Here is a 144179-nt window from a genome sequence, read left to right on the forward strand (position 1 = left end):
CATGTGCCCTTGCCCTGGTGGTCTAGTGGGGTCCCTGTACTACCACAGTGTCCACGCCAGCTCGTGTGGCCCACTTCCCACCGGCAGCGCCAGATCGCGGTTTCCAGCGGGTCCCGCCTGGGGGACCCTCTTACCTCCTCCCAAAGTGCGGTCACGCGATACTGGAGAGCTGCGGTGGGGTGTGTGACTGAAGCAAACCAGAGCCTTCACTGTAAGTACCCGGCGACCAGGGAGCGCGGGAGTATACAGCGCTGCTGGGGGAGGTGATGGAGCTGCAGCAGGAGACTAACTGACATCTGACACTCAGTGTTTCTGCTGCAGCCGTTGAAGTCTTCAAATTTCACTTAAGAAAGCTCTTGTGAGGGCTGCTGGAGCAGCCCCCCCCCCTGTTGTATGACTGCACTGCATGGCACCAACTACAAAACTGAGCTCCTGTGCACAGAGGCGGGGCTATAGAGGAGGCGGCGCTATGCATTCTGGGAACAGTCACAGCTTTTAGCCTGTTGGTGCCTCGGATCAAGATCCCACTCTACACCCAATGTTATTCCCTGTGGAACCCAGTGTACCCACAGCAGAAAATAGGATTTTAATTACGTACCGGTAAATCCTTTTCTCGTAGTCCGTAGAGGATGCTGGATGCCCGCCCAGTGCTTCGTATTCCTGCTTTGTTACTTGGTAATGTATTGTTGGTTGCTGAATCATTTCAAGTTGGTTAGTTTGGCTTTCCTTTTGTTCTGTGTGAGCTGGTGTGAATCTCACCACTATCTGTGTATTTCCTTCTCTCAAAGTATGTCCGTCTCCTTGGACACAGTTTCTAGACTGAGTCTGGTAGGAGGGGCATAGAGGGAGGGGCCAGCCCAAACTCTTAAAGTGCCAGTGGCTCCTAGTGAACCCGCCTATGCCCCATGGTACTAAATGGACCCCAGCATCCTCTACAGACTACGAGAAAAGGATTTAACGGTAGGTAATTAAAATCCTATTTTTTCCATACATAATGAAACTGGGAGTCCATCTCTGAAACTTTGTGTGAATACAAGGAAGAGTCCGGAGATGAAGGACATTACTGCTCAATAGATAAGGAATGTATATCATCTTATTTAATAAGAGCGCTTATAGGAGTGTATTTTTGTTCGAATCAGAGGGTCAGCGAGACGTTATGGAGCCAATGTATCATATAATATTTGCTGCTAATTCCCCCAATACAACTGGACCTCCCAAATGTAAGTAGAAGGGACTGCAGCAGGTATCTCCCATACCTTCATACATGGACATTTCCAGGAAAGGGTCAGGTATGTTTATTTAAAATACAACAACCCTGGGGGCGTGGCCACGGCAGCACAGGAGTAGGAAGCAGATCCCGGGAGCTCCCTGGATTAAACATCCTCCTGTAATATCCTGGCCCCTTTGGTGTGCCTGAATACCCTGCTTTTCTTCCCTACGCTGCAGGGCACCGGCAGGCAATTTCCCCGCTCTCCCCGGGGTCTGTACAGCCGAGGAGACATACTTCCGGATTTGAGGCCTATACCTCCTCCGGATCCCCGGCCTCAATTTTGGAGATTCCTGGCCACGCTGTGCACGGGGCCTCAGAGACGGGCCGATGTCGCTGCTGGACGACGCGGGGCAGTGTGGGGACGACGGCTGGTCACCCTCCTACTTGTGGGCTGCAGATCGGAGCCCTGACCCTTCGGAACGTACCCAGCAAATCCTGGAGGGAAGAAAAGGGCACTGTGTGTGGTGGCCATTTCGTGGATAGCTGCATGTACGGCCCCACTGCTCTGGACTGCTGCTTCCAGTCATAGAGGGAACACTCTCACTTAAAGGCTGCCTGATATGTAACTGGTGAGTGACTTCTACCTCCTGGGATCAAATTACACTCTGACTTCAGTTGCTGTCTTACTTTACATACTAAATAACTGCATCGCTCCTGCTCTCACCTATATTCTGAGACTCTGCCAGTACTTTCTTTTACATTTGCCTACTACTTTGGAGACCAGCTGCGGATGTGTTTCTGCTTATTACAACCCTAAAATTCACTCATTGCTGAAGTCTCCTTCTACGCTTTTGACCTGAGATTATACCGGAGTGTCTGTTACTATCTATTGTCCGTCATGGTTCGGGACGGCCAGCGCACAGCTGCGGCGAAGCTGGAGAAATTTGCCAGACAACCTTACCCACTAAACCAACGGGCCTCGCAGGCTGCTTCGCAGGGGGCCTCTCCGTCCCACTCCTACTCCCCATCTGCAACAGCTGCTGAATCCCCTAACACACCCGCAGCTCCATCCCTTCAACAAGTGCTGGAGGCAATAGCTGGATCAGAACAGCGTCTTTCAGATAAGATGGAGAAAGTGCAGAGTGATCTCACTGCTTCGGCAGGACGTCCAGCGCATACGAGAGAGAGTGGGAGAGGCAGAAACACGTGTCTCGAATCTGGAGGATATGTGCGGTCCTATGAAACAATCTATTTCCACGGTAACCCAGCAAGTAACATCCCTTCAATCCAAATTACTAGACAGAGGGTCGGCTACGTAGAAATAATGTGCGATTTGTGGGCCTGCCGGAGAAGGAGGAGGGCTCCCAGCCTGAGGTCTTCCTGGAGTCATGGCTTAAGGAACTGTACGGCGCTGAATCCTTCACGGCACAGTTTACGGTAGAGCGTGCACACCGGATACCATCTCGTCCTCTACCTCCTGGCGCCCCTCCGCACTCCTTCATATCCAAATTTCTGCATTATAAGGACCGTGACTCGGTCCTCCGGTTGGGACGCACAAAAGGCCCCTTACCAGGAATGGGGTTACCGTATCTGCTTTTCCTGATTTTGCCGCGGAAGTCCAGAAGGATCGAGCCCAGTTTATGCCTATCAAGAGGCTCCTCAGAGACCTGAACCTCTCCTACTCTATGCTATTCCCCTCCCGACTCCGGGTGGTAGCGGACAGGGAAACCAAATTCTTCAATTCCCCTAGAGAGGCGGCCCAATGGCTGGACAGATATGCACCGGGAGCGCGCCAGATGGCACCGGATTGAGGCCCTGTACTATCTAATGATCGGTTGGGACCACCAAAGGCATCTACCCATTGTCCAGGGAGCCCCCCCTTGGCGTTGGTGGCTCAGGACTTTTTTCTTTTCTTTCTCTTGATCGCTTGACTTTGGTTAAGGGTTTTGTTTAGTATTTGGCCCTTGAGAGATAGAAACGGTAGTTTGGTATTTAAGTATGCCGAAGTTAGGGGTGGTATACGGGGAGGGGGGGGGGAGAGTTCAGCGAACAGCTTGTTGCTGTGCCTTACACAAGTTTTTTTCTTTCTACAGTTTGTTATTTTTCTCATGCTTAAATTTGTTTTGGAGTACATTCATTTTGATGTGGGAAGTATGTCTGATGCATTGGATACTGTCGATTGAGAGTCAGGGATTGAGTAGTATAGCACTGTTATTACCCTCACTAACAATTTCCAGGAATATTCACTGGACTGTATCTTCAGGTTACTACATAGAATATTACCAGATCTATGGCTAATTTGAAATTGTCCGACATGGAATGTTCGAGGTTTAAATAATAAGATAAAGCGTTCCTTAGTATTAACTACACTTCGGAAATATGGCCCGGATGTTGCATGTCTCTGCGAGACTCACTTGGAGGGGAATAGGTTACTGTCACTTAGAAGACCCTGGGTGGGCTGGGCCTATCACGCTTCTCACTCCTCTTCCTCCAGGGGTGTGTCAATCCTGATAAAGAAATCGGTCCAATTTGAGCTGGTATCGGTCAAGACTGACAAATACGGTCGATTTGTGTTCCTTGAATGTAGACTAAGTTCCCAACCCTACTACATACTGGCGGTTTATATCCCCCCCCCCCATTCTCGTACGATATACTACAGCAAGCCGCTTCATTCATAGCCTCCTCTCCGGACACCCCGGTAATCTGCTTGGGTGACTTTAACAATGTCATGAATTTAGCTTTAGACAGATGGCGCTCTCCGCAGGCTGCTGGGGTCCGCTCTAGTCCTACTAAATTTGCTGATTTTCTGAATAATTTGCAGTGGGTGGATGTGTGGAGAGCTCGGCACCCTACAACTAGACAGTTTTCATGCTTCTCTGGCACGCATGGTTCGTTCTCCAGGATCGATATGACCCTACTCTCCCCCGTTCTTCTCCCTAGGGTGGTTGACGTGCAGTACGAGGCCCGGGATATATCTGATCACTCCCCTATGGTGTTGACTCTCGCTATGGTGAGCCAGAGGGGTCAATCTTATTGGAAACTGCATCCATCCTGGCTGCTGCAAATAGGTGACTGCTCTGACCAGGTGACTCAGTGGGAGGGATACTTTACTGACAATGTAGGCTCGGCCCCCGGAACAGTGGTTTAGGATTCATTTAAGGCATTCTTAAGGGGAACGTATATTAGACGTATTTCTGCCCTCAAAATGTCCTGCAGGGAGAGAGAGCGAGCCCTTGAGAGTGACGCCAGGGATTTGGAATCTAGATACTTGGTGGATGGCACCCCTGCGCTGAAGGTACGCTGGCTGGCGGCCCAGTCGGCATGGGTGGCTCATCTGTCTGATAAAAACTCGCGCTCGCTTCTATTTCAGGCTACTAATATTTACATGCAGGGCGATAGGCCAGGTGGCCTGTTGGCTCGATTGGTGCACAGTGACCGCCCAGGTTCTACAATTGCTCAGATGACCGGTAGCGATGGCGCCCTTGTGAACACCACGCCGGAAATTGCGCAGCTATTCCGCTCCTACTATGCTGAGGTCTACAGGTCACAACTGGTAGACTCGACATCCCCTACCCACACTCCCACCGGAGGCCTCTGAGATGCTGGAGGCACCCTTAACTCTGGAAGAGGTAACGGCGGCTATTGGCTTGTCTCCCAGCGGCAAGGCACCGGGCTATGACGGCATCCCCTCAGAGGTATACAAGACCCACATTGATTTCTTCGGTCCTAGGCTTCACACCCTGTATTCTGATATTTTTGTTAATGATCAACTTCCCCCCTCTATGGCGGAGGCGATTATTATAGTTATCCCGAAGCCCGGAAAAGACCCTAGATCCCCAGAATCCTATAGACCGATATCATTGATTCCCACTGACGCTAAGATCCTGGCAAAGATTTTAGCAGTTCGACTCAACACCGTAATTACTTCCATTATCCACTCCGATCAGACCGGCTTTATGCCAGGGATGTCCACTTCTATTAACCTACATAGATTATATACCATCTTACAAATCCCATACGACTTCCCCTCTGACTCGGTAGTGGTCTCGCTGGATGCCGCCAAGGCATTTGACAGTACCGAGTAGTCCTATCTATGGGAGGTCATGACAGCTATGGGTTTCGGGCCTAATTTTATAAAATGGATTAAATTGCTTTATCAGCACCCGACTGCCAGAATCTCAGTGAATGGCTATATCTCTCCCTCGTTCCGCCTGTTTCGCGGGACCAGGCAGGGATGTCCTCTGTCCCCAACCTTGTTTGCCCTGGCCATCGAACCCTTGGCCTGTCTAATAAGGTCCTACCCAGGCGTGGTGGGCATTCATACCGGCCCTCGTGAGGATAGGATTGCCCTTTACGCTGACGACATGCTGTTGTTTCTGCAGGATTACACCAGGTCTATGCCTACAGTGTTGCAATTGATTGAGGAGTTCGGTGTATATTCAGGCCTTCATATTAACTGGTCTAAGTCCTCTATTATGCCTGTGATTGCCCCCCCCCCCCTGCTGTTCCTAAAATCTCCCTACCGCTATGCTGGACGGCGAAATTTAAATATCTTGGGATTCAGATAACCAATGACCCCTCTGACTTTACACCTTTGAACCTTGATCCGATCATGCAACAAATTACTTGTAAATCCAAGACTTGGTGTAAGCTTCCATTGACTGTATCTGGCAGGGTCAGACTCGTAAAAATGATACTACTACCTAAGATTCTATATGTGGTTCTCCAATCCCCTGTATATATTAATCCATCCTTCTTTAGAAAATTGAATAGTGTCCTGTCTTCTTTAATATGGGCTAACAAACGTCCTAGAATACAACTGAACACTCTCACCAGGCTGCACAGCGACGGAGGTCTGGCCTTGCCAAACTTTCAGATGTACTACTATGCCGCTCAGCTGTCTCATATTAGTGCATGGGTGCAGGATACTGGCGTCACTTCCCTATACTGGGTATTTGTACAATGCTACTTCCCCGACTTATCCCCCCTGCAGGTGTTGCTGAGTGGGAGCTTGGCCCGGTTCCTCCGTCCTCTTATATACCAAGCCATGAAGGTGTGGCAGGCACTAAAAATTCTTTTGAAATTTGATGGATTGGACCCGGACACCCCCCTCTGGTATTCTAAATGGCTCCCTGAACTATACGCGCTCGAGGGGAGGGAAGTTTGGGCCCCTAAATCAATGATTTCCATAAATCACCTTTATACGGATAATACGCTCAAATCCTTCCAACAACTAAAAGATGAGTTTAATTTGCCTAATTCCTATTTTTTTTAGATATCTCCAACTCAGACATGCCTTGCAGTCCCAATTCCCCCCCTAAAATTATACAATTTCCCATTAAGACCTTTGTAAGTATGCTGGGTCGAGTTAAGATGATTTCCCATGCTTATGGTTATCTACTCGCCAAACTCCATATAGATCCTTTGACACGTCTCCGTGTCAAATGGGAGCAGGATCTGGGCCCCATAGATGAAGAGAACTGGGCCCTTGCTTTGGAAACTCCGTGCACGGTTACCAAATCCATCAGGTATCAACAGATACAATACTTCCTTTTGCATAGAATATATATGACCCCGGCCAGACTAGCCAAATTCGGGACGGGTCGTGTGGGATGACTGCCCTAAGTGTGGGATGACTGCAGGTACTTTTTGGCACCTCATTTGGGATTGTCCGGTGTTGCGGGCTTTCTGGGCGGGGGTCGGATCCATTCTGTGGAACACAGGGGTGGACGAGGCCATGCTTACTCCGCAATTTTGCATCCTGGGAATGGGTGGTTCTGACTTTGTGTCTAGTCCAGAGGGCCTATATGCTCGCAACATATGTGCATTGGCGAAGGTGAGCATTGCGAGGCTATGGATGGCCCCTAAGGGCCCTACACTCCCCGCTCTTAAGGCACGAATAAACAACACTGTTTTTAAGGAACGTTACATTTATAGGAAACATAATGCCTCCGCTAAATTTGAAAGAATTTGGTCTCTATGGCTGGAATCCATATACTCCGTCCCAGACCCTACAACTTAATGGTGATAGGGTTACTAACAGGTCCTGGATTTGCCAAGTTATGATCTTCTAGGGCTATAGGCTTCCCTCTCACCCAATGGGTTGTGAATGAGAGAGTGGCTCTGTGCCCAGCTGGACAGGGTAGGAGTTAGAGTGCTAGTATCCCCCAATGTGTCCTCTTCCCCATAATGTTTTTTGTCTTTGTTTCTTTATTTTTTTATTTCTGGGTTTCTCTGTGTTTGGTTTCTGATTGTTTTCTTCTTTTTTAAAGGGTTTTACTCGGACGGGTTGTCCGTAAGTGTTATATTTGAGGGGGGGGGGGGGGGGAAACAAAATAAAGTATAATGTGATTTCATGAATACTAGAGTGTACGGATTATGCAAAATAATGGTATATATAACTGTACATTCCTATGCGCCTATGAGCAAATTACAGTTTGAAAATAAGTCGAAAGTGAATGCTGTTCCCCGATGAGGACATGTCATTACGTGTTTAATGTGTTCCTGTTATGCAATGTCTGTATGCAAACTACTCTCTTTCGAAATAAAAATACTTTGTTTAAAAAAAAAAATACAACAACCCTAATTCCCCTACAATAAAAAAAACAAAAAAAACCTTTGAACAGACAAATAATAATTAAAAAAAATATACACACACAAATTAAGAAATAAGAGGAAGTCACATGATGTAATTGCAGCTTCCTGCCAGGCCACTGCCCCCACTCCACAGAAACGCACTGATATAAAACGTCTGCCACTATTTATTTACACAGAAAGAGACCCCCTTCCCCTGTAATGTTACCTCAATATTCACATGAGCTGTCACATTGGACATAGCCAAAATGACAGCGTGTGTACACACCAGACGGGATATTTATACACAGCAACACTGATATTATGTGGACACAAAAGTAACAATACAAGTGACACATTAACAGGAAATTGTTTCTGTCACCATAGCGACAATTATCTGATAATAATATAATACACAGACACATAAAAAGACTCAACGGAAATCTTCTTTTTACACTTTATTTCATATCTTTAATACAGATTTTTCTCTATATTTTAAACTTAAAAAATACTTTACTCTGCACAACAGCCTATGGGGGTCATTCAGACCCAACCGCAATAGCGGCCTGCAGCAGTTTGCTGGTGTTGGAAAAATATGCATGCCCAGCGGCCACGCAGACAAACACATTGCGGTCGCATCCCTGAGGGGTGAACGCGGGTGGGCCGGAACCATTTTCCAGGGGCTGTGTGATGTCACATCTGCGTTCATCTCTGATTAACCCCCTATAAGCTTCCAGAGTGCACCTCATATCTCATCTTTTCCAAGTTACTACAAATGATATGAGATCGGTAGCAGCACTACTTTCAGGATTATTACACAGAACACACATAAAGGCTGACACAGCAAATAACAGTAACACATACAAGGGATTAATTAGAAATAAGGAAGCATAATCATCATTAAGTCTAATTATCAACTGGTTCTGTGCGGGACCCATACACCTCTTTACTGTCTCCAGCAGCCCCTGGTACTGCACTGCGGCCCTCCGCCCTGTCTCCCCCCACTACTGCCACCCGCCCTGTCTCCCCCCACTACTGTCACCCGTCCTGTCTATCCCCACTGCTGTCAACCGCCCTGTCTCCCCCCACTACTGTCACCCGCCCTGTCTCCCCCCACTACTGTCACCTGTCCTGTCTATCCCCACTGCTGTCAACCACCCTGTCTCCCCCCACTACTGCCACCCACCCTGGCTCCCCCCACTACTGCCACCCACCCTGGCTCCCCCCACTACTGCCACCCTCCACAAATGCCACCGCCCTGTCTCCCTCCACTAATTCCATTCACCCTGTCTCCCCCCACTACTGCTACCCACCCTGTCTCCACCCACACTACTGCCACCGCCCTGCCTCCCTCCACTAATGCCACTCACCCTGCCTCACCCCCACTACTGCCACCCAGCCCGTCCCCTCCCCACTACTGCCACCCGCCCTCTCTCCTTTCCACTACTTCCACCACCTTGTCTCCCCCTCTGACACCTTAACTCTGCTTGAGGACAAGATTCTCACACAGACACTGCCTCCTGCAGTCCCCACTACTGCCAGCCACCCTGAGTACCCCTCAGCTCTGCTTGGGGATAATATTACCCAGACAGTGCCACCGATACAGCACTAGTGCCACCCACCCTGTCTCCCCCTGACATCTCAGCACTGCTTGGGGTTTCTTGGTATTGCTGGTAACAGTCCATCTGCAGATGAAAGCAAGTAGGACAGTAAGGAGTCAGAAGCTGCTTCTGGTACCTTGGACCCTGGTCATGTAGGGCTGGGAGAGTCAGTAGATTATGTAACAGTCACCATCTTACAGGCAGCCGGTGGAGGGAATAGAGAATGGGTGTTATGTGGCGTCTGGTTGGTAGTAAAGCTGAGTTGTAGCCCTGCCGTTTATTGGTGAGCTTCTATCATAAGGACCTGTTTCACCAGTACTGAGTCACAGCCAACTGGCATCACCAACACCTGGAGCTCAGCTAGACAACCATTTAGGATTGGTACTGGTTTCTCAGTACCCGGAGCAAAAGACAGGTCATCTGCATAGCAGTGGTAGATGAGGACATGACATCTGACTATTTCACCTGGCAGTAGCATGTATATTGCAAAAAGCATAGGAGATAGGATAAGAATCTTGAAGAACAACGCCTGGCAATGATGAGTATACTCCAGAAGATTAAAATGGTTCCTCACCTGAATGATATCTAATGTGTGCAACAAGAGTTGATTTATTTCTCAGAGTATGGAAATGGCTTCTCACCTGTGTGACTTCTGTGATGTGTAACAAGTTGTGATTTCTGTGTAAAACATTTCCCGCACTGAGAGCAAGAAAAATAAGATTTTACTCACCGGTAAATCTATTTCTCGTAGTCCGTAGTGGATGCTGGGGACTCCGTAAGGACCATGGGGAATAGATCGGGCACTCTAGAAAAGAATTAGGGCTACTGGTGTGCACTGGCTCCTCCCACTATGCCCCTCCTCCAGACCTCAGTTAAGGAAACTGTGCCCGGACGAGCTAACATTACAAGGAAAGGATTTTGGAATCCCGGGTAAGACTCATACCAGCCACACCAATCACACCGTATAACTTGTGATACTCAAACCCAGTTAACAGTATGAACAATTACAACCATCAGACAACCTGATGTAACATAACCCTTTATTAAGCAATAACTATATACAAGTATTGCAGAAGAAGTCCGCACTTGGGACGGGCGCCCAGCATCCACTGCGGACTAGGAGAAATAGATTTACCGGTGAGTAAAATCTTATTTTCTCTAACGTCCTAAGTGGATGCTGGGGACTCCGTAAGGACCATGGGGATTATACCAAAGCTCCCAAACGGGTGGGAGAGTGCGGATGAGTCTGCAGCACCGAATGAGCAAACTCAAGGTCCCCTCAGCCAGGGTATAAAACCTGTAGAACTTTGCAAACGTGTTTGCCCCTGACCAAGTAGCTGCTCGGCAAAGCTGTAATGCCGAGACCCCTCGGGCAGCCGCCCAAGAAGAGCCCACCTTCCTTGTGGAATGGGCCTTTACGGATTTTGGCAGCGGCAGTCCAGCCGCAGAATGAGCCTGCTGAATCGTGTTACAGATCCAGCGAGCAATAGTCTGCTTTGAAGCAGGAGCACCCAGCTTGTTGGATGCATACAGGACAAACAGCGACTCCGTTTTCCTGACCTTAGCCGTTCTGGCCACATAAATCTTCAAAGCCCGCACTACATCTAGTAACTCTGAATCCTCCAAGTCCCTTGTAGCCACAGGCACCACAATAGGTTGGTTTATATGAAAAGATGACACCACCTTGGGCAGAAATTGTGGACGCATCCGCAATTCTGCCCTGTCCATATGAAAAACCAGATAGGGGCTTTTATGTGACAAAGCCGCCAATTCCGATACACGCCTGGCTGAAGCCAGAGCTAGAAGCATAACCATCTTCCAGGTGAGATATTTTAACTCCACTGTTCTTCGTGGTTCAAACCAGTGTGATTTTAGGAAACTCAACACCACGTTAAGATCCCAAGGTGCCACTGGAGGCACAAACGGGGGCTGTATATGCAAGCACTCCCTTCACAAAGGTCTGAACTTCAGGAAGAGCTGTCAGTTCTTTTTGAAAGAAAATGGATAGGCGCGAAATCTGGACCTTAATGGATCCCAATTTTAGGCCCAAAGAGACACTCCCGATTGTAGGAAGTGAATGAATCGGCCCAGCTGGAATTCCTCTGTAGGAGCCTTCCGGGCTTCACACCAAGCAACATATTTTCGCCATATACGGTGATAATGCTTAGATGTTACATCCTTCCTAGCCTTAATAAGCGTAGGAATAACCTCATCCGGAATCCCCTTTTCTGCTAGGATCCGGCGTTCAACCGCCATGCCGTCAAACGCAGCCTCGGTAAGTCTTGGAACAAACAGGGCCCCTGTTGTAACAGATCCTGTCTTAAGGGCAGAGGCCATGGGTCCTCTGTGAGCATTTCTTGCAGATCCGGATACCAAACCCTTCTTGGCCAATCTGGAACAATGAGAATTGTTCTCACTCCTCTTTTTCTTATGATTCTCAATACCTTGGGTATGAGAGGAAGAGGGGGAAACACAAAAACCGACTGGAACACCCACGGTGTTACTAGTGCGTCCACAGCAATCGCCTGAGGGTCTCTTGACCTGGCGCAGTACCGCTGTCGTTTTTTGTTCAGTCGGGACGCCATCATGTCCACTTGTGGCAGTTCCCACCGGTCTGTGACCTGTGTGAAGACTTCTGGATGAAGTCCCTATTCTCCCGGGTGGAGGTCGTGTCTGCTGAGGAAGTCTGCCTCCCAGTTGTGCACTCCCGGGATGAACACTGCTGATAGTGCTTTTACGCGATTCTCCACCCAACGAAGAATCCTGGTGGCTTCTGTCATCGCCACCCTGCTCCTTGTGCCGCCTTGACGGTTTACATGAGCCACTGCGGTGATGTTGTCTGATTGAATCAGCATCGATTTGTCTTGAAGCAGGTTTACTGCCTGACGTAGGGCGTTGTAAATGGCCCTTAGTTCCAGGATGTTTATGTGCAGACAAGTCTCCTGACTTGACCACAGGCCTTGGAAATTTCTTCCCTGTGTGACTGCTCCCCACCCTCGGAGGCTTGCATCCGTGGTCACCAGGAACCAGTCCTGAATGCCGAATCTTCGGCCCTCGAGAAGGTGAGCACTCTGCAGCCACCACAGCAGAGACACCCTTGCCCTGGGGGATAGAGTGATCAGCCGATGCATCTGTAGATGTGATCCGGACCACTTGTCCAACAGATCCCATTGAAAGGTCCTTACATGGAACCTTCCAAAGGGAATGGCCTCGTATGATGCCACCATCTTTCCTAGGACTCGTGTGCACTGATGCACCGACACCTGTCTTGGCTTCAATAATTCTCTGACCAGGGTCATGAGTTCCTGTGCCTTCTCCGTTGGGAGATACACCCTCTTCTGGTCTGTGTCCAGAATCATGCCCAGGAAAGGCAGACAAGTCATAGGGATCAACTGCGACTTTGGGAGATTTAGAATCCAGCCGTGTTGCTGCAACACTTCCTGAGAGCGTGCTACACTGATCAGCAACTGTTCCCTGGACCTTGCCTTTATAAGGAGATCATCCAAGTATGGGATAATTGTGATTCCCTGCTTCCGCAGGATCATCATCATTTTTGCCATTACCTTGGTAAATATCCTCGGTGCCGTCGAGAGACCAAACGGCAACGTCTGGAATTGGTAGTGACAATCTTGTACCACAAATCTGAGGTACTCTTGATGAGGTGGATAAATCGGGACATGCAGGTAAGCATCCTTTATGTCCAGCGACACCATAAAATACCCTTCTTCCAGGCTCGCAATGACCGCTCTTAGCGATTCCATCTTGAACTTGAACCGTTTCAGGTAAACGTTCAGGGATTTTAAGTTCACAATGGGCCTGACCGAACCGTCCAGTTTCGGTACCACAAATAACGTGGAATAATACCCTCTCCCCGTTGCAGGGGGGGGAACTCCACCACCACCTGCTGGATGTACAATTTCTGGATCGCCGCTAGTACCAACTCCCTTTCTATGGGGGATGTCGGCAGAGCCTATTTTAGGAGGCGGTGAGGAGGCGTCTCCTCGAATTCCAGCCTGTACCCCCTGAGATACTATCTGCAAAACCCAGGGATCTGCTTGTGAGCGAACCCACTGGTGGCTGAAACTTCAGAGATGCGTCATGCGGTGGACTTAGTTGAAGCCGGGGAGGACTTCTGTTCCTGGGAACTAGCTGTGTTATGCAGCTTCCTTCCTCTACCCTTGCCTCTGGCAAGAAAGGACGCACCTCGGACTTTCTTACCCTTCTGTGAACGAAAGGACTGCATCTGATAATACGGTGCTTTCTTAGGTTGTGATGGAATAAACGGTAAAAAATTTGACTTCCCAGCCGTAGCTGTGGCCACTAGGTCCAACAGACCTTCCCCAAATAATTCCACACCCTTGTAAGGTAAAACCTCCATGTGCCGCTTAGAGTCGGCATCACCTGTCCACTGTCGAGTCCATAGGCCCCTTCTGGCTGAAATCGATATAGCATTTATTCTAGAGCTCAGCATGGCAATATTCCTCTGAGCATCTCTCATATAGAGGACAGTGTCTTTTATATGCCCCAATGTCAGTACTATAGTATCCTTGTCCAGTATATCAATCTCTTCAGATAACATATCAGCCCATGCTGCTACTGCACTACATATCCATGCCAACGCAATGGCCGGTCTAAGAATGGTACCAGAATGTGTGTATATGGACCTAAGGATAGCTTCCTGCTTTCTATCTGCAGGATCTTTTAAGGCTGCCGTATCCTGTGACAATAGGGCCACCTTTTTTGACAAGCATGTCAGCGCTTTGTCTACCCTCGGGGCGGATTCCCAGCGTAACCTGTCCGTTGGCGGGAAGGGGTACGCCATTAGCATCCTTTTAGGGATCAGCAGTTTCTTATCTGGTGATTCCCAAGCTCTCTCACATAACTCATTTAATTCATGAGACGGGGGAAAGGTCACCACTTGTCTCTTTTCCCCAAACATATTAACCCTCTTGTCAGGGACAGGGCTTTCCTAGGAGATGTGTAACACTTCCTTCATAGCTATAATCATATATCTTATAGCTTTGGCCATTTTAGGTTGTAACCTGGCCTCCTCATCATCGACGCTGGAGTCGGACTCCGTGTCGATATCTGTGTCAACAACCTGGGATAGTGGACGCTTTTGAGGCCCCGACGGCCCCTGCGTAGTAGAATCAGGCATGGGTTGAGACCCAGACTGTCTCAAGGCTTCTGCTTTATCCAGCCTTTTATGTAAGGAATTAACATTCTCATTTAAAACCTTCCACATATCAATCCAATCCGGTGTCGGCGACACCACACTTGTTTCCTCTCGCTCCGCCTCCAAATAGCCTTCCTCGTCAAACATGTCGACACACGCGTACCGACACACCATACACACAGGGAAAGCTCTTTTGAAGACAATTCCCCCACCAGGCCTTTTGGGGAAACAGAGAGAGTTTGCCAGTACACACCCCAGCGCTATATAACCCAGCAACAAACACAGTACCTCAGTGTTTACCCTGTAGCTGCTGTAATATCTGTTTTGCGCATAAATTTGTGTGCCCCCCCTCTTTTTTCACCCCCCTACCGTGATTCTGCAGGGGAGAGTCTGGGGAGCTTCCTTCCAGCAGAGCTTTGAAGAGAAAATGGCGCTGGTGAGTACTGAGGAAGAAGCCCCGCCACTTTCTGCCGGCTTTCTGTCCCGCGTTTTTGTGTGTAAAAAATGGCGGGGGCTCATGCAGACATACAGTGCCTACCTGTACGTCTGCAAAACTTTTGCCAAAGGTACCTTATTGCTGCCCAGGGCACCCCCCCTGCGCCCTGCACCCTACAGTGACTGGAGTGTGTGGTGTGCTGTGGGAGCAATGGCGCACAGCTGCAGTGCTGTGCGCTACCTTATCTGAAGACAGGAGTCTTCTGCCGCCGATTTCAACTCCACGCCGTGCTTCTTGCTTCTGGCTCTGCGAGGGGGACGGCGACGCGGCTCCGGGATCGGACCGCCAATGGTCAGTACCTGTGTTCGATCCCTCTGGAGCTAATGGTGTCCAGTACCCTAAGAAGCGCAATCTATCCAGCAGTTGGTAAGGTTTGTTTCTCTCCACTCAGTCCCACGTAGCAGAGAGTCTGTTGCCAGCAGAATGCTCTCTGAAAATAATAAAACCTAACAAAATACTTTTCTTCTCAGCAAGCTCAGGAGAGCCCACTAAGTTGCACCCTTCTCGTTCGGGCACAGATTCTAACTGAGGTCTGGAGGAGGGACATAGAGGGAGTAGCCAGTGCACACCAGTAGTCCTAATTCTTTTCTAGAGTGCCCTATCTCCTGCGGAGCCCGTCTATTCCCCATGGTCCTTACGGAGTCCCCAGCATCCACTTAGGGTGTTAGAGAAATGCCTTCTCACCTGTGTGACTTCTCTCATGGTTTCTAAGATCTGATTTGTGTGCAGAACATTTCCCACACTCAGAACATGGAAATATATTCTCACCTGTGTGACTTCTGTAATGAGTAACAAGTTGTGATTTCCATCTAACACATTTCCCACACTCAGAGCAAGAAAATGGCTTCTCACCTGTGTGACTTCTCTGATGTAGAACAAGATGTGATTTCTGGGAAAAACATTTCCCACACTCAGAGCAAGAAAATGGCCTCTCACCTGTGTGACTTCTCTGATGTAGAACAAGATGTGATTTCTGGGAAAAACATTTCCCACACTCAGAACATGGAAATATATTCTCACCTGTGTGACTTCTGTAATGAGTAACAAGTTGTGATTTCCATCTAACACATTTCCCACACTCAGAGCAAGAAAATGGCTTCTCACCTGTGTGACTTCGCTGATGTACAACAAGATATGATTTCTGGGAAAAACATTTCCCGCACTCAGAGCAAGAAAATGGCTTCTCACCTGTGTGACTTCTCTGATGTAGAACAAGATGTGATTTCTGGGAAAAACATTTCCCACACTCAGAGCAAGAAAACGGCCTCTCATCTGTGTGACTTCGCTGATGTAGAACAAGATGTGATTTCTGGGAAAAACATTTCCCACACTCAGAGCAAGAATATGGCCTCTCACCTGTGTGACTTCTCTGATGTATAACAAGATGCGATTTCCGTGCAAAACATTTCCCACACTCAGAACATGGAAATGGCCTCTCACCTGCCTTACCTGCCTGATGGGTAATAAGCTTTGTGTTCTGTGTAAAACATTTGGCATCTATAGAACAGGGAAACACTGTATCTACTGTCAGAGCTGTAACAGATGCACCAATATCAGAGTGATCAGGAAAACATTTCCCAGGATCAGAGGGACCAGCTGATAGAGCTGGATGTATAATTAGGGTAATGGGATTAGCTCCTGGAGAATCCTGTCTACTGTCATAATCTTTTATGTCACAATCCGGAGATAACATTAGATGTCCTTCTGAGATGTTCCTGCTTGCGTGTCCATCTGCTGGAAATAAAATACATTATGGAAATGTGACATTTTCTGTAACAATATTAATCTTGTAAACAATATGAGAAGACGACTCTCTGGGACACTTAATTGTAAATGTGTGTGTATAATAAAACATAACTTTTAATGAAGGCTTTATAATACTGTGTCTCAGACTATCATTGTGTCCACCCTCCTGAGAACACTCACAATAACAAATGTAATATTATAATAAGACTTAGATATATCTCTCTCTTGTACTGGTAACTAACCATGAAGTATAAATGGAGATGTAGTCACTCGCCAAGTCCTATGTCAGCACCAATGTAAAACAATGGATGGGTAACATATCGTATGAATTGGAGATTCTAGATGAACAATAACATCAGACATATGAGCTGATGGATCAGAGAAATGTCTCCTAACGTTACTCCTGGAAGCATTGGTAAGGTAGCATTCCTTTATGTGTGTGCTCATACGCTGGTAAGCCTGTACATGTGTTACTCACCCTTATATAAGGTATATCGCTACAGCAGAGTAGGTGTGGAATAAGGATATTTTACATGAAATACACCATATAATACACTGCAATCATCATCATCATCACCTGCTAGGTTATAATCCAGTGTTACACCTCCATCATCAGTGTCTTACATCTATACCCTCAATAGTAATAAGGATGATGTGTGTACGGTAAGTATGATATAGAGAATTACATATCAGAATCTATACTGCTGCCGCCATACTTCTGCTTCTCATACGTGTGCTACTGGCAGCAGTGAACATCTGAGTGAGAGTGCAGGGAAGACAACAGAGTCTGATGAGAAAGAGATTGGATCTGCCTTTGTAGGGATGAACCACACCTGTCACCCATGTTAGTATATAAAATAATAAATAAGAGGGGCGTGGTCCATCCAGACGAGCTTTCTGGAGCTCTCCTCACTAAGTGGCTTCTTATCTACCTGATAGCTCTCAGCCACTGCTGGGACCAAGACCCAATCTATTAATTCCCCCACTCCTATTGCCCTAAAGCTGCTCGCTCTGCTCAGTCCGAGCACTGTTCACTGTCGCAGCCTAGTGACGCCGCTGAAGCCACGGACTGAATTTTGGGGATAAGTGCGCCCAGTCTTTCCTGCACGCTCCAAACACCTGACTTGGGGACAATTTTTCCTCAGGTGGGAGCAAATGCTCTCCCACTCACATGGGTGCGCAGCTCCCACTATTGCTGGGGACAGAACGGTCTACCCACAGTCACCGAGCCCGGCAATGATATTGGAAAGTGAGGTGGCTGCCATTTTGAATCCTGGTACCCGCCCATTGCATGCTTTGCCTTCAATAAGGTTTAAAACTGATATAAGCTGCTAAATAAGTGTCCTGATGGCTGGACCGGGGTCACTACACTAAATTGCAGCATTTGCCTGGAGGTGAAATTACCTTCTATTTATATGGTACCACTATAATCTACTTCCTCTCAGTCTACATGCAGAGCCCAGTATCAAGTATAGTCTGAGTACAGCTCATTACACTCCGATTACAACCTCACAGTATATTATTTTGTGGATTTATCCACTGAATATATTTTGCCATTTGTGTCTCTCTGTGCTGAGTGCTTCACGTCTGTGATCACGTTGACCTCTAGTGGAATATCTCGCTCATTACTGTGTTATTTGAGTTGCATTACATCATGTTTACTTGAAATTTTGGCTCAAAACCCCCCCGTCTCCCCAAGAATGTCATTGTGAACAGAGTCATCTTGATGTAACCTGCTGACAGCGTACTACTGCTCCTTTTATTTATAGATCGTTTGTATTTTCCCATCTCTGAGAGGTCAGTCTCTTTGTAGCCGGCTTTCCATACCTCCAAGAAAGGTTAAAAGATACCAAATCGGCCCCACCTGTCCATCTCTTTGGGGGTGTAGTATGGCTGACCGGCGATCTCCAGACCGCCGGTCAGCTTACCGACGCCGGGATCCCAGCAGCATACCGACGCCGGGATCCCAGCAGCATACAGACGCCGGGATCCCGGCGGGGAGGGGCGAGTGCAGCAAGCTCCTTGCGGGCTCGGTGGCGACCTGCGGTCGCCACAGGTTCTATCTCCACTCTATGGGTATCGTGGACACCCACGAGTGGAAATAGTCCCTGTTGGTAGGCATGCCGACCATCGGGAAAGTGAGCCGTCGGGCTCGTGGAGGAGGTCATGTGACCGACCGGCAGTCACATGAATACCACCCATCTTTGGTATCTCGAATTCAGGTGGTCCATCTGAGACCGCTACAACATCGTCTGCTTCTTCTTGTCAGGCGCACAGCCCAGCTGTAATGGCTGAAGACATCTTAAGACATCCTAGATGATCCTATTACTCTACGCACTATACATTCTATGTTATCTACATTTAAGGACTGAAATATATTCAGAACTTCGCTCTAATATTCAAGCTTTGAGGTCCGATATCAGTGAGAGTGGCACTAGTACAGACTAAGATGAAAGATTGTTGTGTTTCACAAAGATCTAATTTCAGCACATGACACCCTTCAGGAAGACCCGGTCTCTATTCGTGATAAAGTCATTGATTTAGAAGACAGGTCTCGGAGAAATAATATCAGAATAATGTGCATTCCGAATTCTGTTACAAATGCTGAGCTTTAGGATTATGTCACGTCCTCTTTTCAGAAGCTTCCACCAAAGGCTTCTGCCGCTGACCTTCTTATTGATAGGAACCATAGACTCCCAAAGTCCAAACAGGCCCCTATCCAGGCACCAAGGGACACTCTGCTCAGGGTCCATTTTTCATATTAAAGAATGCATTCTACAAGTCGCTTTGTCTTCCTCATCCACGGCTAAGTGCCTGGATAATCTGCAACTACATCTGGATATTTCTTCTGTGACGCTGGCCAAAAGGCGTCTATTCCACCCAAGGAAATGTGCAATACAAATGGGGCTTTCCTACTAAGATTATTGTGATGCGAAACGGTGCCTTCACAGTGATACCTTCCCCCGAGGATGGCCCTGCTATTCTGAAAAAGTGGGACATTCCTGTTGACAGTCCTTCATGACACTTTACCTAAACCAATCCCGGAGGAGTTGTCTTCCGTCTCGAAGAAATATGATAAATGAGTAAGACTGTTACAGACACTCAGAGTTTGTTTCCTACTGTAACATGTGCCAACTGGGACTAAGTTACTGGGCATGGATCTATTTTTGGCCCAGATTTATTTGTTCTTGTTATGGGTATAAAGCATACAGTATATTTTTTGCGTTATTTTCTTTGCTATTTAATTGCTATATGGTATATGGTCTGACATTCTTTCCACTGTTACGTTTCATAATACCTTTCTAGAATGTTTGGGTGTTCAGGCAAAGCATGACTGATTCGTCTAAGATCCTGTTGCCCTTAGAGTGTGGAGTTGGGACTGGTCAGACGTCTGGGCTGGTAAAACACACAGTGACATGATGTAAGGAGAAGAGCAGGAGTATAATAGGGGCTGATGTCTCCTGACTCCCCAACGGAGAAAATACATATTCCTCATTAGTTTGTACTAACAGAGGCTGTAGTATAAGAGATTGCTGTAATGACTGAGCAAGGAGAATATGTCACTATGTGACTCTGTTCTGTAATAAGTGTTTATTACTCACCTGTGCTGATATCTGTAGGGATCTCCTCCTCCTTACACTGCTGATCACCCCTCACATACGTCTCTTCTTCTCCCTCTGTATCTTCTGCCTTTATATCAGTCACATACGTGTCTTCTTCTCCCTCTATATCTTCTGCCTTTATATCAGTCATATACGTCTCTTCTTCTCCCTCTATATCTTCTGCCTTTATATCAGTCACATACATCTCTTCTTCTTCCTCTATATCTTCTGCCTTTATATCAGTCACATACATCTCTTCTTCTCCCTCTAGACCTTCTCCCTTTATATCAATCACATATGTGTCTTCTACCTCTATATCTTCTGTTTTAATATTAGACAGACGTTCTACCTAAAAAAAATAAGATTTTACTCACAGGTAAATCTATTTCTCGTAGTCCGTAGTGGATGCTGGGGACTCCGTAAGGACCATGGGGAATACACGGGCTCCGCAGGAGACTGGGCACTTTAAGAAAGATTTAGTACTACATCTGGTGTGCACTGGCTCCTCCCTCTATGCCCCTCCTCCAGACCTCAGTTAAGGAAACTGTGCCCGGAAGAGCTGACATTATAAGGAAAAGATTTGGAACCCAGGGTAAGATTCATTCCAGCCACACCAATCACACCATACAACTTGTGATAAACTTACCCCGTTAACAGTATGAACATAAACTGAGCCTAACTGAACAGATGGCTCATAACCAAAAACCCTGTATTACGCAATAACTATATACACTTATTGCAGAAATACCTCACTTGGGACGGGCGCCCAGCATCCACTACGGACTACGAGAAATAGATTTACCGGTGAGTAAAATCTTATTTTCTCTAACGTCCTAAGTGGATGCTAGGGACTCTGTAAGGACCATGAGGATTATACCAAAGCTCCCAAACGGGCGAGAGAGTGCGGATGACTCTGCAGCACCGAATGAGCAAACTCAAGGTCCTCCTTAGCCAGGGTATCAAACTTGTAAAACTTAGCAAAAGTGTTTGAACCCGACCAAGTAGCTGCTCGGCAAAGTTGTAATGCTGAGACCCCTCGGGCAGCCGCCCAAGAAGAGCCCACCTTCCTTGTGGAATGGACCTTTACTGATTTTGGCAGCGGCAGTCCAGCCGCAGAATGAGCTTGCTGAATCGTGTTACAGATCCAATGAGCAATAGTTTGCTTTGAAGCAGGAGCACCCAGCTTGTTGGGTGTATACAGAATGAACAGCGCATCAGTTTTTCTGACTCCAGCCGTTCTAGAAACATACATCTTCAAAGCCCGGACTACATCGAGTAACTTGGAGTACTCCAGGTCACGAGTAGCCGCAGGTACCACAATAGGTTGGTTTAGGTGAAAAGAAACTGCGGGCAGGTACGCAATTCTGCCCTATCTTCATGGAAAAATCAGGTAGGGGCTTTTACAGGACAAAGCCGCCAATTCTGACACACGCCTAGCCGAAGCCAAGGCCAACCGCAAGACAACTTTCCAAGTGAGATACTTGAGCTCCACTGTCTTAAGAGGCTCAAACCAGTGGGATTTCAGAAAATCCAAAACTACATTGAGATACCCACGGTGCCACTGGTGGCACAAAAGGGGGCTGAATATGCAGCACTCCTTTAACAAATGTCTGAACCTCAGGCAGTAAAGCAAGTTCTTTTTGAAAGAAAATGGATAGGGCCGAAATCTGGACCTTTATGGATCCCAGTTTAAGGCCCATAGTTACACCTGCCTGCAGAAAATGTAGGAATCTCCTAAGCTGGAATTCCTCTGTAGGGGCCTTCCTGGCCTCACACCAAGGAACATATTTTTGCCATATCCGGTGATAATGCTTTGCTGTCACGTCCTTCCTAGCCTTTATTAGCGTAGGGATAACTTCCTCCGGAATTCCCTTTTCTGCTAGGATCCGGCGTTCAACCGCCATGCCGTCAAACGCAGCCGCGGTAAGTCTTGGAACAGACAGGGTCCCTGTTGCAACAGGTCCTGTCTGAGAGGCAGAGGCCACGGGTCCTCTGAGAGCAACTCTTGCAGTTCTGGGTACCAAGTTCTTCTTGGCCAATCCGGAACAATGAGTATTGTTCTTACTCCTCTTTTCCTTACGATCCTCAACACCTTAGGCATGAGAGGTAGAGGAGGAAACACATAGACTAACTGGAACACCCACGGTGTTACCAGAGCGTCCACAGCTATTGCCTGAGGGTCCCTTAACCTGGCGCAATACATTTTTAGCTTTTTGTTGAGACGGGACGCCATCATGTCCACCTGTGGCAGTTCCCATCGATTTACAATCTGCAAGAAGACTTCTGGATGAAGTCACCACTCTTCCAGGTGTAGGTCGTGTCTGCTGAGGAAATCTGCTTCCCAGTTGTCCACTTCCGGAATGAACACTGCTGACAGTGCTTGTACGTGATTCTCCGCCCAACGAAGAATCCTGGTGGCTTCCGCTATCGCCACCCTGCTTCTTGTGCCGCTCTGGCGGTTTACATGAGCGACCACAGTGATGTTGTCTGACTGGATCAGCACTGGTTTGTCTCGGAGCAGAGGCTCCGCTTGAGTCAGGGTATTGTATATTGCCCTTAGTTCCAGGATATTGATGTGCAGACAAGTCTCTTGACTTGACCACAGTCCTTGGAAGTTTTTTCCCTGAGTGACTGCCCCCCACCCTCGGAGGCTTGCATCCGTGGTCACCAGGACCCAGTCCTGTATGCCGAAACTGCGACCCTCTAGTAGGTGAGCACTCTGCAGCCACCACAAAAGAGACACCCTGGTCCTGGAGGACAGGGAGATTAGCCGGTGCATCTGAAGATGCGATCCGGACCACTTGTCCAACAGGTCCCACTGAAATATCCTTGCATGGAACCTGCCGAATGGAATGGCCTCGTAAGACGCCACCATCTTTCCCAGGACTCGCGTGTAATGATGCACCGATACCTGTTTTGGTTTTAGGAGCCCTCTGACCAGAGTCACGAGCTCCTGAGCCTTCTCCTCCGGGAGAAACACTTTCTTCTGGTCTGTGTCCAGAATCATGCCCAGGAAGGGCAGACGTGTCGTAGGAATCAGCTGCGACTTTGGAATATTCAGGATCCAGCCGTGCTGTCTCAACACTTCCTGAGAGTGTGCCACGTTGATCAGCAACTGCTCTCTGGACCTCGCCTTTATGAGGAGATCGTCCAAGTATGGGATAATTGTAACTCCTTGCTTCCGAAGGAGTATCATCATCTCCGCCATCACCTTGGTAAATATTCTCGGTGCCGTGGACAGGCCAAACGGCAACGTCTGGAATTGGTAATGACAATACTGTACCACAAACCTGAGGTATTCCTGATGAGGAGGAAAAATGGGGATATGCAAGTAAGCATCCTTGATGTCCAGCGACACCATGAAATCCCCCTCCTCCAGGCTTGCAATGACCGCTCTGAGCGATTCCATTTTGAATTTTAATTTCTTTAGATAAATGTTCAGGGACTTTAAATTCAAAATGGGCCTGACCGAACCGTCCGGTTTCGGTACAACAAACATGGTGGAGTAGTAACCCCTTCCCTGCTGAAGTAGGGGAACCTTCACTACCACCTGCTGGAGATATAGTTTGTGAATTGCCGCCAGCACTACTTCCCTCTCCATGGGGGAAGCCGGCAAGGCAGATTTTAGGAAACGTAGAGGGGGAGTCTCTTCGAATTCCAGCTTGTATCCCTGAGACACAATTTGTATCGCCCAAGGATCCACCTGTGAACACACCCACTGGTGGCTGAAATTCTTGAGACGCGCCCCCACCGCTCCTGGCTCTGTCTGTGGAGCCCCAGCGTCATACGGCAGATTTAGAGGAGGCCGGGGAGGACTTCTGCTCCTGGGAACTGGCTGCCTGATGCAGCTTTTTTCCTTTTCCCTTACCTCTGGCAAGGAAAGATGCACCTCTGACCTTTTTGGTCTTTGGGGGACGAAAGGACTGCATTTGATAATACAGTGCTTTCTTAGGCTGTGAGGAAACATACGGCAAGAATTTTGACTTCCCATCGGTCGCCGTGGAAATCAGGTCTGAGAGACAGTCCCCAAATAATTCTTCACCCTTATATGGTAAAACCTCCATATGTCTTTTCGAATCAGCATCCCCTGTCCACTGCCTAGTCCATAAGACCCTTCTGGCAGAGATGGACATTGCATTTACTTTAGAGCTGAGAGAACAAATGTCCCTCTGAGCATCCCGCATATACAGAACCGCGTCTTTGATATGCCCCAGGGTCAGTAAGATATTATCTCTGTCCAGGGTGTCTAACTCCTCAGACAGAGAATCTGTCCAGGCTGCTACTGCGCTGCACATCCATGCCGACGCAATGGCAGGCCTCAGGATAGTACCTGAATGTGTATACACAGCTTTCAGGATTGATTCCTGCTTTCTATCTGCAGGATCCTTTAGGGTGGCCGTATCCGGAGACGGTAGGGCCACCTTCTTGGATAAGCGTGTCAACGCCTTGTCTACCCTGGGAGTAGATTCCCAGCGTGACCTATCCGTTGTCGGGAAAGGATGCGCCATAAGTAGCCTCCTGGGAATTATGACCTTCTTTTCAGGGGATTCCCAGGCTTTTTCACATAATTTGTTTAATTTATGTGAAGGGGGGAAAGTTACCTCTTGTTTTTTCTCCCCAAAAATATGAATCCTCTTGTCAGGGACAGGGATTTCCTCAGCAATGTGCAATACATCTTTCATTGCTATAATCATGTAGCGGATGGCTTTAGTCATTTTAGGCTGCAATTTAGCCTCATCGTCGATGACACTGGAGCCAGACTCCGTGTCGACTAACTGAGACAGTGGACGCTTTTGAGACCCTGACGGCCTCTGCACTGTGGGATCAGGCACTGGGTGAGACCCTGACTGTCCCACGGCTTCAGCTTTATCCAACCTCTTATGTAAAGAGGTTACATTGTCATTTAACACCTTCCACATATCCATCCAACTTTGTGTCGGCACCAGCGGTGTCGACACCACATCCATCTGCACCTGCTCCGTCTCCACATACCCTTCCTCATCAAACATGTCGAAACTGACGTACCGACACACCGCGCACACACACAGGGAATGCTCTGACTGAGGACAGAACCCCACAAAGGCTTTTGGGGAGACAGAGAAGGAGTATGCCAGCACACACCACAGCGTTATATAACCCAGGGATTTAAACTATAATATGTTTACCCAGTAGCTGCTGATTTATACCGTTTTGCGCCTAAATTTTTGCCCTTGGAGTACCTGGATACTGCAGGGGAGAGCCCAGAGAGCTTGCTTCCAGCGGAGCTTTGAACTAATAATGGTGCTGGTGTGCTAAGGAAGAAGGCCACGCCCCCTCAGCGGCGGGCTTCTGTCCCGCTTAAACTGTGAGGAAAAATGGCGGGGGTATCCCTATATACAGTCTAGGACTGTATATATGGGTACTTTTTGCCAAAAGGTACATTATTGCTGCCCAGGGCGCCCCCCCCCAGCGCCCTGCACCCTACAGTGACCGGAGTATGTAAGTGTGCTGGGAGCAATGGCGCACAGCTGCGATGCTGTGCGCTACCTTAGTGAAGACAGAAGTCTTCATGCCGCCGATTTCGAAGTCTTCTTGCTTCTCCTGGACTTCAGTGCTTCTGGCTCTGTGAGGTGGACGGCGGCGCGGCTCCAGGAACCGCCTGTGTTCGATCCCTCTGGAGCTAATGGTGTCCAGTAGCCTAGAAGCGCAACCCGGCTGCAAGCATGCAGGTTTGCTTCTCTCCCCTTAGTCCCTCGTAGCAGTGAGTCTGTTGCTAGCAGAGCTCACTGAAAATAAAAAACCTTACAAATACTTTCTTTATCTAGGAGGCTCAGGAGACCCCCTAGAGTGCAACCAGCTCTGGCCGGGCACAGATTCTAACTGAGGTCTGGAGGAGGGGCATAGAGGGAGGATCCAGCGCACACCAGATGTAGTACTAAATCTTTCTTAAAGTGCCCAGTCTCCTGCAGAGCCCGTCTATTCCCCATGGTCCTTACGGAGTCCCCAGCATCCACTTAGGACGTTAGAGAAAAACAAAAAACACTATGCAGGTTGAGTATCCCTTATCCAAAATGCTTGGGACCAGAGGTATTTTGGATATGGGATTTTTCCGTATTTTAGAATAATTGCATACCATAATGAGATATCATGGTGATGGGACCTAAATCTAAGCACAGAATACATTTATGTTACATATACACCTTATACACACAGCCTGAAGGTCATTTAATACAGTATGTTTAATAACTTTGTGCATTAAACAAAGTTTGTGTACATTGAGCCATCAAAAAACAAAGGTTCCACTATCTCACTCACTCAAAAAAGTCCGTATTTCGGAATATTCCGTATTTCGGAATATTTGGATATGGGATACTCAACCTGTAATGATATTTCAATACAGTCAGATTAAATTGAGGTGACACAGTATAATATCAGTGTATAAGACACACAGCTCCTCTACAGATCATATAGTGACAGTCACTTTGGTGTATGGGTGAGACCCTAAATCCCACCTACCTGATCCTCCTGTGAGATCCTGTGATTCTCCTCTGTACAATCCTGGGAATACAGAGGATGGGGACATCTCTCTGGGGTATCTCTGTTACTGGGCCCATCTGTAGGAGACACACAGTGACTGAGTACAGTGTATATATGTGATTATCAGATGATGTGTGTATATAGGGGCCCCCATACCTGTTCTCCCCTGTACAATACATGACAGTCTCCTCTTACCCAGTGATGTGAGGGGCCGGTGATTCTCCATCATCCCGTCCTTGTACAGACCCCTGTGTTCCTCTATATACTCCCCCTCCTGCATGGAGACATAGACAGTGACATCCTGACACCTTATAGGAACCTGACACACACAGTGATACAGTCATCACCCAGACACGTCCCCGGTGTTACTGTATAATGTCCCATTCCCAGCAGCCACCTCTCCAGTCATCACCCAGACACATCCCCCGGTGTTACTGTATAATGTCCCATTCCCATCAGTCACCTCTCCAGCCATCACCCAGACACATCCCGTGGTGTTACTGTATAATGCCCCATTCCCAGCAGTCACCTCTCCAGTCATCACCCAGACACATCCCCTGGTGTTACTGTATAATGCTCCATTCCCAGCAGTCACCTCTCCAGTCATCACCCAGACACATCCCCTGGTGTTACTGTATAATGCCCCATTCCCAGCAGTCACCTCTCCGGGCATCGCCCAGACACGTCCCCTGGTGTTACTGTATAATGCCCCATTCCCAGCAGTCACCTCTCCAGTCATCACCCAGACACATCCCCGGTGTTACTGTATAATGCCCCATTCCCAGCTATCACCTCTCCAGTCATCACCCAGACACATCCCTTGGTGTTACTGTATAATGCCCCATTCCCAGCAGTCACCTCTCCAATCATCACCCAGACACGTCCCCTGGTGTTACTGTATAATATCCAATACCCAGCAGACACATCCCCTGGTGTTACTGTATAATGCCCCATTCCCAGCAGCGACCTCTCCAGTCATCACCCAGACATGTCCCCTGGTGTTACTGTATTAATGCCCCATTCCCAGCAGTCACCTATAAAGCCATCACCCAGACACATCCGCTGGTGTTACTGTATTAATGCCCCATTCCAAGCAGTCACCTCTCCAGTCATCACCCAGACACGTTCCCTGGTGTTACTGTATAATGTCCCATTCCCAGCAGTCACCTCTCCAGTCATCACCCAGACACATCCCCCGGTGTTACTGTATAATGTCCCATTCCCATCAGTCACCTCTCCAGCCATCACCCAGACACATCCCGTGGTGTTACTGTATAATGCCCCATTCCCAGCAGTCACCTCTCCAGTCATCACCCAGACACATCCCCTGGTGTTACTGTATAATGCTCCATTCCCAGCAGTCACCTCTCCAGTCATCACCCAGACACATCCCCTGGTGTTACTGTATAATGTCCCATTCCCAGCAGTCACCTCTCCAGTCATCACCCAGACACATCCCCTGGTGTTACTGTATAATGCCCCATTCCCAGCAGTCACCTCTCCAGTCATCACCCAGACACATCCCCTGGTGTTACTGTATAATGCCCCATTCCCAGCAGTCACCTCTCCGGGCATCGCCCAGACACGTCCCCTGGTGTTACTGTATAATGCCCCATTCCCAGCAGTCACCTCTCCAGTCATCACCCAGACACATCCCCGGTGTTACTGTATAATGCCCCATTCCCAGCTATCACCTCTCCAGTCATCACCCAGACACATCCCTTGGTGTTACTGTATAATGCCCCATTCCCAGCAGTCACCTCTCCAATCATCACCCAGACACGTCCCCTGGTGTTACTGTATAATATCCAATACCCAGCAGACACATCCCCTGGTGTTACTGTATAATGCCCCATTCCCAGCAGCGACCTCTCCAGTCATCACCCAGACATGTCCCCTGGTGTTACTGTATTAATGCCCCATTCCCAGCAGTCACCTATAAAGCCATCACCCAGACACATCCGCTGGTGTTACTGTATTAATGCCCCATTCCAAGCAGTCACCTCTCCAGTCATCACCCAGACACGTTCCCTGGTGTTACTGTATAATGTCCCATTCCCAGCAGTCACCTCTCCAGTCATCACCCAGATACACCCCCTGGTGTTACTGTATAATGCCCCATTCCCAGCAGTCACCTCTCCGGGCATCGCCCAGACACGCCCCCTGGTGTTACTGTATAATGCTCCATTCCCAGCAGTCACCTCTCCAGTCATCACCCAGACACGTCCCCTGGTGTTACTGTATAATGCTCCATTCCCGGCAGTCACCTCTCCAGTCACCACCCAGACACATCCCCCGGTGTTACTGTATAATGTCCCATTCCCAGCAGTCACCTCTCCAGTCATCACCCAGACACATCCCCCGGTGTTACTTTATAATGCCCCATTCCCAGCTATCACCTTTCCAGTCATCACCCAGACACGTCCCCTGGTGTTACTGTATAATGCCCCATTCCCAGCAGTCATCTCTCCAGTCATCACCCAGAACGTCCCACCGTGTTACTGTATAATGCCCCATTCCCAGCAGTCACCTCTCCAGTCATCACCCAGACACATCCACCGGTGTTACTGTATAATGTCCCATTCCCAGCAGTCACCTCTCCAGTCATCACCCAGACACGTCCCCCGGTGTTACTGTATAATGTCCCATTCCGAGCAGTCACCTCTCCAGTCATCACCCAGACACATCCCCCGGTGTTACTTTATAATGCCCCATTCCCAGCTATCACCTTTCCAGTCATCACCCAGACACGTCCCCTGGTGTTACTGTATAATGTCCCATTCCCAGCAGTCACCTCTCCAGTCATCACCCAGACACGTCCCATCGTGTTACTGTATAATGCCCCATTCCCAGCAGTCACCTCTCCAGTCATCACCCAGACACATCCACCGGTGTTACTGTATAATGCCCCATTCCCAGCAGTCACCTCTCCAGTCATCACCCAGACACATCCCCTGGTGTTACTGTATAATGTCCCATTCCCAGCAGTAACCTCTCCAGTCATCACCCAGACACATCCCCTGGTGTTACTGTATAATGTCCCATTCCCAGCAGTCACCTCTCCAGTCATCACCCAGATACACCCCCTGGTGTTACTGTATAATGCCCCATTCCCAGCAGTCACCTCTCCGGGCATCGCCCAGACACGTCCCCTGGTGTTACTGTATAATGCTCCATTCCCAGCAGTCACCTCTCCAGTCATCACCCACACACGTCCCCTGGTGTTACTGTATAATGCTCCATTCCCGGCAGTCACCTCTCCAGTCATCACCCACACACGTCCCCTGGTGTTACTGTATAATGCTCCATTCCCGGCAGTCACCTCTCCAGTCATCACCCAGACACGTCCCCCGGTGTTACTGTATAATGCCCCATTCCCAGCAGTCATCTCTCCAGTCATCACCCAGACACGTCCCACCGTGTTACTGTATAACGCCCCATTCCCAGCAGTCACCTCTCCAGTCATCACCCAGACACATCCACCGGTGTTACTGTATAATGCCCCATTCCCAGCAGTCACCTCTCCAGTCATCACCCAGACACATCCCCCGGTGTTACTGTATAATGCTCCATTCCCAGCAGTCACCTCTCCAGTCATCACCAAGACACATCCCCTGGTGTTACTGTATAATGTCCCATTCCCAGCAGTCACCTCTCCAGTCATCACCCAGACACATCCCCTGGTGTTACTGTATAATGCCCCATTCCCAGCAGTCACCTCTCCAGTCATCACCCAGACACATCCCCTGGTGTTACTGTATAATGCCCCATTCCCAGCAGTCACCTCCCCGGGCATCGCCCAGACACGTCCCCTGGTGTTACTGTATAATGCCCCATTCCCAGCAGTCACCTCTCCAGTCATCACCCAGACACATCCCCCGGTGTTACTGTATAATGCCCCATTCCCAGCTATCACCTCTCCAGTCATCACCCAGACACATCCCTTGGTGTTACTGTATAATGCCCCATACCCAGCAGTCACCTCTCCAATCATCACCCAGACACGTCCCCTGGTGTTACTGTATAATATCCAATACCCAGCAGACACATCCCCTGGTGTTACTGTATAATGCCCCATTCCCAGCAGCGACCTCTCCAGTCATCACCCAGACATGTCCCCTGGTGTTACTGTATTAATGCCCCATTCCCAGCAGTCACCTATAAAGCCATCACCCAGACACATCCGCTGGTGTTACTGTATTAATGCCCCATTCCAAGCAGTCACCTCTCCAGTCATCACCCAGACACGTTCCCTGGTGTTACTGTATAATGTCCCATTCCCAGCAGTCACCTCTCCAGTCATCACCCAGACACATCCACCGGTGTTACTGTATAATGCCCCATTCCCAGCAGTCACCTCTCCAGTCATCACCCAGACACATCCCCTGGTGTTACTGTATAATGTCCCATTCCCAGCAGTAACTTCTCCAGTCATCACCCAGACACATCCCCTGGTGTTACTGTATAATGTCCCATTCCCAGCAGTCACCTCTCCAGTCATCACCCAGATACACCCCCTGGTGTTACTGTATAATGCCCCATTCCCAGCAGTCACCTCTCCGGGCATCGCCCAGACACGTCCCCTGGTGTTACTGTATAATGCTCCATTCCCAGCAGTCACCTCTCCAGTCATCACCCACACACGTCCCCTGGTGTTACTGTATAATGCTCCATTCCCGGCAGTCACCTCTCCAATCATCACCCAGACACGTCCCCTGGTGTTACTGTATAATATCCAATACCCAGCAGTCACCTCTCCTGTCATCACCCAGACACGTCCCCTGGTGTTACTGTATAATGCCCCATTACCAGCAGCGACCTCTCCAGTCATCACCCAGACATGTCCCCTGGTGTTACTGTATTAATGCCCCATTCCCAGCAGTCACCTATAAAGCCATCACCCAGACACATCCGCTGGTGTTACTGTATTAATGCCCCATTCCAAGCAGTCACCTCTCCAGTCATCACCCAGACACGTTCCCTGGTGTTACTGTATAATGTCCCATTCCCAGCAGTAACCTCTCCAGTCATCACCCAGACACATCCCCTGGTGTTACTGTATAATGTCCCATTCCCAGCAGTAACCTCTCCAGTCATCACCCAGACACATCCCCTGGTGTTACTGTATAATGTCCCATTCCCAGCAGTCACCTCTCCAGTCATCACCCAGATACACCCCCTGGTGTTACTGTATAATGCCCCATTCCCAGCAGTCACCTCTCCGGGCATCGCCCAGACACGTCCCCCCCGTGTTACTGTATAATGCCCCATTCCCAGCAGTCACCTTTCCAGTCATCACCCAGACACGTCCCCTGGTGTTACTGTATAATGCCCAATTCCCAGCAGTTATCTCTCCAGTCATCACCCAGACACGTCCCCCCCGTGTTACTGTATAATGCCCCATTCCCAGCAGTCACCTCTCCAGTCATCACTCACACACGTCCCCCAGTGTTACTGTATAATGCCCCATTCAGACACATCCCCGGGTGTTACTGTATAATGCTCCATTCCCGGCAGTCACCTCTCCAGTCATCACCCAGACACATCCACCGGTGTTACTGTATAATGCCCCATTCCCAGCAGTCTCCTCTCCAATCATCACCCAGACACGTCCCATGGTGTTACTGTATAATATCCAATACCCAGCAGTCACCTCTCCTGTCATCACCCAGACACATCCCCTGGTGTTACTGTATAATGCCCCATTCAGACACATCCCCTGGTGTTACTGTATAATGCCCCATTCCCAGCAGCGACCTCTCCAGTCATCACCCAGACATGTCCCCTGGTGTTACTGTATTAATGCCCCATTCCCAGCAGTCACCTATAAAGCCATCACCCAGACACATCCGCTGGTGTTACTGTATTAATGCCCCATTCCAAGCAGTCACCTCTCCAGTCATCACCCAGACACGTTCCCTGGTGTTACTGTATAATGTCCCATTCCCAGCAGTAACCTCTCCAGTCATCACCCAGACACACCCCCTGGTGTTACTGTATAATGCTCCATTCCCAGCAGTCACCTCTCCAGTCATCACCCACACACGTCCCCTGGTGTTACTGTATAATGCTCCATTCCCGGCAGTCACCTCTCCAGTCATCACCCAGACACATCCCCCGGTGTTACTGTATAATGTCCCATTCCCAGCAGTCACCTCTCCAGTCATCACCCAGACACATCCCCGGTGTTACTGTATAATGTCCCATTCCCAGCAGTCACCTCTCCAGTCATCACTCACACACGTCCCCCAGTGTTACTGTATAATGCCCCATTCAGACACATCCCCGGGTGTTACTGTATAATGCCCCATTCCCAGCAGTCACCTCTCCGGGCATCGCCCACACACGTCCCCTGGTGTTACTGTATAATATGCTCCATTCCCAGCAGTCACCTCTCCAGTCATCACCCAGACACATCCCCTGGTGTTACTGTATAATGTCCCATTCCCAGCAGTCACCTCTCCAGTCATCACTCACACACGTCCCCCAGTGTTACTGTATAATGCCCCATTCAGACACATCCCCTGGTGTTACTGTATAATGTCCCATTCCCAGCAGTCACCCCATCCAGTCATCACCCAGACGCATCCACTGGTGTTACTGTATAATGTCCCATTCCCAGCAGTCACCTCTCCAGTCATCACCCAGACACGTCCCCCTTTATTACTGTATAATGTCCCATTCCCAGCAGTCACCTCTCCAGTCATCACCGAGACATGTCCCCCTTTATTACTGTATAATGTCCCATTCCCAGCAGTCAACTTCTCCAGTCATCTCCCAGACACAACACCTGGTGTTACTGTATAATGCCCCATTCCCAGCAGTCACCTTTCCAGTCATCACCCAGACACGTCCCCTGGTGTTACTGTATAATGCCCAATTCCAAGCAGTTATCTCTCCAGTCATCACCCAGACATGTCCCCTGGTGTTACTGTATAATGCCCCATTCCCAGCAGTCACCTTTCCAGTCATCACCCAGACACGTCCCCTGGTGTTACTGTATAATGCCCAATTCCCAGCAGTCACCTCTCCAGTCATCACCCAGACACGTCCCCTGGTGTTACTGTATAATGTCCCATTCCCAGCAGTCACCTCTCCAGTCATCACCCAGACACATCCCCCGGTGTTACTGTATAATGCCCCATTCAGACACATCCCCGGGTGTTACTGTATAATGCCCCATTCCCAGCAGTCACCTCTCCAGTCATCACCCAGACACATCCCCCGGTGTTACTGTATAATGTCCCATTCCCAGCAGTCACCTCTCCAGTCATCACCCAGACACATCCCCCGGTGTTACTGTATAATGTCCCATTCCCAGCAGTCACCTCTCCAGTCATCACTCACACACGTCCCCCAGTGTTACTGTATAATGCCCCATTCAGACACATCCCCGGGTGTTACTGTATAATGCCCCATTCCCAGCAGTCACCTCTCCGGGCATCGCCCACACACGTCCCCTGGTGTTACTGTATAATATGCTCCATTCCCAGCAGTCACCTCTCCAGTCATCACCCAGACACATCCCCTGGTGTTACTGTATAATGTCCCATTCCCAGCAGTCACCTTTCCAGTCATCACCCAGACACGTCCCCTGGTGTTACTGTATAATGCCCAATTCCCAGCAGTTATCTCTCCAGTCATCACCCAGACACGTCCCCCCCGTGTTACTGTATAATGCCCCATTCCCAGCAGTCACCTCTCCAGTCATCACTCACACACGTCCCCCAGTGTTACTGTATAATGCCCCATTCAGACACATCCCCGGGTGTTACTGTATAATGCCCCATTCCCAGCAGTCACCTCTCCAGTCATCACCCAGACACATCCACCGGTGTTACTGTATAATGCCCCATTCCCAGCAGTCACCTCTCCAGTCATCACCCAGACACGTCCCCCGGTGTTACTGTATAATGCCCCATTCCCAGCAGTCACCTCTCCAGTCATCACCCAGACACATCCACCGGTGTTACTGTATAATGCCCCATTCCCAGCAGTCACCTCTCCAGTCGTCACCCAGACACATCTCCTGGTGTTACTGTATAATGTCCCATTCCCAGCAGTCACCTCTCCAGTCATCACCCAGACACATCCCCTGGTGTTCCTGTATAATGTCCCATTCCCAGCAGCCACCTCTCCAGTCATCACCCAGACACGTCCCCCTTTATTACTGTATAATGTCCCATTCCCAGCAGTCACCTCTCCAGTCATCACCGAGACATGTCCCCCTTTATTACTGTATAATGTCCCATTCCCAGCAGTCAACTTCTCCAGTCATCTCCCAGACACAACACCTGGTGTTACTGTATAATGCCCCATTCCCAGCAGTCACCTTTCCAGTCATCACCCAGACACGTCCCCTGGTGTTACTGTATAATGCCCAATTCCAAGCAGTTATCTCTCCAGTCATCACCCAGACATGTCCCCTGGTGTTACTGTATAATGCCCCATTCCCAGCAGTCACCTTTCCAGTCATCACCCAGACACGTCCCCTGGTGTTACTGTATAATGCCCCATTCAGACACATCCCCGGGTGTTACTGTATAATGCCCCATTCCCAGCAGTCACCTCTCCAGTCATCACCCAGACACATCCCCCGGTGTTACTGTATAATGTCCCATTCCCAGCAGTCACCTCTCCAGTCATCACCCAGACACATCCCCCGGTGTTACTGTATAATGTCCCATTCCCAGCAGTCACCTCTCCAGTCATCACTCACACACGTCCCCCAGTGTTACTGTATAATGCCCCATTCAGACACATCCCCGGGTGTTACTGTATAATGCCCCATTCCCAGCAGTCACCTCTCCGGGCATCGCCCACACACGTCCCCTGGTGTTACTGTATAATATGCTCCATTCCCAGCAGTCACCTCTCCAGTCATCACCCAGACACATCCCCTGGTGTTACTGTATAATGTCCCATTCCCAGCAGTCACCTTTCCAGTCATCACCCAGACACGTCCCCTGGTGTTACTGTATAATGCCCCATTCCCAGCAGTCACCTCTCCAGTCATCACTCACACACGTCCCCCAGTGTTACTGTATAATGCCCCATTCAGACACATCCCCTGGTGTTACTGTATAATGCCCCATTCAGACACATCCCCTGGTGTTACTGTATAATGCCCCATTCCCAGCAGTCACCTATAAAGCCATCAACCGGACACATCCCCTGTTGTTACTGTATAATATCCCATTCTCGGCAGTCACCTCTCCAGTCATCACCCAGACGCATCCACTGGTGTTACTGTATAATGTCCCATTCCCAGCAGTCACCTCTCCAGTCATCACCCAGACACGTCCCCCTTTATTACTGTATAATGTCCCATTCCCAGCAGTCACCTCTCCAGTCATCACCGAGACATGTCCCCCTTTATTACTGTATAATGTCCCATTCCCAGCAGTCAACTTCTCCAGTCATCTCCCAGACACAACACCTGGTGTTACTGTATAATGCCCCATTCCCAGCAGTCACCTCTCCAGTCATCACCAAGACACGTCCCCCGGTGTTACTGTATAATGTCCCATTCCCAGCAATCACCTCTCCAGTCATCACACAGACACATCCCCTGGTGTTACTGTATAATGCCCCATTCCCAATTCCCAGCAGTCACCTCTCCAGTCACCACCCAGACACGACCCCTGGTGTTACTGTATAATGTCCCATTCCCAGCAGTCACCTCTCCAGTCATCACCCAGACACGACCCCTGGTATTACTGTATAATGTCCCATTCCCAGTAGTCACCTCTCCAGTCATCACCGAGACATGTCCCCCTTTATTACTGTATAATGTCCCATTCCCAGCAGTCATCTCTCCAGTCATCACCCAGACGCATCCACTGGTGTTACTGTATAATGTCCCATTCCCAGCAGTCACCTCTCCAGTCATCACCCACACACATCCCCTGGTGTTACTGTATAATGCCCCATTCAGACACATCCCCTGGTGTTACTGTATAATGCCCCATTCCCAGCAGCGACCTCTCCAGTCATCACCCAGACACGTCCCCTGGTGTTACTGTATAATGCCCCATTCCCAGCAGTCACCTCTCCAGTCATCACCCAGACACATCCCCTGGTGTTACTGTATAATGCCCCATTCCCAGCAGTCACCTCTCCAGTCATCACCCAGACACATCCCCTGGTGTTACTGTATAATGTCCCATTCCCAGCAGTCACCTCTCCAGTCATCACCCAGACACGTCCCCTGGTGTTACTGTATAATGTCCCATTGCCGGCAGTCCCCTCTCCAGTCATCACCCAGACACATCCCCCGGTGTTACTGTATAATGACCCCATTCCCAGCAGTCACCTCTCCAGTCATCACCCAGACACATCTCCTGGTGTTACTGTATAATGTCCCATTCCCAGCAGTTACCTCTCCAGTCATCACCCAGACACATCTCCTGGTGTTACTGTATAATGTCCCCTTCCCAGCAGTCACCTCTCCAGTCATCACCCACACGCATCCCCTGGTGTTACTGTATAATGTCCCATTCCCAGCAGTCACCTCTCCAGTCATCACCCAGACACATCCCCTGGTGTTACTGTATAATGTCCCATTCCCAGCAGTCACCTCTCCAGTCATCACCCAGACACATCCCCTGGTGTTACTGTATAATGTCCCATTCCCAGCAGTCCAGTCATCACCCAGACACATCCCCTGGTGTTACTGTATAATGTCCATTCCCAGCAGTCACCTCTCCAGTCATCACCCAGACACATCCCCCGGTGTTACTATATAATGCCCCATTCCCAGCAGTCACCTCTCCAGTCATCACCCAGACACATCCCCTGGTGTTACTGTATAATGCCCCATTCCCAGCAGTCACCTCTCCAGTCATCACCCAGACACATCCCCTGGTGTTACTGTATAATGTCCATTCCCAGCAGTCACCTCTCCAGTCATCACCCAGACACGTCCCCTGGTGTTACTGTATAATGTCCCCTTCCCAGCAGTCACCTCTCCAGTCATCACCCACACGCATCCCCTGGTGTTACTGTATAATGTCCCATTCCCAGCAGTCACCTCTCCAGTCATCACCCAGACACGTCCCCCTGTGTTACTGTATAATGTCCCATTCCCAGCAGTCACCTCTCCAGTCATCACCCAGACACATCCCCCGGTGTTACAGTATAATGTCCCATTCCCAGCAGTCACCTCTCCAGTCATCACCCAGACACATCCCCCGGTGTTACTGTATAATGTCCCATTCCCAGCAGTCACCTCTCCAGTTATCACCCACACACGTCCCCTGGTGTTACTGTATAATGCCCCATTCCCAGAAGTCACCTCTCCAGTCATCACCCAGACACATCCCCTGGTGTTACTGTATAATGTCCCATTCCCAGCAGTCACCTCTCCAGTCATCACCCAGACACATCCCCTGGTGTTACTGTATAATGTCCCATTCCCAGCAGTCACCTCTCCAGTCATCACCCAGACACGTTCCCTGGTGTTACTGTATAATGTCCCCTTCCCAGCAGTCACCTCTCCAGTCATCACCCAGACACGTCCCCTGGTGTTACTGTATAATGCCCCATTCCCAGCAGTCACCTCTCCAGTCAGCAGCTGAATGATCTTTTTAGGTAGTTCCAGGATCTTCTGGTCAATGTGTCTCATGTGTCAGTGAGCGAGGTGGAGGCACCGTGATGGGGCTCTGGGTCCTGCGCAGTCCTCCTGACACACGGGGATGGCTGCTCGGTGTCTCACACTCACCGGATGTCTTCTTCACTACTGTGTAACCCTGTGAAATGGGGGAGACATTACTGTAAATACACACAGATCCCCTCACGTCCCTGTATTATTACTACTGTGCCAATAGACACACTCATCCCAACCCACACAGTGCACCTGTCCTGTAACGGGCACACTTACCTCTGCATTATGGTTACCTCCTTTCTACTCAATGTACCTACCAGACATACACACCAGGGACGTGCGGTGAGGTACATTTATCAGGAGGCACTGGCTAGTACCAGAGCCAGATTTACACACAATATATGAGCCCAAGGATAACACATAGGTGCAGAGGTATACACACGTGGGCATTAGACACAGGTGCAGAGGTATACACACGTGGGCATTAGACACAGGTGCAGAGGTATACACACGTGGGCATTAGACACAGGTGCAGAGGTATACACACGTGGGCATTAGACACAGGTGCAGAGGTATACACACGTGGGCATTAGACACAGGTGCAGAGGTATACACACGTGGGCATTAGACACAGGTGCAGAGGTATACACACGTGGGCATTAGACACAGGTGCAGAGGTATACACACGTGGGCATTAGACACAGGTGCAGAGGTATACACACGTGGGCATTAGACACAGGTGCAGAGGTATACACACGTGGGCATTAGACACAGGTGCAGAGGTATACACACGTGGGCATTAGACACAGGTGCAGAGGTATACACAGGTGCAGAGGTATACACACGTGGGCATTAGACACAGGTGCAGAGGTATACACACGTGGGCATTAGACACAGGTGCAGAGGTATACACACGTGGGCATTAGACACAGGTGCAGAGGTATACACACGTGGGCATTAGACACAGGTGCAGAGGTATACACACGTGGGCATTAGACACAGGTGCAGAGGTATACACACGTGGGCATTAGACACAGGTGCAGAGGTATACACACGTGGGCATTAGACACAGGTGCAGAGGTATACACACGTGGGCATTAGACACAGGTGCAGCGGTATATACACGTGGGCATTAGACACAGGTGCAGCGGTATATACATGTGGGCATTATACACAGGTGCAGAGGTATATACACGTGGGCATTATACACAGGTGCAGAGGTATATACACGTGGGCATTAGACACAGGTGCAGAGGTATATACACGTGGGCATTAGACACAGGTGCAGAGGTATATACATGTGGGCATTATACACAGGTGCAGAGGTATATACACGTGGGCATTAGACACAGGTGCAGAGGTATACACACGTGGGCATTAGACACAGGTGCAGAGGTATACACACGTGGGCATTATACACAGGTGCAGAGGTATACACACGTGGGCATTATACACAGGTGCAGTGGTATACACACGTGGGCATTATACACAGGTGCAGAGGTATACACACGTGGGCATTATACACAGGTGCAGAGGTATATACACGTGGGCATTATACACAGGTGCAGAGGTATACACACGTGGGCATTATACACAGGTGCAGAGGTATACACACGTGGGCATTATACACAGGTGCAGAGGTATACACACGTGGGCATTATACACAGGTGCAGAGGTATACACACGTGGGCATTATACACAGGTGCAGAGGTATACACACGTGGGCATTATACACAGGTGCAGAGGTATACACACGTGGGCATTAGACACAGGTGCAGAGGTATACACACGTGGGCATTATACACAGGTGCAGTGGTATACACACGTGGGCATTATACACAGGTGCAGAGGTATACACACGTGGGCATTATACACAGGTGCAGAGGTATATACACGTGGGCATCATACACAGGTGCAGAGGTATATACACGTGGGCATTATACACAGGTGCAGAGGTATACACACGTGGGCATTAGACACAGGTGCAGAGGTATACACACGTGGGCATTATACACAGGTGCAGAGGTATATACACGTGGGCATTATACACAGGTGCAGAGGTATACACACGTGGGCATTATACACAGGTGCAGAGGTATATACACGTGGGCATTATACACAGGTGCAGAGGTATATACACGTGGGCAATATACACAGGTGCAGAGGTATACACACGTGGGCATTATACACAGGTGCAGAGGTATACACACGTGGGCATTATACACAGGTGCAGAGGTATACACACGTGGGCATTATACACAGGTGCAGAGGTATATACACGTGGGCATTATACACAGGTGCAGAGGTATATACACGTGGGCATTATACACAGGTGCAGAGGTATACACACGTGGGCTATATACACAGGTGCAGAGGTATACACACGTGAGCATTATACACAGGTGCAGCGGTATACACACGTGGGCATTATACACAGGTGCAGAGGTATACACACGTGGGCATTAGACACAGGTGCAGAGGTATACACACGTGGGCATTAGACACAGGTGCAGAGGTATATACACGTGGGCTATATACACAGGTGCAGAGGTATACACACGTGGGCATTATACACAGGTGCAGAGGTATACACACGTGGGCATTATACACAGGTGCAGAGGTATACACACGTGGGCATTATACACAGGTGCAGAGGTATATACACGTGGGCATTATACACAGGTGCAGAGGTATATACACGTGGGCATTATACACAGGTGCAGAGGTATACACACGTGGGCATTAGACACAGGTGCAGAGGTATACACACGTGGGCATTAGACACAGGTGCAGAGGTATATACACGTGGGCTATATACACAGGTGCAGAGGTATACACACGTGGGCATTATACACAGGTGCAGAGGTATATACATGTGGGCATTATACACAGGTGCAGAGGTATACACACGTGGGCATTGTACACAGGTGCAGAGGTATACACACGTGGGCATTATACACAGGTGCAGAGGTATATACACGTGGGCATTATACACAGAGGTGCAGAGGTATACACACGTGGGCATTATACACAGGTGCAGAGGTATATACACGTGGGCATTATACACAGGTGCAGAGGTATACACACGTGAGCATTAGACACAGGTGCAGAGGTATACACACGTGGGCATTATACACAGGTGCAGTGGTATATACACGTGGGCATTATACACAGGTGCAGAGGTATACACACGTGGGCATTATACACAGGTGCAGAGGTATATACACGTGGGCATTATACACAGGTGCAGAGGTATACACACGTGGGCATTAGACACAGGTGCAGAGGTATACACACGTGGGCATTATACACAGGTGCAGAGGTATACACACGTGGGCTATATACACAGGTGCAGCGCTATACACACGAGGGCTATATACACAGGTGCAGAGGTATATACACGTGGGCATTATACACAGAGGTGCAGAGGTATACACACGTGGGCATTATACACAGGTGCAGAGGTATATACACGTGGGCATTATACACAGAGGTGCAGAGGTATACACACGTGGGCATTATACACAGGTGCAGAGGTATATACACGTGGGCATTATACACAGGTGCAGAGGTATATACACGTGGGCATTATACACAGGTGCAGAGGTATACACACGTGGGCATTATACACAGGTGCAGTGGTATACACACGTGGGCATTATACACAGGTGCAGAGGTATACACACGTGGGCATTATACACAGGTGCAGCGCTATACACACGTGGGCATTAGACACAGGTACAGAGGTATACACACGTGGGCATTAGACACAGGTGCAGAGGTATACACACGTGGGCATTATACACAGGTGCAGAGGTATATACACGTGGGCATTATACACAGGTGCAGAGGTATACACACGTGGGCATTATACACAGGTGCAGCGGTATATACACAGGTGCAGAGGTATATACACGTGAGCATTATACACAGGTGCAGAGGTATATACACAGGTGCAGAGGTATACACACGTGGGCTATATACACAGGTGCAGAGGTATACACACGTGGGCATTAGACACAGGTGCAGTGGTATATACACGTGGGCTATATACACAGGTGCAGAGGTATACACACGTGGGCATTAGACACAGGTGCAGAGGTATACACACGTGGGCTATATACACAGGTGCAGAGGTATACACACGTGGGCATTAGACACAGGTGCAGTGGTATATACACGTGGGCATTAGACACAGGTGCAGAGGTATACACACGTGGGCATTAGACACAGGTGCAGTGGTATATACACGTGGGCATTATACACAGGTGCAGAGGTATACACACGTGGGCATTAGACACAGGTGCAGTGGTATATACACGTGGGCATTATACACAGGTGCAGAGGTATACACACGTGGGCATTATACACAGGTGCAGAGGTATATACACGTGGGCATTATACACAGGTGCAGAGGTATACACACGTGGGCATTATACACAGGTGCAGAGGTATACACACGTGGGCTATATACACAGGTGCAGTGGTATATACACGTGGGCATTAGACACAGGTGCAGAGGTATACACACGTGGGCATTATACACAGGTGCAGAGGTATACACACGTGGGCATTATACACAGGTGCAGCGGTATATACACGTGGGCATTATACACAGGTGCAGAGGTATACACACGTGGGCATTAGACACAGGTGCAGAGGTATACACACGTGGGCATTATACACAGGTGCAGAGGTATATACACGTGGGCATTAGACACAGGTGCAGTGGTATATACACGTGGGCATTATACACAGGTGCAGAGGTATACACACGTGGGCATTAGACACAGGTGCAGTGGTATATACACGTGGGCATTATACACAGGTGCAGAGGTATACACACGTGGGCATTAGACACAGGTGCAGTGGTATATACACGTGGGCATTATACACAGGTGCAGAGGTATACACACGTGGGCATTAGACACAGGTGCAGAGGTATATACACGTGGGCATTAGACACAGGTGCAGAGGTATATACATGTGGGCATTATACACAGGTGCAGAGGTATATACACGTGGGCATTAGACACAGGTGCAGAGGTATACACACGTGGGCATTAGACACAGGTGCAGAGGTATACACACGTGGGCATTATACACAGGTGCAGAGGTATATACACGTGGGCATTATACACAGGTGCAGTGGTATACACACGTGGGCATTATACACAGGTGCAGAGGTATACACACGTGGGCATTATACACAGGTGCAGAGGTATATACACGTGGGCATTATACACAGGTGCAGAGGTATACACACGTGGGCATTATACACAGGTGCAGAGGTATACACACGTGGGCATTATACACAGGTGCAGAGGTATACACACGTGGGCATTATACACAGGTGCAGAGGTATACACACGTGGGCATTATACACAGGTGCAGAGGTATACACACGTGGGCATTATACACAGGTGCAGAGGTATACACACGTGGGCATTAGACACAGGTGCAGAGGTATACACACGTGGGCATTATACACAGGTGCAGTGGTATACACACGTGGGCATTATACACAGGTGCAGAGGTATACACACGTGGGCATTATACACAGGTGCAGAGGTATATACACGTGGGCATCATACACAGGTGCAGAGGTATATACACGTGGGCATTATACACAGGTGCAGAGGTATACACACGTGGGCATTAGACACAGGTGCAGAGGTATACACACGTGGGCATTATACACAGGTGCAGAGGTATATACACGTGGGCATTATACACAGGTGCAGAGGTATACACACGTGGGCATTATACACAGGTGCAGAGGTATATACACGTGGGCATTATACACAGGTGCAGAGGTATATACACGTGGGCAATATACACAGGTGCAGAGGTATACACACGTGGGCATTATACACAGGTGCAGAGGTATACACACGTGGGCATTATACACAGGTGCAGAGGTATACACACGTGGGCATTATACACAGGTGCAGAGGTATATACACGTGGGCATTATACACAGGTGCAGAGGTATATACACGTGGGCATTATACACAGGTGCAGAGGTATACACACGTGGGCTATATACACAGGTGCAGAGGTATACACACGTGAGCATTATACACAGGTGCAGCGGTATACACACGTGGGCATTATACACAGGTGCAGAGGTATACACACGTGGGCATTAGACACAGGTGCAGAGGTATACACACGTGGGCATTAGACACAGGTGCAGAGGTATATACACGTGGGCTATATACACAGGTGCAGAGGTATACACACGTGGGCATTATACACAGGTGCAGAGGTATACACACGTGGGCATTATACACAGGTGCAGAGGTATACACACGTGGGCATTATACACAGGTGCAGAGGTATATACACGTGGGCATTATACACAGGTGCAGAGGTATATACACGTGGGCATTATACACAGGTGCAGAGGTATACACACGTGGGCATTAGACACAGGTGCAGAGGTATACACACGTGGGCATTAGACACAGGTGCAGAGGTATATACACGTGGGCTATATACACAGGTGCAGAGGTATACACACGTGGGCATTATACACAGGTGCAGAGGTATATACATGTGGGCATTATACACAGGTGCAGAGGTATACACACGTGGGCATTGTACACAGGTGCAGAGGTATACACACGTGGGCATTATACACAGGTGCAGAGGTATATACACGTGGGCATTATACACAGAGGTGCAGAGGTATACACACGTGGGCATTATACACAGGTGCAGAGGTATATACACGTGGGCATTATACACAGGTGCAGAGGTATACACACGTGAGCATTAGACACAGGTGCAGAGGTATACACACGTGGGCATTATACACAGGTGCAGTGGTATATACACGTGGGCATTATACACAGGTGCAGAGGTATACACACGTGGGCATTATACACAGGTGCAGAGGTATATACACGTGGGCATTATACACAGGTGCAGAGGTATACACACGTGGGCATTAGACACAGGTGCAGAGGTATACACACGTGGGCATTATACACAGGTGCAGAGGTATACACACGTGGGCTATATACACAGGTGCAGCGCTATACACACGAGGGCTATATACACAGGTGCAGAGGTATATACACGTGGGCATTATACACAGAGGTGCAGAGGTATACACACGTGGGCATTATACACAGGTGCAGAGGTATATACACGTGGGCATTATACACAGAGGTGCAGAGGTATACACACGTGGGCATTATACACAGGTGCAGAGGTATATACACGTGGGCATTATACACAGGTGCAGAGGTATATACACGTGGGCATTATACACAGGTGCAGAGGTATACACACGTGGGCATTATACACAGGTGCAGTGGTATACACACGTGGGCATTATACACAGGTGCAGAGGTATACACACGTGGGCATTATACACAGGTGCAGCGCTATACACACGTGGGCATTAGACACAGGTACAGAGGTATACACACGTGGGCATTAGACACAGGTGCAGAGGTATACACACGTGGGCATTATACACAGGTGCAGAGGTATATACACGTGGGCATTATACACAGGTGCAGAGGTATACACACGTGGGCATTATACACAGGTGCAGCGGTATATACACAGGTGCAGAGGTATATACACGTGAGCATTATACACAGGTGCAGAGGTATATACACAGGTGCAGAGGTATACACACGTGGGCTATATACACAGGTGCAGAGGTATACACACGTGGGCATTAGACACAGGTGCAGTGGTATATACACGTGGGCTATATACACAGGTGCAGAGGTATACACACGTGGGCATTAGACACAGGTGCAGAGGTATACACACGTGGGCTATATACACAGGTGCAGAGGTATACACACGTGGGCATTAGACACAGGTGCAGTGGTATATACACGTGGGCATTAGACACAGGTGCAGAGGTATACACACGTGGGCATTAGACACAGGTGCAGTGGTATATACACGTGGGCATTATACACAGGTGCAGAGGTATACACACGTGGGCATTAGACACAGGTGCAGTGGTATATACACGTGGGCATTATACACAGGTGCAGAGGTATACACACGTGGGCATTATACACAGGTGCAGAGGTATATACACGTGGGCATTATACACAGGTGCAGAGGTATACACACGTGGGCATTATACACAGGTGCAGAGGTATACACACGTGGGCTATATACACAGGTGCAGTGGTATATACACGTGGGCATTAGACACAGGTGCAGAGGTATACACACGTGGGCATTATACACAGGTGCAGAGGTATACACACGTGGGCATTATACACAGGTGCAGCGGTATATACACGTGGGCATTATACACAGGTGCAGAGGTATACACACGTGGGCATTAGACACAGGTGCAGAGGTATACACACGTGGGCATTATACACAGGTGCAGAGGTATATACACGTGGGCATTAGACACAGGTGCAGTGGTATATACACGTGGGCATTATACACAGGTGCAGAGGTATACACACGTGGGCATTAGACACAGGTGCAGTGGTATATACACGTGGGCAGAGGCACTGCCTCACCTACCACAGAATTTTTACTTCACACTTTTGACTGGAAAAATGATTAGAATAATAGAAAGATTATATTTATATGTTCTTTGTATTTTACATATACTGTATATAGTGAAAACTGGGGCGTATATGTTAGTATGACAGGAAACTGTGACGTGTGCGCATCCTACCCTCACTGATGTGCCTACTGGTCACCTACCCGGCACCCATGTAGCCACCTGACACGCACCCCTCCCCCATGCAGCCACCGGTCACACATCTCACCCTCACTGATGTGCCTACTGGTCACCTACCCCGCACCCATGTAGCCACCTGACACGCACCCCTCCCCCATGCAGCCACCGGTCACACATCTCACCCTCACTGATGTGCCTACTGGTCACCTACCCCGCACCCATGTAGCCACCTGACACGCACCCCTCCCCCATGCAGCCACCGGTCACACATCTCACCCTCACTGATGTGCCTACTGGTCACCTACCCCGCACCCATGTAGCCACCTGACACGCACCCCTCCCCCATGCAGCCACCGGTCACACATCTCACCCTCACTGATGTGCCTACTGGTCACCTACCCCGCACCCAAGTAGCCACCTGACACGCACCCCTCCCCCATGCAGCCACCGGTCACACATCTCACCCTCACTGATGTGCCTACTGGTCACCTACCCCGCACCCATGTAGCCACCTGACACGCACCCCTCCCCCATGCAACCACCGGTCACACATCTCACCCTCACTGATGTGCCTACTGGTCACCTACCCCGCACCCATGTAGCCACCTGACACGCACCCCTCCCCCATGCAGCCACCGGTCACACATCTCACCCTCACTGATGTGCCTACTGGTCACCTACCCCGCACCCAAGTAGCCACCTGACACGCACCCCTCCCCCATGCAGCCACCGGTCACACATCTCACCCTCACTGATGTGCCTACTGGTCACCTACCCCGCACCCATGTAGCCACCTGACACGCACCCCTCCCCCATGCAGCCACCGGTCACACATCCCACCCTCACTGATGTGCCTACTGGTCACCTACCCCGCACCCATGTAGCCACCTGACACGCACCCCTCCCCCATGCAGCCACCGGTCACACATCCCACCCTCACTGATGTGCCTACTGGTCACCTACCCCGCACCCATGTAGCCACCTGACACGCACCCCTCCCCCATGCAGCCACCGGTCACACATCTCACCCTCACTGATGTGCCTACTGGTCACCTACCCCGCACCCATGTAGCCACCTGACACGCACCCCTCCCCCATGCAGCCACCGGTCACACATCTCACCCTCACTGATGTGCCTACTGGTCACCTACCCTGCACCCATGTAGCCACCTGACACGCACCCCTCCCCCATGCAACCACCGGTCACACATCCCACCCTCACTGATGTGCCTACTGGTCACCTACCCCGCACCCATGTAGCCACCTGACACGCACCCCTCCCCCATGCAACCACCGGTCACACATCCCACCCTCACTGATGTGCCTACTGGTCACCTACCCCGCACCCATGTAGCCACCTGACACGCACCCCTCCCCCATGCAGCCACCGGTCACACATCTCACCCTCACTGATGTGCCTACTGGTCACCTACCCCGCACCCATGTAGCTACCTGACACGCAACCCTCCCCCATGCAGCCACCGGTCACACATCTCACCCTCACTGATGTGCCTACTGGTCACCTACCCCGCACCTATGCAGCCACCTGACACGCAACCCTCCCCCATGCAACCACCGGTCACACATCTCACCCTCACTGATGTGCCTACTGGTCACCTACCCCGCACCCATGTAGCCACCTGACACGCACCCCTCCCCCATGCAACCACCGGTCACACATCCCACCCTCACTGATGTGCCTACTGGTCACCTACCCCGCACCCATGTAGCCACCTGACACGCACCCCTCCCCCATGCAACCACCGGTCACACATCCCACCCTCACTGATGTGCCTACTGGTCACCTACCCCGCACCCATGTAGCCACCTGACACGCAACCCTCCCCCATGCAGCCACCGGTCACACATCTCACCCTCACTGATGTGCCTACTGGTCACCTACCCCGCACCTATGCAGCCACCTGACACGCAACCCTCCCCCATGCAACCACCGGTCACACATCTCACCCTCACTGATGTGCCTACTGGTCACCTACCCCGCACCCATGTAGCCACCTGACACGCACCCCTCCCCCATGCAACCACCGGTCACACATCTCACCCTCACTGATGTGCCTACTGGTCACCTACCCCGCACCCATGTAGCCACCTGACACGCACCCCTCCCCCATGCAACCACCGGTCACACATCCCACCCTCACTGATGTGCCTACTGGTCACCTACCCCGCACCCATGTAGCCACCTGACACGCACCCCTCCCCCATGCAGCCACCGGTCACACATCTCACCCTCACTGATGTGCCTACTGGTCACCTACCCCGCACCCATGTAGCTACCTGACACGCAACCCTCCCCCATGCAGCCACCGGTCACACATCTCACCCTCACTGATGTGCCTACTGGTCACCTACCCCGCACCCATGTAGCCACCTGACACGCACCCCTCCCCCATGCAGCCACCGGTCACACATCTCACCCTCACTGATGTACCTACTGGTCACCTACCCTGCACCTATGCAGCCACCTGACACGCACCCCTCCCCATGCAGCCACCGGTCACACATCTCACCCTCACTGATGTGCCTACTGGTCACCTACCCCGCACCCATGTAGCTACCTGACACGCAACCCTCCCCCATGCAGCCACCGGTCACACATCTCACCCTCACTGATGTGCCTACTGGTCACCTACCCCGCACCCATGTAGCCACCTGACACGCACCCCTCCCCCATGCAGCCACCGGTCACACATCCCACCCTCACTGATGTGCCTACTGGTCACCTACCCCGCACCCATGTAGCCACCTGACACGCACCCCTCCCCCATGCAGCCACCGGTCACACATCTCACCCTCACTGATGTGCCTACTGGTCACCTACCCCGCACCTATGCAGCCACCTGACACGCAACCCTCCCCCATGCAGCCACCGGTCACACATCTCACCCTCACTGATGTGCCTACTGGTCACCTACCCTGCACCTATGCAGCCACCTGACACGCACCCCTCCCCCATGCAACCACCGGTCACACATCTCATCCTCACTGATGTGCCTACTGGTCACCTACCCCGCACCCATGTAGCTACCTGACACGCACCCCTCCCCCATGCAGCCACCGGTCACACATCCCACCCTCACTGATGTGCCTACTGGTCACCTACCCCGCACCCATGTAGCCACCTGACACGCACCCCTCCCCCATGCAGCCACCGGTCACACATCCCACCCTCACTGATGTGCCTACTGGTCACCTACCCCGCACCCATGTAGCCACCTGACACGCACCCCTCCCCCATGCAACCACCGGTCACACATCCCACCCTCACTGATGTGCCTACTGGTCACCTACCCCGCACCCATGTAGCCACCTGACACGCACCCCTCCCCCATGCAACCACCGGTCACACATCCCACCCTCACTGATGTGCCTACTGGTCACCTACCCCGCACCCATGTAGCCACCTGACACGCACCCCTCCCCCATGCAGCCACCGGTCACACATCTCACCCTCACTGATGTGCCTACTGGTCACCTACCCCGCACCTATGCAGCCACCTGACACGCAACCCTCCCCCATGCAGCCACCGGTCACACATCTCACCCTCACTGATGTGCCTACTGGTCACCTACCCTGCACCTATGCAGCCACCTGACACGCACCCCTCCCCCATGCAGCCACCGGTCACACATCTCACCCTCACTGATGTGCCTACTGGTCACCTACCCCGCACCTATGTAGCCACCTGACACGCACCCCTCCCCCATGCAGCCACCGGTCACACATCTCATCCTCACTGATGTGCCTACTGGTCACCTACCCCGCACCCATGTAGCTACCTGACACGCACCCCTCCCCCATGCAGCCACCGGTCACACATCCCACCCTCACTGATGTGCCTACTGGTCACCTACCCCGCACCCATGTAGCCACCTGACACGCACCCCTCCCCCATGCAGCCACCGGTCACACATCCCACCCTCACTGATGTGCCTACTGGTCACCTACCCCGCACCCATGTAGCCACCTGACACGCACCCCTCCCCCATGCAACCACCGGTCACACATCCCACCCTCACTGATGTGCCTACTGGTCACCTACCCCGCACCCATGTAGCCACCTGACACGCACCCCTCCCCCATGCAGCCACCGGTCACACATCTCACCCTCACTGATGTGCCTACTGGTCACCTACCCTGCACCTATGCAGCCACCTGACACGCACCCCTCCCCCATGCAACCACCGGTCACACATCCCACCCTCACTGATGTGCCTACTGGTCACCTACCCTGCACCTATGCAGCCACCTGACACGCACCCCTCCCCCATGCAACCACCGGTCACACATCCCACCCTCACTGATGTGCCTACTGGTCACCTACCCCGCACCCATGTAGCCACCTGACACGCACCCCTCCCCCATGCAGCCACCGGTCACACATCTCACCCTCACTGATGTGCCTACTGGTCACCTACCCCGCACCCATGTAGCCACCTGACACGCACCCCTTCCCCATGCAACCACCGGTCACACATCCCACCCTCACTGATGTGCCTACTGGTCACCTACCCCGCACCCATGTAGCCACCTGACACGCACCCCTCCCCCATGCAGCCACCGGTCACACATCTCACCCTCACTGATGTGCCTACTGGTCACCTACCCCGCACCCATGTAGCTACCTGACACGCAACCCTCCCCCATGCAGCCACCGGTCACACATCTCACCCTCACTGATGTGCCTACTGGTCACCTACCCCGCACCCATGTAGCCACCTGACACGCACCCCTCCCCCATGCAGCCACCGGTCACACATCTCACCCTCACTGATGTGCCTACTGGTCACCTACCCCGCACCCAAGTAGCCACCTGACACGCACCCCTCCCCCATGCAGCCACCGGTCACACATCTCACCCTCACTGATGTGCCTACTGGTCACCTACCCCGCACCCATGTAGCCACCTGACACGCACCCCTCCCCCATGCAGCCACCGGTCACACATCTCACCCTCACTGATGTGCCTACTGGTCACCTACCCCGCACCCATGTAGCCACCTGACACGCACCCCTCCCCCATGCAACCACCGGTCACACATCCCACCCTCACTGATGTGCCTACTGGTCACCTACCCCGCACCCATGTAGCCACCTGACACGCACCCCTCCCCCATGCAGCCACCGGTCACACATCTCACCCTCACTGATGTGCTTACTGGTCACCTACCCCGCACCCATGTAGCTACCTGACACGCAACCCTCCCCCATGCAGCCACCGGTCACACATCTCACCCTCACTGATGTGCCTACTGGTCACCTACCCTGCAGCCATGTAGCCACCTGACACGCACCCCTCCCCCATGCAACCACCGGTCACACATCCCACCCTCACTGATGTGCCTACTGGTCACCTACCCCGCACCCATGTAGCCACCTGACACGCACTCCTCCCCCATGCAGCCACCGGTCACACATCACACCCTCACTGATGTGCCTACTGGTCACCTACCCCGCACCCATGTAGCCACCTGACACGCACCCCTCCCCCATGCAGCCACCGGTCACACATCTCACCCTCACTGATGTGCCTACTGGTCACCTACCCCGCACCCATGTAGCCACCTGACACGCAACCCTCCCCCATGCAGCCACCGGTCACACATCTCACCCTCACTGATGTGCCTACTGGTCACCTACCCCGCACCCATGTAGCCACCTGACACGCACCCCTCCCCCATGCAGCCACCGGTCACACATCTCATCCTCACTGATGTGCCTACTGGTCACCTACCCCGCACCCATGTAGCCACCTGACACGCACCCCTCCCCCATGCAGCCACCGGTCACACATCTCACCCTCACTGATGTGCCTACTGGTCACCTACCCTGCACCTATGCAGCCACCTGACACGCACCCCTCCCCCATGCAACCACCGGTCACACATCTCACCCTCACTGATGTGCCTACTGGTCACCTACCCCGCACCCATGTAGCCACCTGACACGCACCCCTCCCCCATGCAGCCACCGGTCACACATCTCATCCTCACTGATGTGCCTACTGGTCACCTACCCCGCACCCATGTAGCCACCTGACACGCACCCCTCCCCCATGCAGCCACCGGTCACACATCTCACCCTCACTGATGTGCCTACTGGTCACCTACCCTGCACCTATGCAGCCACCTGACACGCACCCCTCCCCCATGCAACCACCGGTCACACATCCCACCCTCACTGATGTGCCTACTGGTCACCTACCCCGCACCCATGTAGCCACCTGACACGCACCCCTCCCCCATGCAACCACCGGTCACACATCCCACCCTCACTGATGTGCCTACTGGTCACCTACCCCGCACCCATGTAGCCACCTGACACGCACCCCTCCCCCATGCAGCCACCGGTCACACATCTCACCCTCACTGATGTGCCTACTGGTCACCTACCCCGCACCCATGTAGCCACCTGACACGCACCCCTCCCCCATGCAGCCACCGGTCACACATCTCACCCTCACTGATGTGCCTACTGGTCACCTACCCCGCACCCATGTAGCTACCTGACACGCAACCCTCCCCCATGCAGCCACCGGTCACACATCTCACCCTCACTGATGTGCCTACTGGTCACCTACCCCGCACCCATGTAGCCACCTGACACGCACTCCTCCCCCATGCAGCCACCGGTCACACATCACACCCTCACTGATGTGCCTACTGGTCACCTACCCCGCACCCATGTAGCCACCTGACACGCACCCCTCCCCCATGCAGCCACCGGTCACACATCTCACCCTCACTGATGTGCCTACTGGTCACCTACCCCGCACCCATGTAGCCACCTGACACGCACCCCTCCCCCATGCAGCCACCGGTCACACATCTCATCCTCACTGATGTGCCTACTGGTCACCTACCCCGCACCCATGTAGCCACCTGACACGCACCCCTCCCCCATGCAGCCACCGGTCACACATCTCACCCTCACTGATGTGCCTACTGGTCACCTACCCTGCACCTATGCAGCCACCTGACACGCACCCCTCCCCCATGCAACCACCGGTCACACATCTCACCCTCACTGATGTGCCTACTGGTCACCTACCCCGCACCCATGTAGCCACCTGACACGCACCCCTCCCCCATGCAGCCACCGGTCACACATCTCACCCTCACTGATGTGCCTACTGGTCACCTACCCTGCACCTATGCAGCCACCTGACACGCACCCCTCCCCCATGCAACCACCGGTCACACATCTCACCCTCACTGATGTGCCTACTGGTCACCTACCCCGCACCCATGTAGCCACCTGACACGCACCCCTCCCCCATGCAGCCACCGGTCACACATCTCATCCTCACTGATGTGCCTACTGGTCACCTACCCCGCACCCATGTAGCTACCTGACACGCACCCCTCCCCCATGCAACCACCGGTCACACATCTCACCCTCACTGATGTGCCTACTGGTCACCTACCCCGCACCCATGTAGCCACCTGACACGCACCCCTCCCCCATGCAGCCACCGGTCACACATCTCACCCTCACTGATGTGCCTACTGGTCACCTACCCTGCACCTATGCAGCCACCTGACACGCACCCCTCCCCCATGCAACCACCGGTCACACATCCCACCCTCACTGATGTGCCTACTGGTCACCTACCCCGCACCCATGTAGCCACCTGACACGCACCCCTCCCCCATGCAGCCACCGGTCACACATCTCACCCTCACTGATGTGCCTACTGGTCACCTACCCCGCACCCATGTAGCCACCTGACACGCACCCCTCCCCCATGCAGCCACCGGTCACACATCTCATCCTCACTGATGTGCCTACTGGTCACCTACCCCGCACCCATGTAGCCACCTGACACGCACCCCTCCCCCATGCAACCACCGGTCACACATCTCACCCTCACTGATGTGCCTACTGGTCACCTACCCCGCACCCATGTAGCCACCTGACACGCACCCCTCCCCCATGCAGCCACCGGTCACACATCTCACCCTCACTGATGTGCCTACTGGTCACCTACCCCGCACCCATGTAGCCACCTGACACGCACCCCTCCCCCATGCAGCCACCGGTCACACATCCCACCCTCACTGATGTGCCTACTGGTCACCTACCCTGCACCTATGCAGCCACCTGACACGCACCCCTCCCCCATGCAACCACCGGTCACACATCCCACCCTCACTGATATGCCTACTGGTCACCTACCCCGCACCCATGTAGCCACCTGACACGCACCCCTCCCCCATGCAGCCACCGGTCACACATCCCACCCTCACTGATGTGCCTACTGGTCACGCCCCCTCCCCCATGCAGCCACCGGTCACGCCCCCTCCCCCATGCAGCCACCGGCCACGCCCTTTCCCCCATGCAGCCACCGGCCACGCCCCCTCCCCCATGCAGCCACCGGTCACGCCCCCCCTCCCCCATGCAGCCACCGGTCACGCCCCCCTCCCCCATGCAGCCACCGGTCACGCCCCCCTCCCCCATGCAGCCACCGGTCACGCCCCCCTCCCCCATGCAGCCACCGGTCACGCCCCCCTCCCCCATGCAGCCACCGGTCACGCCCCCTCCCCCATGCAGCCACCGGTCACGCCCCCTCCCCCATGCAGCCACCGGTCACGCCCCCCTCCCCCATGCAGCCACCGGTCACGCCCCCTCCCCCATGCATCCACCGGTCAGGCACCCCTCCCCCATGCAGCCACCGGTCACACCCCCCTCCCCCATGCAGCCACCGGTCACACATCCCACCCTCACTAATGTGCCCACTGGTCACACACCCCACCCCCATGCAGCTACAATCACACATCCCACCCTCACTATGCTGTGCCTGCTGGTTATACCCCAATGCAGCCACCGGTCACGCAACCTCACCCCCATGCAGCCACCGGTCACGCAACCTCACCCCCATGCAGCCACCGGTCACGCAACCTCACCCCCATGCAGCCACAGGTCACGCAACCTCACCCCCATGCAGCCACCGGTCACGCAACCTCACCCCCATGCAGCCACCGGTCACGCAACCTCACCCCCATGCAGCCACCGGTCACGCAACTCCTCCCCCATGCAGCTGCCGGTCACGCCGACAGGTGACGGCCAGGGGAGGGGGGCGACAGGTGACGGCCAGGGGGGACGGACGACGACAGGTGACAGCTGGGGGGGGGGGGGGGGACAGGTGACGGTCGGGGGGGGCGCCAGGTGACACGGCAGGTGATGAAAAGGGGGTGGCAGGAGAGGAAGATGTGTCAGGGTACAGCCAGGCAGATGCAGGAGAGGCAGGTGATGAGTAGGGGGCTGCAGGTGAGGCAGCAGGGTGCAAGCAGGAGAGCCAGGTGACGGACATGTGGGTGGCAGGAGATGCAGGTGGTGGAGGATGATGGGCAGGGGGTGGTAGAAGAGGCAATGGAGGAAAGGTACAGGCAGAGAGGCACAGGTAAGACAGGCGGTGGCAGGTGAAAGACAGCGGGTGGTAGTAGAGGCAGGTTACAGGCAGGAAAGTGGCAGGTGATGGGCAGGGGGGTGGTAGGAGAGGCAGGGGGTGGTAGGAGAGGCAGGGGGTGGCAGGTGACAGACAGGGGGTGGTAGGAGAGGCAGGTGGTGGCAGGTGATGGGCAGGGGGTGGTAGGAGAGGCAGGTGACAGACAGGGGGTGGTAGGAGAGGCAGGGGGCAGCAGGAGTGTCAGGCAACTGGCAAGCGGCTGCAGATGACTGGCAGGGTACAGGACAGGGTGGTATGTGGTGGCAAGAGAGGTGGGTGATAGACGGGGTGGCAGGGGTGTGGTAGAGGCAGGTGACAGACAGGGGGTGGTAGTAGAGGCAGGTTACAGGCAGGAAAGTGGCAGATGATGGGCAGGGGGGTGGTAGGAGAAGCAGGTCGTGGCAGGTGACCGACAGGGTGGTAGGAGAGGCAGGGGGCAGCAGGAGTGCCAGGCGACTGGCAGGGTACAGGAAGAGGGCGGCAGGGTTCAGGACAGGTTGGTAGGGTATAGACTGAGGACGGCAGGTGACAGATGGGGTGGCAGGAGCGGTGGGTGACAGGCAGTGGGTGGCAGGGTACAGGCAGTGGGTGGAAGGAGAGTGGGTGACAGGCAGCGGGTGGCAGGGTAGAGGCAAGGTGTGGCAGGAGAGGTGGGTGACATACAGGGAGTGGCAGATGACATGCAACGGATGGCATGAGAGGTGGGTGACATGCAGGGGGTTGCAGGAGAGGCAGGTGACATACAGGGAGTGGCAGATGACAGGCAGTGGATGGCATGAGAAGTGGGTGACAGACAGGGGGTGGTAAGGTACAGGACGGGGTGGTAGGGTATAGACTGGGGGCAGCAAGAGAGGCAGGTGGCAGACGGGGTGGCAGGGTACAGGCAGGGGTTGGCAGGAGCGGTGGGTGACAGGCAGTGGGTGGCAGATGACATGCAGGGGGTGGCATGAGAGGTGGGTGACAGGCAGGGGCGTCAGCAGAGGCGGGTGACATACAGGGAGTAACAGATGACAGGCAGGGGATGGCATGAGAGGTGGGTGACAGGCAGGAGTGGCAGGGTAGAGGCAGGGGGTGGCAGGAGAGGCGGGTGACAGACAGGGTGGTAAGGTACAGGCAGTTGGTAGCAGGTGACAAGCAGGGGGCAGCAGGTGAGAGGGCATTAGGAGAATGTGAGGGGTAGCAGCTGAGGGGGCATTAGGAGAATGTCAGGGGCAGCAGCTGAGGGGGCATTAGGAGAATGTCAGGGGCAGCAGGTGAGGGGGCATTAGGAGAATGCAGGGGCAGCAGCTGAGGGGGCATTAGGAGAATGCAGGGGCAGCAGCTGAGGGGGCATTAGGAGAATGCAGGGGCAGCAGCTGAGGGGGCATTAGGAGAATGCAGGGGCAGCAGCTGAGGGGTATTAGGAAAGGATGGGGCAGGATAGGGGGTATTAGGAGAGGATGGGGCAGGATAGGGGGTATTAGGAGAGGATTGGGCAGGATAGGGGGTATTAGGAGAGGATTGGGCAGGATAGGGGGCATTAGGAGAGGATTGGGCAGGATAGGGGGCATTAGGAGAGGATGGGGCAGGATAGGGGGTATTAGGAGAGGATGGGGCAGGATAGGGGGTATTAGGAGAGGTGGGGCAGGAGAGGCGGTATTAGGAGAGGTTGGGGGCATTAGGAGAGGATGGGGCAGGATAGGGGGTATTATGAGAGATTGGGGGCAGGAGAGGGGGTATTAGGAGAGGTGGGGGCAGGAGAGGGGGCATTAGGAGAGGTGGGGCAGGAGAGGGGGTATTAGGAGAGGTGGGGCAGGAGAGGGGGTATTAGGAGAGGTGGGGGCAGGAGAGGGGGCATTAGGAGAGGTGGGGGCAGGAGAGGGGGCATTAGGAGAGGTGGGTGGGGCAGGAGAGGGGGTATTAGGAGAGGTTGGGGCAGGAGAGGGGGTATTAGGAGAGGTTGGGGGCAGGAGAGGGGGTATTAGGAGAGGTTGGGGGCAGGAGAGGGGGTATTAGGAGAGGTTGGGGGCAGGAGAGGGGGTATTAGGAGAGGTTGGGGGCAGGAGAGGGGGTATTAGGAGAGGTTGGGGGCAGGAGAGGGGGTATTAGGAGAGGTTGGGGGCAGGAGAGGGGGTATTAGGAGAGGTTGGGGGCAGGAGAGGGGGTATTAGGAGAGGTTGGGGGCAGGAGAGGGGGTATTAGGAGAGGTTGGGGGCAGGAGAGGGGGTATTAGGAGAGGGGGTATTAGGAGAGGTTGGGGGCAGGAGAGGGGGTATTAGAAGAGGTTGGGGCAGGAGAGGGGGTATTAGGAGAGGATGGGGGCAGGAGAGGAGGTATTAGGAGAGGTTGGGGCAGGAGAGGGGGTATTAGGAGAGGTGGGGGCAGGAGAGGAGGTATTAGGAGAGGTTGGGGCAGGAGAGGAGGTATTAGGAGAGGTTGGGGCAGGAGAGGGGGTATTAGGAGAGGTGGGGGCAGGAGAGGGGGTATTAGGAGAGGTTGGGGGCAGGAGAGGGGGTATTAGGAGAGGTTGGGGGCAGGAGAGGGGGTATTAGGAGAGGTTGGGGGCAGGAGAGGGGGTATTAGGAGAGGTTGGGGGCAGGAGAGGGGGTATTAGGAGAGGTGGGGGCAGGAGAGGGGGTATTAGGAGAGGTGGGGGCAGGAGAGGGGGTATTAGGAGAGGATGGGGGCAGGAGGGGGGTATTAGGAGGGTTGAGGCAGGAGAGGGGGTATTAGGAGAGGATGGGGGCAGGAGAGGGGGTATTAGGAGAGATTGGGGGCAGGAGAGGGGGTATTAGGAGAGGTTGGGGGCAGGAGAGGGGGTATTAGGAGAGGTGGGGGCAGGAGAGGGGGTATTTGGAGAGGATGGGGGCAGGAGAGGGGGTATTAGGAGAGGTTGGGGCAGGAGAGGGGGTATTAGGAGAGATTGTGGGCAGGAGAGGGGGTATTAGGAGAGGTGGGGGCAGGAGAGGGGGTATTTGGAGAGGTGGGGGCAGGAGAGGGGGTATTTGGAGAGGATGGGGGCAGGAGAGGGGGTATTAGGAGAGGTGGGGGCAGGAGAGGGGGTATTAGGAGAGGATGGGGGCAGGAGGGGTGTATTAGGAGGGTTGAGGCAGGAGAGGGGGTATTAGGAGAGGATGGGGGCAGGAGAGGGGGTATTAGGAGAGATTGGGGGCAGGAGAGGGGGTATTAGGAGAGGTTGGGGGCAGGAGAGGGGGTATTAGGAGAGGTGGGGGCAGGAGAGGGGGTATTTGGAGAGGATGGGGGCAGGAGAGGGGGTATTAGGAGAGGTTGGGGCAGGAGAGGGGGTATTAGGAGAGAATGGGGGCAGGAGAGGGGGTAATAGGAGAGGATGGGGGCAGGAGAGGGGGTATTAGGAGAGGATGGGGGCAGGAGAGGGGGTATTAGGAGAGGATGGGGCAGGAGAGGGGGTATTAGGAGAGGTGGGGGCAGGAGAGGGGGTATTAGGAGAGGTGGGGGCAGGAGAGGGGGTATTTGGAGAGGTGGGGGCAGGAGAGGGGGTATTTGGAGAGGATGGGGGCAGGAGAGGGGGTATTAGGAGAGGTTGGGGCAGGAGAGGGGGTATTAGGAGAGGATGGGGGCAGGAGAGAGGGTATTAGGAGAGGATGGGGGCAGGAGAGGGGGTATTAGGAGAGGATGGGGGCAGGAGAAGGGGTATTAGGAGAGGATGGGGCAGGAGAGGGGGTATTAGGAGAGGTGGGGGCAGGAGAGGGGGTATTAGGAGAGGTTGGGGCAGGAGAGGGGGTATTAGGAGAGGTTGGGGCAGGAGAGGGGGTATTAGGAGAGGTGGGGGCAGGAGAGGGGGTATTAGGAGAGGTTGGGGGTATTAGGAGAGGATGGGGGCAGGAGAGGGGGTATTAGGAGAGGTGGGGGGCAGGAGAGGGGGTATTAGGAGAGGATGGGGGCAGGAGAGGGGGTAATAGGAGAGGATGGGGGCAGGAGAGGGGGTAATAGGAGAGGATGGGGGCAGGAGAGGGGGTATTAGGAGAGGATGGGGGCAGGAGAGGGGGTATTAGGAGAGGATGGGGCAGGAGAGGGGGTATTAGGAGAGGTGGGGGCAGGAGACAGGTGGGATGAGGGAACATTACCTTGAGGATGAGGCGGAAGTAGCTCACACCATCACCCTGGCCTGGACGGAGGAATGTGTACCGGAAGTGCGCGGGACAGAATTTTCGTGGGATCGTCAGCATAACGCATGGGACCACGGTAACTCGGCAACCAGGAGCAGCCCCGCCTACTCACTGCTCATAGGCCGCAGCCTCCAGTCACAGCTAAACACAGCCCCGCCCTTACTCCCTCTTCTTATAGGTCGCAATACTCCGTCGCTCATTTACCTCTAGCCCCGCCCACTCCCTGCCCATTGGACGCAGCGGCTCGTCACACAAGAACCGCACTCTGCCCGTCCACTCTCCTGTCCATTGGCCGCGGCCACTCTCATCATGGAACGCACAATCCGGAAGGTGGAACGCACAGGCAGGAAGTAGGGCATGATTGACAAAGGCTGCTTACTGGTTACTGGCCTCTCCCCTCCTTCACCCCGCCTACAGCCCCGCCCTCTGTATTTACAATAGCCATACATGTCCTCAATGCAGGATGCCGGCGGCCATTTTCCTGTAGACCAGTCCGGCAGCAGCAATAGGTTCCCTGGCCGTGTAGTGACGTCAGGAGCGGCGGCCATTTTCCCCTGGTCTGAGCTCCGCCTTCCTTCTATCATTCCCACAAGGCAGCAGGAGCAGAGAGCAGCCATTGCTGTGTCTGGCAGCAGGTAATGATATTATTATTATTATTCTATAGGCTGAGCAGCTCTGGTGTCAGGTTCTGTACTACAGGGGGAGCAGCCTCTGGTGCCTTGTTATAGTGCAGCTGGAGCAGCCTCTGGTGCTGCATTATCCCTGTACAGGTGGCTGACACTCTAGTGTCCTATTACTGTAATACAGGTGGCGCAGACCCCGCCGTTACCGTAATACAGGTGGCGCAGACCCCATCGTTACCGTAATACAGGTGACGCAGACCCCGCCGTTACCGTAATACAGGTGGCGAAGACTCCGCCGTTAGTGTAATACAGGTGGCGCAGACTCCGCCGTTACCGTAATACAGGTGGCGCAGACCCCGCCGTTACCGTAATACAGGTGGCGCAGACCCCGGTGTTACCTTAATACAGGTGGTGCAGCCCCCGCCGTTACCGTAATACAGGTGGTGCAGACCCCACCGTTACCATAATACAGGTGGCGCAGACCCCGGTGTTACCGTAATACAGGTGGTGCAGCCCCCGCCGTTACCGTAATACAGGTGGCGCAGACCCCACCGTTATCGGAATACAGATGGTGCAGACCCCGCCGTTACCGTAATACAGGTGGCGCAGACCCCACCGTTATCGGAATACAGATGGTGCAGACCCCGCCGTTACCGTAATACAGGGGGCGCAGACCCCGCCATTACCGTAATACAGGTGGCGCAGACCCCGCCGTTACCGTAATACAGGTGTTGCAGACCCCGCCGTTATCGGAATACAGGTGGTGCAGACCCCGCCGTTACCGCAATACCCCCTGCCGTTACCGTTATACAGGTGGTTCAGACTCCACCGTTACCATGATACAGGGGGTGCAGACCCCGCCATTACCGTAATAAATGTGGCGCAAAACCCGCCATTACCGTAATGTAAGTGGAGCAGGCCCCGCCGTTACCGTGATACAGGTGGTGCAGTCCCCGCCGTTACCGTAATACAGGTGATGTTGACCCCGCCATTACGGTAATACAGATGGCGCAGACCTCGCCGTTGCCGTAATGCAGGGGGTGCACACCCCACCATTACCGTAATACAGGGGGAGCAGACCCCGCTGTTACCGTAACGCAGGTGGTGCAGACCCCGCTGTTACCGCAATACCCCCTGCCGTACCGTAATACAGGTGGCGCAGACTACACCGTTACCATAATACAGGGGGCGCAGACCCCGCCATTACCGTAATACAGGTGGAGCAGGCCTCGCCGTTACCGTTATACAGGTGGCGCAGTCCCCGCCGTTACCGTAATACAGGTGGCGCAGACTCTGCCGTTACCGTAATACAGGTGGCACAGGCACCGCCATTACCGTAATAATGGTGGAGCAGACCCCGCCGTTACTGTAATACAGGTGACGCAGACCCCGCCGTTACCGTAATACAGGTGGCGCAGACCCCGCCGTTACCGTAATACAGGTGGCGCAGACCCCGCCGTTACCGTAATACAGGTGGCGCAGACCCCGCCGTTACCGTGATACAGGTGGCACAGACCCCGCCATTACCGTAATACAGGGGGTGCACACCCCACCGTTACCATAATACAGGGGGAGCAGACCCCGCCATTACCGTAATACAGGTGGCGCACATTCCGCCGTTACCGTGATACAGGTGGTGCAGACCCCGCCGTTACTGTAATTCTATGGGACATTACAGGTGTTGTGTCCTGTGGCATTGTACTATACAGGTGGAGCGGCATATGTTGTATTAATATTCAGTAGAGCTGTATATATATATATATATATACATACAGGGGAGCGGCAGGTGTTGTCCTACTCAACAGGGGGAGCGACCTGGGGCATCCTCCTATACAGGGGTAGTGGATTATGACATCCTACTATACAGGGGCAGCAGCCGGTGTTTCCTTTTTATACAGGGAAAGTGGCCTGTGGTGTCTTGTTACTATTATTATATAGGGTGAACGTATTGTCTTTCTATACAGGAGGAGTGGCCTGTGTTGTCATATTACAGGGGTAGCATCCTGTACTGTCATAGTATACAGGGGGAGCGGCCTGTGTTGTCATAATAAACAAGCAGAGGGGCCTTTGGTGTCTTGTTACTATTATTATATAGGGAGAGCAGCATGTATTGGCTTTCTATACAGAAGGAGTGGCCTGTGCTGTCATACTATACAGGAGGAGCGGCCTGTGTTGTCATAATATACAGGGGTAGCAACCTGTGCTGTCATAGTATACAGGGGGAGCAGCCTGTGTTGTCATAATATTCAGGGGGAGCAGCCTGTGCTGTCATAATAAACAAGCAGAGGGGCCTTTGGTGTCTTGTTACTATTATTATATAGGGTGAGCGGCATGTATTGTCTTTCTATACAGAAGGAGTGGCCTGTGTTGTCATAATATACAGGGGTAGCAACCTGTGCTGTCATAGTATACAGGGGGAGCAGCCTGTGTTGTCATAATATACAGGGGGAGCGGCCTGTGTTGTCATAATATACAGGGGTAGCTTTCTGCAGAGGCGGAACTCCGGGAGGCAGCGGAGTCGGCTGCCGCCGGGCTCCTGACCTGAAGAGGGCGCCTCGCAGTGGCGCCACTGACTTTACACAGATTGACATGCGGACGAGCGTCCGCATGTCAATCTGCGGTCTCCCTCCCTGCTGTGTTGGAGGGACACGGAGCGCATCGCGCGTCTCTCCTGTGTCCCTCCCTGGCTCTCTCCCCCGGCCGGTCTAATACAAGAAGTGCCGTTCGTGAGCTCTGATTGGCTCACGAACCGGCACTTCCTGTATTAGACCGGCCGGGGGAGAGAGCCAGGGAGGGACACAGGAGAGACGCTCTATGCGCTAATGTGGCATAATGTCTAAGGGCCACTGCAGTATGTGGCATAATGTATACTGGGCATTACTATAAGGAGGAAAAATTACAAATAATGTAAGGGGCATGAATCAGGATTATTTTTTGGCTTTGGGGAGAAAAATTTCTAGTTACGTCACTGAACTGACTCATTCCTGTAAGCCGCCACTACAGCGCAAACCCCAGGAGAGTACGCTGGTGCGCGCCTGCTGTGGGAGGTAGGAGAGGAGCTGCTGCTACCGTTGCCCCGCTGCTGTGGGGAAGGGGGGGACGGGATGGATGGACACACGTGCGAGGCGGTGTTTAAGAGCTGGTACCACGCTTGCCTTGTATTCCACTTCCTAATTGCGCTCTGCCTCCGGTAATTGGGGAGGAGAGAAGAGCCTTCTTTCACTACACAAGGTATCCATCTATGCTCCCTTTCTCCCTGCATAAGTGCACTGCCAGTATACTGTATGTATGTTTGTATATATAGATAGAGGTAGGGGTCTGGCACAGCCACATAATAGACTAATACATTGGGTGCCCTCACAGCAAAGTAGTTTAGCAAAATAGAGGTGGTGCGGCACTCCAATGATTTGCACACTGACACCAATTGAAGTAGTGCAACGTTTCAATGCCCGTTTAATGAATCTGCATTTTTGTCATATATACAATGACCCCCATCCTGCCTCATCCCGTCCTCCAGACCTCTGTTACTCCATCTGCCCCCCCCCCCCCCATTTGCCAAGTCCTTCTGCCCGCCCGCGACCATCCCTCCCCATCTTCCTCCCATAATTAATTGTCCTCCCGCAGGGAATACATATGTTTTACCGACAGACTGGATGCCGTCTGTCAGCATCCTGACAGCAGCATCCCGTCCGTCAGAATGCTGGCAGGGGGCGTGCGCAATGAAGTCCCTTGCTTGTTGCGCTCGCAACGCAGTGGTCTCGGTGGTTCCCATCCCACTCTATTGGTGTTGTGGACACCCACGAATGGGAATAAGACCTGTGAGACGGTATTCTGGTGTCGGTATCCTGACCGCTAGGAATCCCGACAGCCAGCAAAATGATTGCCTCCCCTCCCGCAGTATCGGTCACATAATAGACTCACTTTCAGCTCCAGGCCCATGTGGACACTAAACTGGCACTGGTCTGCTGGGATGTATCATTAGCACAAGGTTAAAAATGCAGCCAAACCTCCAAAAATGCAGTTTTCAGAGGTTTGGCGGCTTACTACTTATCCACCAAGCCTAGACCCCAGGGCTTGGATGCGGTGGGCAACACCATCTTTAGATGGGCTTCTATCACATTTCCCATTGGACCCCTCCCAGCACCCCCTAGTGGGGCGCATCAGCACACGCATGCACAGATAGGACTCCGGATCATACACCGGGAAGTTCTACTGTATCATGGCAAAGAATAGCTCTCACCGCAAGAGCTGTCCTTTGGAAATTTCTTCATGCATACGCCATTATGCTTGCAAAGACTGGCAGGATATATATAAATATATATATAGCCTGCAGGATCAATATTGGTGTGGTGTGTGTGTGTATATATATATATATATATATATACAAATCCACAAAAGAAGCCGCTTCTCACTTACATATAAATAGAACGCTGGTGCTCGGTTAGTATAATCATATAAAAAAGTTCCAAGGATAACCACCAGAGCGATTAGACCCAGATAAACCAGCACACTGCTTGAATGCAAAGAAGTGTTTTACTTGTTCAGCAAAAAAATTAAGGTTTTTCTTAAAAAAGAAGGCAGCAAGCATATGGCACACATGATGATAGCAGCATGTAAATAAATCAATGAATACTTAACATTCCGACAGCTGTTTCGACTATCTTCTTCATGGGAATGAATAAAGTGACATAGTGCTGCACACTGCCAACCGCAGTGTCAGTTTCCAGTGCCACTGGCTTTCTGTGTTGTCATAGTATATAGGTGGAGCGGCCTGTATTGTCATAGTATACAGGGGTAGCTTCCTGTGCTGTCATAGTATATAGAGGGAGCGGCCTGTATTGTCATAATATACAGGAGGAGTGGCCTATGTTGTCATAATATACAGGGGTAGCTTTCTGTGCTGTCATAATATACAGGGGGAGCTGCCTGTGTTGTCATAATATATAGGGGTAGCTTTCTGTGCTGTCATTATATACAGGGGCAGCATCCTGTGTTGTCATAATATACAGGGGTAGCTTCCTGGGCTGTCATAGTATACAGGGGGAGCGGCATGTGTTGTCATAATATACAGGGGTAGCTTTCTGTGCTGTCATAGTATACAGGGGGAGCGGCCTGTGTTGTATTTATTATTTATTAGCAGTTTCTTATATAGCCCAGCATATTCCGTTGCGCTTTACAATTAGAACAGCAGTAATAGAACAAAACTGGGTAAAAACAGACAGACATAGAGGTAGGAAGGCCCTGCTCGCAAGCTTACAATCTATGGGGGAATAGGCATTGATACACAAGGATAGATGCTACCTGTTGCATAATGGTTAACCAGATTGCTAGGTTCTTAATGGGTTGTATGATATGATCACCCAGCGATGAGATGAGGTATAGATTGAGAACAGCAGGAGCCTTGCAGTACTCCAACTGATAGAGGTAGAAAAGAAGAGGTAGAATCAGAGAAGTGAACACTGAAAGAGCGATTAGATAGGTAGGATGAGAACCAGGAGAGGACCGTGTCCTGAAGACAGTGGTAACAGTGTCAAAAGCAGCAGAGAGATCTAGAAGAATGAGTAGTGAGTAATGGCCTTTAGATCTAGCAGTGACCAGATCATTCACTACTTTGGTCAATGCAGTCTCTGTGGAGTGTTGGGCATGAAAGCCTGACTGAAGTGGGTCCAATAAATTGTGGGAGTTAAGAAAGTGTGTAAGGCGAGTGTAGGCAAGTCTCTCAAGTAGCTTGGAGGGACCTGGTAGCTGAGAAATGGGACGGTAGTTAGAGAGTGTGTTTGGGTCAGAGTTGTGTTTTTTTAGAATGGGAGTAATCACTGCATGCTTAAACAGAGAAGGAAAGATACCAGTAGAGAGAGAGAGAGAGATTACAGAGTTTAGTTAAAGTTGGTATAAGCACAGGAGACAAGGTTTTACTGACCTGTGAGGGTATAGGATCAAGAGGAGAGGTAGTGGAGTAGGAGGATGGAAAGAGCGTTGATAGTTCATCTTCACTTGTGGGATCAAATGAAGAGAAAGTGCCAGAGGGTTCAGGTAGGGAATTGAGCAGGTCACTGGCTGAGGAAGAGCGTACCATTTCATCTCAGATTTTATCAACCTTATCCTTGAAGTAGGAGGCAAGTTCTTGTGCACTGATAGTAGCTAGTGGGGGAGGTGTGGGAGGGTAAAGAAGTGATTTAAATGTATTAAAAAGTCGCTTGGGGTTGGTGGCATGAGAAGAGATGAGAGATTGGAAATATGTTTGTTTGGCAGTGTCCAGGGCCTGATGATAGCAGTGGTAGGTAGTCTTATATGTGAGAAAGTCACTTGGATTCTGAGATTTACGCCACTGACGTTCTACTTTACGTGACAGTTTTTGTAGGTGTCTTGTTGATTTAGAGTGCCATGGTTGGCATCTGAGCCTACGTGGATTGTGATGGGTAGCTGGAGCCACTTCATCAAGGGCACTCTCTAGGGTCTTGTGCAGGTGGGATACAGCAGTGTCAGGTGTGGTGAATGTAGAGATTGGTGAGAGCAGTTGTTGCAGGGAAGTGGAAAGTTGTTGAAAATGTATTTTGTTCTGCAGGTTAGAGGAGGCTTGCTAGGTTTTAGTGTCATAGAATTTAGAGTAATAGAAGAGATTGTGAAGGTGATCAGGTTGTGATCAGAGAGAGGGAAAGGAGTGTTAATGAATTCCGAAACTGAGCAGAGCCTGGTGAACACAAGATCAATGCAGTGGCCTTCCTGGTGAGTAGAGGTGTCAGACCATTGGGTGAGGCCAAGAGAGGAGGTTAGAGAGAGGAGTTTGGAGGCATGAACAGTTTGTGGAGTGTCAAGAGCTATATTGATATCGACCCATAATGATGGTGGAGATGTCAGAGGATAAGATGTGTGGGAGCCAGGCAGAAAAATCTTCTAGAAATTGTTGTTTGGGTTGCCCAGGAGGGCGATAGATAGCTGCAACACGCAGAGAGAAGGGGTTAAAATCCTGATAGAGTGATCTTCAAATGATGTGAATGCGAGTGATGGAACCTGAGTTAGAACAGTGTATGTGAAAAATTGGGACAGTAAGATTCCAACCCCACCACCTTTACAATTACCAGGCCTGGGCGGGGGGGGTGAAGTGGAAGCCACCGTGTGACAGTGCTGCAGGGGAGGCCGTGTCTGATTGTGTGAGCCAGGTTTCTGTTATAGTCAGCAGATTAAAGTTGTGAGATATGAAGAGGTCATGGATGGATGGTAATTTGTTACAAACAGAACGTGCATTCCATAAGCCACATTTTAGTGACTTGGAGGGGGATGGGAGACGTGATATTTATGAGATTAGATGGATTTCTATATTGTTTTGAGATAGCTGAGTGTGAGAGGGACAGGTGGTTGGGGCCAGGATTTGGTGATATGGCACCAGCTAATAAAAGCAGAAGAGTGACATAAATATTGGTGGATGTTTGCGAGTGTTTATTCTGGTGGCCAATTGTGGTTGTCAAAGTACTTGTAGAGAAGTAAGTATAAAGCTCATGAGTGGTTAGAAGAGGGGAGTGGAGAATAGAAGCTGTAATGTGCACAGAGGGGTGAGTTTTAGGGTGAGTGTAGAATGTGTTACATTTGGTGAGAATTCCATGAATTGAAATAAGAAACAGTAGTTTGATGAACATGCTGTGGTCGTTTGTGAGATAATTTGGGGTTAAGTGGTGTAGGAATAAGTGGTTTAAGTAAGTTACCTTTCCTTGATGGTGCTCAATGTTTGTTCAACTGTTTTTTTAACTGTTCGGATAACACACTTCTTAATTCTACACTTATTAAATTCTACGCAAGCTACCCCCAGCAAGCTGACCCCTTCACATTACACAGTGACACCGGGGGACTTGTCTGGGTGATGACTGGAGAGGTGACTGCTGGGAATGGGACATTATACAGTAACACCAGGGGACGTGTCTGGGTGATGACTGGAGAGGTGACTGCTGGGAATGGGGCATTATACAGTAACACCAGGGGACGTGTCTGGGTGATGACTGGAGAGGTGACTGCTGGGAATGGTACATTATACAGTAACACCAGGGGATGAGTCTGGGTGATGACTGGAGAGGTGACTGCTGGGAAGGGGACATTATACAGTAACACCAGGGGATGTGTCTGGGTGATGACTGGAGAGGTGACTGCTGGGAATGGTACATTATACAGTAACACCAGGGGATGAGTCTGGGTGATGACTGGAGAGGTGACTGCTGGGAATGGGGCATTATACAGTAACACCAGGGGACGTGTCTGGGTGATGACTGGAGAGGTGACTGCTGGGAATGGGACATTATACAGTAACACCAGGGGACGTGTCTGGGTGATGACTGGAGAGGTGACTGCTGGGAATGGTACATTATACAGTAACACCAGGGGATGAGTCTGGGTGATGACTGGAGAGGTGACTGCTGGGAATGGGACATTATACAGTAACACCAGGGGACGTGTCTGGGTGATGACTGGAGAGGTGACTGCTGGGAATGGGACATTATACAGTAACACCAGGGGACGTGTCTGGGTGATGACTGGAGAGGTGAATGCTGGGAATGGGGTATTATACAGTAACACCAGGGGACTTGTCTGGGTGATGACTGGAGAGGTGACTGCTGGGAAAGGGACATTATACAGTAACACCAGGGGATGTGTCTGGGTGATGACTGGAGAGGTGACTGCTGGGAATGGGACATTATACAGTAACACCAGGGGACGTGTCTGGGTGATGACTGGAGAGGTGACTGCTGGGAATTGGGACCTTATACAGTAACACCAGGGGACGTGTCTGGGTGATGACTGGAGAGGTGACTGCTGGGAATTGGGACATTATACAGTAACACCAGGGGACGTGTCTGGGTGATGACTGGAGAGGTGACTGCTGGGAATGGGGCATTATAGAGTAACACCGGGGGATGTGTCTGGGTGATGACTAGAGAGGTGACTGCTGGGAATGGGACATTATACAGTAACACCAGGGGACGTGTCTGGGTAATGACTGGAGAGGTGACTTCTGGGAATGGGGCATTATACAGTAACACCAGGGGATGTGTCTGGGTAATGACTGGAGAGGTGACTGCTGGGAATGGGGCATTATACAGTAAGACCGGGGGACGTGTCTGGGTGATGACTGGAGAGGTGACTGCTGGGAATGGGGCATTATACAGTAACATCGGGGGACGTGTCTGGGTGATGACTGGAGAGGTGACTGCTGGGAATGGGGCATTATACAGTAACACCGGGGGACGTGTCTGGGTGATGACTGGAGAGGTGACTGCTGGGAATGGGGCATTATACAGTAACACCGGGGGACGTGTCTGGGTGATGACTGGAGAGGTAATGGCTGGGAATTGGGCATTATACAGTAACACCGGGGGACGTGTCTGGGTGATGACTGGAGAGGTGACGGCTGGGAATTGGGCATTATACAGTAACACCGGAGGACGTGTCTGGGTGATGACTGGAGAGGTGACTGCTGGGAATGGGACATTATACAGTAACACCGGGGGACGTGTCTGGGTGATGACTGGAGAGGTGACTGCTGGGAATGGGACATTATACAGTAACAGTAGGTGATGTGTCTGGGTGATGACTGGAAAGGTGACTGCTGGGAATTGCACATTATACGGTAACACCAGGGGATGTGTCTGGGTGATGACTGGAGAAGTGACTGCTGGGAATGAGACATTATACAGTAACACCGGGAGACATGTCTGGGTGATGACTTGAGAGGTGACTGCTGGGAATGGGACATTATACAGTAACACCAGGGGATGTGTCTGGGTGATGACTGGAGAGGTGACTGCTGGGAATGGGACATTATACAGTAACACCAGGGGATGTGTCTGGGTGATGATTGGAGAGGTGACTGCTGGGAATGGGACATTATACAATAACACCAGGGAACGTGTCTGGGTGATGACTGGAGAGGTGACTGCTGGGAATGGGACATTATACAGTAACACCAGGGGATGTGTCTGGGTGATGATTGGAGAGGTGACTGCTGGGAATGGGACATTATACAGTAACATCGGGGGACGTGTCTGGGTGATGACTGGAGAGGTGACTGCTGGGAATAGGACATTATACAGTAACACCAGGGGATGTGTCTGGGTGATGACTGGAGAGGTGACTGCTGGGAATGGGACATTATACAGTAACACCAGAGGAAGTTTATGGGTGATGACTGGAGAGGTGACTGCTGGGAATGGGACATTATACAGTAACACCAACGGATGTGTCTGGGTGATGACTGGAGAGGTGACTGCTGGGAATGGGACATTATACAGTAACACCAGGGGATGTGTCTGGGTGATGACTGGAGAGGTGACTGCTGGGAATGGGACATTATACAGTAACACCAGGGGATGTGTCTGGGTGATGACTGGAGAGGTGACTGCCGGGAATGGGGCATTATACAGTAACACCAGGGGATGTGTCTGGGTGATGACTGTATCACTGTGTGTGTCAGGTTCCTATAAGGTGTCAGGATGTCACTGTCTATGTCTCCATGCAGGAGGGGGAGTATATAGAGGAACACAGGGGTCTGTACAAGGACGTGATGATGGAGAATCACCGGCCCCTCACATCACTGGGTAAGAGGACACTGTCATGTATTGTACAGGGGAGAGCAGGTATGGGGCCCCCTATATACACACATCATCTGATAATCACATATATACACTGTACTGTTTGTCTCCTACAGATGGGCCCAGTAACAGAGATACCCCAGAGAGATGTCCCCGTCCTCTGTATTCCCAGGATTGTACAGAGGAGAATCACAGGACCCCACAGGAGGATCAGGTAGGTGGGATTTAGGGTCTCCCGAATATACCAAAGTGACCATCACTATATGATCTGTAGAGGAGCTGTGTGTCTTATACACTGATATGATACTGTTTTACCTCAGTTTAATCTGACACTATGCAAATGCCATTGTATTATTTTTTGGGTTATTTAGGTAGAACGTTTGTCTGATATAAAGTCAGAAGATATAGAGGGAGCAGAAGAGACGTATGTGACTGATATGAAGGGAGAAGAAGAGACGTATGTGACTGATATAAAGGCAGAAGATATAGAGGGAGAAGAAGAGACGTATGTGACTGATATAAAGGCAGAAGATTCAGAGGGAGAAGAAGAGATGTATGTGACTGATATAAAGGCAGAAGATATAGAGGGAGAAGAAGAGACGTATGTGACTGATATGAAGGCAGAAGATATAGAGGGAGAAGAAGAGACGTATGTGACTGATATGAAGGCAGAAGATATAGAGGGAGAAGAAGAGACGTATGTGACTGATATAAAGGCAGAAGATACAGAGGGAGAAGAAGAGACGTATGTGACTGATATAAAGGCAGAAGATATAGAGGGAGAAGAAGAGACGTATGTGACTGATATAAAGGCAGAAGATATAGAGGGAGAAGAAGAGACGTATGTGAGGGGTGATCAGCAGTGTAAGGAGGAGGAGATCCCTACAGATATCAGCACAGGTGAGTAATAAACACTTATTACAGAAGTCACATATTCTCATTGCTCAGTCACTACAGCAATCTCTTATTCTACATACTCCTCCGCCATCAGCCCTGTTCTCAGTTGGGTGTTTATAACACAAGGCTATCCATGACAAATATCACATGTAGAGAGTTATTACACACAACACTATAATGTTATTAAAAATAACAAGCAGAAGTTTATTATTAGTGATTATATATAAATGTGTATATATGTATGTATATCATATAATTAGTATTGTTTTTTGTGGAGTGCCTAATTTATATGCATTTTGTTAGATGATGCAGGTATGAAATATTTCCTGCTATACAGTAGACCTGAGCTCACCAAATACAATTCGTATAAGATTCAGAAATAAAATGAAATTTGAATCTAGAACTTCAAGTAAAACAGTTTAAAAGCTTATCACCAGTACATAACTGTATAATCATAAGACAAGCGTTTAGCACTTGTCGTCACCCTTGCATGGGCGGGCTTGTTCTTATCTACTCCAATTCACTCTAAATCCAAATTGCGTGTTTTCCAACGCGTTTCGTCAATAGTGACTTCTTCAGGGGAGTTTTCTGTTAAAGGCTTTATTCTCAAATATCAGTTGTGTAGACTTGAAATAATTGTTTAATCTTCAGACGGTAATTGTGAACTTGTTCTTGATGAACACATTCCTAATTACCTCTGTGCAGTTCTGAAGTTATGACTTTAGGGAATGTAATGGCCAGATCCAATATTGCTCCATCTAAGGTCTCCCAGTAGCCTTACTACATACATAAATGTGTCTTGCACTCACTCTATTAACTAACAATAATAAACAGTGGCGTTTTAGTTCATGTATTGCTCAGTGCATTTAAGCTTGCAGCCCCCGACAAGGGACCCCACTATACTGCAGGTCCTACTCTATTGCTAAAAATAATTACCATAAAAACAGCTATCACATTAGTGTTAAACTTTAGGTGTGCTCTCAGCGGCGGAACAGTGGCTGAAAGGCTTGGATTGGTTTTCAGAGCACCAGTCTGACGTGCCACCACATCTCACGTGGCCCTCCAATTCACCAGATCTGGGACTGTTTGACTGGGTGCGGCATTATACTGTTGGAGCAGTTCCTGATGGGTTTGGAACGATTGGTGGTTGCTAGGGGTCCTAAATGCCTGTGGTCCTGATTTGTCATGATCTACTTTCACCCACTGTTCCGCCGCTGAGATTCTTGGTGTCCATGCTTCTTCCACTGTAGATGGATACTACTCACTGTCTACAAGGGATCACCAACAAACAAATGCCGGTCTCGGCCAAAACCAATGGCTCCCTTTTGCCAGTCGCATCACGTGCAGGACCCATGGTTCCATCTGAAAAAGAAACAATATCTCAACAAATTTGCATTGTATCAATACCTCAGACATTCACAATGATCAATCAGTAGTTTTAGTGTCACCAATTACACGCATGTGCACGTTCCATGTCGTTAATATACCCGGTGGAACCATCCATGTCGCCATCTGTCACACGCTCCAACGCATCAAAGTGACGTCATCTGACACATGCTATGTCCGGGGACATGGAGAGAACCTTGTCCACGTGACCTATAGTAACCAATGAGGACAAAAGTATCAAGTAACCTACCGATCATATTCTATGCTCTTAGCTATATATATCTTTCTCCGGCAGGGTCTACAGGTTATCCACAGGATAACATTGGGATATGATGACGTAACAGCGGATTTGCACCAAACGGTCAAAGCTTTCAGCCTCCCAGCATGCAATGGGCTTGTCCATATATTCCTGGCTCAGGCAAATCAGTTTTTGTTTGGTGCGGCAGGAGCCGGACCATGGTCAGAGGGCTGCTGGTTTTTAGCAGCCATAAGTTTTCTTATTTTATTTTTCTCTAACGTCCTAGTGGATGCTGGGGACTCCGTAAGGACCATGGGGAATAGACTGGCTCCGCAGGAGACTGGGCACTTTAATGAAAGATTTAGTACTACCTGGTGTGCATTGGCTCCTCCCTCTATGCCCCTCCTCCAGATCTCAGTTAGAATCTGTGCCCGGCCAGAGCTGGGTGCTTTTAGTAGGCTATCCTGAGCTTACTAAGAAGAAAGTATTTTAGTATAGGTTTTTTATTTTCAGTGAGCTTCTGCTGGCAACAGACTCTCTGCTACGTGGGACTGAGGGGAGAGAAGCAAACCTACTAACTGCGGCTAGGTTGCGCTTCTTAGGCTACTGGACACCATTAGCTCCAGAGGGATCGAACACAGGTACCTAACCTCGATCGTCCGTTCCCGGAGCCGCGCTGCCGTCCCCCTCGCAGAGCCAGAAGAACAGAAGCATGAAGACATCGAAATCGGCGGCAAAAGACTCCTGTCTTCACTTAAGGTAGCGCACAGCACCGCAGCTGTGCGCCATTGCTCCCACAGCACACCTTCACACTCCGGTCACTGTAGGGTGCAGGGCGCCCCCGCCATTTTTTACACATAGAAGTGGGACAGAAGCCCGTCGCTGAGGGGGCGGGGCCTTCTTCCTCAGCACACCAGCGCCGTTTTCTCTTCACAGCTCCGCTGGAAGGACGCTCCCCAGGCTCTCCCCTGCAGTATCCAGGTGCAAAAAGGGTAAAAAAGAGAGGGGGGGGCACATAAATTTAGGCGCAAATTATTATATACAGCAGCTACTGGGTAGACACTATATTACTGTGTAATCCCTGGGTTATATAGCGCTGGGGTGTGTGCTGGCATACTCTCTCTCTGTCTCCCCAAAAGCCTTTGTGGGGTCCTGTCCTCAGTCAGAGCATTCCCTGTGTGTGTACAGTGTGTCGGTACGTCAGTCTCGACATGTTTAATGAGGAAGGATACGTGGAGGCAGAACAAGTGCAGTTGAATGTGGCGTCACCGCCGACGGTGCCGACACCTGATTGGATAGATATGTGGAAGGTGTTAAATGAGAATGTAAGCTCCTTGCATAAAAGGTTGGATAAAGCTGAAGCCCGTGTCTGATCCTACAGCTCAGAGGCCGTCAGGGTCTCAAAAGCGCCCACTATCCCAGATGGTTGACACAGATGTCGACACGGATTCTGACTCCAGTGTCGATGACGATGATGCAAAGTTGCAGCCTAAAATTACTAAGGCCATCCGCTACATGATTATAGCAATGAAGGATGTATTGCACATTTCAGAGGAAAATCCTGTCCCTGACAAGAGGATTTATATGTATGGGGAGAAAAAACAAGAAGTGACTTTTCCCCCTTCACATGAATTAAATGAATTATGTGAAAAAGCGTGGGATTCCCCTGATAGGAAGGTAATAATTTCCAAGAGATTACTGATGGCGTATCCTTTCCCGCCAACGGACAGGTTACGCTGGGAATCCTCTCCTAGGGTAGACAAGGCATTAACACACTTGTCTAAGAAGGTGGCCCTGCCGTCTCAGGATACGGCCACCCTAAAGGATCCTGCGGATAGAAAGCAGGAAGCTATCCTGAAGTCTGGTTATACACATTCTGGTACACTGCTAGGCCAGCAATTGCTTCAGCCTGGATGTGCAGCGCAGTAGCAGCATGGACAGATACTCTGTCTGAGGGGATAGATACCCTGGACAGGGAGACGGTTCTACTGACCCTGGGACATATTAAAGACGCTGTCCTATATATGAGGGATGCCCAGAGGGACATTTGCCTGCTGGGCTCTAGAGTAAACGCAATGTCCATTTCTGCCAGAAGGGTCTTATGGACTCGGAAATTGACAGGGGATGCCGACTCTAAAAAACTTATGGAGGTTATAAGGGTGAGGAATTATTTGGGGACGGTCTCTCGGACCTCGTTTCCACAGCTACAGCTGGGAAGTCAAATTTCTTGCCTTATGTTCCCTCACAGCCTAAGAAAGCACCGTATTACCAAATGCAGTCCTTTCGTCCTCAGAAAAGCAAGAAGGTCAGGGGTGCATCCTTTCTTGCCAGAGCCAGGGGTAAAGGAAAAAAGCCGCATCATACAGCCAGTTCCCAGGAACAAATGTCCTCCCTGGCTTCCACTAAATCCACCGCATGACGCTGGGGCTTCACAGGCGGAGCCAGAAGCAGTGGGGGCGCGTCTCAAAAATTTCAGCCACCAGTGGGTTTGTTCACAGGTGGATCCTTGGGCGATATAAATTGTGTCTCAGGGATACAAGCTGGAATTCGAAGTGACGCCCCCTCACCGTTACCTGAAATCGGCCTTGCCAGCTTCCCCCATGGAGGGGGAGGTAGTGTTGGCGGCAATTCACAAACTATATCTTCAGTAGGTGGTGGTAAAGGTTCCCCTATTTTAACAGGGAAGGGGCTACTATTCCACCATGTTTGTGGTACCGAAACCGGACGGTTCGGTCAGACCCATTTTGAATTTAAAATCCCTGAACATTTTATCTGAAGAAATTCAAGTTCAAAATGGAATCACTCATAGCGGTCATTGCAAGCCTGGAAGAGGGGGATTTTATGGTGTCTCTGGACATCAAGGATGCTTACCTTCTCATCAGGAGTACCTCAGGTTTGTGGTACAGGACTGTCATTACCAATTCCAGACGTTGCCGTTTGGCCTGTCCACGGCACCGAGAATATTTACCAAGGTGATGGCGGAGATGATGGTGCTTCTTCGGAAGCAAGGAGTTACAATTATCCCATACTTGGACGATCTCCTCATAAATGCGAGATCCAGGGAGCAGTTGCTGATCAACGTAGCACACTCTCTCAGGAAGTTTTGCGACAACTTGGCTGGATTCTGAATATTCCAAAGTCGCAGCTGATTCCTACGACGCGTCTGCCCTTCCTGGGCATGATTCTGGACACAGACCAGAAGAAGGTGTTTGTCCTGGAAGAGAAGGCTCAGGAGCTCGTGACTCTGGTCAGAGACCTCCTAAAACCAAAACAGGTATCGGTGCATCACTGCACGCGAGTCCTGGCAAAGATGGTGGCGTCATACGAAGCCATTCCCTTCGGCAGGTTCCATGCAAGGATCTTTCAGTGGGATCTGCTGGACAAGTGGTCCGGATCGCATCTTCAGATGCATCGGCTGATCACCCTGTCCCCCAGGGCCAGGGTGTCTCTTCTGTGGTGGCTGCAAAGTGCTCACCTCCTCGAGGGCATACAGGACTGGGTCCTGGTGACCACGGATGCAAGCCTCCGAGGATGGGGGGCAGTTACTCAGGGAAGAAACTTCTAAGGGCTGTGGTCAAGTCAGGAGACTTGTCTGCACATCAATATCCTGGAGCTACGGGCCATATACAACGCCCTGAGTCGAGCAGAGCCTCTGCTTCAAAACCAACCAGTGCTGATTCAGTCAGACAACATCACTGCAGTCGCCCATGTAAACCGACAGGGCGGCACAAGAAGCAGGTTGGCAATGGCGGAAGCCACCAGGATTCTTCGTTGGGCAGAGAATCACATGCAAGCACTGTCAGCAGTGTTCATTCCGGGATATCTTATACACACCTTAGAGTCGCTCCAACATCTCCCCGCTGGGTCACGACAACGCTTACCCACGTGTACAGTGAGTCAGGCACAGGTCCTGGTAAACCTTCATGGGCTACTTTGCACAGACATTATCCAATGTAGCTGAGCAGTTTATACTAGCTCCTATACCAGTGATAGGTTTCCCTATTAACCCTTACATGCAACATTCATTCTGAGGTTTATACACCTAGGGAATTGTCAGCCTCTCAAAAAAGCAGGCTGAAATGCTGGTGGTAAGTAAATCACATAGACATGATACAACATCTTCACAGTCTACACATGTTTTAGATGAGGAGTCGTTGGAGGATGAGGACTCATTGCACTTCAGAAGGTCTCAGCTCAGTGGACATACCTGAGCTAGTTAGTGCTATGTAAGCCATTCTATCCTTAGAAGAGGCAGCAGAGCCTGTGTTAAAAACTAAGGCAACTGTGTTTAAACGTCCCAAAACAGCTGATTGAAATTTTGGGTTATGCCCAGTAGGAAGTTAGAATTCCAAGAAATGGAATTCCAATTTCTCATACGTCCTAGAGGATGCTGGGGTCCACTTCCGTACCATGGGGTATAGACGGTTCAGCAGGAGCCATGGGCACTTTAAGACTTTCAGAGTGTGAACTGGCTTCTCCCTCTATGCCCCTCCTCCAAACCTCAGTTTAGAAAATGTGCCCAGGCAGACTGGTCGCACTCTAGTGGAGCTCTACTGAGTTTCACTAAAAAGACTTTGTTAGGTTTTTTATTTTCATGGAGGCTGCTGGCAACAGTCTCGCTGCTTCGTGGGACTTAGGGGGTAACTGTGTGAACTGGCTCTCCCCTCTATGCCCCTCCTCCAGACCTCAGTATAGGAACTGTGCCCAGGACATTTTGAGGAAAGGATTTACTTTTTTAGTTAATGGTGAGATTCATACCATCTCACACTTCAACCATGCTGCACACATGGCAAAATACATGCCAACGGGCATGAAACCTGCAGAATCCTGTATGTGACTGTGAGGATACTGGGTTCCAAATCACTCAGTCACGGTGGTAGATGAAAAACCAACAGTGGTTTATTGAACAGATTGGGTTATAAACAGCTCAGCACACTTCTGTGATCCAATTCTACACGACAATTCCTCCTGGAACTCCTGACAGAACATTACTTCTTAGTCAGTCTTCAGCCACTCTCTGACCTTCTCTCACAGATCTCTCTCACGTCCCCTGTTTGCTATCATCAAAACCTTTGTCTTTCCTACAATAAGGCGACACCCCCAGAACAGTTTTAGAGCAAACCTAGTTTCACATGCCCAGGCATGTCCCCTAGGCCACAATAGATGTTAACTAAATTAACTTTACTTAATCTGATTGTGTGGCCTGGAATCCATTGTGTGGGGAAGAATGAGGGGGGTGTATGGCCTGACATCTGAGACTGGCTGTATCTACTCAACAGCAAATACACAGGTTATCTGCGCAGTCACATTGGGGGGAACATTATTTTACAAACTATAACAGAATAACCTATACATTCATATATATACATTGAAAACATAACTGTACCCTTGTAACAATAACATCATACAATATAATACAATATTGCCTAACATATAACTAATAACATATTGCCAATTGGTGAAGTCCATGTGTAGGACCAGGGCTAGGAAAGTAACCACGTGTATTTTACCACTGAGCGACACGACGCGCCAGCTGTCAGGAATCTGCATTTTCCATCGCATCACTGCTGTGGAACTACAGGTTCCAGCAGTTCAGTTCTGTTCCAGTTCTCGTTTTCAGTCCTCTGCAGCCTGGAGTACATAGTGCTTCAACTAACTCACAGCTGATCTGGACACCCAATCCAGCTAGTATCTCCGCCTGCAGTTTGTGTCCAATCACTGCTGGGCAGGTGGTATAACTTCCAGTTTGTGGCTCTCTCACATCGCCTTGGACAACAAGTCACATTCTGTGAACAGGCGTCTCCTGATTGCAGTCCTCTGTCTTCAGAGATCCTTGTGTATTAGACCTGTGGAACAACAGGTCCCAGCTGTTCCAGTTACGTTCCAGTTTCCATCAGTTCCGGTGTTCCTGTGGAACTACAAGTTCCAGCAACCACTCCAACTCTCCTGCACGTCACATCCCGTGAACAGGCGGCTCCTGTTTGCAATCCTCTGTCTACAGAGATTTCCTTGTGTATTAGACCTGTGGAACAACAGGTCCCAGCTGTTCCAGTCCTGTTCCAGTTCCCAGCTGTTCCGTTCCAGTTCCCAGCTGTTCCAGTTCCGTTCCAGTTTCCAGCTGTTCCAGTTCCATTCCAGTTTCCAGCTGTTCCTGTGGAACTACAAGTTCCAGCAACCCCTCCAGCTCTCCTGCGACATTCAGTGTGCAAGTTCCTGTGTTCCAGTCTCCAGTTCCCCTGTGTTCCTGGTTACCTACCTGTTCCTCCGTGTTCCTGGTTACCTGCTTGTTACTCCGTGTTCCTGGTAATCCTCTTACAGCTCCGTGGAACTACAAGCCTCAGCAACACCTGCTTCTGTTTACAGGCTTCACACTAATCACCAACACAGTGTGCTTCAGCCTAGCAGTAGAGACTCTCTCCAGGTGCATTCCATCACCTCACCTGTGATGCAGCTTGCTTGCTGCTTGTGCCTCATCACTTGAACTGTGAACTTTGCTAGTCTCCTGCCTCTGCTACCAGGTTTGCTGTATGTTACCATCTCTGCTGGCTCCATGTTTTAAATTGCTCTGGTTCCCATACCAGATTATCATTCATCAGTTATCAATCATCAGTTATCATTCATCAGTTATCATTCAACAGTTATCATTCATCCATTGTCATATTTCTGTTGCCATAGACTCTCAGCTTTCACGCTGCACCATTTACATTGCATTCCTTATTGTTTATTTCTGCTGCCTTTGTGAACTTTCTATTGAATAAAACATAATTGCGCCCATGCGCAGAAACTTAATCCAGCCTCCTCACTTTTTCCCTCCTACCTCCACTGACCCACTAGCGCCCCCTCCGGGGACACAAACCAGACCGAACCTGACAGTTTGTCCAAGGCGCATGGACTCGGATGGTGGTCAGAATGTGGGGTCAGGGGCCTTACAAAATCTGGTCTCCCGTTTGGATAGTCAAGAGGCTGCGCAGCAGCAGATGTTCCAGTTCCTACAGGGAATGTCTATCCGTTTGGATACCTTGCAGCAATCCCTTCCAAGTTCTGTTGTTTCTCCAGTTCCTGTTCAAGTCACTCCTGCTCCAGTCATTTCAACTTTCCCTGCACAATCCGTTCCTGTGGATGGATCTTGCTCAAGTCAGTCCTATGGCAGTCCCTTCACAACTAATTCTCCTGAGAGAGCGACTTCCTCCTTTGAAAGCTTCAAGACTCCTTTGTTGTCTGCTGTGAACTCTGAACCAATAAGCACTCTTTATCATCTATTGGAACAACTTCAAAGTCTCCTAACAAAAATCATTCCAATAATGCCAGAAATCCTGGGTGGTGCTTTAAACGCAGTGAAGAGTACTGCTCAAAGTATTGAGACTAGTGCGACCTCCGTTTCAACTTTTCTTCAAGCTAAAGTCTCTTCTTCTATGCAGAGAGAGGGCAGATTCCAGAGCTACCCGCGCTCCAAACTCACGGAAGCTGAACGCCGGCATCGCAAGCAGCTTCACCTCTGCTTTTACTGTGGGAGTTCTAGTCATCTTATTAAGGACTGTTCCTTCCGCAACTCAAAAGTTGGTGACAGGTCCCAACATCACAGTGTTTTCACCTGCAAACCTTCCAACGTATCCTCTACAGTTTCAAGTTCCTTTACCCGGGACAGGAGTGTCCAAAAAGTCTACGATTGGGGTCCTGTGACAAATAGACCCAATCCCAAGTTCAGAAATCAACAGAGACTATCTATGTTACCCATAACTAAAGTAGTTTCTGTGTCTACAGCCCGAGAAGGGGCATCTGTGCCTACAGCCCGAGAAGGGGCATCTGTGCCTACAGCCCGAGAAGGGGCATCTGTGTCTACAGCCCGAGAAGGGGCATCCGTGCCTACAGCCCGAGAAGGGGCATCCGTGCCTACAGCCCGAGAAGGGGCATCCGTGCCTACAGCCCGAGAAGGGGCATCCGTGCCTACAGCCCGAGAAGGGGCATCCGTGCCTACAGCCCGAGAAGGGGCATCCGTGCCTACAGCCCGCGAAGGGGCGTCTGTGTCTACAGCCCCAGGTGAGGCATCTGATGTTGTGACCCCAGTAGGGGTGTCTGATGTTCAGGTTCCAGAAGTGGCATCCGGGCATGCAACTCAAAGAAGTGTGTCTGATCTATTAACCCCAGGAGGGGTCTTTGGAGTTTCATCCTCAAGTGGGGAATCCAGGGCCAAGATCCCAGGAGGAATTCTTAAAGCCACAGATACAGACATGAACTTTTGTTTGCCAACTTCAGAGAGTGCTACCAGCTCAGTACCACTCCAAAAGGGATCATCAGAACATCCGGATTCTGTCTATACAGAGTCAAGTGTCAATGGACCTAGCCCGGTTCCAGCCGTCGGTCCAAAGTCTTCACTGGTTCCAGCCAGCCTGAGTGGCTCCAATGATGGGCTACTGTTATGAGCCACGGCTGTGGCTCATTCCTGTTTTGCATTTTGGTTCTGTATTTTATGTTATACTTCTGTTTATGTTCCCCGTGGGTGTCATGGGGTGCTCGGAGCTCACCCTTAAGGAGGGGATACTGTTATGAACCACAGGTAGTGGTTCACTCCTATTTATGTTTATAAAGTTGTCTTGCATGCCAGGATTTCCTGTTGCTCTGTTTTAGTATGCTCTTGTCTGCTGCCGCTGGTTAGTCTGTGTAATTGCAGCTTGTTCCATGTGTTCAGCCTCACCTGGCTGCTAATTGCATCTTGTCAGTTGGAATCATGCAATAGGCCAGCTGCTCTGGATTATTAATTAGGCCTCTCTGTTATATGCTGGCTGATTGCAGTTCACAGACGCTGGTGATATTTCTGGGTTTTCAGTCTGCTTGAGTTCTGAGCTTGGTTCCTGCTAGTTCCTGAGCTTCCTGTTTGCCTGAGTCTGCTACAGAGAGTTTCCAGTCCCGGTCCATTCGATTGTTCCTGTCCTCAGAGATCCTGTACTCGGAAGTTACCATCTGTTCCTGGAGTCTGACCGAGCACCTTTAACATCTGGTGGTGTTCGTGAGTCGCGGCGCAGCCGTGTGTTGCGGCTTGTCCGCTACAGTTTATTATTTTGTTTATATTGTGTTCTGGAGCTTTGCGGAGGATTCCGCTTCCACAAGATACACTCTGGTGTCCAGCGGTGCCGGATAGGAGTGTCGGATCATTGGATCTTTGGTTGTCCTTTTCCCTGGCGGCTAGTCCGCGCATACCTTTTTGATTTAGTTTAGTTAGCTTGTAATCCCTGGCTTGGTTGCTTAGTCAGAGGGCCCCTTGTTATCACCCTGTCTCGGACTTCCCCTTGTCTCCCATTAAGACCTGCGGGGGCATCGGGGTTGGGCAGACATAATCCGCCCTTCGAACGCGGCTGCCATGGGCTCAAGCAACCATAGTCTCGCAGGGGATTTCTGATAACACGGGCGAGACAACGGAGTTAGGGCGCCAGGGGTTACTAGGCTCTCCAGCTCCCACAACCAGCATATTGTTCCTGTACTCAGATCCCTGCCATAAGATCTTCTCCGGTCTGGAGTACAGGAATCATAACATTATCACCAGCCATACCACAAAAAATAAATAAAACTTTTTTTTTTTTCTTTTTTGGCCCAGTCCAGTGTCTAGTCTAGAATCCAGTCCTGTCTAGAATTCAGTGTGCAGAATCCAATCCGGTGTTTAGAATCCAGTCCTGTATTGAATTCAGTGTGCAGATTCCAGTCCGGTGTTTAGAATCCAGTCCTGTCTAGAATTCAGTGTGCAGATTCCAGTCCGGTGTTTAGAATCCAGTCCGGTGTTTAGAATCCAGTCCGGTGTTTAGAATCCAGTCCGGTGTTTAAAAAAAAAAAAAAATCTTGATTTGTTTAGCAAAATTTAGTCTTGCCTTGTCTTGTCTTGCCTTGTCTTAAATCCTCCTATGTCTACTATGCAAGCCCTGCAGGCATCTCTCGAAGCCCTGAACTCTGTATTCAGTGCTTTGAGACCAGAGCGACTACAAGTTTGGCAGCAATCCCTAAAGCAACTGCAAAACCTTCTGACTAAAATCTTGCTCATTTTGCCAGAAGTCGTTGATGTTACGATTCCTGTACTCCAGACTGGAGAAGATCTTATGGCAGAGATCTGAGTACAGGAATTAAATACAGGTTGTGGGAGCTGGAGAGCCTAGTAACCCCTGGCGCCCTAACTCCGTTGTCTCGCCCGTGTTATCAGAAATCCCCTGCGAGACTATGGTTGCTTGAGCCCATGGCAGCCGCGTTCGAAGGGCGGATTATGTCTGCCCAACCCCGATGCCCCCGCAGGTCTTAATGGGAGACAAGGGGAAGTCCGAGACAGGGTGATAACAAGGGGCCCTCTGACTAAGCAACCAAGCCAGGGGTTACAAGCTAACTAAACTAAATCAAAAGGTATGTGCGGACTAGCCGCCAGGGAAAAGGACAACCAAAGATCCACGGATCCGACACTCCTATCCGGCACCGCTGGTCACCAGAGTGGATCTTGTGGAAGCGGAATCCTCCGCAAAGCTCCAGAACTCAAAATAAACACAATAATAAATAGTAGCGGACAAGCCGCAACACACGGCTGCGCCGCGACTCACGAACGCCACCAGATGTTAAAGGTGCTCGATCAGACTCCAGGAACAGATGGTAACTTCCGAGTACAGGATCACTGAGAACAGGAACAAACGAACAGACCGGGACTGGGAACTCTCTCTGCAGCAGAATCAGGCAAACAGGAAGCTATCACCGGCGTCTGTGAGGAGTCCTGGGAGTGCTTTTAACAGAGAGTCTTCCAATCAGCTGTTTGGAGGCTGATTGGATTAAATGCCATGCAGCTGACAAGCTGCATGGCCATGGAAACAGATGAGTGATAATTACAACATGCCGTGCAGCTGCATGCTACACAGCCAGGAAACCAGTGATGATATAAACTTAGACCCAGCAACGGGGAACACGATCCGACAGTGGCGTCCCCGTTGCTAGGCGCCGGCCGCACTGACGAGCGGACCCTCGGCGCCTAACAGTACCCCCCCCTTGAGGAGGGGTCAAGGAACCCCTAAATCTGGGTTTCTGAGGAAATTCTTGAAAAAATGCCCTTTTGAGCCTTGGGGCATGAAGGTCCTCATCTAGGACCCACGACCTTTCCTCAGGACCATAACCTCTCCAATGCACCAAAAAATAAAGCCGACCCCGGGACAACTTGGAATCGAGAACCTTCTCAACCACGAACTCCTGCTGACCCTGTACATTAACTGGTGATCTCCCCTGAGGTTTTTTACGAGGAAATCTGCTAGATGAAACATATGGTTTGAGCAAAGAGCAATGGAAGGTATTTCCGATCCGTAACGTTTTTGGTAGCTGTAACCGGAAAGCAACTGGATTGACTTTTTTGATAATGAGAAATGGTCCAATAAATCTAGGACCCAATCTGGCTGAGGTTTGTCGAAGTTTGATATTGCGAGTCGACAGCCACACCCTGTCTCCTACTCTAAAAGTGCACGGCCGCCGGAACCTGTCCGAAAAATCTTTTTCCCTGAAAGCTGCTTTTCTGAGAGCTATGTGCACTTTTTTCCAAATAAGTTTAAGATGAGAGGTCAGGGCCAGAGAGGAGACAGAGGAATGTTGGAAAAATGAATTAGCTCTGGGGTGGAAACCAAAAACTGCAAAAAATGGAGACACATTGGTGGAGGAATGACAGGCATTATTATAAGCAAACTCTGCCAATGGAAGAAACTCAGACCAGTCATTTTGGAGTTTGGCCGAGTACAAACGCAAATATTGTTTTAAGGATTGGTTCACTCGCTCAGTCTGTCCATTTGATTGTGGATGATAACCGGAGGTTAATGATAATTTCATTTTTAACGAAGCACAAAAAGACTTCCAAAACTGTGCAATGAATTGTGGACCCCTGTCAGAAACAATATCAGTGGGTAACCCATGGAGTCTGAAAACATGACGGAGGAACAAGACTGCCAATCCCTGGGCAGATGGCAATCGGGGAAGACCAATAAAATGAGCCATCTTACTAAAACGGTCCACTACCACCCATATGACTGTGCATCCAGCTGACAGAGGGAGATCCACCACAAAATCCATGGAGATATGCGACCATGGTCTAAGGGGAACATTCAATGGCATAAGTTGACCAATAGGCAAAGAACGGGGAACTTTATGCTGTGCACAGACCTGACACGAAACAACAAACTCTTTAATGTCTTTAGAAAGACCAGGCCACCACACTGAGCGGGATACCAATTCAAAAGTTTTAGCGACTCCCAGATGCCCTGCAACTTTGCTATCATGAAATTCCTCCAAAACAGTTGCTCTCAAAAACTCAGGAACAAAAAGACGGCCAGCAGGAGTATTTCCCGGAGCTTGATGTTGAAGCAGCTTCAATTGAGAAAAAACATCCTGTGTGAGACCTGCCTGAATGACTGAAGGCGGAAGTATGAGAGTAACCGGACTGTTGTCTTGAACGGGAAGAAAACTGCGTGAGAGGGCATCTGCCTTGGTATTCTTGGAACCAGGTCTGAAGGTGATAATGAATTTGAACCGAGTGAAAAATAAAGCCCAACGAGCCTGTCGGGCATTCAGTCGCTTAGCTGATTCAATGTATTGAAGATTTTTGTGATCCGTCAAAACAGAAATGGTATGGGTCGCTCCTTCAAGCAAATGTCTCCACTCCTCAAAAGCCCATTTAATAGCCAACAACTCCCGATTACCAACATCGTAGTTGGATTCAGCAGATGAGATTTCCTGGACATAAAGGCACAAGGATGTAACTCAAGGGAATCTGGATCCTTCTGAGAAAGGATAGCCCCTACACCAACCTCCGAGGCATCTACCTCAACGATGAAAGGCAATTCTGGGTTGGGATGTCTAAGGACAGGGGCTGAGACAAAGGCTTGTTTCAAGGCCTGAAAAGATACTTAGCTTCACATGACCAATTGGTAGGATCTGCTCCCTTCTTAGTGAGTGCCACAATGGGAGCAACTATGTCAGAGAAAGAGTGAATAAACCTTCTATAGTAGTTTGCAAACCCTAAAAAGCGCTGAATTGCTTTTAAGTTGGTGGGTTGCGCCCAACTCAGGATGGCTTGGAGCTTCTTAGGTTCCATTCGGAATCCCCGAGGGGAAATAATGTACCCTAAAAAGCATACCTCCGTGACGTGAAATTCACACTTCTCCGGTTTGGCATACAAGTGATTTTCACGTAATTTCTTAAGTACCTGACGCACCTGGGTAACATGTTGTTCTATAGAGTCAGAATAAATCAAAATGTTGTCTAAATAGACCACAACGAATCTTCCCAGAAACTCACGGAGCACATCATTAATGAGATCCTGAAAGACTGCCGGAGCGTTAGATAGGCCGAATGGCATGACCAGATACTCATAGTGACCTGATTGAGTACTGAATGCCGTTTTCCACTCATCCCCTGATCTGATTCTAATGAGATTATATGCTCCTCTCAGGTCAATCTTAGAAAAAATAACAGCCGAACGTAGCTGATCAAAGAGGACAGAGATCAGAGGCAGAGGGTAAGTATTCTTTACTGAGATTTTATTCAGGGCTCGAAAGTCAATGCAGGGTCTGAGGGAACCATCCTTCTTCTCTACGAAGAAAAAACCTGCACTTAAAGGGGATTTAGATGGCCTGATAAACCCTTTCTCAAGACTTTCTTTCACATACTCATTCATGGCCACAGTTTCAGGACCAGACAATGCATATAACCTTCCTTTAGGCAACGTGGCACCAGGAATTAACTCAATGGTACAATCATAAGGCCTATGGGGAGGCAAAATATCCGCATTGCCCTTGGAAAACACATCCAAAAAATCTTGGTATTCTCCAGGAATATGTGCGGACCTGGCAGCAGCTACTCGGATAGGAAGTGTAATACATTCTTTATCACAGATGGTACTCCATTGTAGGATCTCCCCAGGCTGCCAATCTATGATGGGATTATGAAAGGCCAGCCAAGGGTGACCCAGAACCACAGGAACTGCTGGACAATGGGTAAGAAAAAACTCAATCTTTTCAGAATGTAGAGCTCCCACCGAGAGCAAAACAGGAGGTGTACATAGAGAAATAACCCCATTGGATAAGGGACTCCCATCTAAACCATGCATGGTGATACACCTACTTAAGGTTAACTGAGGAATACCTAAGGCCTTGGCCCATGTTAAGTCCATAAAGTTTCCTGCAGCTCCACTGTCCACAAAAGCAGAGACCGAGGAACAGAGGCTGTCATAAGAAACTTTAGCAGGAACCAATAGTGAATTATTTGAGGAGATGAGCTGTAGACCAAAGTGAACCCCCTCACTATTCACTTGGTCAGGAAGTTTCCCGACTTGTTTGGGCAACTACGGGCAAAATGTCCCTTACCTCCGCAGTACAAACACAGACCAGAATTTTGCCTCCTGGTTCTTTCTTCCGGAGACAATTTGGAGAGACCAATCTGCATAGGCTCCTCCATGTCTACCGGAACGGAAGAAACACAGGGAAAAGAAACTACAGATGCCCCTTTCTCAGTCCTCCGCTCTCTGAGCCTACGATCTATTTTAGTAGAGAGCTCCATGAGTTTATCAAGGTTCTCAGGAGCGGGATACTGAAGGAGGCTGTCTTTTATAGATTCAGATAAGCCGAGGCGAAACTGACTGCGCAGGGCAGGATCATTCCAGCCACAGTCGTTCGACCAACGGCGAAACTCTGTACAATAATTCTCTGCAGGATTCCTACCCTGTCTTAGAGCACGCAACTGACTTTCTGCGGATGCCTCTCTATCAGGGTCGTCATACAATAGCCCTAAAGATTTCAAAAAGGCGTCTACAGACGATAAGGCCGGATCGTCTGTCTTTAAACCAAAAGCCCAGGTCTGAGGATCCCCCTGAAGCAGAGAAATTATAATTCCAACCCGCTGAGCCTCCGTACCTGAGGAAACTGGTCTTAAACGAAAATACAGTTTACAAGACTCTTTAAAATTAAAAAACTGTTTTCTATCCCCAGAAAAACGGTCAGGCAGATGCATTTTTGGTTCAGGGATGACCCTCGGGGAAGTCCGTAACAGATCTTCCTGTGAGCTTACCCGGAGGGACAGATCCTGAACCATCTGGGTAAGTTCCTGAATCTGACTAACCAAAAACTGGCCAGGATTTGGCCCAACACCGGTGGGATTCATGAGGCCGACAAAATTCTCCCAACTGGATAAGTGAAAAAATTAACTCCTGTTGAAAATTTTTTCTTTTGTCTGGCCGGTGATAATGTTACGATTCCTGTACTCCAGACTGGAGAAGATCTTATGGCAGAGATCTGAGTACAGGAATTAAATACAGGTTGTGGGAGCTGGAGAGCCTAGTAACCCCTGGCGCCCTAACTCCGTTGTCTCGCCCGTGTTATCAGAAATCCCCTGCGAGACTATGGTTGCTTGAGCCCATGGCAGCCGCGTTCGAAGGGCGGATTATGTCTGCCCAACCCCGATGCCCCCGCAGGTCTTAATGGGAGACAAGGGGAAGTCCGAGACAGGGTGATAACAAGGGGCCCTCTGACTAAGCAACCAAGCCAGGGGTTACAAGCTAACTAAACTAAATCAAAAGGTATGTGCGGACTAGCCGCCAGGGAAAAGGACAACCAAAGATCCACGGATCCGACACTCCTATCCGGCACCGCTGGTCACCAGAGTGGATCTTGTGGAAGCGGAATCCTCCGCAAAGCTCCAGAACTCAAAATAAACACAATAATAAATAGTAGCGGACAAGCCGCAACACACGGCTGCGCCGCGACTCACGAACGCCACCAGATGTTAAAGGTGCTCGATCAGACTCCAGGAACAGATGGTAACTTCCGAGTACAGGATCACTGAGAACAGGAACAAACGAACAGACCGGGACTGGGAACTCTCTCTGCAGCAGAATCAGGCAAACAGGAAGCTATCACCGGCGTCTGTGAGGAGTCCTGGGAGTGCTTTTAACAGAGAGTCTTCCAATCAGCTGTTTGGAGGCTGATTGGATTAAATGCCATGCAGCTGACAAGCTGCATGGCCATGGAAACAGATGAGTGATAATTACAACATGCCGTGCAGCTGCATGCTACACAGCCAGGAAACCAGTGATGATATAAACTTAGACCCAGCAACGGGGAACACGATCCGACAGTGGCGTCCCCGTTGCTAGGCGCCGGCCGCACTGACGAGCGGACCCTCGGCGCCTAACAGTTGAGAGTACATCTATCTCTAAAGAGACTCTTGTTCACAGTATGGTGACAAGAGAATCCTCTGGTTTAATTGAAGAGAAAAGGTTTAAAAGTTTTCTGCGGCCCAGGCTCTCAGAAGAGGAGCGTCTGCGTCGCAGAAACTTAAACTTATGCCTATATTGTGGGGGTTTAGGCCATTATCTGCAGACCTGTGAGTTGCGCAAGCCAAAGTGTGGTGACGAGTCTTGCCCTCTGGCCAAGCTGAGTCATGATACAAGACCTACTCCTGTCTCTACTGTGGCAGAGGTACTTGTCACACAACCCACACAAAAAAGCTCTCTGTCCTATAATTGGGGTCCTTGGGCAAGGGAGCCCCATTATAGATTCAGGAATCAAAAGAGAATGTTTCTCTCCTCTCTTGAGGTTCCTGTGGAAGCGGAGTTGCAAGTCCCTGTAGGGGTGCCTGATGCCCAGGTTCCTGGAGTAGTGCCCGATGCCCAGGTTCCTGGAGTGGTGCCCGATGCCCAGGTTCCTGGAGTGGTGCCCGATGCCCAGGGTCCTGGAGTGGTGCCCGATGCCCAGGGTCCTGGAGCGGTGCCCGATGCCCAGAGTGCTGGAGCGGTGCCCGATGCCCAGAGTGCTGGAGCGGTGCCCGATGCCCAGAGTGCTGGAGCGGTGCCCGATGCCCAGAGTGCTGGAGCGGTGCCCGATGCCCAGAGTGCTGGAGCGGTGCCCGATGCCCAGAGTGCTGGAGCGGTGCCCGATGCCCAGAGTGCTGGAGCGGTACCCGATGCCCAGAGTGCTGGAGCGGTACCCGATGCCCAGAGTGCTGGAGCGGTACCCGATGCCCAGAGTGCTGAAGCGGTACCCGATGCCCTAGCTTATAGAGGGACATCAAATATTATAGTTCAGGTGTCCATACCAGAAGGGGTCTCAGAAGCTGTTACCCCAGGTAGGGATTTGAAAAGCGCAATCCCAGAAAGGGTATCTAAAACCATAGTTCTTGAAGGGAACTCGAGAAGCAAAACCCCAGAAGGGATCTTTGAAGTAATATCCCCAAGTGGGGTCTCGAGAGACGCAGCCCCAAAGAAGGATCTAGAAGTCGCTTCCCCAGGAAAGAACTTGAGAAGCATAGCATTAGTGGAGGATCTGAACGTTATGGCTTCAGCAAAAGTCCCGGAAGTCATAGTCCCGGGAGAACTTTCGATAATTATCGACTCAGAGAGGGAGGCCGATGGCCCGATCCCAGTCAGGGAGGCCAACGGCCCGGTCCCAGTAAAAGAATCCGAGGTGCTGACCCCAGCGGGGTTCCCGGAGGCCACTGCCCCAGCGGGGTTCCCGGAGGCCACTGCCCCAGCGGGGGTTCAGAAAGTCACTGCCCCAGCGGGGGTTCAGAAAGTCACTGCCCCAGCGGGGGTTCAGAAAGTCACTGCCCCAGCGGGGGTTCAGAAAGTCACTGCCCCAGCGGGGGTTCAGAAAGTCACTGCCCCGGGTGGGGTTCAGAAAGTCACTGCCCCGGGTGGGGTTCAGAAAGTCACTGCCCCGGGTGGGGTTCAGAGAGTCTCAGCATCAAGTAAGGGCAATAGTGACCAGGTCCTAGCAAAGCACTTCAGTCAGTCAGATGGGAAGGAAACAGATCCTGACTCTGATATCTCAACATCCATAATCTTTGATGGGGACTTAGCCCAATTTCTGGCGCTTTACAAACACTATTACATTATTATGTTGTCTAGACCATTTCTGGGCATCACTCCAGAGAACCTTGTGCTCTATCTTATTTATTCTTTTAAAGGAGAGCCTTTTGAGTGGGCGACCAGCCTAATGAAAGCTGAAGATCCCATTCTTCAGGATCCCCCAGCATTCAGTGATGCAATTATTAAAAGATATGGTTCCAAAGAAATTGGTTCAGGTTCCTCTAGGTCACCCGTCTTGTCTGCTGAGATTCCACCAAATACTGTAAACTCGGCACAAGAGTCCCAGCCCGTTGCTTTGACTGCAGGATGTGCTTTTCTGACTTCTTCTTCTTCTAATAATAGTACTTTGCCAGAAAGTTCAGCTCCCAAGGGTAAGAAACCTGTCTCTGATTTGAACGCAGCCTTGTTGGGTGGTACCATCAGTTCAGACAATGTTTGGGGAATTACCTTGGTCAGACCTAAAGAGCTTTGTAAAAAGAAGAAGAAGAAAAAGAAATCATTTTTGACTCTTGCCTTGATAAAAAAAAAAAAAAAAGATTTTTTTTTCCTTATCTTGTGTCCAGTGGCCACCGTCAGGGGGAGGGCACTGTTACAAGCTGTGGTTGCAGCTTGTTTCTGTTTTTGTGTCTGTCTGACCAATGTGTCAGGTTTTTTTTTTGTATCCCTTGTTCTGGATAGTCTGAATTTTGGGGTCTTTTGACCCCTCCTCAAGAGGGGGGTAATGTTATGAGCCACGGCTGTGGCTCATTCCTGTTTTGCATTTTGGTTCTGTATTTTATGTTATACTTCTGTTTATGTTCCCCGTGGGTGTCATGGGGTGCTCGGAGCTCACCCTTAAGGAGGGGATACTGTTATGAACCACAGGTAGTGGTTCACTCCTATTTATGTTTATAAAGTTGTCTTGCATGCCAGGATTTCCTGTTGCTCTGTTTTAGTATGCTCTTGTCTGCTGCCGCTGGTTAGTCTGTGTAATTGCAGCTTGTTCCATGTGTTCAGCCTCACCTGGCTGCTAATTGCATCTTGTCAGTTGGAATCATGCAATAGGCCAGCTGCTCTGGATTATTAATTAGGCCTCTCTGTTATATGCTGGCTGATTGCAGTTCACAGACGCTGGTGATATTTCTGGGTTTTCAGTCTGCTTGAGTTCTGAGCTTGGTTCCTGCTAGTTCCTGAGCTTCCTGTTTGCCTGAGTCTGCTACAGAGAGTTTCCAGTCCCGGTCCATTCGATTGTTCCTGTCCTCAGAGATCCTGTACTCGGAAGTTACCATCTGTTCCTGGAGTCTGACCGAGCACCTTTAACATCTGGTGGTGTTCGTGAGTCGCGGCGCAGCCGTGTGTTGCGGCTTGTCCGCTACAGTTTATTATATTGTTTATATTGTGTTCTGGAGCTTTGCGGAGGATTCCGCTTCCACAAGATACACTCTGGTGTCCAGCGGTGCCGGATAGGAGTGTCGGATCAGTGGATCTTTGGTTGTCCTTTTCCCTGGCGGCTAGTCCGCGCATACCTTTTTGATTTAGTTTAGTTAGCTTGTAATCCCTGGCTTGGTTGCTTAGTCAGAGGGCCCCTTGTTATCACCCTGTCTCGGACTTCCCCTTGTCTCCCATTAAGACCTGCGGGGGCATCGGGGTTGGGCAGACATAATCCGCCCTTCGAACGCGGCTGCCATGGGCTCAAGCAACCATAGTCTCGCAGGGGATTTCTGATAACACGGGCGAGACAACGGAGTTAGGGCGCCAGGGGTTACTAGGCTCTCCAGCTCCCACAACCAGCATATTGTTCCTGTACTCAGATCCCTGCCATAAGATCTTCTCCGGTCTGGAGTACAGGAATCATAACAGCTACCTCCTCCGGTTCCAGCTGATTCCAGAATCCTCGGATCAAATCCGGTCCTATCCGTCAGTCCGAGGACTCCACCGGTTCCTGCCGATTCAAGCTCTTCCGGACCCAATCCGGTCCCATCCGTCTGTCCGGATCAGTCTCCTTCGGTTCCAGCCGATTCCAGTAAGCCTCCTTCGGTTCCAGCTGATTCCTGCGTCTTCGGATCAAATCCGGTCCTATCCGTCAGTCCGAAGACTCCTCCGGATCCAGCCGGTTCAAGCTTATCTGGACCCAATCCGGTCCCATCCGTCTGTCCAGATCAGCCTCCTCTGGTTCCAGCCAGCCCGAGTAGCTCTGTTTCCAATGCTGAGCTACCTCCTTTGGTTCCAGCCGATTCCAGCATCCTCGGATCAAATCCGGTCCTATCCGTCAGTCCGAGGACTCCTTCGGTTCCAGACGATTCCAGTCTCTTTGTATCAAATCCGGTTCTATCCGTCAGTCCGAAGACTCCTGCGGTTCCAGCCGGTTCAAGCTTATCTGGACCCAATCCGGTCCCATCCGTCTGTCCAGATCAGCCTCTTACAGTTCAAGTCAATTCAAGTAGTCCTGGACAATCCCTGTTCCATCCGTTTGTCCAAAGTTGTCGTCGGTTCCTGCCGATTCCAGTTCCTCTGAACGGTGTGGTTCTCTCCAGTGTTTCAAGTAAGCAACTCCTGTCGCTATGTCCAGAGTCTACAGTTCTTGCAGATGTTGCAGTTGCCTCAACCCAGATGGAGGCTCTAAGCATCTCACCCCAAGATGAAGCTTCTAGCGTTCTGTCAACCTCGGCAGAGAATTCCCGTCAGTCAATCCAGGAGATGACGTCCTCTCTCCACCCTCGAGCATTTCAAGTTGATTCTACTCCTGCTTTTGAATGCTTATTCCAGTCCTCAACTCTCAAGTGTCCTACATTGTCTTCCGAGACTTCATCTGACATTCAGCCTTCCAAGTGTCCACTAGATACAAAAGCTCCAGTCTACTTTGATGGTGACTATACTCAGTTTCGTGCAGTGGCGAGCCAATACCTCGCTTTTACTGAGTCGGAATCTTCAGTGACTATTTCTCCAGCCAATGCAATCAGATACTTCCTCCTGTTCTTCAAAGGTAGAGCACTGGACTGGGCGAATCCTACTACTGAGTGAGCTTCTGCGAAGCCGTAAAACAGGAGTTTGCTCCAAAGTTTATGCATTCAAAGTCATCTGGGCATTCTGGCCAATTTGTCAACAGTTTGTCTACTGCTAAATCCTCTCCAACATCTCTCTCTGTGCAAGATCAGGATACATTAGACCAAGCTATTAAAGATTTCCAAGCTGCAAAGTCAAGACAAGGTTCTCAGACTTCAGATTTGAAAGTGGCATATACTTCCGTGTCTCCATCCTACAGCAACACTTCTGAAAGTATTGACTCCCCAGATTCAACATCTGCTCAGTCTTCTGATCAGCCTTCCAGTTCTCAGTTTTTCGACTCAACTCTTTCCAAACACGATCAGGTTCTGTTGAATCAATATATCAGAGATTTCAAGAATTACAAGAATTGGAGAGCTCAAAAACCAGTTCAAAGTCTACCATCTGTTGACGTAAGTGTTGGCTATGCTGCCGTAAACCCTAGTCCTGGTGTCTCATATAGCTTCAAATTCACTGGTCCACAGATTGTCTCAGATTCTGTTGTTCCTAAACAAAAGGCTCCCATGACCACACTAGACCTGGACTCTGACTCTGAAAGTGAGTTTGTTGATGAAGACTCAAGTTACATTATGGGAGGTTCTATCCTTCCTAGCTATGCCTTTTCCCAGGAAGTAAATTCTGTCTCAAATGACCCTGAATGGTCTACTTGTTCTGACGAGGAAAATCTGTCTTCTGAAGATGAAAGTTGGGAAGACTTTTGAGGACCTCTGCTTTTGTGTATTTCTAAGTTCTTTTTCAAGGTTCCTCCAAGTTCCAGCGTGGGTGTTCGGTGCCCACCCATAAAAGGGGGGGTACTGTCAGGAATCTGCATTTTCATCGCATCACTGCTGTGGAACTACAGGTTCCAGCAGTTCAGTTCTGTTCCAGTTCTCGTTTTCAGCCCTCTGCAGCCTGGAGTACATAGTGCTTCAACTAACTCACAGCTGATCTGGACACCCAATCCAGCTAGTATCTCCGCCTGCAGTTTGTGTCCAATCACTGCTGGGCAGGTGGTATAACTTCCAGTTTGTGGCTCTCTCACATCGCCTTGGACAACAAGTCACATTCTGTGAACAGGCGTCTCCTGATTGCAGTCCTCTGTCTTCAGAGATCCTTGTGTATTAGACCTGTGGAACAACAGGTCCCAGCTGTTCCAGTTACGTTCCAGTTTCCATCAGTTCCGGTGTTCCTGTGGAACTACAAGTTCCAGCAACCACTCCAACTCTCCTGCACGTCACATCCCGTGAACAGGCGGCTCCTGTTTGCAATCCTCTGTCTACAGAGATTTCCTTGTGTATTAGACCTGTGGAACAACAGGTCCCAGCTGTTCCGTTCCAGTTCCCAGCTGTTCCGTTCCAGTTCCCAGCTGTTCCAGTTCCGTTCCAGTTTCCAGCTGTTCCAGTTCCATTCCAGTTTCCAGCTGTTCCTGTGGAACTACAAGTTCCAGCAACCCCTCCAGCTCTCCTGCGACATTCAGTGTGCAAGTTCCTGTGTTCCAGTCTCCAGTTCCCCTGTGTTCCTGGTTACCTACCTGTTCCTCCGTGTTCCTGGTTACCTGCTTGTTACTCCGTGTTCCTGGTAATCCTCTTACAGCTCCGTGGAACTACAAGCCTCAGCAACACCTGCTTCTGTTTACAGGCTTCACACTAATCACCAACAGTGTGCTTCAGCCTAGCAGTAGAGACTCTCTCCAGGTGCATTCCATCACCTCACATGTGATGCAGCTTGCTTGCTGCTTGTGCCTCATCACCTGCACTGTGAACTTTGCTAGTCTCCTGCCTCTGCTACCAGGTTTGCTGAATGTTACCATCTCTGCTGGCTCCATGTTTTAAACTGCTCTGGTTCCCATACCAGATTATCATTCATCAGTTATCAATCATCAGTTATCATTCATCAGTTATCATTCAACAGTTATCATTCATCCATTGTCATATTTCTGTTGCCATAGACTCTCAGCTTTCACGTTGCACCATTTACATTGCATTCCTTATTGTTTATTTCTGCTGCCTTTGTGAACTTTCTGTTGAATAAAACATAATTGCGCCCATGCGCAGAAACTTAATCCAGCCTCCTCACTTTTTCCCTCCTACCTCCACTGACCCACTAGCGCCCCCTCCGGGGACACAAACCAGACCGAACCTGACAGCCAGCTGTGTCATCACATGTCATCACAGTGACGTAAAAACAAGTCAATGTCACTCCTATCTATAGTATCTAAGTTCTCTAGTAAGGTGCCTGACCACTTTGCTATGGCTTTAGAAATCCATGCACAAGCAATAGTGGGCCTTAAAGCCACGCTTGTAGTAGTGTATAGTGATTTGAGCGTAGTCTCAATCTTGCGGTCTGCCGGCTCCTTTATGGTGGTTGAAGCAGGGACAGGTAAAACCACCTTTGTAGACAGCCTAGATACAGAAGCGTCGACTATAGGTGGATTTTCCCACTTCTTCCTATCCTCTTCAGGGAAAGGCAAAGCAATGAGAATTGTTTTAGGGATCTGGAATTTTTATCTGGGTTTTCCCAAGATTTTTCAAATAAGGAGTTTAACTCCTTAGAAGCAGGGAAGGTAAGCGAGGACTTCTTATTTACTGTAATATAAGATTCCTCTACTTGTTCCGGAACCTTCTCGGAAATATGCAAAACATCCCTAATGGCTTCAATCATTAGCTGCACCCCATTAGCAAGGGATGCATCCCCCCCTCCCCCCTGCATATCCCCATCACCGTCCCCTGTATCAGAGTCAGTATCAGTGTCAGCTTGCATTGTCTGGGCAAGTGTACGTTTTTTTGGGTATGTAGGTGGGGTTTTAGATGAAGTAGTGGGAGCTGAATACTTCAAACCCACTACAGATTGTCTCAAAAACTGCATCTCTTTCTCAGTATGTGACATCCTTGTTGAAATCTGGGATATCATTCCCCTTAAAGTATCCACCCATGGGGGTTTGGATTCAGAATGCCGAGACAGCACATTGCAGTCCTGAGTACATGGAATAGATTCCTCAGGAGAAGATACACACTCTGCAGCACAGGACACAGAGTCCTTAGACATGGTGATGTGGATATACACACACACACACACACACACACACACACAGGAAAATGTCAGACACAGTTTCCCCCAGAGTACCTTCAGAGAGTCACAGAGTATAAGGAGCCAGCCACACAGCGCCCCTGTAGGCAGTTATTATGATAAAAGCCCGGCGCTGACTAACTAACCTTAGGGTCCTAGTTCCTATGATCTGCCGGGAGAAAATGGCGCTGGTGAGTGCTGGATCCGCTCTGAGGAAGCCCCGCCCCTTGTAATGGCACGCGGTTTCCTGCACTAATTGTTTATACTTGCCTGAGGATTTTAGTGCTAACAGGTATATAAGCCCCTGTTATCTGTGTGACCAGTGTAGGGTTTATCCGCGCTGGCTCAGGACGCTCCTCAAAGCGCCTACACTGTGTTGCTGAGCCTTCCTGTCAGAGCTGCGCTTCCACTCTTGCGCCGGCCACCCGCTAACCAGGACGCCGGCGCAGTACTCACCACTTTCTTCTGGCTTTGTTAGAGGTTGGCGGCCGTGCTGTGGGAGAGAGCAGTTGCCTCGTGGACTTGCGAGCAGCAACCTCAGGAGCTCAGTATCCTGTCAGCGGAGTAGAGAACCATTAACTCTTTAGTAGTGATGAGCAGGTTCGGTTTCTCGGAATCTGAACCCCCCCGACCTTCACCCATTTTACACGGTTCCGAGGCAGACTCGGATCCTCCCGCTTTGCTCGGTAAACCCGAGCGCGCTCGAACATCATCATCCCGCTGTCGGATTCTTGCGAGATTCATATTCTATATAAGGAGCCGCGCGTCGCCGCCATTTTCACTCGTGCGTTGGAGATGATAGGGAGAGGACGTGCAGCGTTCTCTCAGTTTCTGTGTTCAGTGTGCTGCAAATATCTGTGCTCAGTGTGCTGCAAATATCTGTGCTCGGTGTGCTGAAAATATCTACGTTCCCTGCCTGAAAAACGCTCCATATCTGTGCTGCATTGTAGTGTAGGAGGACAGTGCAAAATTTTGCTGACCACCAGTATATGATATATAGCAGTACGGTACAGTAGTCCACTGCTCTACCTACCTCTGTGTCGTCAAGTATACTATCCATCCATACCTGTGGTGCATTTTAGTTGTGCGCAGAATTATATAGTAGGGGGACAGTGCAGAATTTTGCTGACCACCAGTATATAATAAATAGCAGTACTGTCCACTGCTCTACCTACATCTGTGTCGTCAAGTATACTATCCATCCATACCTGTGGTGCATTTTAGTTGTGCACAATATTCTATAGTAGGAGGACAGTGCAGAATTTTGCTGGCCACCAGTATATAATATATAGCAGTACGGTACAGTAGTCCACTGCTCTATCTACCTCTGTGTCGTCAAGTATACTATCCATCCATACCTGTGGTGCATTTTAGTTGTGCGCAGTATTATATAGTAGGAGGACAGTGCAGAATTTTGCCGACCACCAGTATATAATATATAGCAGTACGGTACAGTAGTCCACTGCTCTACCTACCTCTGTGTCGTCAAGTATACTATCCATCCATACCTGTGGTGCATTTTAGTTGTGCGCAGTATATATAGTAGGAGGACAGTGCAGAATTTTGCTGGCCACCAGTATATAATATATAGCAGTACGGTACAGTAGTCCACTGCTCTACCTACCTCTGTGTCGTTAAGTATACTATCCATCCATACCTGTGGTGCATTTTAGTTGTGCACAGTATTATATAGTAGGAGGACAGTGCAGAATTTTGCTGACGACCAGTATATATATATATAGTAGTACGGTACATTAGTCCATTGCTCTACCTCTGTGTCATCAAGTATACTACAAAGGTTCAGTAAAATGACCCAAAAATCAAAATTAAAAGCATCTCATGAGGAGCGTAAACTTGCCAATATGCCATTTACGACACGGAGTGGCAAGGAGCGGCCTATGTTCATGGCTAGTGGTTCAGATTCACATGAGGATGGAAGCACTCATCCTCTCGCTAGAAAACTACAGTGCCACTCTTAGGTGGGCCAGGTGTTTGTGTCGGCCACTTGGGTCGCTTAGCTTAGCTATCCAGCGACCTTGGTGCACCTCTTTTTTTCTTTGCATCATGTGCTGTTTGGGGACTATTTTTTAAATCGGCCATCCTGTCTGACACTGCAGTGCCACTCCTAGATGGGCCAGGTGTTTGTGTCGGCCACTTAGGTCGCTTAGCTTAGCCATCCAGCGACCTTGGTGCAAATTTTAGGACTAAAAATAATATTGTGAGGTGTTCAGAATAGACTGGAAATGAGTGGAAATTATGGTTATTGAGGTTAATAATACTATAGGATCAAAATGACCCCCAAATTCTATGATTTAATGTTACGTTCTTGGTGCTCTGAACAAAGAGGTATTGCGTAGAAAGTCCAGAGCACAAGAACGTGACGCTGAAATGATGGCAAGGTGTAATGGTAACCCCTAGCAACCTACCTCCGTTGTTTCACCCGCATGGTCAGTTTATGCCTGCGAGACTATGGTTTCTTGGGCCCACGGCAGCCGCGTTTGAAGGGCGGATTATGTCTGCCCAACTCCGATGCCTCCAGGTCTTAATGTGAGACAACGCGTAAACCGAGACGGGATGATAACAAGGGGACCTCTAACTAAACCAAACAGAGAGCTAGGGGCTACTAAGAGACCTAAAGCTAAATGTATATGCGGCACAGCCGCCAGGATAAACAACAACAAAGGAAATGCTGTCCACACGCCGGCACAATATTGTTGTGTACCAGCGGTGACAGCATATGCAGAACCCTCTGCAAAACACCAGTAACAAATATAATTAAAGAATACAGCGGCCTAGGCAGACGGACGCGGCAAAGCAGCTACTCATGAAACTGGTAGAAATAATAGCAAACGGACAGGAACCCCCAATGTAGCAGACACAGGCTCTCAGAACCGGCGGACAGGGAGAATCCCAAATGACAGACCGGTGGACACCAAGAAGCCAGATACTCGACCAGGCACAGACAAAGCCACAGGACTTCTGGACAGGAGCGCTTCACGGCAGGACACTGGATCAGACACTGGATCAAGGCTGGAAGCAGCTAGACAGAAGCTCAGAAACTCAGGAACTATCACCGGCGTCTGTTTATTGCACTGAGCCAGAATATAACAGGGAGCCCTAATTAATTATGTTGTGCAGCTGCCCTGCTACACGACACCAAACTGACAGGTGCAATTAACAGACAGGTGAGGCCAAACACATGGAAACAGGCTGCAATTACACAGACTCGCCCCTGCTAGCAAACAAGAGTCTTCTAACCCAGAGCAAAGGGAAATCCTGGCCTGCAAGAGAACTATAACAAAATACATAAACGAAAAACAGGAATGAACCACTACCTGTGGTTCATAACAGTACCCTCTCCTTAAGGGTGGGCTCCGAACACCCCATGACACCCACGGGGAACAGGAACAGAAGTATAACATAAAATACATAACCAAAATAAAAAAACAGCCGTGGCTCATAACATTTAAGCTGTTTTTGAGTTTTTTTTGTACAAAAACAAATCCAAAACACACCCGAATCCGAAAAAAAAAATTGAGTGAGGTTTTGCCAAAATGCGTCCGCAGAACCGAATCAAAAACCAAGACACAAAACCCGAAAAACCTAACTATCTCTAGAAAATAAAAAGCTAAAAAAAACTCCTAGGAGCTCCCCTAGCTGTGACCGGCTCCTCCGGGCACATTTTCTAAACTGAGTCTGGTAAGAGGGGCATCGAGGGAGGGGCCAGCCCACACTATTAAACTTTTAAAGTACCAGTGGCTCCCAAAGGACCCATCTATACCCCATGGTACTAAATGGACTCGAGTGTCCTCTAGGACGTGAGAGAAAGTAGATTATAACCTAGCAGATGATGATGATTACAGGATATCATATGGTGTATTGCATGTAAAATATCTTGTTCCACACCTACTCTGCTGTAGCAATATACCTTATATAAGGGTGAGTAACACATGTACAGGCTTACCAGCGTATGAGCACACACATAAAGGAATGCTACCTTACCAATGCTTCCAGGAGTAACGTTAGGAGACATTTCTCTGATCCATCAGCTCATATGACTGATGTTATTGTTCATCTAGAATCTCCAATTCATACGATATGTTCCCAATCCATTGTTTTACATTGGTGCTGACATAGGACTTGGCGAGTGACTATATCTCCACTTATACTTCATGGTTAGTTACCAGTACAAGAGAGAGAGATATCTAAGTCTTATTATAATATTACATTTGTTATTGTGAGTGTTCTCAGGAGGGAGGACACAATGATAGTCTGAGACACAATATTATAAAGCCTTCATTAAAAGTTATGTTTTATTATACACACACATTTACAATTAAGTGTCCCAGAGAGTCGTCTTCTCCTATTGTTTATAAGATTAATATTGTTACAGAAAATGTCACATTTCCATAATGTATTTTATTTCCAGCAGATGGACATACAAGCAGGAATATCTCAGAAGGACATCTAATGTTATCCCCGGATTGTGACATAAAAGATAATGACAGTAGACAGGATTCTCCAGGAGCTAACCCCATTACCCCAATTATACATCCAGCTTTATCAGCTAATCCCTCTGATCCTGGGAAATGTTCTCCTGATCACTCTGATATTGGTGCATCTGTTACAGCTCTGAGAGTAGATACAGTGTTTCCATGTTCTATAGATGCCAAATGTTTTACAAAGAACACAAATCCTATTAACCCACACACAGGCAAGGCAGGTGGAAGGCCACTGATATGTTCAGAGTGTGGGAAATGTTTTGCATACAAATCACATCTTGTTATACATCAGAGAAGTCACACAGGTGAGAAGCCATTTCCATGTTCTGAATGCGCGAAATGTTTTACAAAGAAATCAGATCTTATTACACATCAGCGAAGTCACACAGGTGAGAAGTCATATCCATGTTCTGAGTGTGGGAAATGTTTTACATGCAAATCAGTACTTGTTATACATCATAGAAGTCACACAGGTGAGAAGCCATTTCCATGTTCTGAGTGTGGGAAATGTTTTACACAAAAATCACATCTTGTTAGACATCAGAGAAGTCACACAGGTGAGAAGCCATTTTCTTGCTCTGAGTGTGGGAAATCTTATTTAACTAAATCACATCTTGTTATACATAACATAAGTCACACAGGTGAGAAGGCATTTTCATGTTCTGAGTGTGGGAAATGTTTTGCACACAAATCAGTTCTTGTTAGACATAACAGAAGTCACATAGATGCAAAGCCATTTTCTTGCTCTGAGTGTGGGAAATGTTTTACACAGAAATCATATCTTGTTCTACATCAGAGAAGTCACACAGGTGAGAAGCCATTTCCATGTTCTGAGTGTGGGAAATGTTTTGCACTTAAATCATATCTTGTTAGACATCAAAGAAAGCACACAGGTGAGAAGCCATTTTCTTGCTCTGAGTGCGGGAAAAGTTTTACCTGGAAATCCAAACTTGTTATACATCAGAGAAGTCACACAGGTGAGAAGCCATTTTCTTGCTCTGAGTGTGGGAAATGTTTTACACAAAAATCAAAACTTGTTACCCATCAGCAAAGTCACACAGGTGAGAAGGAATTTCCATGTTCTGAGTGTGGGAAATGTTTTGCACACAAATCAGCTCTTTTTATACATCACAGAAGTCACACAGGTGAGAAGCCATTTCCATGTTCTGAGTGTGGGAAATGTTTTGTAAGTAAATCACATCTTGTTATACATCACAGAAGTCACACAGGTGAGAAGCCATTTCCATGTTCTGTGTGTGGGAAATGTTTTGTAAGTAAATCACAACTTGTTACACATCTGCGCAGTCACACAGGTGAGAAGCCATTTCCATGTTCTGAGTGTGGAAAATGTCTTGTAAGTAAATCACATCTTGTTATACATCACAGAAGTCACACAGGTGAGAAGCCTTTTCCATGTTCTAAGTGTGGGAAATGTTTTGCATGTAAATCAGATCTTGATATACATCACCGAAGTCACATAGCTGGGAAGCCATTTTCTTGCTCTGAGTGCGGGAAATGTTTTACACACAAATCACGACTTGTTGCCCATCAGCAAAGTCACACAGGTGAGAAGGCATTTCCATGTTCTGAGTGTGGGAAAGGTTTTGCACACAAATCAAATTTTGTTAGACATCAGCAAAGTCACACAGGTGAGAAGCCATTTTCTTGCGCTGAGTGCGAGAAATGTTTTACACAAAAATCACATCTTGTTAGACATCAGCGAAGTCACACAGGTGGGACGCCATTTCTATACTCTGAGAAATAAATCATCTCTTGTTGGACACAATAGACATCACTCAGGTGAGGAACCATTTTATTCTTCTGGAGTATACTCATCATTGCCATGCGTTGTTCTTCAAGGTTCTTATCCTATCTCCTATGCTTTTTGCAATATACATGTTACCACTGAGTGAAATAATCAGGTATCATGCCCTCTTCTACCACTGCTATGCAGATGACCTGTCTTTTGCTCTGGGTACTGAGAACCCAGTACCAATCCTAAATGGTTGTCTAGCTGAGCTCCAGGTGTGGGTGATGCCAGCTGGCTGTGATTCAGTCCTGGTGAAACAGGTCCTTATGATAGAAGCTCACCAACAAAGAGCAGGGCTACAGCTCAGCTTTGCAAACCAACTGGGCTTGGGGGTTCACAGTTACATAATGCTGATCATGTGTGGAATTTTGGTGTCCTGGATGGTGGAGTGACACTTAGATATCGGTATCTGCAACAATCAGATCCTCATCTGAGGAACATAGCCACACTCCAGCACTTATTTCCCTCAGAAGATCTACCTACAGTCATACATGCACTTGTATCATCACCCATAGACTACTGCAGTGGCCTCTACCTGGGTCTCCCAGCAAAAGAATTGCACTGGTTGTAACATGTACAGAATGCAGCAGCCATACTGTTACCTAACCAGCCTGTTCCTGCCACATAACACCCATTCTCTGCTCCCTTCACCAGCTTCCTATAAGATGGTGACTCTATTACATAATCTTACTGACTCTCCCAGTCCTACATGACCAGGGTCCATGGTACCAGAAGCAGCTTCTGCCTCATTACTGCCCTGCTTTCTTCCATCTGCAGATGAAGGACTGCGGGGAGAGATGGGGTGGTGGCAGTAGCGGGGAGAGATGGGGCGGTGGCAGTAGTTGTGGAGATGGTGGTGACAGTAGTGGGAAGAGACGGGGCGGTGGCAGTAGTGGGGGGAGACAGGGTGGGTGACAATTGTGGGGGGAGACAGGGCAGGTGGCAGTAGTGGGGGGAGACAGGGCGGGTGGCAGTAGTGGGGGGAGACAGGACAGTGGCAGTAGTGGGGGAGACAGGGTGGGTAGCAGTAGTGGGGTGAGGCAGGGTGGGTGGAATTTGGTGTAGATGGGGCGGTGGCAGTGGTGGGGAGACGGCGGTGGCACTAGTGGGGGGAGACAGGGCGGTGGCAGTAGTGGGGGTAGACAGGGTAGGTGGCAGTAGGGGGGAGACAGGGCGGATGGCAGTAGCGGGGAAGACAGGGTGGTGGCAGTAGTTGGGGGAGACAGGGTGCTGGCGGTAGTGGGGGGAGACAGGGTGGATGGCTGCAGTGCAGTACCGGGGGCTGCTGGAGGCAGTAAAGAGTTGTATGGGTCCCGCACAGAACGAGTTGATAATTAGACTTAATGATGATTATGCTTCTTTATTTCTAATTAATCCCTTGTATGTGTTACTGTTATTTGCTGTGTCAGCCTTTATGTGTGTTCTCTGTAATAATCCTGAAAGTAGTGCTGCTACCGATCTCATATCATTTGTAGTAACTTGGAAAAGATGAGATATGAGGTGCACTCTGGAAGCTTATAGGGGGTTACTCAGAGATGAACGCAGACATGACATCACGCAGCCCCCTGGAATATGGTCCCGGCCCACCCGCATTTACCCCTCAGGGATGCGGCCAAAATGTGTGTGTCTGTGCGGCCACTGCGCACGTGCATTTTGTCACCACCTGCAAACTGCTGCTAGCCAGTATTGCGGCTGGGTCTGAATGACCCCCATAGTGTTTTGGATCTCCTGATATGTATCTGTTTTACTTACCTGCAATACTGTAATGTAACTTGAATTGTTTCTGTGCTTTAAAGGATATTTTATCCATGTTGTGCAGAGTAAAGTATTTTTTAAGTTTAAAATATAGAGAAAAATGTGTATTAAAGATATGAAATAAAGTTGTTTAAAAACAAAAGATTTCCGTTGAGTCTTTTTATGTGTCTGTGTATTATCTTATTTTCAGATAATTGTCGCAATGGTGACAGAAACAATTTCCTGTTAATGTGTCACTTGTATTGTTACTTTTGTGTCCAGCGGGTGGGCTCAGAAATTTTATCCTTTTCCTCGCAGCCCCAGTTGCTGGAGAAAATGAAGGAGGAGCTGTTGACGGGTCACGTTCAGCTTGAGCTGACAATTTTATCACCAGCAGGTCTTTCCACCTCTGCAGACTTGTGTCCGGAAAGAGAGATACAATGTAGGCTTTAAACCTGGGATCGAGCACAGTGGCCAAAATATAGTGCTCTGATTTCAACAGATTGACCACCCTTGACTCCTGGCAAAGCGAATGAAGGTCGCCATCCACAAGTATTTCCAGGGAAGACGTTAAGTCTGAGGGACTATGCACAGGCCCAAATGATAATTGTTTTATGATCCTTCTATGTATGAACCAACCGATAGAGGTAATAATCCGAAAGTGTTAATACCAAAGATTAGCTAATCTGGTTGGAGGTGCACCATTAAGCAAATTGCAATGACTGGTTTGGGGGGTTTAGAAGAAACAGCTAGTGGGCTTATATCTAAAGAAGCCTTAATGTGTGGTGCACTCTTTTTTTTCTTTATGTTTCATGAATAAATAAAAACATAACTTTCATTATTTTTATTTAAGATAGATTTGTCAATAGGCATGACATAAGGCAATTGATTGTCAGCCTGGAGAGACAAAAAAATGAATGAAGGATATGAAATAATTTATATACCAGCACTACCTATGTATGGGTATATGGGTAGAGCAATAATTGATATAAGCAAGTGAAATATAAAACATACTTTTTTTTAAATCACATTTATGAGATTCTTTCACAATGGGATTGTGGTCTAAAAAAAAAACCTGTTTTAATGCAGAGCCCTGCAGAGCATTACTACTGCATACAACCTAAGTGCTTCCTGCAGTGCGTCACTACTGCATACAAACTAAATGCTCCCTGCAGTGCATCACTACTGCATACAAACTAAATGCTCCCTGCAGAGCATTACTACTGCATATAACCTAAGTGCTCCCTGCAGAGCGTTACTACTGCATACAATCTAAGTGCTCCCTGCAGAGCGTTACTACTGCATACAACCTTAGTGCTCCCTGCAGAGCGTTACTGCATACAACCTAAGTGCTTCCTGCAGAACGTTACTACTGCATACAACCTAAGTGCTCCCTGCAGAGCGTTACTACTGCTTACAATCTAAGTGCTCCCTGCAGAGCGTTACTACTGCACACAACCTAAGTGCTCCCTGCAGAGCGTTACTACTGCATACAACCTAAGTGGCCTTTTCTGGTAACCGCTATGTCTTACAATGACCACTTTGTTACTACCCGTAGCGTATCACACGATAATACAGTGTTACTACCTATAATGTATAACAGTGGGATCGTTCTCACAGGAACAAAGAAACATATATGTACAATTCAGCACATATGTAATAATATTGGTATTGAGAGGAAATGTTTTCCTATAACAAGTATATCATTGTAAAACCCTGTACCAGATCAGAATCCTCAATCACATGTGTTACCCATTCAGTACATATATAAATTGATAATTGACCACATCACAAAGATCTGCACATGGAATAAAACAATATTGTTGGTAATAAAAGGTGTTCTCCTGTGACTGAGCATATCATGTGTAACCCTGTAACAGAGCACAGTTCTCTAAGGCATGCATATCCAATTCTACACATTTGTAGCACTTCTGTGACAATATTGTTATTGATACATTATAGGTAGTTACACTGTTTTAACGTGTGATACACTACAGGTAGTGGTCATTGTAAGACATAGTGGTTACCAAAAAAGGCCACTTAGGTTGTATGCAGCAGTAACGCTCTGCAGGGAGCACTTAGGTTGTATGCAGAAGTAACGCTCTGCAGGGAGCACTTAGGTTGTATGCAGTAGTAACGCTCTGCAGGGAGCACTTAGGTTGTATGCAGTAGTAACGCTCTGCAGGGAGCACTAAGGTTGTATGCTCTGCAGGGAGCACTTAGGTTGTATGCAATAGTAACGTTCTGCAGGGATCACTTAGGTTGTATGCAGTAGTAACGCCCTGCAGGGAGCACTTAGGTTGTATGCAGTAGTAACGCTCTGCAGGGAGAACTTAGGTTGTATGCAGTAGTAACGCTCTGCAGGGGGCACTTAGGTTGTATGCAGTAGTAATGCTCTGCAGGGAGGACTTAGGTTGTATGCAGTAGTAACGCTCTGCAGGGAGCACTTAGGTTGTATGCAGTAGTAACGCTTTGCAGGGAGCACTAAGGTTGTATGCTCTGCAGGGAGCACTTAGGTTGTATGCAATAGTAACGTTCTGCAGGGATCACTTAGGTTGTATGCAGTAGTAACGCCCTGCAGGGAGCACTTAGGTTGTATGCAGTAGTAACGCTCTGCAGGGAGAACTTAGGTTGTATGCAGTAGTAACGCTCTGCAGGGAGAACTTAGGTTGTATGCAGTAGTAATGCTCTGCAGGGAGGACTTAGGTTGTATGCAGTAGTAACGCTCTGCAGGGAGCACTTAGGTTGTATGCAGTAGTAATGCTCTGCAGGGAGCACTTAGGTTGTATGCAGTAGTAACGCTCTGCAGGGAGCAGCTGTAAAACAGATTTTTCTGAGATCACAATCCTGTTGTGAAAGGATCTCATAAATTTGACAAATAAAACCTGTGTTTAAATTCCTTTTATATTTCACTTGCTTATATCAGTTATTGCTCTACCCATATACCCATACATAGGTAGTGCTGGTATATACATTATTTTATATCTTTCCTTAATCTTTTGTCTTTCCCGGCTGACAATCAATTGCCTTATGTCATGCCTATTGAAAAATCTATCTTAAATAAAAATAATAAAAGTTATGTTTTAATTTACTCATGAAACATAAACATAAAAGAGTGCGCCACACATTAAGGCTTCTTCAGATATAACCCTTCATCCACAATTCCTACGTACTTAATGGAATCGCTCCGTATTAGCTCCTCCTTCAATTTCTCCAGCTGCTTCTGCAGAAGCCTGATGAGGGGAATGACCTGACTCAAGCTGGCAGGGTCTGAACTGACTTCACGTGTGGCAAGTTTGAAGGGTTTGAGAAACTTGCAAAACACGGAAATCATTCTCCATTGCGCTTGAGTCAGGTGTATTCCCCCTCCTTTGCCTGTATCGTAGGTGGATGTATAGGCTTGAATGGCCTTTTGCTGCTCCTCCATCTTCTGAAGCATATAAAGTGTTGCATTCCACCTCGTTACCACCTCTTGCTTCAGGTGATGACAGGGCAGGATCAGGAGTGTTTGCTGGCGCTCCAGTCTTCAGCATGCAGTGGCTGAATGTCGAAAGTGTCCTGCAATTTTTCGGGCTACTGACAGCATCGCTTACTTGCCCCTGTCGTTTTTTTTTTAAATTCTGCACCACCAAATTAATTGTATGTGCAAAACATGGGACGTGCTGGAATTTGCCCAGATGTAATGCATGCACAATATTGGCGGCGTTGTCAGATATCACAAATCCCCAGGAGAGTCCAATTGGGGTAAGCCATTGTGCGATGATGTCCCTCAGTTTCCGTAAGAGGTTGTCAGCTGTGTGCCTCTTATGGAAACCGGTGATACACAGCGTAGCCTGCCTAGGAACGAGTTGGCATTTGTGAGATGCTGCTACTGGTGCCGCCGCTGCTGTTGTTGCTGCGGGAGGCAAAAAATCTACTCAGTGGGCTGTCACAGTCATATTGTCCTTAGTCTGCCCTGCTCCACTTGTCCACATGTCTGTGGTTAAGTGGACACTGGGTACAACCACATTTTTAAGGACACGGAGGACACTTTTCTTAATGTCCCTGTACAGTCTGGGAATCGCTTGCTCAGTGAAGTGGAATCTAGACGGGATTTGGTACAGCGAACACAGAATGTCATCAGCTGTCTAAATCCCACTGCACTAATGGCGGATACTGGATGCACGTCTACCACCAGCATAGTTGTTATGGCCTCAGTTATCCGCTTTACAACAGGATGACTGCTGTCATATTTCATTTTCCTCACAAAGGACTGTTGGACAGTCATTTGCTTAGTTGAAGTAGTACAAGTGGTCTGCTGACTTTCCCCCTGGGATGACGATCCACTCCCAGCAGTGGCAGCAGCAGTAGGCATACCACTGAAGGATCCTCCAGAGGAATCCCGGTTTGGAGAGGACTCGTCAGTCATGCCAGTGAGCCTCCTCTTTCCATACCGTCTTGGGAAGGTCAGGCCTAGAAATTGCAACCGCGGACACACTTGGACTCTCCTTGGGGATTTGTGATATCTCTGTACGCACAGATGTTTTTTCCTGTGCTTTAACAAGCTTAATTATATTTGAGAGGCTGGAGGGCTTCCATTCTCTTGAGAAGCTGAGCCACCAGTCATGAACATAGGCCAAGGCCTTAGCCTTACCTTGTCACTTCGTGCTGTGAATGGCATATTGCAAATTTTGCCAATTTTACATTTCTCGTCAGATAAAAAAAAAAATTCTGATTATTAATTTTTGCTTCTTGGATTTTACACGCCCTCTATGACATTGGGCATCGGCCTCAGCAGACGAAGTTGATGGAATTAAATAGTCAATGTCATGACTGGTGGCAGCAGCAGCTTCAGCACTAGTATTAAGAACTGGAAGTGGTTCCTGATCTGCCACTATTTTTTCCTCAAAATTGTTCTCCATTTCACAGGACAGCACCCCTTTATTATTACAGCGCACTGAACAGTGCCCCTTTATTTTCACAGCACCCCTGTATACTTACAGCATAGAGGGCCAGTGTAATGTTATTTGAGCGGCAGCACCCCTATATTTTATAGCATACAGAAGTGTGCTTTTAATTTTTAACAACTACAGCCCTGAATTTTTACCTCATATAGGGCCAGTGTAATGTTATTTGAGCGGCAGCACCCCTATATTTTCCAGCATACAGGAGGACAGTGCCCCTGCACCCTGTATAACACAGTGACAGCCGGGATAGCACCCCTAACACAGCACAGGTACACCACAGTGACTGCAGCAGCACCCCTACAGAGCACACACTGACCCCACCCAATGCCACCACCCACAGAGAGAGACAGGGGTCTGTCTCCCTCACTCTCCAAGTCTGGAGTGAAAATGGCAGAGACATGTGGATGTTTATATGGAATCCAAAAAAAGAACACCTACACTTAAGTAGTCCCCTTGGCGCCAATATGATTAGTTTTGTTCGATTACCAACATGTATATGTCCCAAATCCGCATGCAGCTCACCATACACAGAGGGACTTCCCAACCCCCTTCAAATGGACAAGACAACTAAAACAAAAGAAATGCAGATAGCGCTTGCAGATTTATTATTATAATAAATTTTGGACATTGGACATATCTCCGGATAAGGCTCGTTGGAACGGTCAATTAGCACCAGAGCCGGGAGGACGACAAAGACGGAAACCTGAGGCGGAGTGGTAAATAAAACTAAACATGGCCATGTCTTCTAAAGACTGTAACTATATTCATTAATTCTACTGCTCCATGATAAAATTGCTGCTAATCAGATCAGCTTCAATTAAAGTGGATATAAAAAAGCTGCTAAATACTATACGAACTATGTGTGATTGAAAGCAAGTTCCATCGTACATATCATACATTACCTAATGCTATAACATCTATTTCAAGATTACAATCATTAAAGAAAGGAAATAGCAACAGATTAAATGAAACTAAGTAACCAGTCAATGGACTTAGCTGTTGCAGCTTTATAGCAATCAAGTGAAACACCGGGACTCACTGAAATCATTGTATCTTTTTCCCTGCAAAAAGGGTTGGCTAAATTAATCTGTGGAGCAGAGCATTTTCTTATATATTATTAATTGATGTTAATGCGGTTTTTAGGTTTTTTTTACATATGTAAATGTGTTGTCAAGGCAAGGAAAAGTCTTTTTAATAATCTATATCCTTGGTACTAAAATAGTACTAGTGGGGAATTATCATTGTGATAATAGTTAATCAATAAATTTATTATAATAATAAATCTGCAAGCGCTATCTGCATTTCTTTTGTTTTATATGGAATCCAAATCCCGCGAGAATCTGACAGCGGGATGATGATGTTTTGCCTCATTCTGGTTTCAGAGTCTGGCTGGAAGTCCCGAGCCAGACCCAGATCCAGACTCAGGGGTATATTTACTAAGCTCCCGATTTTGACCGAGATGACGTTTTTTCATCAAAGTGTCATCTCGGTCATTTACTAAGCACTAATCACGGCAGTGATGAGGGCATTCGTAATTTTTTGCAAGTTCAGGTAAAAAATTACGAATGAATACACCATCGGTCAAAACACGGCTGTTTAAGTATGAATCTCGGTCATTTACTAAGAAGTGCAAAGCAAAAAAACACAAAACACTGCCGTGAAAAATTACAACTCGTAAAAAAGTGCTAAAAAAAACCAGACCTGTTTTTATTTTTCGTAATTTGATAGGCATGCAGGGATCCATGAGATCCGTGCATGTATATCAGTGGGAAGGGGTGGGAAAGTGCTTTTTTTTCTTAAAAAAATTGCGTGGGGTCCCCCCTCCTAAGCATAACCAGCCTCGGGCTCTTTGAGCCGATCCTGGTTGCAGAAATATGGGGAAAAAATTGACAGGGGTTCCCCCATATTTAAGCAACCAGCATCGGGCTCTGCGCCTGGTCCTGGTCCCAAAAATACGGGGGACAAAAAGAGTAGGGGTCCCCCGTATTTTTAAAACCAGCACCGGGCTCCACTAGCTGGACAGATAATGCCACAGCCGGGGGTCACTTTTATATAGTGCCCTGCGGCCGTGGCATCAAAAATCCAACTAGTCACCCCTGGCCGGGGTACCCTGGGGGAGTGGGGACCCCCTCAATCAAGGGGTCCCCCCCCCCAGCCACCCAAGGGCCAGGGGTGAAGCCCGAGGCTGTCCCCCCCCCATCCAATGGGCTGCGGATGGGAGGGCTGATAGCCTTTGTTGAAAAATAAAAGATATTGTTTTTAGTAGCAGTACTACAAGTCCCAGCAAGCCTCCACCGCATGCTGGTACTTGGAGAACCACAAGTACCAGCATGCGGCGGAAAAACTGGCCCGCTGGTACCTGTAGTACTACCACTAAAAAAATACCCAAAAAAACACAAGACACACACACCGTGAAAGTAAAATTTTATTACATACACACATACATACATACTTACCTTATGTTCTCACGCAGGTCGGTCCTCTTGTCCAGTAGAATCCAAGGGGTACCTGTTGAAGAAATTCTACTCACCAGATCCAGTGGTCCAGGCTCCTCGTCAAATCCAGGCATAATCCACGTACTTGTAAAAAATAAAAAAACGGTGTCCCGACCACGAACTGAAAGGGGACCCATGTTTGCACATGGGTCACCTTTCCACGAATGCCAGAAACCCACTTTGACTTCTGGCTAAGTGGGTTTCTTCAGCCAATCAGGGAGCGCCACGTTGTAGCACTCTCCTGATCAGCTGTGTGCTGCTGTCCTCACTGACAGGCAGCACACGGCAGTGTTACAATGTAGCGCCTATGCGCTACATTGTAACCAATGATGGGAACTTTCTGCCCTGCGGTTGACCTAAAGTGACGTCACCGCTGAGCAGAAAGTTCCCATCATTGGTTACAATGTAGCGCATAGGCGCTACATTGTAACACTGCCGTGTGCTGCCTGTCAGTGAGGACAGCAGCACACAGCTGATCAGGAGAGTGCTACAACGTGGCGCTCCCTGATTGGCTGAAGAAACCCACTTAGCCAGAAGTCAAAGTGGGTTTCTGGCATTCGTGGAAAGGTGACCCATGTGCAAACATGGGTCCCCTTTCAGTTCGTGGTCGGGACACCGTTTTTTTATTTTTTTCAAGTACGTGGATTAACCCTGGATTTGCCGAGGAGCCTGGACCCCTGGATCTCGTGAGTATAATTTTTTCAACAGGTACCCCTTGGATTCTACTGGAGAAGAGGACCGACCTGCGTGGGAACTTAAGGTAAGTATGTATGTATGTGTGTATGTATGTAATAAAATTATACTTTCACGGTGTGTGTGTCTTGTGTTTTTTTGGGTATTTTTTTAGTGGTAGTACTACAGGTACCAGCGGGCCAGTTTTTCCGCCGCATGCTGGTACTTGTGGTTCTCCAAGTACCAGCATGCGGGGGAGGCTTGCTGGGACTTGTAGTACTGCTACTAAAAACAATATCTTTTATTTTACAACAAAGGCTATCAGCCCTCCCATCCGCAGCCCATTGGATGGGGGGGGGGGCAGCCTCGGGCTTCACCCCTGTCCCTTGGGTGGCTAGGGGGGGGGGACCCCTTGATTGAAGGGGTCCCCACTCCCCCAGGGTACCCCGGCCAGGGGTGACTAGTTGGATTTTTGATGCCACGGCCGCAGGGCACTATATAAAAGTGACCCCCGGCTGTGGCATTATCTGTCCAGCTAGTGGAGCCCGGTGCTGGTTTTAAAAATACGGGGGACCCCTACTCTTTTTGTCCCCCGTATTTTTGGGACCAGGACCAGGCGCAGAGCCCGATGCTGGTTGCTTAAATATGGGGGAACCCCTGTCAATTTTTTCCCCATATTTTTGCAACCAGGGCCCTCATTCCGAGTTGTTCGCTCGGAGTTTTTTATCGCATCGCAGTGAGAATTCTCTTAGTAGGCATGCGCAATGTTCGCACTGCGACTGCGCCAAGTAACTTTACTATGAAGAAAGTAAGTTTACTCACGGCTTTTTCATCGCTCCGACGTTCGCATTGTGATTGACAGGAAATGGGTGTTACTGGGCGGAAGCACAGCGTTTTAGGGGCGTGTGGCTGAAAACGCTACCGTTTCCGGAAAAAACGCAGGAGTGGCCGGGGAAACGGTGGGTGTGCCTGGGCGAACGCTGGGTGTGTTTATGACGTCAGCCAGGAACGAAAAGCACTGAACTGATCGCACAGGCAGAGTAAGTCTGAAGCTACTCAAAAACTGCTAACTCGTTTGTGATCACAATATTGCGCATACATCGGTCGCACATTTAAGAAGCTAAGATTCACTCCCAGTAGGCGGCGGCTTAGCGTGTGTAACTCTGCTACATTCGCCTTGCGAGCGAACAACTCGGAATGAGGGCCCAGGATCGGCTCAAAGAGCCCGAGGCTGGTTATGCTTAGGAGGGGGGACCCCACGCATTTTTTTTTGTGATTTTACATTGTTTATTTAAAAAAAAAAAAAAATTAACCCCAGCACGGATCACACAGATCCGGCCGAGATTGATTGTAAAAAAAAACGGCAGTGTTTTGCTAATCACTGCCGTAAAAATAGGTAAAAAAACACGAATGACATCGACATCGGAAGAAAAGAAAAACCCGAATACGACAGCTTAGTAAATCCATCGTAATCAATTCAAAAAGTTGCAGTTTTACACTGTCGATGTCATTCGTGATTGAACTTTGACCTATTTTCGGAAATTACGAATGTTAGTAAATGTACCCCTCAGAGTGTGAAGTTCTGGGGGTTTAGTTCTCAGGGAACCCAACCCGCTCATATCTAATAATAATGTGTAATGGGCATTGCGGTGTGTAATAATGTGTAATAGGCATTACGTGTGTAATAATGTGTAATGGGCATAACAGTGTGTAATAATGTGTAATGGGCATTGCGTTGTAATAATGTGTAATGGGCATTACTGTGTGTAATAATGTGTAATGGGCATTACTGTGTGTAATAATGTGTAATGGGCATTACTGTGTGTAATAATGTGTAATGGGCATTACTGTGTGTAATAATGTGTAATGGGCATTACGTGTGTAATAATGTGTAATGGGCTTTACGTGTGTAATAATGTGTAAAGAGCATAACAGTGTGTAATAATGTGTAATGGGCATTATGGTGTGTAATAATGTGTAATGGGCATTAGAGTGTATGATAATGTGTAATGGGCATTACGGTGTGTAATAATGTATAATGGGAATTACAGCGTGTAATAATGTATAATGGGCATTACGGATATGTAATAATGTGTAACGGGCATTATGGTGTGTAATTATGTGTAATGTGCATAACGGTGTGTAATAATGTGTAACGGTGCTGCAGATTTGTTTTAATTTTCAGCTGGGTGCTCATAAATGAAGTTGCTGTTTGTGCGTTACTATACAGGTTGTATGACATAGGTGTGTACATTACACTTGTACTTTGTAGTTAAATTGTGTATAATATTTTTCCCACAGATGTGTCAGCAGAGGAAAATCACAAATTCTGGTCTGGATTCATTGAATTGTATCACGAGAACGAGTGCCTGTGGTGTGTAATAAGTGTGGACTATGCCAACAGGACACAGAAGAATCGGGCATATGACCAGCTGATCAGATACAGTAGAGCCCGGAACAGCGAACAGTGTTTTTGTAGGAGCACAAGAACTACATGGAATCACAATGTTCAGGAGCCGGGACGGATGAGGTTTACAAGCCAACACTGTGATATTATGACCTCATGAAAATAACTTTGTAACAAGAGCCAAGGATAAGGTCACAGTGTAATCTGGATCCGGATTCTCCCACTCTTGTGGACACCGGAGAGTCTGGATCTGGTAAGTACACACATATTTGTATTGTATTGTATTGTACACACACATTTTTACATGGAGTTCATTTTTGTTTTATACTGCAGGATATTACACCGGAGCTGGAAGTGGAGCCTTCCATGAGCGATGCAACTGAAGTGGACGACCCAACCCCACAGCCATGACCCCCGAAACAGTGGAGGTCATCCGGAAACCCACGTCTGCCCCGCCCATTTCACAACAGTTTTTCACTCTCACTGAGGAGGTTCTTAATAGGCCCCCAGACTTGGAGCAATCGTTTGGCAATTACATCATGGCGGAAATGCGACTGATGAAGGAGGATCAGAAGATCTACAGGCGTCTGGTTCTTGATGCTACCTCATTCACAAATGACGACTCTCTTGTTGAGGCGTGTGAGATAACACTTGGGATGAGGTTGGTTTATTATCCTCGCTGCGCTATCGCCCCTCGGTGTCTGATGCCGGTAGTCTGGCTTGTTAAAGCCTTTGTTGTGTAATGATTGACATCTGCCAATGAAATGCAATATCCTGAACCGGTTCTGGAACCTTTACTTATGATGATATGAAATGGAGTATGCATACATATACAGTGCATTAATGCAGAAATCAATATTGTATGAATCAAATATATAAAGTATCGTGGTGCAAAAATCATTCAGTTCATGTGAAAGTTCCATGCACTCAGCATCTAATGCGGAGATGAATGAGATATCCAATGATCACTATCGGTGGTAGAGACCGGCGTCCCGTATCTCTACAGTGGCTACAAGTCTGTGTAATCTTGAGCGCTCCCATTGCGGCCGTTCGTCTCAGATGGTGGGACTCGGACATTGTTCAGGATGAACACAGAGGCTCCGGGCTGACTCCGCTCTGGCTTCCGTGCCCGCATCCTCAGTTGGTCTTGTTCCAGACTCCCCCGGGAGCTTGCGTCTGCACCTGGCTCGTTGCTGCCTGGGGAGGGATTGTGCTGGCTCGGGCTCTGCAGAACCTTTTGCCGGACACCCCCCTCCCCTCAATGCAGAGACTCACCTTTTGTTCTCCTTTGGATGCCATCCATCTGTCCTTTCCGCTTGCAATTATCCTTGCTGTCCTGGTTCCATCTTTATGCACCCAGCACCGGGGCTTCTTAGGAGTATCAGTGTCCTTAATATCTGTTCTTCTGGGTGACTTTGTGTCTGTATCTCCAACATGTTTCAGCTTGCTGGCCTTCCTCTGGGAGTCTGTGTGATTCACTGTTCTCTGGCATAAGTGAGGTTAAGTAGCCATCTTGTGTGTGGGAGCATTTACTGTCGGTAGTTCATTCTTAGATTGTGATTGGTTTTTCTAGATGTTAATCAATAGTTCTTTAGTGGATTGGTTATTCATACTTTGATTGTGATTGGTTTTTCTAGATGTCAATGAATGGTTCTTTTGTGGATTGGTTATTCATACTTGGATTGTGATTGTTTTTTCTACATGTCAATCAATGGTTCTTCTGTGGATTGGTTATTCATACTTGGATTGTGATTGGTTTTTCTAGATGTCAATCAATGGTCCTTCTGTGGATTGGTTGTTCAGTTAGTTTAGTGTTGCAGATTTCTTGATAAAAGTTACATTTCTTGATACAAGTAAATGGCTTAAACTGTTTGCTACTAGATGTCACATGTTACACATAAATTCCCATTGTTCTTGCAGTCTGGGTTGAACATTGCATGTGACTATGTAACAGAAGACTATACAGGTTGAGTATCCCATATCCAAATATTCCGAAATACGGAATATTCCGAAATACGGACTTTTTTGAGTGAGAGTGAGATAGTGAAACCTTTGTTTTTGATAGCTCAATGTACACAAACTTTGTTTAATACACAAAGTTATTAAAAATATTGTATTAAATGACCTTCAGGCTGTGTGTATAAGGGCCCTCATTCCGAGTTGATCGGTCGCAATGCGAATTCAGCAGAGTTACACACGCTAAGCCTACGCCTACTGGGAGTGTATCTTAGCATCTTAAAAGTGCGACCGAAGTATTCGCAATATTGCTAACACAAACTACTTAGCAGTTTTAGAGTAGCTCCACACTTACTCTGCATCTGCGAACAGTTCAGTGCTTGTCGTTCCTGGTTTGACGTCATAAACACTCCCAGCGTTCGCCCAGACACTCCCCCGTTTCTCCAGCCACTCCTGCGTTTTTTCCGGAAACGGTAGCGTTTTCAACCACACGCCCATAAAACGCAGTGTTTCCGCCCAGTAACACCCATTTCCTGTCAATCACACTACGATCGCCGGTGCGAAGAAAAAGCCGTGAGTAAAAATACTATCTTCATTGCAGAATTACTTGGCGCAGTCGCAGTGCGAACATTGCGCATGCGCTCTATGCGAATTTTCACTGCGATGCGAAAAAAAAGAACGAGCGAACGACTCGGAATGAGGGCCAAGGTGTATATGAAACATAAATGAATTGTGTGAATGTACACACACTTTGTTTAATGCACAAAGTTATCAAAAATATTGGCTAAAATTACCATCAGGCTGTGTGTATAAGGTGTATATGTAACATAAATGCATTCTGTGCTTAGATTTAGGTCCCATCACCGTGATATCTCATTATGGTATGCAATTATTCCAAAATACGGAAAAATCCCATATCCAAAATACCTCTGGTCCCAAGCATTTTGGATAAGGGATACTCAACCTGTATTATGTTTCTCCAATAAGTGTGAATAGAATAAAATAGTCTCATCTTGTGCCTGTATTCTGTATAAATGTATTATTCCTATCAGAAAGGTGTTACCTGGGTGTTATATATATATAGTTACTTGGATACTATTGGGCTTATAGAGAGTGTTTGATCCCAGGATGTAAAGATATTATCTTCATATACAAATTATGGATCGTACTTCATTGTCCTGGTTGAGGCCTTTGGGTGTTCGGGTCCCCATGTGGATTATCATACGCAGTTCCTCCCTGTTGATGGTGTGTATGTAGTCACCTCCCTCCAGGTTTTCTTACCCTCCTTCAGCCCTGTGACCTTGAGTAGTGTGGGATCTGATTCATGATGTTCTTTGTAATGTAAGGAAAGTGAATGTTCTTCTGAACCTTTTTTTATATTCCGTATGTGATCGCTTATTCTCATTTTGAGTGGTCGTATAGTCCTTCCTATGTATTGTTGCGGACAGGGACACTCTAACATATATATGATGCCCTTGCTGTGGCATGGTAAGTTGTCCTGTGTGTTACATGTTGTGGAATGTGAAACAGACATTACTGTTTGGGTACGTGTGGTGCTTCTAGCTTTTGTTGTCTTGCAGCCCATGCAGGTCCCATAGTGGTAGAAGACCTCATTTTATGTGTTCCATTTACAGTAGTTTGTGTTGTTTTTTGGTGGTATGTGGCTGTGTACCAGCTTCCTCTTAATGTCTGGTGCGTTCAGGAACACTACTTTGGTTTTGGAGGTATGATATCTGCTAGTGTGTCATCTTGAAGTATCGGCCAATGTTTATCTTTTTAATCTGATTTGCTTGTTTTGTGTATTGTGTTATGAAAAGGATCTCTTCTTTGTCTGTTTTCTGTTCTGGTCTCTTTTTGTATTGTAGGGGGGAGGTCTATCATTTCCCTTACCCATGGTATATGCTGTCTGTACCTTTTCTGTATCGTACTGTTTCTCTCTAAATTTTAAACTTAGTTCTTGTCCTTGTGTCTCATAATCGCTGACTCGGGAGCAGTTCCTCCTGAGTCTTTTGAATTGGCCTACTGGGACACTGTTCAACCAGTTTGGGTGGTGGCAGCTGGAGGTTAGCATGAAGCCATTGACGTCCACTGGTTTGTTGAACGTGTTGGTGTGTATTTTGTTAACTGTGATGAATATGTTTATATCTAAAAATTGTACCTTCGTTTTTCTGTATACAGTGGTAAATTCTAAGTTTTGGTTGTTGTTATTGATAAGTGTGATGAATCTAGACTCACTTACATATGTTACACACCGTAATGCCCATTACACATTATTACAAACCGTTATGTCCATTACACATTATTACAAATCCGTAATGCCCATTACACATTATTACACACCATAATGCCCATTACACATTATTACACATTGTAATGCCCATTACACATTATTACACACCGTAATACCCATTACACATTATTACAAATCCGTAATGCCCATTACACATTATTACACACCTGTAATGCCCGTTACACATTATTACACACCGTATACCCATTACACATTATGCTGCACACTGTAATGCCCATTACACATTATGCAGCACACCGTAATGTCCATTACACATTATTACACACCGCAATGCCCATTACACATTATTACACACTGTAATGCCCATTACACATTATGCTGCACACTGTTATGCCCATTACACACTGTAATGCTCATTACACATTATGCAGCACACCGTAATGTCCATTACACATTATTACACACCGCAATGCCCATTACACATTATTTCACATCGTAATGCCCATTACACATTATTACACACCATAATGTCCATTACACATTATTACACACCGCAATGCCCATTACACATTATTTCACATCGTAATGCCCATTACACATTATTACACACCGTAATGCCCAATACACACTATAATGCCCATTACACATTATGCAGCACACCATAATGTGTTACACGTTATTACCTATGACCATATCTTACACAAGATACAGCAAAAACTGTAATACATGCTCTCATTATTTCCCGCTTTCATTATTGTAATAGTCTCCTGACCGGTCTTCCCAAACACAGGCTCTCACCACTACAATCCATTTTTAATGCAGCTGCGAGGCTAATCTACCTCGCTAGATGGTCATTGTCTGAACATCAGATCTGTCAGTCCCTCCGTTGGTTACCGGTATTCTAACGTATTAAATATAAAAAGGAGATTTATGGTAGACTTACCATAGTTAAATCTTTCTGCGAGGTACACTGGATTCCACAGGGAATAACATCATGGTGTAAAGTTGGATCTTGATCCGAGGCACCAACAGGTTAAAGCTTTAGACTGTTCCCAGGATGCACTGCACCGCCTCCTATAGCCCCGCCTCGAGGCACTGGAGCTCAGTTTGTTAACCAGTAGCAGGCAAGAGAGATGGTAGATGTTAGTCACATAGAACCACATTCTGATGACAGGAGAAGGGACCAGTGACTAAGGTCCTATAAACCCAAAGAAGCTATGTGCGTCAGGGTGGACGCTCTGTGGAACCCAGTGTACCTTGCAGAAAGAGATTTAACCATGGTAAGTCTACCATAAATCTTCTGCAGTGGGGTAAACTGGTATTCCACAGGGAATAACATCAAAGATGTTCTAAAGCAGTTCCTCATGGGAGGGGACGCACTGTAGCGGGCACAAGAAACTGGCATCCAAAGGAAGCATCCTGGGAGGTGGAAGTATCAAAGGCATAGAACCTGATGAATGTGTTCACTGAGGACCACGTAGCTGCCTTGCACAATTGTTCAGCAGACACTCCATGACCGGCCGCCCAAGAAGGTCCAACAGACTGAGTAGAATGAGCTTGGATAGCAGCAGGAACTGGAAGTCCAGCCTGCACATAGGCTTGTGCAATCACCATTCTAATCCATCTGGCCAAGGTCTGCTTATTTACAGGCCAGCCACGTTTGTGGAAACCAAACAGTACAAACAGGGTATCTTACCTCCTGATAGAGGCAGTCCTGTCTACATAGATATGGAGAGCCCATCCCACATCCAAAGACTTTTATTTGGAGGACAAACCAGAAGACTTGATGGCTGGAACCACAATCTCTTGGTTAAGGTAGAAAGAGGACACCACCTTAGGTAAATAACCTGGGTGAGTTCGAAGAACAGCACGGTCCCGATGAAATATCAGAAAGGGTGCACGACAGGACGAGGCTCCTATGTCCAAAACCCATCTAGCAGAGGCAATAGCCAATAAAAACAAGACCTTGGCTGTGAGCCATTTAAGGTCCACTGTCTCAAGGTTCAAATGGAGACTCTTGCAGGGCATTCAGGACAACAGACAGATCCCATGGAGCCACAGGGGGAACATAGGGAGGCTGAATCCATAACACACCCTGAGTGAATGTATGAACGTCACGGAGAAATGCAATTTTCCTCTGAAACAACACCAACAAGGCAGATATGTGAACCTTAAGGGAGGCCAGATGAAGTCCTAAATCCAGACCTTGCTGCAAAAATGGCAGAAGTCTGGGACTACTAAACTTGCTTTCATCGTAATTCTTAGCAGCACACCAAGTAAGAATTCCAGATCTTATAATAAATCCGCATGAAAGACGGTTTACGGGCCTTTAACATGGTTTGGATAACCACCTCATAGAATCCTTTGGCTCTCAGGAGTGAAGCTTCAAGAGCCATGCCGTCAAAGCCAGTCTGGCCAGGTCTGGGTAGACACAAGGGCCCTGAATGAGGAGGTCTGGACATTGAGGAAGTAGAAGAGGGCACTCTATTGATAGACCCTGCAGGTCTGAGAACAAATGCCGTCTGGACCACATGAAGGCACTAGGAGTAGTATTCCTCTTTCTTGCTTGAACTTCCATAGTACCCTGGGCAGGAGTGACACTGGAGGGAACACATATGGCAGCTAAACGTTTACTTGGAATTGCCAGTGCGTCCATGAACGCTGCTTGAGTATCCCTTGTCTTTGATCAGAAGACCGGAACCTCGTGATTGTGTCTAGACACCATCAGGTTCACATCTGGTAGGCCCCTACTAGGAGTTGAAAGACCTCTAGATGAAGACTCCAGTCTTCTGCATGAATGTCCTGACGACTGAGGAAATCCGCTTCCCAGTTGAGGACTCCGGGAATGAACACTGACGATAACGCTGGCAGATGGCGTTCCGCTCAATGGAGGATTTTTGATACTTCCAGCATTGCCATGTGGCTTCGAGTGCCACTTTGATGATTTATGTGTGCCACCGTGGTGGTGTTGTTGAACTGTACTTGAACAGGACTGTTCTGTACCAGAGGCAGGGAAAGTGTTAATGCACTGCCCTTAATTCCAGAATGTTTATGGGGAGAAGAGATTCCTCCTTGGTCCACTGACCCTGGAGAGAGTGTTGCTCCAAAACAGCACCCCAACCTCTCAGTTTGGCATCTGTTGTCAGCAGGACCCAGTTGGAGATCCAGAAAAGGCAGCCCCGGCTCAACTGTCGGTCCTGTAGCCACCAGCTCAGTGACAGATGGACTTCCGGAGTCAAGGAGATCATGTGAGACCTGATCTGCTGAGGACGGGTGTCCCACTTGGAGAGGATTAATATCTGTAGAGGGCGTGAATGAAATTGAGCATACTCCATCATGTCGAAAGCCGACACCATGAGGCCTAGTACTTATATCACTGAGTGTATCGACACTCCTGGGCGAGAGAGGAAGTATCTGATTTTGTCCTGGAGTTTCAGGACTTTCTCTGGAGACAGAAACAATCTCTGTGTGTGTGCAGTAGATCTCCCAGGTGCACCATGCTCCGTACACGGACCAGAGAGGGATTTTTCCAGTTGATGAGCCACCTGTGGGCTTGTAGGAATTGGACCATCAGTTCCAGATGACTGAAGAGAACATTTTGGGGGTTCACCAGGATCAGCTAATTGTCCAGATATACGGTAGGATCCTGACTCCCTGATGGTGGAGATGAGCCGTCATCATGGCCATTACCTTGGTGAATATCAGAGAAGCCGTGATCAGTCCAAATGGCAGAGCCTGGAATTGGTATTGTAGGTTGCCAATAGCAAACCGCAGATATTGCTGATGTGATATGGCAATAGGTATGTGCAGATAAGCATCCTGTATGTCCAGGGATACCATATAGTCTTTGGTTTCCATGGCCAGTATAACAGAGCACAACATTTCCATCCGGAATTTGGATACTCTCACACATTTGTTCAAAGATTTGAGGTTGAGTATAGGCCGGAAGGACCCATTTGGCTTTGGAATGAGAAACAGGGTCGAATAGTATCCTTTGCCTCTCTGTGGCAGAGGTACCGGTACTACCATTCCTGTATCCAGGAGGGATTGCACAACCAAGTGTAGAGCTTGCGCTTTCAGCGCACTCTAAGGGATATGCGTTGAGCAGAACTGGCTAGGGGAACGTCTCCGGAAAGAGATTGCTTACCCATCATAGACAGCTTCCCGCACCCAGGAGTCCAAAGTGGTCTTTAATCAGAACATGGACGAACTGCAGAAGTCGGCCTCCCACCCTGGGGTCTCCCAGGGGGAGCCCTTCCCCATCATGCAGCAGGGTTATCTTGCTTGTAAATAAGAATTCCAGGCGCAATATTTAAATGGAAAAATAGAAGATGAAAGAAAAAGAGAAGAAAAATAGAGAAGACCAAATATAGGAAAGTGCCAGACTGAATAAAAATTACAGTGCTTTTATTTAACTCAAATAAAGAATCTTTATGAACACAATAAAACATCAATGGGATCTATTTCCCATGTTAGTCCATTTGAATATAAATGGATCCACACAGTCACAGCCTGATCGGCTCACAATGTCCTGGGACCTGATTTCCTTGGCCACAAAGGCTCCCAAAATGTAATCAGTGTTCTTTATAGTTTAAAAGGTATTGTGCTTTAAAAACGTCACATTACGGTCCCATCATTTGTATCATATGTAATTTTTAACAATATGATAGGACCATATACACCCGGTACAGTAACAGAGTTATTCCAGATTGTAGTGGGTACTATTTCATTTCCTGTCAACCAGATGTATGTCAGGTGTACCTTCTATCGTTTGCTCTGTCCGCCGGCTCCCCGCCTCAGTCTCCGTTCAGGCTCCCTCCTTGGTAGACTCGCCAGCCGCCGCCTCCCAGAGCCTCAGTGCTCCTTCGTCCTGCACTGCCGGTGGGTTACGAGCAACACCACTCTGGCTTCCGGTTTCGCGGTCCGTGGCTTCCGGGGGTGTGAGCGGGGTGTGGGTGAGCGGCGTTCACTCGGGTGACAGATTCTGAATGCAGCTCCAGATTCTGAATGCAGCTCCATTCCCGGAAGCCACGGACCGCGAAACCGGAAGCCAGAGTGGTGTTGCTCGTAACCCACCGGCAGTGCAGGACGAAGGAGCACTGAGGCTCTGGGAGGCGGCGGCTGGCGAGTCTACCAAGGAGGGAGCCTGAACGGAGACTGAGGCGGGGAGCCGGCGGACAGAGCAAACGATAGAAGGTACACCTGACATACATCTGGTTGACAGGAAATGAAATAGTACCCACTACAATCTGGAATAACTCTGTTACTGTACCGGGTGTATATGGTCCTATCATATTGTTAAAAATTACATATGATACAAATGATGGGACCGTAATGTGACGTTTTTAAAGCACAATACCTTTTAAACTATAAAGAACACTGATTACATTTTGGGAGCCTTTGTGGCCAAGGAAATCAGGTCCCAGGACATTGTGAGCCGATCAGGCTGTGACTGTGTGGATCCATTTATATTCAAATGGACTAACATGGGAAATAGATCCCATTGATGTTTTATTGTGTTCATAAAGATTCTTTATTTGAGTTAAATAAAAGCACTGTAATTTTCATTCAGTCTGGCACTTTCCTATATTTGGTCTTCTCTATTTTTCTTCTCTTTTTCTTTCATCTTCTATTTTTCCATTTAAATATTGCGCCTGGAATTCTTATTTTTAAGCTACAACCATTTAGGGTAACGGTTTGTCCTACGGCTGCAAATTTAAATACAATTTCCTTTTAGGAGTTTGCGCAGATAATATTTCCCTTGTTCTTATCTTGCTTGTAAGCAGGCTGACGGGTGGCCCAGGATTGTTTAGGTTTGGGCTTAGTGCTCTTGGAAGCACAAGCCTGTCTCATGTACATCTGACCCTTCGCTTTCCCTGTAAGTCGAAAGGAACAACAATTGGTTCTCTTAGCCTTCAGAGCAGAAGGATTAGTACTTGGGATACACGTAGTCTTAGCAGATGCCAAGTCAGTGATAATCTTGTTTAGATCCTCCCCAAATAGGATGTCTCCCTTAAAAGGGAGAACTTCCAAAGTCTTTTTGGAATCCAGGTCCACCTTCCAGGACCATAACAAAAAAATTCAGTGAGCCAATATAGCCGTAGTATACGCTGTGGCGGCCATTACACCTGCCTTAGAGGCCACCTCCTGTACATAGTGTGAGGCTGTGGTGATATAAGACAGGTATTGTCTGGCAGTGTAAGAAAAATCCTGAGGTAGCTCCTCCTCATTTGCCTGAACCCATGCTTCAATTCCTTTCGCGGCCCAGGAGACTGCCATAGTGGGTGTATGTACAGCACCAGTAAGAGTGTAAATAGATTTCAGGCATCCCTACACACGCTTATCCGTTGGTTCCTTTAGTGAGGTGATGGTGGTGACCGGCAGAGTAGATGATACCACAAGACGGGCAACATGAGAGTTTCCCACTTGTTACTCAACTCTGCAGGGATAGGATAATGAGCTAGCATCTTCTTGGACAGGGAACATTTCTTACCTGGAGATGACCAGGGTTCCTGATGTATTTCAATTAAATGGTCAGAATGTGGTAAGACTACTCTAGCAACCTTCTGAGGTTTGAACTTGTCAGGTTTCTGCGACGCAGTAGTGGGCTCAATGTCATCATCTATTTGGGAAATCAGCTTAATAGCCTCCACTAGGTCAGAAACATCAAGCTGAGTTGTAGAATCCTCGTCAGAAGCAACTGTATCAGTGTCTGATAGATCCGTACATTTCCCGTCTTCAGCAGAATTATCTGAAATATTTGTGTATGGTGAGAAGGAAATTGCCTGCTTGATGCAGGAGTGTGTGCGGATTTCCCATCCTGTGTGGCAGACATTATTATAAATGTAGCCCTAGGATGTAACAGTACAATAGAGCCAGACAAATTTAATACCAGCAAATAACCCCCTGAGTTATGTGTCAGTAAATACCAAGCACAACAGAGGATTTAAGTGGTATGAAGTGACTGAAAACATAGAAGTAATACCAGAAATTGTATATGCTGTGGAGCACTATATAACTAATGGACCCTGACGCACCTAGCCCCCAGGGTACAGAATATAGTGATAGCAAGAGGTGGGATACACAAAATGGAGACCATACAGCAGCTACAGGCACACTCAGAGGCAGATTTATTAAGCCTGGTGAAGAGCAAATGCCGGATCCCACCCGTTAAGGACACGTTTCTCTTCCCGGGTGGGATCCAGCATTTGCGATCTGAAAGCAGTAATAGATAACTTTTGGGGTCTATCTACTAAGCCTTGGATGGAGATAAAGGACCAGCCAGACACCTCCTAACATGTCATGTGACATGGTAGTTAGGAGCTGATTGGCTGGATATTTTATCACTGTGCAATTTATCACTTCACCAGGCTTAATAAATCTGCCCCACAGTCACATGTGTAATGCAGAAGTTATTACATATAAACAATAAAACTGCACTGGACTAGTAAATCACATATAGCAATATATGACTATGGCTATAACAATGCACAGTTACTACTGGATGTATATAACAGAATACTTGTACTAAATATTCAGATAGCAGCACACTTGTTCTTAACTGTCTAAAAGGACAGGTAGAATACTTAAATGTCCTGTAAATGCTCAGTGCTGATGAGACAGGCGGATAACAGAGGAGACAGCGCTGATGAGACAGGCGGATTACAGAGGAGACAGCGCTGATGAGACAGGCGGATTACAGAGGAGACAGCGCTGATGAGACAGGCGGATTACAGAGGAGACAGCGCTGATGAGACAGGCGGATTACAGAGGAGACAGCGCTGATGAGACAGGCGGATTACAGAGGAGACAGCGCTGATGAGACAGGCGGATTACAGAGGAGACAGCGCTGATGAGACAGGCGGATTACAGAGGAGACAGCGCTGATGAGACAGGCGGATTACAGAGGAGACAGCGCTGATGAGACAGGCGGATTACAGAGGAGACAGCGCTGATGAGACAGGCGGATTACAGAGGAGACAGCGCTGATGAGACAGGCGGATTACAGAGGAGACAGAGCCCTGCAGTCCCAGAATCAGCGCAGTTCTGTCTAATGGCGCCCAAACGCTGACAGGGAGTGAGTGAGGGAGGGAGAGAGAGAGCGAAGCAGCTCCAGGGCGGGAACACCAGCAGTAGACGGCACCCGTAGCTGGGGGAGTGGATACAGGTCAGCGCCTTATCTCCTCTGCTGGTCTTCACCACCGGGTACTGTGGAGCCTAATATAAAAAGATTTTAATAAATCCGACCTGTGCCGCCTGCCCTGGTGGATATAGTGGGGTCCCTGCCCGGCCACAGTGTCCATGCTTGCGTCGCGGTCCGTCTCCTAGACCACAACCAGATCACGATTTTGGTGGGTCCCACCTGGGGAACCCTCTTACTTCCTCCCTAGAGTGCAGCCATGTGGTCCAGGAGAGCAGTAGCGCTGTGTGTGCCTGATGGGAACCGGTGCGCCTCTGCAGCAAGTACCCGGGAACCAGGGTGCAGGAGCATGCAGTGCTGCAGAGGGAGGTAGTGGAGTCACAGCACAGAATGTCAGACTGACATTACTAGTGCTGTGACCCTTGAAGTCTTCTAAAAGCTCTTTGTCAGGGCTGCCTAGCGCAGCCCCACCTGTTAGTGACCTGCACTGCAGGTACCATCTTACAAACTGAGCTCCAGTGCCTGGAGGCGGGGCTATAGAGGCGGTGCAGTGCATTCTGGGAACAGTCAAAGCTTTAGCTTGTTGGTGCCTTGGATCAAGATCCAACTCTACACCCCAATGTTATTCCCTGTGGAACCCCAGTATACCCCGCTGCAGAAATACTTTTACTTACATACAAGGCTATTAACCAAACTGCACCAAAATACATCTCTTCACTCATCTCAAAATTTTTACCTACCCGACCTCTCCGCTCTGCACAAGATCTGCGTCTCTCCCACACACAATAAGACTCACCTCTAGTCTCCAAACTTTTAAATGTTCCCTGAAAACTCTTCAGACAAGCCTATCAAATTCCAGACCCACCTGCATAACCTTCAGTGCTTCCCTATGTAATTACATCCTCTCTGTACGGTACACATAGCATCACATATCTGGTCTTTCTTTACTCTCACACCCTCCTGACACTTGGCCAACATTGCTGGGTGATCATATCATACAAGCTATTACGAACCTAGCAATCTGGTGGACCATTATGCAATGGGTAGCATCTATCCTTGTGTATCAATGTCTATTTCCCTATAGATTGTAAACTTGTAACCAGGGCCCTCCTACCTCTATGTCTGTCTGTTTTTTACCCAGTTTTGTTTTATTACTGTTGTTAACATTTTTCGCACATTACTCTTGTATGCTGTAAAATAAAGGGGTGTTTACAAAAGAAAATGGAAAGCGGTGGGCGCAACACCATGTAATCCTTACATGAAATAATCTGTAAACCAAAGGATTTGTCCTTAGTCCTATAGCAATGACTTAGTGGGTCTGAAGCAGATTTCTCTGTGTTTCCTTTCAAGGTGTAATTCCTTATCTCGAAAAAAGGAGACAGATCATTGAACAGACCAATTTGACAAACAGACCACAGGTTTATTACACTAAGCACTCACAATGGTACAGATAAAACAAGCATATAACCACATAAAGTGGATGTGGGGGTGGCTGACATCTGGTCACAAGTTACCCTTCCAGGAGGCACTGGAAGCTTCGGATTACACAGTACACCAGAAGAGAACAATTGTCCAGATAAAACAGCTACACCCTTTGCAAACAAAGGCCACTAATAGGGGTGTTGCAATTACACTGGCCCTGTATGTTGGAAAAATTCAGGGGTGCAGTTGTTAAAAATTAAAAGCACATTGCTCCTGTATGCTGTAAAATTTAGGGGTGTTGCTATTCAGATAACATTAAACTGACCCTGTATGTTGTAAAAATTCAGGGGTGCAGTTGTTAAAAATGTTTGCACACTGCTCCTATATGCTGTAAAATATAGGGGTGCTGCTGGCCCTGTATGTTGTAAAAATTCTAGGGGTGCAGATGTTAAAAATTAAATGCACACTGCTGTATGCTTTAAAATATAGGGGTGTTGCTGTTGAAATAACATTACACTGGCCCTGTATGTTGTAAAAATTCAGGGGTGCAGTTGTTAAAAATTAAAAGCATACTGCTCCTGTATGCTGTAAAATATAGGGGTGTTGCTGTTCAGATAACATTACACTGGCCCTGTATGTTGTAAAAATTCAGAGGTGCAGTTGTTAAAAATGTTCGCACACTGCTCCTGTATGCTGTAAAATATAGGGGTGTTGCTGTTCAGATAACATTACACTGGCCCTGTAGTAAAAATTCAGAGGTGCAGTTGTTAAAAATTAAAAGCACACCGCTCCTGTATGCTGTAAAATATAGGGGTGTTACTGTTCAGATAACATTACACTGGCCCTGTAGTAAAAATTCAGAGGTGCAGTTGTTAAAAATTAAAAGCACACTGCTGCTGTATGCTGTAAAATATAGGGGTGTTGCTGTTCAGATTACATTATATTGGCCCTGTATGTTGTAAAAATTCAGAGGTGCAGTTGTTAAAAAATTTTACACACGGGGTGTGGCTTAGCTGCCATCTTGAGAGGACGCACGAGTTTGAAACTCCTCTCTATATTGATCCCTTCAAAGGATTTTAGGAGCTTGGGGCTCCGAGAACTCCGGAGCTCCTACCTCTGATTTCGGGTACCTCCTCAGCCGCTTTTCAGCCTCCGGCCTGCCCCACTGCTTGGACCACCGCTACTGGCCCTGGAGATTTACCGGAGATCCCCCCCTTCCAAATCCAGCAGTTCTGTCGGACACCCAGCATCCCCATCCCTGTTGCTGGACGGCTGCTCACACACCAGCACCCGATTCCTACCTGAAGCACTCGCGATCTCCTGCATCCGGGGGTCTCCCGTGGCCTCTGGCACTGTAGCTGCACCGCGGATTGTGATAAGCCGCTGCCCTGTCTGCTGCCACGCCCACTGTCTTTTCACTGACTGACAGTGTGTAATCCTGCCTGACAGCCGAGCATCAGTAGCAGCCGGCCGGGACACTCTGCTCCTGCCTGCAGCCCTTTCCTTCCTCCTGCCCCAGAGCGCTTGTACTGTGAGGCGGCTCTGCTGTGTGGCGCTGGATCTGAGCCATGTCCTCAAGAAGTAACCCACATTGAGCTCTCTCACTGCGACTCCCGGTGCCCCCATTACATCCAATAGCAGCTGCTCCTTAAGTGGTCTCCCCACCAACCAGTAAGTGTTCTAGGGGTTTTGGGTGCGATAAGCTGAGCCTAATGTCCTGCTTCATATAAATTAAGCCTGCCTGTCCTGCTCTGAGCAACTGCCAGCACAGGCAAGGAACCACTAATCTTGATATATTGCTCTGTGTGACACAGACTGAGTCCCTCTCTCTCCAAACGGCAGGCTACTACAGACCATTCTCTCTTTTACTATTAATATATCTGGGAACACCTGAACTGGTGTCTTGCTGCCACCTAGTGGCTCTACGGAACTCATCTGCCTACATGTTATGATTTAACTGTTACGAAGCCTCACTGAAGACGCTCCTCTCTACTTCACGTGCTACCACCACAGAGTTATTCACATACATGTAGTTTAACCACTGTTGAACATGTAATCATTGCTTCATTAGAAGCCTGGTCTTGTGCGTGGCACGGATGTTGTAGGCGTTTCCCTCGTCCCTACCCTGTGTTGATAGTCCTATTCTCTCCTTTACATTCCTCAGCATGCCTAAGGGAGGGAAAAAAATCAGGATCTCATAACCTTGTTGGATACTTTAAGAATCCTGCGCTTTCTTCATCTCAAAAGTCATCTGGCGCGTCACCTACTGGTGAGGTTTCTGATAAGGACTCCGATGATGAATTCTCACCATCGCCAGCCACTAAAGCAGACATTGCAGTGCTTCTCACTGAAATGAAAAACATCAAAAAAGCAACCCGGGAAGAAGTCCAAGATGCTCTCTCAGGTGTTAAAACAGAATTGGCTACTTTGGGCTCCAGGGTCGATGCTATTGAAAGAAAACAAGAGGAGCTTATTGCACTTCAACAAGAATCCGAGCATGAGGTAGTCCAAATTCACACGGATGTCATGCTTTTGGCTGATAAAAAGGAAGATTTGGATAACAGAGGTCGTCTTAACAACCTCAGGATCCGCAACATTCCTGAATCTGTGGAACCAGCTCATTTGATGGACTATCTCCTTCGTCTTTTTCGCATCCTTGCTCCCTCCATTCCTGATGATATGTTGCTTCTAGATAGGGCTCACCGAGCACTCCGTCCTAGATCTCTGGATACCAACATGCCTAGAGACGCAATTCTTAGACTGCACTACTATACGGCAAAGGATCAGGTATATACAAAGGCTCTCTCATAGCATCACTTTTGAGGGATCCACGCTTCTCGTTTTTCAAGATCTCTTCCCCGTCATGCTGACCAGACGATGGGAAATGGAGGATATCACCAAGACGTTGCGAGACAACAATTTCAAGTATCGCTGGGACTTCCCCTTTGCTCTCCAGGTCCGATCCGATGGAAAAGTTCTGGCTGCCAGAACACCTGATGAAGCTTTGCAATTGCTTCGGCGCTTGAATTTTTCTGGATCACCAATTTCTGCACAACACACCCCTCCTGTCAACACCTCCCCTCCCCATAAAGCCCCGTCCCAGGACTAGCATACTGCGAGGTTGGCTTCACATGTCCCCTCAGACACCTGAACCCCTCATTTATTTATTTATTTTTTTCACTTTTGATGTATTGCATCTTTATGTAGATTACCCAAAGTACTCCCACATTGATATACTGGAGACCCTGGCTTCTCCTCTCGATGTGGGAAGTGAAGGGGTTACTGGACTGTGTGGGGGTCTTGGACCTGGAGACCTCCTTTACGGGTTGTTTCTGTTATCTTTACTGTGTACCCACTAGTATTACTATTTGTATTCGAAAATATCTCAATGAACCCTCCTGGCTGGTAAAGACCAGCTTAAATGGTTCCTCAAAAATCAAGGTACAGATCCTCGTACCTCTCCATGCCTTTATGGGTGTTTTACTGTAGCTATGTGTCTAAAATATAATATTCCTGTTAATCCATGGAGGGAAACTTGTTGTCATACCCTGGTTACGTTGTACTTTTGGGTTCCCCACCACGTTATATATTACTGTTCCATCGTTCACATGGAAATGATTTTGACAGATGTAACTGTGTTACCGCCTACCTGATATTTGTAGAGATAAGTGGCCTAACAGACTCTCGGACTATGCTCCCCTTAAGCTGTATTTTCACTCTCGGAGTGGTATGTCGGAGTTTTTAGTGATGCCTATATATCTAGCTTTGTGTGTTTTAGATATGTTGCTCAGACCACTTTGTCCTTCCTGGGACTCCCACTTCATCCACCCTATCCTTTCCCTATCCCTGCAACTCCTTTTAACCCCAATGCGTTTCCTGTGCTCACGTCCACACATAGGACTTCACTCGTATTCTTTCTATATTTGTCCTTTCTCTATTTGGTCCCTAGATCACCCCCCCCCCCCCCCCCCCATGGTCGACTTCGGACATACTAGGCTACCTGGCCTATCCCTCCACTGGGTCCAATCTTATGAGCAGTTCTTTGCTCTTACCCTACTTTCTCCCTATATTTCTTTCCCACTTTCTATTTTCCTTTGGGGTCCCTGCTGGTCCTTTTTTGTATTTGCGCTGCTCTTCTGTTTAGGATGGGGCATAGTAGTTCTGGGAAGGGATTTTAATGTGACACTTGAAAGCCATCTGGACAGGTCCAGACCTCTCCCTGAATCCCTACAACATTCCCACTCTCGCAATTCTGCTGCCCTGAATCTACTCCTATCACAACATCTTCTCTTTGATGCTTGGAGAGTGAAGGGACCCACTGCCAGGGATTACCCCTATTGCTCTCCTATATATGACATATATACTAGGCTAGACATGATCTTTTTGAGTACTGAACCAGCCAAATGCATACTGGATACCTCCATACACCCCAGCACTTGGTCTGACCATGGCCCAATTACGGTGGATGTTCCTGGACCTATAGTCTCCGCTCGCAAGCCCTCGTGGCACTTAAATAAGGTCCTCCTTAATCCCATGCTTAAAGCCCAACTAGTAGAGAAATTAGTTCACTACTTCAAATCTAATAAAAATCCTAGTATTAATAATCATAATCAGCGCCAGACCAATCACTGAGTAACGACTACAACTTGCACTTTTTTATATTTATGTACTTTGATATTGGATATTAACTTGTGGCAATACAACTTCAGTTGATACTGGTATTGGTAGTCCTCAGCAACCCCGTTGTTGTTGTTGTGTGCCTCGACTGTGCTGCACTAGATTGTGGTGAATAACACTCCGAGACAGAAGCCTCAATATGAATACCAATAATTGAAAAATAATTAGTTCATATATATTCCACGTGGGCATATTATATTGCTGCTATAATACATGATGGAAGTCGGGGCAGTGATGTGCGGGCAGTAGCCTGATGCTCACGGTGCCCTGTATTCATGGAGATGATTTGGACAAACTACTGGTCTGGGTGTGCCCAGCGCTCATCACCGGAAGTGACGTAGCGGCATCTGAGATGCAAAACCAGGTAGTATAGAGCCCGGTGGAACGCGGATGAGATATGCTGAACTAGAGTGCACTACCTGGATGGTGAGGCATGCGCAGAGGGGTGGAACGCACGCTGGGGGGAGCGGGGCGGACAGCCGATTCACCTGTAAGTAGTTGTCATTTGTATGGGTATTTAGATGATGTGTTGTGGTTGTTCACTCACAGATGGCTCCACACTAAGCAGGGGCAATGACATGATGCAATTGTCTTCAGCGGTCATTCAGTGACCGAGGTCGACGGACTGAGAAGTTACCTTCTGAACCCTCTTTGTCCCAAAGTATATTTATGGAAGTACTGTGTAGGCATTATGGATGCCACATTGGTTGGGTATGATGTTTTTTGATAACCCATGCTGAGCCACCGTGACTTGTTCATTTCTTGAATGCCCAATATGGGTGAGTATAACAAGTAAGCGTCTATGAAGGATTGAGTGCCCTCTCTTACATTATTTCTGTTTATCTTGACTGGAATGGAACAGACTTAAAGTAGCACCACAGAAATTGGAGTATTTAGTGTGCAAGTATCTATGGACACTATATATATATATATATATATATATATATATATATATATACATACACACACAGTGGGGCAAAAAAGTATTTGGGCAGCCACCGATTGTGCAGATTGACCCACTTAAAAAGATGAGAGGTCTGTAATTTCCATTAAAAAAAAATTCGACAATGCAATACAGTACTTTTCGACAAAAAAACGGACGTTTCAGATTCGACTTTTTGAAATTCGACAGTTGTCAAATTCGACATGTCTGCAATGGTAAAAATGCGGCTTTTAGACAAAAGTATATTCAATTGAAGAATGTCTATTTGACAACAGTGCTTTTCGACAGTAATTTCATCAATTTCATTCTGCCTCACTTTGCTGGCGGAATCTAATAAAAAAATGTAAAACATGTTTTTTTTGTGTTTTTTATTATTGCTAATAGAATATCTATTTATGTTACAAGAGATTATGTTCTTGGTTTGTCTATTTGGAGACACAAGTATTATTTATATATTTTTAAAATAATTTTTTTTTAAACATATTGAAATAGAGAGAGCATGGTTTTCAGTGGGAAGGGGTGGGAATGAGTTAAAATCAAGAAAAAAATGCGTGGGGTCCCACTTCCTAAGCATAACCAGCCTCGGGCTCTTTGAGCCGGTCCTCGTTGTAAAAATACGGGGGGGAAATTGACAGGGGATCCCCCGTATTTTTACAACCAGCACCGGGCTCTGCGTCCGGTCCTGGTGCAAAAAAATAAGATTTTACTCACCGGTAAATCTATTTCTCGTAGTCCGTAGTGGATGCTGGGAACTCCGTAAGGACCATGGGGAATAGCGGCTCCGCAGGAGACTGGGCACAAAAGTAAAGCTTTAGGACTACCTGGTGTGCACTGGCTCCTCCCCCTATGACCCTCCTCCAAGCCTCAGGATACTGTGCCCGGACGAGCGTACACAATAAGGAAGGATTTATGAATCCCGGGTAAGACTCATACCAGCCACACCAATCACACCGTACAACTTGTGATCTGAACCCAGTTAACAGTATGATAACAGAGGAGCCTCTCGAAAAGATGGCTCACTACAACAATAACCCGATTATTTTACAATAACTATGTACAAGTATTGCAGATAATCCGCACTTGGGATGGGCGCCCAGCATCCACTACGGACTACGAGAAATAGATTTACCGGTGAGTAAAATCTTATTTTCTCTGACGTCCCAGTGGATGCTGGGAACTCCGTAAGGACCATGGGGAATATACCAAAGCTCCCAAACGGGCGGGAGAGTGCGGATGACTCTGCAGCACCGAATGAGAGAACTCCAGGTCCTCCTCAGCCAGGGTATCAAATTTGTAAAGCCGAGACCCCTCGGGCAGCCGCCCAAGATGAGCCCACCTTCCTTGTGGAGTGGGCATTTACAGATTTTGGCTGTGGCAGGCCTGCCACAGAGTGTGCAAGCTGAATTGTACTACAAATCCAACGAGCAATAGTCTGCTTAGAAGCAGGAGCACCCAGCTTGTTGGCTGCATACAGGATAAACAGCGAGTCAGATTTTCTGACTCCAGCCGTTCTGGACACCTAAATGTTCAGGGCCCTGACAACGTCTAGCAACTTGGAGTCCTCCAAGTCCCTAGTAGCCGCAGGCACCACAATAGGTTGGTTCAGGTGAAACGCTGAAACCACCTTAGGGAGAAATTGAGGACGAGTCCTCAATTCCGCCCTGTCTGAATGGAAAATCAGATAAGGGCTTTTACAGGATAAAGCCGCCAACTCTGACACGCGCCTGGCCGAGGCCAGGGCCAATAGCATGACCACATTCCATGTGAGATATCTTAACTCCACAGATTTAAGTGGTTCAAACCAATGTGACTTTAGGAACCCCAAAACTACATTGAGATCCCAAGGTGCCACTGGAGGCACAAAAGGAAGCTGTATATGCAGTGCCCCTTTTACAAACGTCTGAATTTCAGGGACTGAAGCTAGTTCTTTCTGGAAGAAAATCGACAGGGCCGAAATTTGAACCTTAATGGACCCCAATTTGAGGCCCATAGACACTCCTGTTTGCAGGAAATGTAGGAATCGACCTAGTTGAAATTCCTCCGTCGGGGCCTTCCTGGCCTCGCACCACACAACATATTTTCGCCAAATGCGGTGATAATGTTTTGCGGTTACATCCTTCCTGGCTTTGATCAGGGTAGGGATGACTTCATCCGGAATGCCCTTTTCTTTCAGGATCCGGCGTTCAACCGCCATGCCATCAAACGCAGCCGCGGTAAGTCTTGGAACAGACAGGGTCCTTGCTGGAGCAGGTCCCTTCTTAGAGGTAGAGGCCACGGATCCTCCGTGAGCATCTCTTGAAGTTCCGGGTACCAAGTCCTTCTTGGCCAATCCGGAACCACGAATATAGTTCTTACTCCTCTCCGTCTTATAATTCTCAGTACCTTGGGTATGAGAGGCAGAGGAGGGAACACATACACTGACTGGTACACCCACGGTGTTACCAGAGCGTCCCCAGCTATTGCCTGAGGGTCCCTTGACCTGGCGCAATACCTGTCCAGTTTTTTTGTTGAGGCGTGACGCCAACATGTCCACCTTTGGTTTTTCCCAACGGTTTATAATCATGTGGAAGACTTCTGGATGAAGTCCCCACTCTCCCGGGTGGAGGTCATGCCTGCTGAGAAAGTCTGCTTCCCAGTTGTCCACTCCCGGAATGAACACTGCTGACAGTGCTATCACATGATTTTCCGCCCAGCGAAGAATCCTTGCAGCTTCTGCCATTGCCCTCCTGCTTCTTGTGCCGCCCTGTCTGTTTACGTGGGCGACTGCCGTGATGTTGTCCGACTGGATCAACACCGGCTGACCTTGAAGCAGAGGTCTTGCTAAGCTTAGAGCATTGTAAATGGCCCTTAGCTCCAGCATATTTATGTGAAGTGATATCTCCAGGCTTGACCATAAGCCCTGGAAATTCCTTCCCTGTGTGACTGCTCCCCAGCCTCGCAGGCTGGCATCCATGGTCACCAGGACCCAGTCCTGAATGCCGAATCTGCGGCCCTCTAGAAGACGAGCACTCTGCAACCACCACAGAAGAGACACCCTTGTCCTTGGTGACAGGGTTATCCGCTGATGCATCTGAAGATGCGACCCGGACCATTTGTCCAGCCGGTCCCACTGAAAAGTTCTTGCGTGGAATCTGCCGAATGGGATTGCTTCGTAGGAAGCCACCATTTTCCCCAGGACTCTTGTGCATTGATGCACTGAGACTTGGCTGGGTTTTAGGAGGTTCCTGACTAGCTGAAATGGACAGCGCACTTACTCTTGATGCCAGTCGGCAAATATCCCGCTGTGCATCACGCATATATAGAAATGCATCTTTTAAATGCTCTATAGGCAATAATATACTGTCCCTATCTAGGGTATCAATATTTTCAGTCAGGGAATCCGACCACGCCAACCCAGCACTGCACATCCAGGCTGAGGCGATTGCTGGTCGCAGTATAATCACCAGTATGTGTGTAAATACATTTTAGGATACCCTCCTGCTTTCTATCAGCAGGATCCTTAAGGGCGGCCGTCTCAGGAGAGGGTAGAGCCCCTTGTTTTGACAAGCGTGTGAGCGCTATATCCACCCTAGGGGGTGTTCCCCAACGCACCCTAACCTCTGGCGGGAAAGGATATAATGCCAATAACTTTTTAGAAATTATCAGTTTTTATCGGGGGAAACCCACGCTTCATCACACACCTCATTTAAATTCCTCAGATTCAGGAAAACTACAGGTAGTTTTTCCTCACCGAACACAATACTCCTTTTGGTGGTACTCGTATTATCAGAAATGTGTAAAACATTTTTCATTGCCTCAATCATGTAACGTGTGGCCCTACTGGAAGTCACATTTGTCTCTTCACCGTCGACACTGGAGTCAGTATCCGTGTCGGCGTCTGTATCTGCCATCTGAGGTAACGGGCGCTTTAGAGCCCCTGACGGCCTATGAGACATCTGGACAGGCACAAGCTGAGTAGCCGGCTGTCTCATGTCAACCACTGTCTTTTGTAAAGAGCTGACACTGTCATGTAATTCCTTCCAACAGTTCATCCACTCAGGTGTTGACCCCCTAGGGGGTGACATCACTATTACAGGCAATTGCTCCGCCTCCACATCATTTTCCTCCTCATACATGTCGGCACAAACGTACCGACACACAGCACACACACAGGGAATGCTCTGATAGAGGACAGGACCCCACTAGCCCTTTGGGGAGACAGAGGGAGAGTTTGCCAGCACACACCAGAGCGCTATATATATACAGGGATAACCTTATATAAGTGTTTTTCCCCTTATAGCTGCTGTATTGTTAATACTGCGCCTAATTAGTGCCCCCCTCTCTTTTTTTAACCCTTTCTGTAGTGTAGTGACTGCAGTGGAGAGCCAGGGAGCTTCCCTCCAACGGAGCTGTGAGGGAAAATGGCGCCAGTGTGCTGAGGAGATAGGCTCCGCCCCCTTCTCGGCGGCCTTTTCTCCTGCTTTTCAGTGTAATCTGGGGGCTATATGTGATGTATTTTCGCAAGCCAAGGTGTTTTTATTGCTGCTCAGGGCATCCCCCCTTAGCGCCCTGCACCCTCAGTGACCGAAGTGTGAAGTGTGCTGAGGAGCAATGGCGCACAGCTGCAGTGCTGTGCGCTACCTTGGTGAAGATAGGAGGGGGTAAATTTACTAAGATTCGTATTTTTCAGAAAAAGGTCAAAGTTCAATCACGAATGACATCGAAAGTGTAAAACTGCAACTTTTTGAATTGATTACGACTAATTTACTAAGCTGTCGTATTCGGGTTTTTCTTTTCTTCCGATGTCGATGTCATTCGTGTTTTTTTTTTTTTTATTTTGACGGCAGTGATTAGCAAAACACTGCCGACTTTTTTTACAATGAATCTCGGCCGGATCTGTGTGATCGGTGCTGGGGTTCATTTTTTTTTTTTTTTAAATTAAACAATGTAAAATCATTAAAAAAAAATGCGTGGGGTCCCCCCTCCTAAGCATAACCAGCCTCGGGCTCTTTGAGCCGATCCTGGTTGCAGAAATATGGGGAAAAAAATGACAGGGGTTCCCCCATATTTAAGCAACCAGCATCGGGCTCTGCGCCTGGTCCTGGTTCCAAAAATATGGGGGACAAAAAGAGTAGGGGTCCCCCATATTTTTAAAACCAGCACCGGGCTCCACTAGCTGGACAGATAATGCCACAGCCGGTGGTCACTTTTATATAGTGCCCTGCGGCCGTGGCATCAAAAATCCAACTAGTCACCCCTGGCCGGGGTACCCTGGGGGAGTGGGGACCCCTTCAATCAAGGGGTAGTCCCCCCCAGCCACCCAAGGGCCAGGGGTGAAGCCCGAGGCTGTCCCCCCCATCCAATGGGCTGCGGATGGGGGGGCTGATAGCCTTTGTTGTAAATGAAAATATATTGTTTTTAGTAGCAGTACTACAAGTCCCAGCAAGCCTCCCCCGCATGCTGGTACTTGGAGAACCACAAGTACCAGCATGCGGCGGAAAAACGGGCCCGCTGGTACCTGTAGTACTACTACTAAAAAAATACCCAAAAAAACACAAGACACACACACCTTGAAAGTATAATTTTATTACATACATACACACAAACATACATACATACTTACCTATGGCCCCACGCAGGTCGGTCCTCTTGTACAGTAGAATCCAAGGGTACCTGTTGAATAAATTATACTCATGAGATCCAGGGGCCCAGGGTCCTCGTCGCATCCATTTATAATCCAGGTACTTGAATAAAAAAACAAAACGCTGAGCCGAGCCACGAACTGAAAGGGGACCCATGTTTTCACATGGGTCACCTTTCCCCAAATGCCAGAAACCCACTCTGACTTCTGTCTAAGTGGGTTTCTTCAGCCAATCAGGGAGCGCCACGTTGTAGCACTCTCCTGATCGGCTGTGTGCTGCTGTCCTCACTGACAGGCAGCACACGGCAGTGTTACAATGTAGCGCCTATGCGCTCCATTGTAACCAATGCTGGGAACTTTCTGCCCTGCGGTTGACCTAAAGTGACGTCACCGCTGAGCAGAAAGTTCCCAGGGTACCCCGGCCAGGGGTGACTAGTTGGATTTTTGATGCCACGGCCGCAGGGCACTATATAAAAGTGACCCCCGGCTGTGGCATTATCTGTCCAGCTAGTGGAGCCCGGTGCTGGTTTTAAAAATACGGGGGACCCCTACTCTTTTTGTCCCCCGTATTTTTGGAACCAGGACCAGGCACAGAGCCCGATGCTGGTTGCTTAAATATGGGGGAACCCCTGTCATTTTCCCCCCCATATTTCTGCAACCAGGATCGGCTCAAAGAGCCCGAGGCTGGTTATGCTTAGGAGGGGGGACCCCACGCATTTTTTTGTGTGAAAAAAACAACTTTCCCACCCCTTCCCACTGATAGACATGCACGGATCTCATGGATCCCTGCATGCCTATGCAATCACGGCTCAAAAAAGCAGGTCTGCTTTTTTTTAGCACTTTTTTGCGATTTGTAATTTTTCACGGCAGTGTTTTCCTCTTTGGAGATTTGCACTTTTTAGTAAATGACCGAGTTCTACTAATTTGCTGGCGTTTTCTGACCGATGGTGTATTCATTCGTATTTTTTTTAACAACTACTTTCAAAAAAATACGAATGCCCTCATCTCTGCCGTGATTTGAGTTTAGTAAATGACCGAGATGACACTTTGAAGAAAAAACGGCATCTCGGTCAAAATCGGGACCTTAGTAAATTTACCCCGATGTCTTCTGCCGCCGATTTTCCGGACCTCTTCTTGCTTCTGGCTCTGTAAGGGGGCCGGCGGCGCGGCTCTGGGACCGGACTCCATGGCCTAAGAAGCCCAATCCACTCTGCACGCAGGTGAGTTCGCTTCTTCTCCCCTTAGTCCCACGATGCAGTGAGCCTGTTGCCAGCAGGTCTCACTGAAAATAAAAAAAAACGAAAACTAAACTTTTCACTAAGCAGCTCAGGAGAGCCCCTAGTGTGCACCCTTCTCGTTCGGGCACAAAAATCTAACTGAGGCTTGGAGGAGGGTCATAGGGGGAGGAGCCAGTGCACACCAGGTAGTCCTAAAGCTTTACTTTTGTGCCCAGTCTCCTGCGGAGCCGCTATTCCCCATGGTCCTTACGGAGTTCCCAGCATCCACTAGGACGTCAGAGAAATATGGGGGACGAAAGACGTAGGGGTCCCCCGTATTTTAACACCAGCGCTGGGCTCCACTAACTGAAGAGATAATGCCACAGCCGGGGGACACTTTTATATCGGTCCCTGCGGCCGTGGCATTAAATCCCCAACTAGCCCGAGGCTGCCCCCCCATCCAAGGTCTGCGGAATATGGAAACCAGAGGAAGTCACATGATGTAATTGCAGCTTCCTGACAGGCCACTGCCCCCACTCCACATATACACACTGATATAAAATGTCTACCACTATTTAGTTACACAGAGAGACCCCCCCCCCCCCTGTAATGTTACCTCAATATTCACATGAGCTGTCACAATCACACATAGCCACAATCACAAGTACATACAGTCACTATTGGTGGTTCTGGCCTCCGGACAGTTCAAGGGAAATCGCACAGTCACAATGGCAGTGTGTGTACCCACCTTTATATACCAGACGGGATATTTATACACAGCAACACTGATATTATGTGGACACAAAAGTAACAACACAAGTGACACATTAACAGGAAATTGTTTCTGTCACCATAGCGACAATTATCTGGAAATAAGATAATACACAGACACATAAAAAGACTCAACGGAAATCTTTTGT

General features: G+C 48.9%; 2 protein-coding genes across 3 annotated transcripts; one reads left to right on the plus strand and one right to left on the minus strand.

Annotated features, from left to right (window-relative positions):
- Nucleotides 1-15697: 15697 nt before the first annotated feature.
- Nucleotides 15698-60962, minus strand: LOC134984338 (oocyte zinc finger protein XlCOF22-like). 2 transcript variants are annotated; one of them, XM_063949940.1, is made up of 6 exons: nt 60767-60962; nt 38481-38670; nt 27116-27194; nt 26896-26997; nt 20405-20749; nt 15698-16787 (listed from the first exon to the last, which is right to left on the minus strand). In XM_063949940.1, the coding sequence occupies exons 2-6, from the start codon at nt 38544-38546 to the stop codon at nt 15721-15723; spliced, it is 1659 nt and encodes a 552-aa protein (XP_063806010.1). In that variant the 5' UTR covers nt 38547-38670; nt 60767-60962; the 3' UTR covers nt 15698-15720. The 2 variants fall into 2 exon arrangements, with proteins under 2 accessions (XP_063806010.1, XP_063806009.1); XM_063949939.1 differs by having other exon boundaries at nt 15698-16790.
- Nucleotides 60963-72124: 11162 nt separating this feature from the next.
- Nucleotides 72125-105653, plus strand: LOC134984355 (oocyte zinc finger protein XlCOF6-like). The gene is made up of 3 exons (XM_063949952.1): nt 72125-72219; nt 72377-72905; nt 102900-105653. The coding sequence occupies exons 2-3, from the start codon at nt 72443-72445 to the stop codon at nt 104732-104734; spliced, it is 2298 nt and encodes a 765-aa protein (XP_063806022.1). The 5' UTR covers nt 72125-72219; nt 72377-72442; the 3' UTR covers nt 104735-105653.
- The last annotated feature ends 38526 nt before the right edge of the window (nt 105654-144179 follow it).

This window comes from Pseudophryne corroboree (genome assembly GCF_028390025.1).
Source record: "Pseudophryne corroboree isolate aPseCor3 chromosome 3 unlocalized genomic scaffold, aPseCor3.hap2 SUPER_3_unloc_5, whole genome shotgun sequence".
Lineage (NCBI taxonomy): Eukaryota > Metazoa > Chordata > Amphibia > Anura > Myobatrachidae > Pseudophryne > Pseudophryne corroboree.

Bases quoted from the DNA above. Each gene is read 5' to 3' on its own strand.
- LOC134984338 (XM_063949939.1), bottom strand. From the start codon at position 38,546: ATGAGACACATTGACCAGAAGATCCTGGAACTACCTAAAAAGATCATT. The intron at 27,195-38,480 runs GTGACTGCTGGG...GTCTCCATGCAG, and splicing joins TTCAGCTGCTGACTGGAGAG to GAGGGGGAGTATATAGAGGA. The intron at 26,998-27,115 runs GTAAGAGGAGAC...TGTCTCCTACAG, and splicing joins CCGGCCCCTCACATCACTGG to ATGGGCCCAGTAACAGAGAT.
- LOC134984355 (XM_063949952.1), top strand. From the start codon at position 72,443: ATGAAGGGAGAAGAAGAGACGTATGTGACTGATATAAAGGCAGAAGAT. The intron at 72,906-102,899 runs GTGAGTAATAAA...TATTTCCAGCAG, and splicing joins CCCTACAGATATCAGCACAG to ATGGACATACAAGCAGGAAT.